General features: G+C 36.4%; 3 protein-coding genes across 7 annotated transcripts; all 3 read left to right on the forward strand.

The window, feature by feature from the left end:
* Positions 1-33337: 33337 nt before the first annotated feature.
* LOC121321421 (ATP synthase F(0) complex subunit C3, mitochondrial-like) lies at positions 33338-35834 on the forward strand. 2 transcript variants are annotated; one of them, XM_041260362.1, is made up of 5 exons: positions 33338-33412; positions 33593-33688; positions 34600-34677; positions 34979-35175; positions 35574-35834. In XM_041260362.1, the coding sequence occupies exons 2-5, from the start codon at positions 33650-33652 to the stop codon at positions 35686-35688; spliced, it is 429 nt and encodes a 142-aa protein (XP_041116296.1). In that variant the 5' UTR covers positions 33338-33412; positions 33593-33649; the 3' UTR covers positions 35689-35834. The 2 variants fall into 2 exon arrangements, with proteins under 2 accessions (XP_041116296.1, XP_041116297.1); XM_041260363.1 differs by having other exon boundaries at positions 33403-33475.
* Positions 35835-37131: 1297 nt separating this feature from the next.
* LOC121322207 (cyclic AMP-dependent transcription factor ATF-2-like) lies at positions 37132-58729 on the forward strand. Of its 2 annotated transcripts, none has more exons than XM_041261815.1 (12): positions 37132-37195; positions 38270-38339; positions 38755-38851; positions 39223-39341; positions 39448-39576; positions 39887-40065; positions 40516-40630; positions 41362-41439; positions 46407-46562; positions 46839-47045; positions 53808-53913; positions 58101-58729. In XM_041261815.1, the coding sequence occupies exons 2-12, from the start codon at positions 38292-38294 to the stop codon at positions 58313-58315; spliced, it is 1449 nt and encodes a 482-aa protein (XP_041117749.1). In that variant the 5' UTR covers positions 37132-37195; positions 38270-38291; the 3' UTR covers positions 58316-58729. The 2 variants fall into 2 exon arrangements, with proteins under 2 accessions (XP_041117749.1, XP_041117750.1); XM_041261816.1 differs by lacking the exon at positions 37132-37195 and adding an exon at positions 37885-37965.
* Positions 58730-70341: 11612 nt separating this feature from the next.
* On the forward strand, positions 70342-117048 carry chn1 (chimerin 1). 3 transcript variants are annotated; one of them, XM_041261817.1, is made up of 14 exons: positions 72332-72924; positions 73178-73330; positions 80453-80491; positions 80724-80779; positions 90754-90785; positions 90903-91016; positions 96803-97091; positions 108262-108339; positions 109654-109738; positions 113475-113648; positions 114557-114634; positions 115655-115792; positions 116208-116313; positions 116819-117048. In XM_041261817.1, the coding sequence occupies exons 2-14, from the start codon at positions 73312-73314 to the stop codon at positions 116988-116990; spliced, it is 1380 nt and encodes a 459-aa protein (XP_041117751.1). In that variant the 5' UTR covers positions 72332-72924; positions 73178-73311; the 3' UTR covers positions 116991-117048. The 3 variants fall into 3 exon arrangements, with proteins under 3 accessions (XP_041117753.1, XP_041117751.1, XP_041117752.1); XM_041261819.1 differs by lacking the exons at positions 72332-72924; positions 73178-73330 and adding an exon at positions 70342-70436; XM_041261818.1 differs by lacking the exons at positions 72332-72924; positions 73178-73330; positions 80453-80491; ... (1 more) ...; positions 90754-90785; positions 90903-91016 and adding an exon at positions 95207-95553.
* Positions 117049-122581: the final 5533 nt, after the last annotated feature.

Here is a 122581-nt window from a genome sequence, read left to right on the forward strand (position 1 = left end):
ACACATGTGGATCTATAAAACTGGGATTACAAGAAGAAAATGTTTTAGCAAAATGTGCATCCTCTTTGTTGATTTTACAGAAGACATTTGAAATTGCCTATATAATAAAATATACAATTTATTTTTTACAGATTGTAACTTGTGTGATATGAAAGAATGCCGAGCAGTGTTTATTGTAACTGATTTTTTATTTATTTATTTATTTATTTATTTCTAGAAAAGAGCGCTGTAGTTACTCCTTGATGTCATGAGATTTTATAAAATAATACATCTTCAGTTCTCACAACAGCAGTATTTGGAGGTGACACACAAATATGAAGATCTGTCATAAAACTCACAGTATTTGTGGGGTGACAGAACCTATCTTGGAAAGAAAAATGATCCTATCCACTATATATATATATATATATATATATATATATATATATATATATATATATATATATATATATATATATATATATGTAAGGTTTTACCCTAATTAGCCAAACCAGAGCTTGTCTGCTTTCACATCTTTTATATTCTTATTCATTACTGTATCTGAATAGTCCTTATACTATCATGTCTAGTGTTACATAAGTGGCTATAGCAGTGGCTTTAAAATTAAGTTCAATTACATCTTTGCCAGGATTTTCAAACAATATGCATATGCCTGATTTAGTTTGAATACATAGACCTGCCTTTTACAACATTTACATGCTATACATCATGTACATTGTGTTATTATGACTACATAATAATGTTAATGCTGAGGTAACTTAGATGTCTGCTATTTGCCCTTTACAACAGTTTTATGGGTTGTCCTCCATCACTAAAATGTATGCCATCTAATCTTAGGTTTCTTAATTAGCTTTAAAAAGAGGCTGTTAATATATACAGGAGTTCAGTATTAAAATAGAGAGGTGTAGCATTCATTACACAGATATGTTTAACAGGGCAGATACTGGGTGCAAACCGATGACCTCGCACATCATGTCTTAACCACAATGCAAAAGAGCCGAGCTCGTTGGCATTCATGGTTTATAGCTTTTAATCTTGTCTCGCATCCAACCGATGGGACAGAATCTGTAATGGCAGTGCATCACACAACACTGCCCTTTACATATGCAAGGATCCAAAGTAAATAGTCATGTGTTTAGGCCAAATGTAACCTGTAGATTGAGACAGGTAAGACTCTTCAGTCAAAGGCAAGGTGAAGTTGTTATACAAATTAAATTAATATAGAATTGCACAGGCCTAAAAAAAGAATTGCTTGTATGAAGTTGCAGGGCTCATAATTATTGTATTTATTAGCCCTTGATAGTGTCTGGATAACAATTGTGATTGTTGTAACTTGCTCATTTAAAATTGTACTGTTATACCCAGATTGCAGTAATGTAGTACATAAGTCACAAATATAAGTGCTTCATTATGTATGGTCACTTATCTGTAAACACTGTCTGCTGCTGCCGCCCTTAATTAAAGATACAAAGGGCTCTTTCATCTTTGCATATTCCAGTGCTAGGACATTGATACTCATTATTTCTTAAGCCCAAACCCAGAGACTGTGTCAAGAATGCATCCATCACAGGAAGGCTACTTATAGTCAGCAGAAATATTTTCACTGCGTCAGCAAATTCAGCAATTTGCAGTTTCTGTAGGTCTGACGTGTTTTTATTGGTGAAGATCACTTTCAAATACCAGGATCATGATGATGATGCCTTGTTAGTCCTCTCAGAAGCCCGCTGTAATGACAGTAATTAACAGCCTGTGATTAGCAGCCACTTCAGAAACCATAAGAATGCTCATTTGCATTCGCTAATGGAGAGTGCTGCTGTGTAAAGTCTGATCGTACAGCTTGGCAAGTGCACCCTCTTTTAACTGTTTCAAGGTTTATGTTTTCCTTCCTATTCATTATTTGCCTAAAGCTCACTTTATGCTCTCCTTGGCATTCCATAAAATGTTATTAGAGACGCCATGCCTGAGCGAACTCTAATGAAAAACAAGAAGCTGCTGAAGGCTGTGTTGCCACACAAACGCCAGATTTTCTTCTTCCAAAATCCCTCTGTAATTAACTATCATAAATGAACCTTGATTTCGAGTTGTGACCCAGATAATGGTGTTTATATTAATACATACACAGCAATAAAGCAAAAACAGAAAGTAGCGTCTGTTTTGTTTTTTTTTAATTTTTTTTTACTGATAACAAGATACATGTATTTGTATATTTTCTGATGTGATATAATATATATATATATATATATATATATATATATATATATATATATATTATATATATATATATTTTCTCTGTGTATGAATGTAGTATGTAACCCGCTGTTAAGTTATATTCAAAAGTTCTATTCTTTTTATGTGATAATTTTTTCATAAAAGGTACTATTCTGATTTAGTATAATGTATGAAAAATGTTTTTTTCTGTGCGCTTGTTTTGATAGCAAACCCTAATTCAGCATATTGACTTCCTGCAATAGTACTAAATTGTTAAAGTAATTGAAAGGGTTTTAGAATATCAGAAATAGTAAGTGGTACAATAACCATGCAGGGGTTACAAATGAAACCATAGGCAGTAAAATCAATGGAGGAGGGAACTAAAAACAAAGATTTGCTTAGACACTTTTGAAACTAAAGATAAAAGGTTTTGCACTACCAGGAGTCATTTTAGCCTGTTGCTAAAATATGTTATGTAACTCTGTCAAATCATTTTTATGTAGATTATTATCCACATGATTTTTCAGGGCAAATTAAAAAAGTAAACCGTACATGATGTTTTTGCAGGAAGTATCTAAAGCGTGGCCTCTCATGATCTGCAGCCTTGCGTGCGAGTGTTTGCAACTGCAGATCTCAGCATGCTGATCATATTACGGCCTCATTTAACTACCATAGTGTACTGACAGGTTGGCCTTAGGGCTGCCCCACACAGAGAACCTTTCCTTTGTGCAAGCTGATTTAGAAAGCACAGCATATAAAATCACTGGATTCTGTTTAAATATTGGTTCCTTTGCTGAAAGGTTAACTACAAAACGGACGACGATATATATATATATATATATATATATATATATATATATATATATATATATATATATATATATATACACACACACACACACACACACACACACACACACACACGCACACAATTTAAGGTTATTCCAATAGAAAACGTATGAGATGCATACTCTACCTTCATGTTTTTTCCTATATGCAAATGAAATAATTAAAATAAAAAAATAAAAAATAAATGACACAGCCTTAAAATGAAGTGTGAGTGGCAACGAGCTTTGAAGCACAGGCAACCGACCAGCCCTGAGCACAGAAACAAAAAGTCAATTAAAGTAATAGTTAACCAGGGCTCTAATGATACATTCTGGGGGTTCTTCTAATGGGCCAAGGCTTTAATTACAAATCCAGCACATTTAGCAGATATCAGCAATTAAATATGTCAGTCTCTGGATAAGACCTAGACCCTGGATATAGAAATTTAAGGTTAGTATTAAATATTAATTATATTATTGCTATCCTTATTGCTGTTTAATACAATTACCTTATATTAAAACTGGAAAGAAACACAAAATTATCTTCCTTACTGTTTTTGTTTGATAGTTGGTACATGTCTTTTTAGTAGTAAGGTTTACTGAAAGGACAGTTAAGGCAATTGGAACTGCCTACAACAATGCAATACTTTGCTTTAAAAGCACTATCAGGCACATACAAAAGTCATTCTCTTTAGTTCAAATTTTATCATCCTACAATATTTGTACTCAAATCTTGGATTTTTTTTTAAAGTATGACTAAACCAATAATGATGTATGGAATAAAGCAGGTTAAAAAAAAATGTTTCTGTGTGAATTGTGTTCTAATTCAGTACAAAAAAAGAGTTATTCTTTTCTCTTCTCTTCAATCTTGATTTACATCTTTCTCTCTCTGCCAATAAAGTTTTTAACTGTACATGAAAGTATCTGTCGAGGTACAAAGACATCATCCAGGTATAACTAGTCATTAACTCTGAGCCTGACAGAGCAAGTTAAATAATAACTAAAAGGCTAAGGGCGTGTTTCAAAGTGATACACATAGTTTGTCTTTTCTGTACAGGTTTGACCCTTCTTTTTCACTTGAGTCCTTTTTGTGTAATGTACTTTGCTTTATTATTTCTTTTTATCTCTCTTATTATTCCACAAGTCTACCATTCTCCTGTGTTTCTGTTTTGTCTGTGTGGAAACAGTAACATTTTTCCTCCTTCCCTAAGCTGCGTTAGTCTAGCTGTATAACTGGAAGACTGACGTTCAATAAATGACTCTTCGACATACCCATGTTTGCATCTTCTAATTCTTTCTAATAGGACCAGGATTCAAAGCTGCGATTCTCTGGACAAATGTTGTGGTTTTTTTTAACCTGTTGGGGCACCAGAAACTGCAGCAACATAAATCACTCCTGACAAAAGGTAGAAAATATACCAGCCAGTGGAGGGTCTCCAGTAATAACACAAGAGTATGTATATCTGTCTTACCACCCAAGTAGAGCCATATACTTTAGTTCAGCAGGGCCTGGTTCTTTTTGTTGTGTGTTTGAAAAGATGATAAAATGTAATAGAAGTGAAGAGATGTATTGAAATGTGTTTGCAATGTGTAGCTGTGCCACCTTTACTACATAAAAGCATGTTATCGCTTGCTTGGTTTCTTAGTTATTTTCAAATTGATCTCCCAATGGTCAGAATATAGTTCAATTTGACTTTCATAAGCTACCAACAAATATTCCCTAGTGCAAAGACTAGATTATATAAAATTGTGTTTGTTGCCGTAAAACAGAAATACACAGCTAAACCTAAATCTGCCACTACAGGTGCTTGTTTATGGTTATTTTGCGCAAACAACCAGAGAAAGGCAATGCTGATTACGTTAATACTTACAAACTGCATGACCAGAATAACACTGGGCATTGTTCAAATATTTAACTTGGAACTTGTTTTAAATAAAGTAACCATGCGTTAATAACATTATTAATCTGATAAAGAGCCATACTAAATTTAATGAAATCCAATCTGGTTTACAAAACAGAGTAGTAGTAGTAGTGGTAGTAGTGTTAGTTTGTCTTTACAGTTTAAATTTCATTAGGATTTAAAATTTTACTTCATACCCCTCGTTCTATAATACTCCTAAATATTATTCTTTGTGTTTATTTACACGTGACAGGGTATTATAGAGTTATACCCATTAAATCAAAGGGAACTCTTTGTGTCAGCCTTCATAATGCATTTAATCTAAACAATATTGTTAATGTTGGGTCTTGTATTCGACAGGCTTTATTCTACTGGGACCATCACATCTCAAGGCACGATGAAACAAACGCATGTTAAAAACCCCTTCACGAGCAGCGTTCAAAGGCACAGACGAGTTCTTACTGGATTAAAATTTATTGACTCTTAAGCCTGTTTTTTTGCTTCAGGACTAAGATTCATAGTTAATTGCAGTGGTTGTTCCACCAACTGGTGACCAAAAGCCCTGCTAATAGGTGCTTCATTAAGGATTAAAAAGTCTATTACAAAACAAATTAAGCATGCTCTGATCTTAACCTGTAGGTCGAATGGTATTGCAGCAAAGTTTAAGCTGTTAGAGTGATGAAAAACTTATTAAGGGTTAGCGCTGAGGTGGCATTTTGGTATTGATTTTACAATACCTAGGTATTATGATTTATGGAGTGCTTGTGTCAGTATAACAAGCTGAAGGACACACAATATCATCTCCAACATCATTAAAATTCAGAAGCCCCTAGAGCTAACTCATCAGCTACTGTACACTGTCATGGAGTATATACAGTATTTTCCAATAGGCTTTTAGGACTTGAAATTTAAGCATTTCAATTTTAAAATAAATCTTGCACAGCAATGCTTTTAAATATCTACATTGCAGGTTATTTTTCGTATATTTCATATTTACAAATGTATGTATTAATGTTTTACTGAACATGGCTGAATTTCCAGGCCTAACCACAATAATCATTAAAGTAGTTTTGGAGCTCTAACCCCAGCATGAACTGCAAAAGGCAGAATCTGTGGTACACTGGAGACACCTATAGGTGAGTAAAAGTAAGTGCATCCAAACAAGCATCTGTTGAAAGGCATTGTTGTATGCTTCAAGTATTAAGAGCATGTCTTTTTCTATCTGCGTCTTATCTCGCTGAAATTGCTGCTTGAAAAATGCTTCCAAAAAAGAAGCACTGGTTTATAAACAGCTATGGACACAAATTTTGCATGTAAGATGATATTACAAAAGTCTACAGGAAGCCATAATAGTAGTACAGTATTTCATGTTGGATTTCAAAATGTCACATTTTTTAATTTTTCTCAATTTTATGGAAAACTACAAAGCCGTATGTAATTCAATATTTAACACAATGTTATTCAGCAGATTTCGTTTGACTTTATGAAGCTAAATGAATCAATTGTATAGTATGATGCAAAATGTTTGGCCTTCGCTGTAGTTGCATTGTGTGTTAAAAAAAAGAGCACACTACAGTGAGTCTTACACTGAATCAGGCATATCTTTATATCCACATTCTCTTATTAAGCCATAGCAATTACATTAGAATACATAAAATTATTTTTGCACTTGTCATCTAGGTTGATAAATTTGCAATATTAAAAAAATAAATAAAATAAAAAAATAAAAATAAAAACATCTACTTTATTATATAATGTTTTTATAATATGAATAAAAAATGTTTGGTAAACTTAATTTGATTAAAAATTACCAGCAGTTTGAAATACTGTTTTGTATTTGATTTGTTTGATTTATTTCAATAGTTTTTTAAAGAATGAAAGCCCACTACAGTGGTGCTTACAGATAAAATATTTTTTGCGAGGAAGCAGATTAAAACAACTCTAATGTGTTCTTAAACTGTGCAAGAATTTAATAAAATACATTTAAACATGCTGATTTACTCTCATTTCTTTTTGATCTAAATATAATTTGCACCAATATGTTATACATGACCAACACTTGCACAGGTAGAACAAGTTAATGTATTATATGAAACTTTATTTAATTCTTCTAGAGTTTTAAAATTGAGAACTATTTAATGTTTCCACATGCCAAAATAAGTTAATCAGGTATTACTGAATGTACTGTCCATTCAAAGAAAATAAAGATTCGGTACAGTGTAACTGGAGTTATTATGACTGTTTTCCAAAAATACTTTCATTTTCCTATTTATTTCCTTTCAAAAACTTTAATCAATTCTTCAGACTTTCATTAAAATTTAATGAAGTAAAATATATATGTGTGTGTGTGTGTGTGTGTGTGTGTGTGTGTGTGTGTGTGTGTGTGTGTGTGTATATAATTACACACACACACACAAACACATGCATGCATGCGCTAAAAACTATAACCACAAAGCAGAAAGTACATTTGAACAGAGTGAGACCCAAAAGCTTCTGTACCGGAAATAAACTGTGTGGCCAGGTTCCTGGATTCCTTAGGATCTCCCCTCTCCAGTCTCATATCCTCTAAATGATTTCCAAAAGCCAATAGGTCTGGCCACTGGAACACAGATGCCAGGGTGTGCCTGCTGAGTCTTGGCAAGCTAGGCTGTCTGTAAATGAGTAATGCTAAAAAGAAAAAAATACATAAATCTCGGTGCCATAGATGAATGCAAACACTCCTGCTGTGACTTGGCGCACCCCACTGACCAGCTGAAGACTAAGGGAAAAGGTTTGTTGCCAAGCATGCCTTAAAGTGGAGTTTAATGCAGAGGATTTGGAACAGACAGCAATGAGCCTGTCTTATATACATGGAAAATATTACTAATTTGCTCTGCTGTATGAATAAAAAAATAATCTTTATATTATCTTGTCTTGTGCCTCTGTGACCAAGGGAAACATTAAACTATTAGGCTCCACATCGACACAAGAAGTGACAGCCCTGCAGTTTGTGGGCTGGTTTCCATATTTAGGAATGATTTTAAAATTGAGACCAGAAGGTTTTGTAGACTGTTTATGGTCTGTTTAGGCTTTAATTAAAAAAAAATACATTTATGTTAACAGTTATAGGACACAAAATAATAAAAGTATATAATAAAAAAATTAATGACAGGTTACAGATATAACCCCGGTTCCCTGAAAGAGAAGACCAGCAACAACAATACTTTTGGGATATGCCTGCCACAGGTAAGGTATTTACTGACACTATGTCAGAGCTGCCGATAGGCCCCTCCGGGGAGTGATGTCCTTGGTCCCGCCTACCGTGGGAATAAGTAGTCACTCTGCAGAGATCATGTTCTCTTTTACATCAAGCCCGCGAATGCAAGTGGTGTGACCTCGCAAGGTTTGTTGGTCATCTTCTTTTTCAGGGAACCTGGTTTACAACCGTAACCTATTGTTCCCTTTCAATTAAAAGATGACCAACAACAATACTTTTGGGAAAGTATATCAAAGTCATCGCGAGGGAGTGTGAGCGGACAGCAGATGAGGGACGTCTCGTTACCACCAAACTAATCTCTGTGGTATGAGCGTGCAACTTCAAGGACTCTTGTGCCTAATGAAGGCATAGAAGAATCTACCACATTGAATTGGTAGAACCTGGTGAATGTATGCTGAGTAGTCCAGTTAGCCACAGTACAAACATCAGTCAGTGAGGCACCTCTAAAAAGGGCCCAAGACATAGCCACTCCTCTGGTAGAATGTGTGGCCACCCTACCAGGTGGGGGTAGGCCAGCATTAGTATATTCAGTTGAAACTGGGTCCACAATTCAGTGGGACAGTTGCTGCTTCGAGTGGGCTTGACCCAGGGTCCTTTCACCATGACAGACGAAGAGCTGGTCAGACTAACACAGTGCTCTCGTCCTATCCACATAACCTCTAAATGCCCGAACCGGGCAGAGGGAATTTAATCTCCGATCCTCCTCCGAAGAAAAAAGAGGGGAATGGTAAGCCTCTAGTTCCACTGATTTGATTCAAGTGGAAAGCTGTGACCAGCTTAGGTAGGAAAGCGGGTTTTGTTCTTAACGCATACAGGAGCTGTGCAGGAGCTGTGCAGGAGCTGTGTAGGAGCTGTGCAGGAGCTGTGCAGGAGCTGTGTAGGAGCTGTACAGGAGCTGTGCAGGAGCTCTGTAGGAGCTGTGCAGGAGCTGTGCACTGACAGAGACTGTAGCTCACTAACCCGCTTAGCGGAAGTGATGGCTAACAAAAAAGCTGTCTTCATAGAGAGACATTTCAACACTATGGAATGCACAGGCTCAAATGTGGCCTTAGTGAGAGCCTCCAATACAACTTCTAGACTCCATTCGGCCTATCGTCAGCTCTGACAAAAAATGCTCAATGAATACCTGACATGTGGCAGGCATATCCCAAAAGAATTGTTGTTGGTCATCTTCGAATTGAAAGGGAACTTTAATAGGTCTTGGTAGGTGAATTCATATCAAACCTTACTAAAGGTTACCTATGAATAAATTACAGGTACACATTAGAAATGGGGTGGATTGCAGGGTTTTTTTTGTAGCAGGGGTATCAATAAATGTTCACGTAAATGTCACAATGTAATGTATTCATTGTCAGGAAATGGTTGACTAAATGAATAAACTATTCTGGTATTACAAGTAGCTTTTGATTCTTATTCTTAGAGTAGTTCCTTCTTAAACAGGTTAATCAACTACCTCAATTTTACCTCCATTTTCTTTTTCAAAATCAGTAAAACAAAGAAAGAAAAACACTTTAATTCACTTTTACCACTAACCATAAAAAACATGTTTATTGCTCTCTTGCACACTTGAAGACCCTTTTATTTTTGTAACAAATTTCTATTATAAAATATCCTCCTGAATTTGCATATGGGCCAGTAATGTAATCAGCAGGCAAGCAATTAATTTAACCCCACTGAGGCAGTCAGCCAAGATTAGAATGGAGGATTTGCACATACACTACTGCATCAAAACGAGGTATCAAGCCTGATTTCTGGTAAATTTGGAATAATGTTTAAAAGGAAAGTGAATTTTATTAACAGGTTATTTTTTAATTATCTTAAATATGAAGCACGATGATTTTAGTTATAGTTGTTGACTAAATAGAAAGGTTAGTTTTATAGTTTAATTGATAAAAGAACCACGAGTAATAATAACATCTATCATTGCAGTTTAAGTCCACAAATTACTTAAGTCTTTTTTGACAGTAGTTGATGTTAACAGAACATCAATATTGATTTCTGAAATACTTGTGTAAGACTTGAATATTGGTGTTGATATACACACAATGTTATTGCAATAGCCACATGCAGTCCTAACATAAAATCAATTACTACATATTTTCGGAACACTCGATAGGAAATATTTGAAGAACAAATTTGTTCTCCAGTGCATTGTTTGTTGTTAATTTCTAGTTTTTCATCATTATCAGATATTTATTTAATGTATCAAAAAGCAGAGCAAACTTTCCCACAGACATAAAACTGAATCTGCCCCTTATTCATTGGATACAATCTAAACACTTGCCGGTATTCAGAATTATGTTGCTCTTGAATTTTATCATATTTGTTATATTTTTTCTGTGTGTTTAATATGTACCTTTATTTTAAAGCTCTGATAGTTATACTTTGCATTGCATACCATTTGAGCACCAAAACATGTTTTTAATTAATGAGGGGGGAAATTAAGTTGAATGTTAAAATACAATCACTGTAACACACTGTGACAGAGATCGAATGATTCTTGGTATTAGATCTCCCCCCTGACCTGTGAGGACGATGTGTAAAGGGAACAGAGTACCCTGGACTGGTTGGTCCGACAATTCATTCCCAGGGTTTGATGGAAGTCAGACATCTAGAAAGGGGGCGGGGTTACAGTAGAGTAAACTATTGACCCGGAAGGTTAACGGTGTGGCATCTGCGGATTGAAGGAGCTGATGTGCTTGTTAACCAAGGGGTCATGGTTGACGGTATAAAAAGGGGATGTAGTGATGTGATCTTTTCCTTGTAATGGTTTTGCTATGACCGAAAGGACCCGAGTTGTGAAACTAAACAGGAAATGTTTTTGTTTGTTTTGTCTGTTTGTATAAAGTCTACTGTTTGTCTTGTTTCTTAGACTAGACGGCTAACACAATCCAGAATTGACGCCCAAGGCCAGCAGAAAACCTTACTTTAACCACCCGCACTGTAGCACTCACTTGGAGAGGTGACCGTGTTTGTGTTTGGTGTTTGGACTTTGTTATTGTTTATGGGACTGCAGTTCCCTGTGCAATACACATCGCTGTGTATTGCCAGTCCTCCTATCTGTTTGTAATAAAATTAAAATAATAAAATAAACAGAACTAATTTTCACCTGTATTTTCATTGTTGGATTACTACACTGCACCTGTACATACCACTTACCACTTTGCCACACACGTGCAGCATCTGTAGCAAACATTCTGTAATTGTGCCTTTCTTTCTCATTCAACATAAACTAGCTCTATATTGTTATTCTGTTGCTCTATACCACTTGGGAACAAAATCCATTTACCAAAATAATGTCGAATTAGTACTGTAAATATTGAAATCAGCCTTTTCAGTGTAAGCCGTGGCCCAATTTTTTTCTTTTCTCATCAATTACAGTCCCTTATTATAGAACACTGACAGCAAGCTAGGGCTTTTGATAAATGATACAGCTCAAGCCAGATTTGAAATTCGAAGCTCAAGTGCTAATTATCTGTACAGACCTAGTTAATAACGAGATTTCTTGTTAAATATCTGATCACAGCATGGGTGTCATTTGTCAAGAACGCTCAGGTTTGCCTGGGAGACCAGTTTCTCTAATTCTCCCATGCCTAACATATGTAAAATCAGGATCTTTGTTTCTATAATAACCTTTTATTAGGGAGCTGACATAATGATTAAGTTTGCCATGGATTGGTACAATTACCCTTGCTGCTTTAAACTGCTCAGAATCCTAGCAAGAGAAAATAATTAATATTGAATTTTAATTTGATATGTTCCACATTTAAACCCCAGTTGGCAAAGTACACCTGGAAGGCTGCCACTCCTGGAGTCTGAGTGCAAGAACACAGGCTGCTAGATGCACCACTATTATCTCTCAGCGGAGTCAAGTTTTTTTTTCCTTCTTTAATGGGGAAGGTAATTGCCTGGGTTTAAGTTTATAGCCTTGTCTCTAATTAAACTATTATTTTACAGATTTGAATGGCATGATTTCATTCTAGTAGTCCCACAGTTGGCTTTTAACAATTTATTTTTATTGTTTTTTAATTTATTTTTTATATATATACTGCTTTATATATTTTTTATATATGATTGCTTTGCCCTGACTGTACCCTCCTACAGCCTCAAAGTCTCCAAACAATAAACACTTCTCCAGTCCACAGTGCTGCTCTGTGTCAAGCTGTAAGCTTCCCTGTGACCTAGACATTCATTCAGGCCAGCAATACTGCACAGTGTTTAGATCTTGTGTTAATCTGTGTTTTCATATTTGCATATAGTTGGTGCCATTAAGATGTACAGGTCGCAAATCTAGAAACTACCATAATCCTAAATACATCACTCAAGAACAGACCAATATTTGTTTTTATTAAAGTACAGTGTATGTTTTGTATTCTGTTGTATTTGATTTCGAACAGCTATGCTACATGATTTCAACAGGATACCACGTCGTACGTTAAATGTTTTGCATCAGCCATACACTTCAGTGCTAAACTGTTTTTATAATGACTTCATGTTTTACAATGAGTTATTGAACTCATTTTTCGCCTCTGGAGGCCTGGTTGACACATTGCAGTAAACAAAAACAGGGCATTAGTTAGCACAACTGGCACTGGGCACTTTTGCATGTATGGATATGGTGACTAAACTGTTCTATTACCCTGTGTGCATATAAGGAAGTGATGCCAACATAAAACATTTAAAATTTAATGAATAAATAAAGTCCATATGCTATTGGCTAAAGCCATAAATCAATTTGTGGCCTGTGTTCAATGTAATAATTGACTCTGAAGTGGATAACTCTGAAGTGGATGTGAATGAAACCAAATAATATGCATCTATTGAACATATTGTAATTTCTTAACTAAATATCAAATGACTGCATGCTACAGTTCCACCGGCCTAAACCCTCTGTATAAAAGCATCAGTATTCTGGATCTCAAGTGTACACGGCAGAGGGGGGTCTCTTTCCTCAGCGATGAGGTTAGTGGTCATCCTCAAGGAAAGGTGGAAACTACAATAATCAGCTGGCCACTGATCAGGAGACAGGCTCTGGTAGCTGCAGGGACCTAGAAACCTACAGTTAGAAGCTATTCCTGAATATCAAGCATTTCTCACATGGGGTGGTCCTTATAGAAATCTACTCAGGTATACCATTGCACAAGTAAAGGAAAGTGTTGCGCAATCACATTAAAGCATAGCAAAAGCATGGCTAACTACTGCAGGATGTACCTGTGGTCAAGGTTCTTGCATCCTAGTGGACTGATCCTGTAACATAGCACAACATGGTATAAGTTTGGCGTTGACTGCAAAGTTGGTGTATCACAGCAGTTTAGAAAAATATATTTTCATATCACAGTGCAGAATGTATAATGAACTCATGATGCTTTGTTGCAGAATTGGTCCTCTTATTATTGATCAGAGTCCAATAATCTATATCTTCACCATTCTAACCAAATGGAAAGAAAATGAAATCCCAATAGAGCTCTGAGCTCTGTCCTTAAAGTGTACTGCAGTACACTTTCAGGACATCTATCCCTTACTATACTAGATACTCAATGCACTTAATGGCTTTTCTACAGCTCATGCACAGAAGCTGATAGAAACCTATTGTCTCTTGAAAAGACATATACAGTACTCAGCCCCTGGTGGAAGAGAGTGTGTTGGGAAAAGGGGGAGAGGACATTTTGTTAAATGAAAATGGTTAAATATGATGTTTTCTAGTTTTCCTACTGTGGATTTATTGTAATTTACCCGACTCATTGGGAATTCACCATGCTTTACCATGCCAACCTGTGGTTTACCACGCTAGACTGTGCTTTACCATGCCAACATGTGGTTTACCACACTGGACTGTGCTTTACCATGCCAACCTGTGGTTTACCACGCTGGACTGTGCTTTGCCATGCCAACCTGTGGTTTACCACGCTGGACTGTGTTTTGCCATGCCAACCTGTGGTTTACCACGCTAAACTGTGCTTTACCATGCCAACCTGTGGTTTACCATGCTAGACTGTGCTTTACCATGCCAACTTGTGGTTTACCATGCTAGACTGTGCTTTACCATGCTCTCTCTATTAGTTTTTACTGTGTTTTACTGCAGTATATTAGGCTTTCACCATGGAATAGTGTGGTTAACTTTTATAAGGACAGTCACCCCAGCAATCAACTTGAACTTGAACTTGAATCAACCCTTTACATTATCATAATATTGAATTTCTTACCTGTTTAATATCCTATTATTGTTTGTGTGGTTGCTTTTATTCTCTTTTGTTGTAATCGAATAATCTAGAAATGACATATAATGATGTAGAGCACAAATTTCATAATCAGGTACGAAATGAAACGCTCTGAAAATGTAGGAGGTGTGAAGCATCCCTATTACAAACAGCATACTGCATGATCCAGTCAGACAAAGTACTCAATTGTTTTCCAGGGAATTTCTAGCTATTTAAATGTAATGAATATTATTAAATACAAAAGGAGAAATATACGCATTTAAAAAAATAGCTGTCATAATAAGCCCAGCAATTTGCCAGACAAGCTTAGCTCAGGCTGTACTTTGTGTATAGCTCTTTAAGTTGTTTTTTTTTTTTTTTTTTTTTAGGTTATATATTCAAAGCCTGCTATAAAATATGTCATACACCAGCACTATATCTTTTTAAAGCACAAGCTTAAGCGTTCCCAGTTTAATTTGGTAAGTTACCACTGAACATGTCATGTTAGGAGACTGTTTTATATTAATATATATACTTTTTTTTTTGTCACGTGAAGGAACGTATTGGATAATTCAAAACAGACTGCATTTCTCAGTGATTTGGAAGTACCATGGGAGTCACAACTCAGGACTGCTTGAAACATCTTTCTCCCATTTCTTTAGAAACGATTCCACAGATGTGCCACTGCAATCCCTATGTTCTGTCTTTCAGATGAGATGTTGAACAAAGGCCCTATCCACTCAGTTGGCATAAATATCCCTTTTTGAAGAGGAACAGGTTTTTTTTTAATTTATTTATTTATTTTTATGGCACCTTGCAAATACAGATACTGCATCCAGCATTAACAGTATGCATCTGTATATCTGGTAGAATATTTTTTATTTGAGAAGATTTTTGTTGATGGAAATGTATTTGTTTTTAGTTGTGAAACTACTTTTAGAATGCTCCTTAATTTCAAATGAAATGTGGTCACTTTTTTCCTGCAGTAAAATGAGGAAAAGCAGTTAAGTGCTAGATTTTTAAGGTGCTCTTTTGTAATTCTGAATCCGAAGTGAGCTGTGCTCTTGTCTGTGGCTTTCTCGTAATCCTAGTTTGATCTTTTTGTTTGATCCGCCGTGTATTACTGAGATGGTTTGATCAGCTGCTGTTGCTGTAATTTATAGTCGATATTGTTGTCATGATCCCTTTTCCCAGGCTAACTTAATAGACTGTTCTCAAGCTTCTTTGAATGAACCCACTGCTTGAACATTAAATGTTGTCTTGCCAAATATCTGAAAGACAGTTGTTATTCTGAACCTTTTTCTTCTTTTTAGCTTCGGTATATATTTCATTGCGACAGTAGAGTTTATTTTTTATAGGAGATCAAAGTACATAGCTCTACAGTAGCTTCTTATATGTTTTAAGTCTAAAGCCATAAACCGGATTGCATTACCTGTTTAGAAGGTATCATATAAACTGTTTTATTTTGTAACAGATATATATATTTTTTTGCCAAAAGAAACTTCAATGATCCCTTGCTGTGGCATGATAAACTAGAAGTTACTTTATGCATAGCGTGACTCATACACCGTGACTTCACATGTACAGAATGACACAGTCCTTAATTCACATGAAAAGATGTACTGTACAATGTAAATGAATGAGTTCTTTCCATAGTTTTTCAAGTGATACCAGTACACTTTCATTGTTTCACGCAATATAGTATAAATATGGGGTTCTTTATATTACTTATGGGTAGTACTATTATAAATAAATGTTGAAAGCAGTTAAAATAAATGAGGACCACCTGACCTGAGACTAGTATTCATTTCACTTTGGGTTGATTACAGTACAGATAACGAATGGTTCTTGTGGCAGCCTTGCTTATCTCTCATTACATAATATTTCTGTTCCATATTAAAATAAGCAGCAAATCTCTAAGAATGGAATTGTGGTGGGTTATAAGCATGATAGAGGAACGGAATTATACATCACTGGGCCTTATCTTAAAATCTGTTTTGATGGATTAAATAAAATCATACTATTTATTTATCCATCAAAACAGTTTCTTTGTTGTTGTTGTTAATCTTATAGGCAGACTTTGTAATTCGCTTGATTGATGTGTTCCTGCATTCAAGTGCAGTTCAGTAGGAACTTGCATAGTTTACAAAAGGCCTGGTTAATGTAAATGATTCAAAGCTGATTCAAGCAAACATTGAAAATGGTTCTGGACACTGATACTTTTATTAAACAAAGGTTAAAAGCAGTGACTATTAAAACAGGCTATTATGATATTAACTTGTTTTCCTCCATAATATCTACACTAATATAAATGTCAGAGAGTGAAGTAAATCAGGTACAGATACACATCTACACTTCCTTCATGTGAATAATATATAATCTCTGTGAGGCATTAAAGATTAGCCCAAGCCTTGATAACAAAGTCAGTTTCTTTTTGCCCTAATGCCGTAACTAAGCCTTAAAAAGGAAGCTATTTTAACAGTCATAATACTAAGGCCTGGCAATGAAAGTGATTACTTGTGTCCAGATGCCAGCTGCGTCTTTGAAGAGAGTAGCAAGCAAAGCTTCACAAGAAATACGGCTGTGCACAAAAGACCTTGCATTATCCAGAATGTATCAGCCAGTAAGTAAAGGCATTAAAGGTTTTTCGCAGACAGTGAAAAAAAAAAAAAAAACTCACAGGAGGAATTATCAAAGAATATAATATCAAATTGTTATCTGATAGCTTAACTTAACAAGCAAGCAGTCTTGTTATACAAAAGGGGTAACAAAGGGAATATATATATATATACACACACACACACACACACACACACACACACACACACACATCCCTTCAACAAGTATTGAGACAGAGAATTACAGAATGATTGGGATGGGACATTTGCAGCCCGTTTTATGCCACCCAAACCCATAAGTACAATTATCTAGGAATGTGGAACGACTAGGGAGGTGTAGTATTTATAGCTCGATTGACACACTCAGGTTTGCACGTGCACATGTATTTAAAAAATTCATTGCTAAATATCCTGGTAGCTCTGCATATCAGTACATGTGCCACCCCAATAGATCTGAGTTAACTCTCGGTGCCAGTACTTGCTTTAGTGTACTGCATACCCTTGAGCTCCTAGTGAAAATAATATTCATATATAACACACACTCTGTGCATAGTATACACTGCGTACATAGCATAACTGGGCAAGCTTGAGTTTGACTATGAAGAGTATACACTGCTTGCATTGTATTTTAAATTACAATCTGTGAATATGCAGACAATCTCCCAATATATTGCTGTATGGTTATATATATTATATATATATTATATATATATATATATATATATATATATATATAATATATATATATATATATATATATATATATATATATATATATATTATTATATCCATGCCAAAACTGTAACGTTTTCACTGTAAACCAAATCACTGAATACTTTTTCTCCCAACATTAAGTGATAATTCTAGGGCCTGTTATTCCATGTACCAGTAACTGTAATGGTCTAGATAGTGGAACTGTGGATTCTGAATTAACATATGGCAGTATTCTGTTTAAGCATTTTATTTTTACTACAGGCCAAGCTGTTTTATTGTTGATCCTATAGTATTCCTTTCCGAGATCCTAAAGTTTAACTCCATTCTCTGTGCTCACTAAATGCTCACTAAAACCTTTCTTCAAAGTATTTCACTATTTTTGCTTCATATATACAGTTTTACACCAGGAATCAGTATGTTTTCTGATAAGATCCTGTGTTTTGTTTGTTTTTTCTACTTAATTGTCAAAACAAGTGTTAAGTCATAAGGAGACTTTGCTTTTGATAACCAACAGAAAGTATATGCTATTTCCAGCAAGCCAGCTGCCCACTTATAATTTAAATTACTAGTTTAGTTAACCTTCTGTTCAAATGTAACACATCGTTATGAGCACAACAGCCAACTGCATAATTTTACAGCATTAGCATCAGTCATGGTCTTCCTCCTTTCTATAAATCTAGCTGACAAGTAAAACTCTTTAGAAAAGAAGTTCTATAATCATGCATACTGGGTTTGCAGGTGAGGCTCTTTGATATTCCTCCTCATGAAATATTTGCTCACTTCAATCACCTAAGGGACTTCTGTTCGGATGAAGACACTGATATGTGCCCTATTAGTCTCCAAGGATTTTCCCTAGCCCACTTTTCACCCGGTTCTTGCCAATTAAGCTGAAGAATTATGTATAATAGTGGGAGTCACTTATATTTCTTTGTCTGAGTATGCATTGGGAAATATGACAGAATGATACTGGTGAATAATTAGAGTAGCTCCATCTTATTCTGCCATGTGCTAACTATTTTTAACCTAATCTTCATTGCTTAGTCCTCATACATTGTATTCTTTCAATGGAATTATTGCACCATGCTCTGTGTTATCCTCAATAATGGCACACCAAATAAAATAAATACAATTGCAATGTTAGTAAAGAAGAACTATTTTAAGGTAAAGACTAGACATTTTGGGGCTTGTCTTAGAAGAAAGGTTATTGTTCTTTGTGAATGCAAAAAAATATTTTCTTCAAAAAGTTCTCCTCAAGTTATACAGCATTAATAAAGCCATTGCCAATGTGTTTCAGTGTTTTAGGTCAACCTTTTCAAAACTGTATACCACACAAATGAAACAATATTTGAATACTGTCATCTCCTATCTGATAAACAAGATCAGTAAAGGGGTTACATATCTTGTAGTAAAGTATATGAAAGATGATTGCATTGTGTTTAATATGACATAAATACACTGACAATAAAATATTAATTAAAGGCTGGAATGCATTTATATTTGTATAGCCTCAATTAGTAAGAATGGAACAGAAAGCACAACATGTTTTATAGCTCTGATCTGTTACTTAATCTAGGTCAATTATTCACATCATTTTTAAGAGGCACACCAAATTTATCAGTGACTAGATTAGGGAACAAAATTAACTGACAGCAAAATAATCCCTTAATGTCACATCTGTTTCAAACTGAAAAAGGTTATAAAAGCTCAATCAAACGCTAGCATGGTGTCTCACTGTGATCCACCAGACACATGGGATCCCATTGTTCATGATGGACTTTAGTACTCGATAATAAATAGGTCCATTGAGTATTTGATTGGAGTTACGTTTTAACTGCCCATATTTATAAAATATTAATTGTGCTACATTATTTTAATGCAACACAACATATTTGGGTAAATGAGAGGCATGACGAGTTGTGAGTTGCTCATATGCTTTACAATCTCAAATTTATAACACAATTAAGTGCAGATTTACAAATGAATACCAAGCACTATATCAACATCATCTGCTGGTAATGGTTCTCCTGTTTTAGTTTTAGTTTGTTTTGTTTGCTTGTACAGCATTGTGTTGTTCTGCTTTAGTTACACATGGGCTGGTTTTGTTTTCAGTTACGTGATTGGGTGAGTACTAGATTTCTATATATGACGGTTGCGTTTGTTCGGTACCTATAGAGAACATCTTCTTTTGGTTTGGATGGGTGCCCAACAATGCCTTGGCCTCTCAGACTGACTACAAAGGTGCTGATTAGTGTTACTTGCACTGGGTCAGACCATCACAGCGTAGTCTGCAGAGATCACCAACCTCATCTGCATTACTTTTAATTGTAATCATCACTAGCTAGATTTGAACCACTGACCAATAAGACAAAGGCTTTATATACCACAAACTGATATAAAGAACGCCAACTTAAATTTAACATGGATTGACACAAAGCATACCCAACGTACCATACAGTAGGACATGTACGAGTAGTATAAAAACGTTTATATGCTGTGTTAAATTAATCATGGAAGTTTACTTTCTGCTAAGTTCTATTTCTTTGATAGGGATGCTCTGCTCTCCAGAATTTTAGGCCCCTTTCTGCAAAATATCACTGTTTTTGGCAAAGGAATTGGAGCTAATCTACATTGTTAACAACTACTTTATTAATTACTGCATTGGGTTTTTGTCTTGAGTAATATGATTTTTGTTGATGATGTTTTTGTTTTATTTTTTTTACTATAAATAAATTATTTAAATAGTTGTTTTTTTTAGGTCTGACTACCTTTAAAAGGTCTCTTCTCACAATGCAACATCCTAAAGGTTAATAATCATTTTAATTAAAGGATAAGCCTATTGAACACACACAAAAAAAAAATAATCACAGAAGTATTACAAGGAAATTAATATAGTCGGAGCAATTAGGCTAATAATTAAGGTTTAAGTGCTGGACAGCGATCAAAGCACTTATAATGTGCCATCAAATTCCTAGAGTTGTTAGGATTCAGAAAATGTTAGCCCACACTTTATTGCACCTCCTGTTTATTTATTTATTTATTTATTTTTTTATGTGTGTACCCAGGATAGTAGCAAACATGGAGTCCCTACGGCTGTCAGCATGTAAAACAGCAACAGCTGTTCCTACCTAAGCCTGGTGTTTCACACAATATGATTGCTCCATCAACAGCTCCTGTAAACAGCTGCATCTGTATTCATCAAACAGAGTTATCAATAAATGTAAAACCTTACTACAATTAACAATCTCCAAGGAAGAACAAAGCTGCCGCAAAAAAAAACAAAAAAACAAAGTCAGACACACAGTTTAATTACTGCGATTGTTAATCAATAAAATGCCTTCATATCTTTTGATTAAATTGTTATTTGTGCTAGATGTTTTTGAGAATCTGTTTGAATCTGTTTTCATTAATGGTAACAGTTGTGGTTAGAAAATAGTTGTGGCAGCTGTTAATAGTCATCCTCTGTGGGGCACTTCATGTTTGTAATTGCATTTTGTCACCTACAGAGGGTGTTAAGAATCCTTGTTAAAAGCAGTGGAAATAGTTAGGAGACATCTCACAGTAACCATTATTGTAGAGCAAATTACCAGGTAGGCAATATAGAATCTGTCAGGAAAGGTTAGTAAGAAAGAGTGTTGGGAAATGGACCGTTCAGCAATTCATCATGGCCTAAGTCTCTTGCTCCAAATTGAAAACTGTAAAAAAAAAAAATGCCATTCATTTTCAAAGAATTAGAAGATTTTAGTTGTGCTTACCACATAGGCTAAACGGAAAGAAAACACAGAATCATTTTTTGAGGAATAAAGGTGGCAAACAAGACATAACCTCAAGATAGTCTATTTTAATAGTAGCATTAAAACGAGAGATCCAAAACATTTCCACTTTCACCGTATCAGTGGGTTCCAAAGTACTTTTTGTAAATGAGATTAATACAGTAGCTTTTCTACCATATTGGTTCAGAAGCCTTGGTATACAACCACATAAGACTTTTGTGAAAACACTGCAGCTGCTTTTATCCACAATGTCTGAAAAGCAAAGGATATTTTAATTACACAAATATGGATACTTTATTTTACACAGCAGTATCTTCTGTTTTGGTATAAAACATGTCATTTGTTTAACAACAGCTGTGCTGTGTTTTGAATTCAATTTATATCACATAGCAAATGAAATTATTGGAAATCCATTTTTTGTTGCTTGGGCTCAGTGGACCAGTAAAGGGGTTAAAGTTGTTACTGTCATGGGACAATAAAAAAAAAAAAAAAAATATTACAAATTGGTATGAAAATAAACTGGTACACCTTTCACATTACACTCCCTAATAAGGTACAGTTCATGTGTGTTTTATAAAAGTAAAATATGTATCATTATATATATATATATATATATATATATATTATAGATATATATATATATAATATATATATATATATATATATGAAAAGCAAGGTATTCCATAACCGCTTGTACATGAGTAGTGTATTCTTACGAATACACTGTTTTGACAAAGGGGTAAAGTTTACATCTCTGCTAATTATATATTTCTAAACATTAATAAACAGTAGACCAACTACTGCACAAAGGGGTTTTTACCTTCCATCCCAACAGGAGAGGGCCCTAGCACAGCGTTAGTGAAATATAGAAACAATCCTAAAGAACAGCAGTATACAATACTGAGCAGTATACCCAGGTGAATTTGTTGTTTTATCATGCTTTACCATACACCTCCATGAGTGCTTACTGTATGCTCCACGATTTCACCTTGCTTTACTGCATTTTGCTGTGCTGCTACCCTGGTAAAATACCAACAGAAACCAAATTCCAAATCCACATAAGATACAGTTACACACATTTATATAGCAGCTGCTTAAAACAGTCAAGATATCATATTAATACTGCTGACAGAAATGCCACAAACACTGCGTTATGACCTTTGAAACTGAACACATACTCCCTTGAATCACATAATGATTTGACTGCTCTCTTATTATACTGTACCTTCACAAAACATCCATGCCTAAACAAAAATGCAGAACTCATATTTTAAATTTACTTGTATGTATTTAAGTTGTAGTTACATTTTACACAGACAATGGGTGCATATTTAAGGCCAAATTAATTGAATGTTTACATGAGATGTTCTTTTTCTAAAGTAATATACTGAGCAAATGTGGATCATTTATTTTATTTTATTTTTTTTATTTTGATTCATCAGGTCACATTGGATCCTAATCACACAACCTACTCTATTTGTTTCAGCAATGTGTATTCTACTAAACGTTTTTTTTTGTTTTTTTTTTTTTCGTCCCCCCCCCCCCCCCCCCCCCCCAAGCTGAAGTAAATTGAAAAGGGCCTTTAGAACCTTGCGACAAGGCTTTAAAAGACAAAACGTGACAGAATTAGTCTGGGAGCAGTGAAAAGGTGTCTCTAATTTCCCCATTTCAACAATTTGTATTAGAAACTGTCAGTTTCCAGACATAGTCTTTTACATGAAATACTTTTTAAGAATTCCTTACGAGGAAATCAATTTTTTTTTAAATCCAATTAACTTACAGAATACCAATTTTCTGGAATGTTTATAAATTGAACACTAAATTGAACACAATCATGCCCTGCTGCTATGAGATAAACGCAATGTAGATGAAGCTGCTCCATTATTTAATATTTAAGGAGATACTGTGTGCCATGCAAGCATGCCAGATTTTTAAAACAGCATCTGTTTTAAAGCAAATGACACTAAATATTACTATTAGCAGTCTTCCTATCATCATAAGAATAGTCTTGGGAATTATAAACTTCATAATTGTGTTTTTCTCTGGTAATATATAAGTCAAACCCTGCACCCTAACATTCTTAAAAACGCATCTGTTAAATGAGTCTATAATGGCTTATCATGCCAAAAGTATGTTCAGCTTATGAGTCCTCCTGAGATGACTATTTTAGAGGAAATTTAGAGGTCAGTATTGGAAGATAAAGCAATATCTGACTTCTACAGCTGTACCTTCAACAGACACCTCGATCTCATACTGCTGTCAATGCTGTTACATTTGCTTTCTGAAATGAGTGTTATAATATTTCTGTGTAATCAAAGAGTGGTGCATGTAAATCATGGGTTTCCCTCAAGAGAGGTCTAAGCAAGACATGATATTGTGATCTGTAAACTGGAAATGCAATAGAAGCCATATACAAACCAGTACTTTATCAAACTTTCCAGTATTTCTCACCCTGTTGCAGAAGGGAAATGCAGATTTACCCTGGCATTGTTATTATGGCACTGCTATCCTTATAGTGTTCTTACAGTAGTTGTGTGTAAGGTTGTTGTGCTTAAAATGGCGATGATGGTGTTTTTCCTAAGGCGTGATTTGTAGACCACTCTATTAGCATCTGCAAATATTATAAATACAATGGAGATCAGACATGTCATGCCACTGCTTAGATCATTAGAACATACCCCATTGTCTTTGTGCTTAGGGAACATATTGTATTTTTGCTCTGGGTTACCATTTTAAGGTGTCTCTTACCTGTTATGCAAGTTAGTAAAGGGTAAGTGTGGCAGTGCAGCAGCCCTGCCCTTGTAAATAATGTGTGTGTGGGGAATATTGGGTTGGCAAGGAGGGGGTTAAATTCCTGCCAAAATGCATGTGAGAATGTGGCTGGAGCCTGAAGTAGGTCATTGATTAACTGATGATTAGGCTCCGGCCACATGGCATATAAGGAAGGAGAAATCTTTTCTCTGCTGAAGGGTTTTTGGGTGAATTTGCACTGGAATGCAGGTGATTTGTATGTGTAGAGATAGCAGTGCAGTGAATGCTCTGCCGTTTTCTTTAACCTTTTATTTTGGCCCTTTTGATTTCTGTTCTTGATTATTGTTTTGTTAATTAAAAATGTGCATTAGCACTTAAACCAAGTTTTCCTTGAGTCTGAGGCTCCTTTCCTGCCGATAACACCTGAGTCCACAGTGCTATGCTGTCACAGGAAGCCTTTAAGGTTAAACCTGGAAAAAAGGGGTTAGTGTAAGTCCTGCGAACAGCAAACTAATGTCAGCAGGTGCGACTTTATGAGACTATGATCTATTTGTTGTTTAACCATTTTACATTTTGTATTATTTAATTGAAAATCACAGGTTAGTTGTTAAATTTTACACAAGGGACTAAAACATTTGAATTTGAATGACCATTAAAAGGACCTCACTCAATTAGAATGCATGTGATCCTGACATTTTATAACTTATGAGCCTCTGGACAAATGTAAAGCGTGTATGTAAAACAACTGCCATGTATTTGTAACATACATCTGACATGCTGAACACTATGCTAATATTTTTTTTTTATTAAATATAATTACAGTAAATGAAAAATAAGAAGGGGAATATTTAGTGGTCTTCTTTCATACCAGGAAGTCTCATCTTGGTACTATTAAATGTTACAGAAGGAAATCTGTCTTTCTGCAATGTCTGTGATTCTCTAGCTATCAATTAAATTCAGTTTTAGGGTGCTGGTCTCGTATTTCCATGTCTAATAAATTATGTTACATGTCAAAGATTGTACGGGCACCTATTTAAAAAAAACTGGATTGTGTCTGAATGCATCATAAATATAAAATATGAACGGTAACAAAATGAGACAGTCAATAAAATGCAAGATTTGTTACAGCGCTAAAATGCTATGTGGGAAAAGGTAATACTGACAATCAGAAATTATGATGAAAGGAATCTACTTTGATTGGTGTTTTTTCTTTTTTTTTTTTCTCGAGCAATATGCAGAGATTTTAAATTCAGGGAAATAGCAGCTTGTTCTTTGTTTAAGCCAGGTTTAGAACATTTAACTGTGTCATCCAGTTCTTTCTTTTTTATATAATTGATTTGTAGGGATATCACAGAATGGTTTGACCTTGCATTTTATGACTAAATAGGACTCTGCTGTTTTAATATTCTTATATCCAGAAATGCACTGTTATATGTTTCATTTTTAATGATCTCAGCGGCAGTATTTAAATCCGGTTTAGATCAGCTGAATAGACCCCATGATGTGAGTAAATGATTGTGCTCACTAAAGCACTGCAAGCTTAGACAACCCCACCACTACCAATATCACCAACTAAAAAAAGAAAACAATATGCCCAACAACAAATATACCGTGGGTACCATCTAAGTAAAACGGACTAAATAGAGAGCTGGTAGCATCCTCCAAGTAAGGGGGCTGTGAGTAACAGTGAGTGACCTTTATGGTGAGCTGGACTGTATTATGGATAAACAAATTGCTCACAACCGTTTTTGAATAGGGTACATTCTCAAAACATGGCAGGGTGGGATTGGACCGACCACACCAGCATTCTTTGAACCTTCCCATGGTGGTCAGTCACTAATCCTATTGCAGGTGATGCCCCATGCTGTGAACGACTGAGACTCATAAGCTTAAAATTAAGCATATCATAGCCTTGGGTGAGAATGTTTGCAAAGCCTGGTGATACGACAGATTAATGTTGATATATTGAGTAGTCCGGGCCCCCCACTTGCAGTTAATATGGTCGTCCTAATGTACAAGGAACTTAATTGGTGGGGAGAGAATGTAGAGAGCAAATACATTTACAGGAAGTGGACTACTGACAAGGCAATAAAGTGACAATGATTGATTTTGGGGAACTGCTCCTGGTTTATTGTGTGAGTGAAGTGATACCAGATTTTGTAGATTTCTGAATAATTGGTCTTTGGTAATATTGGTTGAGAGAAACAATGTACGCTGGGTGGGATTTCTGGTATTTAGAAAAACTAATGGGGCAAAAAAAAAATTACAATTTACTTTTCATTGGCCCTATATCTCAAAACTATGATTTTCTCTGCAAAATTATTTCACCACAATGTCGTATGATTATCTCGACTTGTCAAATGCTGGATAGGAGACAGCTACCAAATGTGGTTTCCAAAAATGTCCCTCTAGCTTGTTTTTTAAAGAAACCAAGTTTATGTGTCCTATAGTTATTAAAACTAGCAGAAATTAAGTATGTCATTATGTTGGACAACGGAAGATTGTGCAACAGCGCAAAAGAAGACCATTCTGTGCTTCCTGTTGCCCGGTTTATAAAACTTATACAAAATCTCTTGCTGAATATCTGACTGTCAATAATAACACCCCACCTTCTCCTCCTCTTCTTCCAGCCAAGGAGAGGATCTCTGAATTTGTGTGGCAATCATGTCTCTCTTTCTAGGGGGAAAAACAGTTTTGTATATGTAGTGGTCATAAATATAACATTATTCAAAAAACATAACATACTTCAATAAAAGCACGCTGAAAGAGTAATTTATTTGCCTCTCTGGAACTATGTCTCTGTCTATAACTGTAATGTCTTATTGTACAAAATTTTAAGTCATTTCCGCCGGAGGATAAGGCTGTCAGCTTTATATCAGCAATTTCCTTTTTTTTTTTTTTTTATTTAATACTTTACACAAAATAAATCACAGTTAATAAAAAATTGAGAAATAACATCACTTGGAACGCCTCCACACAGACTCTGGTACCTCTTTTATATTTTATCGAGCTTTTGAAATAATGCAAATTTATACTTAAATTAAAGTATATCTTAAATGAATGCCTAGTGCTTGTTCAGCATCTATGGAACATCTATAGTTGAAAAAGAAACGAATACATACTAATGGCAGCTATAAAAACAGCTAATTGAACATTCTGGAACTTGCCTAGAATGAAATTTGCTAATGACATACTGCAGTGACAGGATCTACAACAGAGAAACTTTATTAGCTCACTGAACTAAGATGTAGGTCAAGCAATTAAAGGCAGGAAAGGCTGTTTTTCTCAATCGACTCTGAAACAACTTCAATTATGGTGCATGATCCCTTGTCTGGAGTGAGATCTACTGTAACAATACTGGATAGAGAATAAGGCTCACACATGGCAATCGAAAGACTACAAAAATACCCATTCCCTAGAAAGAAGCCAGTACAGCACCATTATTGTATTTGAGAAAAAAAGAATATGTATTTATTGTTAACATCAATATGTTCTGGTGTATTATTTTGCAGCTTTCCTATAACTCCTCAGTAAGAGGTCAAACACATTCCATTAACAAATGCAGACTCCCTACTTTTTTAATAAGCTTCAAACCCAGCCTATTAAAGAGCCATAAGCGTTTTGATTGTAAATCTGCATGACCTTGAAGGCGATGAAGGAAGCACATATCTATAAAGCAATCAACGCACTGCCGTTTCTGTCATCCGCACATTTTTACACATGCAGCTTTCAATTACATTCCCTAATACACAGTATTAGACAAAAAGGGTTGGGGGGGAGGGGCTGTCTTTAATCTTTTCCAGATGAAAACTGGTGTTCTTTTATCATATAACCCATTTAATACAAATCATATTGGATTTAGCACTATTAAAGACACGGGAGAAAACGCAACATGGGAGAAAATCGGTGCTATTTAACACGTTAGTCTGATGACCAAGGCCAATTGTGTCATTTCCATTTTTTATGATAACCTAACCTAATGAATGGACCTTTATTGATTACCTTTGCAGTTTAAATGGCATTACAGTCATTATTATCAGTAACAGCTAGTGGGTTTCAATAAGGACACCAAAATGAATGAGTTTGCCATGACACGCTTAAAAAGATGACGAGCTATGAATACAAAATTGCATGTTGAATAATGGCTCAAGGGTACGGTGCTACCCTGTTTACACTTGCTCTTCACAGCTGAAACCTTTTAGCTATATTATAAAACTGTTGACAATCAACATGCCCTGACTATATGTCAATACTGAGAGAAGACAACTGAAATTGAACAGTTACTGCCCTAACAATACATGCTACATTAGTTTGTTTAAAGAAATATTCCTTGTGGATTAAACTATGCATAACTTAAAACTGTAATATATTTAAGTTGTGATGTTTCACTGCCTGTTCTATAAAGTTGTTCAGTCTCATTTGCTTTAAAAAAATGTAATGTGTGTTGCTGTTTTGAGTATTACATATTGCATATAGAAATCTTAAATAACCTAGATATTTGTATTTCATTAAAAACAAGAGCTTTGGCATCTAACAAATGCTTATTTTCTGTGATCCCTTTTCCTGTGTAAATAAAAATTGGTCACTATCGCATGCATCTTTGTTAAATTCCACTCAAAAAGACATTCAGTCTGTACAGTAGCCTATAAATCAGGATTGACTGAGTTTATGATTCATGGTTTTTTTTTTTTTGGTTTTTGTTTTTGTTTTTTTCCCCCTGAACGCAGCAGAGATCAAATAGCAACTGCAAATGGTCTAAATGCAAAATACGACCTACTGTAGCCCTGTGGTGGTGTGGGTAAGTGCCATCCAAATTGAAATATTAAACAATAATATAAAATGGCAGTTAAATATTGTCTTGGTTTTAAATCAAAGACTAGGCAGCCACAGTTTTTCTTTCAGTCTTACCTGCAATCCCATTTTAGATGGCTTTTTTTTTTCCATCTTCGAAATGGATGCCTCCTACTGTATAACCCATGTAAAGCACACATAATAATAATGCCCTGTTGTAAACTTATACTATATATATGTATAAAAAAAAATCATAAAACAAAACACAAAAAAAAAGTTTGTCAACATGGTCACATGACCTAACATGGTGATCACTTTATATATTTTTTTTACAGTAAGATTGACAATGATGTGTAATTAATATCCATTGATGCAATACATCAAACTTTTTTGTAGGATTTGCATAGGTCAGCTGCTCCTTTCAGTATTATCATGGATTAATTCAGAAAATCTGTTTCCCGCAAGTTAATCTACTCCAGTGCCTAATGACATCATATTGTAACACAATGCAGAAATATTACAGGGTTCATTTCCAGCTGTTTACATGTATACTTATGAATTAAAATTCTGAAGACAATAGGACTTTATGTTTATTTAGTTCTTTTTGAGGGAATTGAAAACAATAAAAAAAAAAAACTGTTAATAATGATATTATGATGTAATAGTTATATTGTTTATCACAGATCATATTATATTTTCACGGGAAAAGGCTTGCAATTGTAATAAAAGTATTTATTTTAATTCAGTTTTAAATATGATTATGTTGTTGTCAATCTCGTGTGTTTGTGTTGCTATGTGGGGTTTTTTTGCCTTGTTTTATGTGGTACAGGCAGAGGCAATGCAGATTTTCCCTTCTGTCAGCTAGGCTTCTACAGCCTTGTCAAGAGTTCCACTGAAGAACAGAACAAGATTTCCCTTTTCCTTAAGATCTACAATAACAGCAGAATAGATCGGGGCCAAGATTTCTGAAGCATTTGACAGGATGTGTTACATCCACTAATTGTAATTCATAAAGGTTAAAGAGGCCAGCACTGCTTTATGTGGCAGAATACAACCACCTGAAAATTCATGTTGTAGGTTTGGCATATAAATGACAAGTATATGACAACAACATACAACCTGAGGGTAGAGTTATAGCGTGGTAACCCTTAAATGTCTACTGTTCACAAATGTAGACTGTATTATTGTTTCCATGAATTGCTATAGCTCTACCATGTAACAAAGGCAATACCTGCTCCACACAAAGCTAATAATGATATCTTCATATAATATTAATTATAATAATTATACCCATATTCAGGTATAAAATGTACTTCCCTCAGCTCTCAATAGATAACAGCACTGTGATAGGTCGAGATTTCTAGAGGACCGTTTTTACCTGTCCAATAAACTGTGTTATTATTATCACAACTAGTAAGAATAAGAGACTGTGTTCAAACATGTTATATTACTTGTATTATCTCTAAAAGGTCAAACCAGATCATATTTTATATGTATAACTGGACAAGACTTTAGATCAAATACTCACAAGTTATAGGAGCTCCCTCTGCTGGTAAATCATCATATTTCTTTTTAAAGGCGATTTTAATATTTCAAACAAAAGAATGACTATCTTTTATGTTTTCAAATAGAAAAGAAATGATAGAGATGACATCTTTTATATGATAGAGATATATATATATATATATATATATATATATATATATATATATATATATATATATATATATATATATGTGTGTGTGTGTGTGTGTGTGTGTGTGTGTGTGTGTGTGTGTGTATATATATATATATATATATATATATATATATATATATATATATATATAATAAAGTTCAGTGTCATATAACTAATTTTGACTCATTAGAAACCAACAAGAGATCTTGTTTTTTCTGGGGTTTTGTTTGTTTGTTTTTGCGCTTGCTTCAAAACCCAGGGGTAAATAAACTAAAATTGTGCTTTACTCTGACTCTTTAATATCACTTACTCAGGTGAAGCCTACAGTATCATTCCACAACACTACAGGCTACCTCTTCAGTGTCTGTAAAATAAGAAGAAACATTTTCCAAAAGAGCAATATGCTATCCTTAAAGATCACATGCATGCAGAAATCAATAATAAAAAAATATACTGAAGAGAAAAAATTATAAATAAGGCTCATCTGACTGACTGAACTTTACAGTTAATGGAATATCTTACGCCTCATATGAATTTAGTACAAATTCCTATTATTAACGCAGCTGTGTTATTGTTCTCCCTATTCCTTTCTCTTCACATATGCACCATCTAAACTGTAAATTCTGATTGTACGGTAAGCTCTTGTTGATCCAGACCAGCTGAGATGGACCTACGCCATTCACAACCTTTCTAACCAATCAGATCTCTCTGTTGCAGTAGATTAATCACAATGCACTATTAATACTGATGGGCCTCATCAATTAATTAAAAAACAATTATTGCTTAAGCATACATACAACAGAGCTGCATGATAACATGATGACACCTCTTCTTGAATACACTTCATTTGTTCGTTTTTGTTAAATAAACGGTTAGCATTGAAAAAAATTAGGCTTTTCCAGTCTTCCAACACATCACACTGAGTGTCAAATTGACATAACTGTTTTTATTGTGAAAACCAAACTCATGCTAAGAGAATGCACTGGTGATTATTTCTATTGCTTGACACATGTATACAACATTACAATCCCACACTCTATTTGTATCCTTGATTCAGCTGTTTCAGTTGAGCCTGCAGGACTATGACTCAAAGCCTACACAAAATGTACAACTAGCACCTGAAGAATCAGTGGGGATACTTCAATTATAGGACCCGGCACAAAGAGACACATTTCTCACTGTGCTCATTACCTTTGGCTTCCTGACCCAGCAGCAGGCATGCAATACATCAAGAGTATACATTATCTGTATCAATTGTTACACCTCCGGATGTAGGTGCCCATAAGTAGGTTCTTGGAGTATTTCCTGTGGGATATAAATGCTAAAGGCACTCATGGGCAGGCACAGTGTAGATACGGTATGTACCGCACTGTACATCTTATATGAACACTGATAATGAGTAAAGGCTTTTGTAGTTTTGATATTACAATAAATCAATCTGCAAATACTTTAATACATGAATTTACTATATTGCAGTCACCTCCTATGTATGCAGTTGCCAAAAACCATTTTAAAATTGCATGTACCCTAGGTTGTAAAGTGGAATTATTTGTCAATTCTTCTAACAAATGGATGAGACCAAAGGTTCAGGTTATGGGAAAACATTAAAAGCCTTCCTAACATTGATGGAAGGATAAGACTGAAGTACAAGGGAGCAAATATTGAGCCGAAGAGCAGTCTGCCTCTGTGACAACCCCTGTAGTGTCGCTGATCAAAAGAGGAGTGGTGATAGGTTCATTCCAGGTTCTTTCAGGTTTGTTATCTTGATGATGGCATACACAGTATCTTCAAGTCTTGTTTTCTTTGAACTACAGTGCATTCACAGCTTTGCTGCAGAAACAGCAATCGTCTCGAAAAAAACATCTGAACATCATACATCTGTTAAATGCAATAGACTTGGAGTAGATGTGAATGGTAAATTAAAGGAAAAAAAAGTAAATAAATAAATCTAAATGAAAGTTTGCCTCAGGGTCTTCAGAAAACTTCTGTCAAAAGGTTTGTTATTTTTAAATTGTATTTTTTAAAATATTTTATTTTTGCTATTCTTACATACTCTACCATTGACAGTTTTTCAGTTATGGATTTATATATCTATAGTGTAAATTGTGGGGGGTGAATTCAAAGGACTGTGATTATGGAGTTTTGGGGCTCTGCTCTGACTGTACCTGTGTGGTCTGATGACACTCCGTGTGCGCAGCTGTTTTGGTGTATTACTTTACATATGTTCCTGATGTACACCGTGGTGACTTTAGTTTTTCCTGAAACTAATCAGCCGGAATGTGTACTCTTCTGTAAATGAATGTAAAGTGTGTCGTCGACGTCAAAGTGTGTCGTCGATATATATATATATATATATATTATATATATATATATATATATATTATATATATATATATATTATATATTATAATATATATATATATTTATTTTTTGCACATGTTAGTCAGTCAATTATAAAAATAAAATAAATATTTTGCCTTCAGTATTTGCCTGTTTTACATAACGCTCTATATAAATGTTATATCAATTACAGTTTTCAAATCAGGACCTTGTTCATCGTGTACCAACAACTCTTCTAACATTTTGCTAATAAAGTTATTGCAAAGTGACCTTGAGTGTCACCCTCTGGCCATCCGGGCTTCTGTATAAATAGGGGTATACGCATGCGCAATATTATCCAATTGGTTAGACTTTGTTGCCGGTGAGTGAAGGGGAACTATACAGAATATGTAAAGCGTTTACTTTTGCAATCCAATTTCATCCTGTGTGTAAATTCATCTGATTTAATAAACATTTAATAGAGCAGATTGTTTTAGTGTCGCTACAATTCATTTTGTGCAAAGAATCTCCATTGACCTTAAATCTTGCTTGTTCTTTACAGACAGACACGGGTTTATGATCTAAACCGAAAGTAGGAGCAAATAAATCCAGTCAAAAAATGTACGCCTGCGCTAAATTCGTCTCCACACCTGCCCTGGTGAGTTTTTTGAAGAAATGGTTTTTAAAAGGCTTGATTTCGCCCTGTTAAATGTCAAATCTAGTCTGGGCCTAGTGCTGAACTTGAGATTTTTTGTGCTGTACTGGCATTTTTGTTTTTCTGGTGTTGGACAGCTAGGTCACAAGAAGCATTCGGGTCTTGAAACGCTTCATAACTCCCAAGCTGAGTTATTGTAATGGAAATAACGTCAAACTTGCGTGTAATTGTGTGTTTCACTTCTAGAAATGGAGTGCAACATTGTAACGTTTCCAGTATTATGCATTCAAGGTCATGCAGATATTTTTCCTTGGCTTTAATGTGCCATTTGTACACGCAGTGTACATTAAATATCAAGAGTCCAAATGTCAGAAACATTCAGTTTGCTTGAAAAATGTTTTAGTACTGTGTTATAATATTTTAATGTAGCGTTGTGACTTTGGGAAGGCCTTGCCTTTTAAAAGACGTGGAAAGATATAGTTCCTAAATAACAGCAAGATGGGCAATACTTTAACGTTTAGGAACAGTGGGAAGGCATTGAACTTGATGAATGCAATTTGAGATCTTGGGAGTTCCAGGTTATGCCATTGCCATTCACACAATTACTGGTTTACTTATGAAGCCATTGTAGGCTACATTATGCAAAGCCAGTAATTTTCTGGGCAACTTTTGTCAATTGTTTGGATTAAATGTAACATTGGACACGAAAAGGTTTCAACTGTGCAAGTTTGCGCTATGTTGCATTTAGAGTTAGAGGGTTGATAAAATGGTGCTGCATTTGTCTAAAGGGATCAATTGTTAAGCTATTGTCGTTTTAGTTTTATTCCAAAAAACTTTTGACATGCCTTTTGTTGTCATTAAATTGATTGACGTGCCTGAACTGTTTCTCATGTCATATGTTTAATTGGATGCAGGTCCGTGCTGGATCCCGTGCTCTGTACAGGCCCCTTTCGGCATCAGTGCTGTCCCGGCCAGAGGTCAGAACTAGAGAGGTACGTTACAGGTGGTTCTGCTCCACTCCTGTGCTGGTTGAGAACTGAAGAGCTCCAGTTATTTATTCTCAGCATAATTTGCTCTTATTGGCATTGATGCCTCCCAGGACAATAGCCTGTCTTTCCCTGTAAATAATTTGCAAGTTTACCTGTTAAAATATGAATACTTCTCAGTCATATGCAAATTGTTTTATGCAGATGGCCTTCTTTGAGGGTGGGGAAGCAAAACAACTTCATAGATGAAAGCAATCTAAGCTAAACCGATATGCTAGCTTTGTATTTCATTATGTTGTCTTTTCAGGGAAATGCAGCACTTGTGAGTGGTTCACAGAACACTTTCTCTCAAGTAGCACTGAGGGGATTTCAGACCAGTGCTGTCAGCAGGGACATTGACACTGCTGCGAAGTTCATTGGTGCTGGTGCTGCCACAGTAGGAGTGGCTGGTTCCGGGGCTGGAATTGGAACAGTCTTTGGCAGCCTTATTATTGGTTATGCCAGGTAAGAGCACGTTTAGAATGGGGATACTTGCTACTGTGTTGTGCAGAATACAGCTACAATCAACGTTCCTGAACATTGCATTAATGGTAGGCTATGTGACTGAAATATACACATGCAAAAAAAAGTTCTAAAACCGTAATGAAAAACAAAAGTATTGTATAAACATTTTCTTTTCTCCAATGGCAGTCTGCTGTAGGCAAGTTTATTTTGGCCAATGATACATTAAGCATTATTTCTTAACATTTCTGTGGCTGTGAGCAAGGGCACTAAATTATTGTAGGTTCCAGATATGAGCATCAAAGTTAACATATTGGACATAAATTAGCCAAAAGTGTTTGTTCCTTTTTCATCAATGTAATTAAGCGAATGTAAATGTGTTCCTTTTTTTTTCTCTACAGAAACCCATCCCTAAAGCAGCAGCTGTTTTCCTATGCTATTCTAGGATTTGCCCTTTCTGAAGCTATGGGTCTGTTTTGTTTGATGGTTGCTTTCTTAATCTTGTTTGCCATGTAAAGGTTCTGCTTCAAATATTTGCAGTTATAATATCCAGATGTAACGACATTTACAGTGGCTATCAGAATTGTTCAGTGTTTGTGTCATGAAAGTGTACATTTTCCAAGTGTGTTGCACACTGTCAAAATAAAACCGTAAAAACCGTGTGGAATGTGTCCCTGACTTTTGTTAAAATACATGGATCTGACAACGTGTTACAAATGCAGTACTAAAAATGAATTTCTGGAAATCAAGTGTGTTTTTTTGAGAGACCAATTATGGTAATACTTGCTGCCACCGGTATGTAAATGAGACCAGTATTCTTTATCATTGACATGAATTTATATAGTTATTTCAATTTCTTAACACAATTTGGTTAATCTTCCTTGGATCCGATTTAAAGTTTAAACTCTGTTAAACAAGAATTATTTTTTATTCCTACTAATGCCTTTGTGGTAATCTGTGCAGCATTTTTATTTTGAAACTGAAATCAACTGTATAATTAACTCCCACAAAGACATGTATAACATGTCCTCTAGATTACTGACCATACACTTTGGTTACACATTTTAAATAATTTTATTCAACAGTCAATTTGTGTATTTTGCTTTTTGTTCATTTTTGTATTTTTAGTATAGAACAGTCTGTAGTCCTATTTGACTTACATATCTTCTGTTTCCTATAGGAAAGCATAGGAAGCTGTTTCAGAATTCATAATTACTTATCTTTGCTTTTTTTATTATTTCTGTGCCCTCTATCCTCCTGCAAAATGAATGAGGGCGCTGCAATCCCTGTTGGTAATGTGACTTTGAACCAAATGTACATAAATGAGACTCCTAGTGTAGTGCCAGGCTTCTGTTTGTGGACACAACAGGGGGAGAAAAATAACAATTGACTGACATACAAAAAAAGAAAAATCTTGCAATCTGTTTGCATAGCTCAACATGTCACTTGTGCTGTTGGTGGAAACATTGTAGGGCTATGGCCACAGATCAAAGTTAAAATTGTTCAACAGGATGCCTGTGCATAAATGGGTATACTAAAGCAAAAAATACATATCTAGCACTTTTTTGTTTGTTTTTTTAGTCTATCTGTTTCATTAGTCAACTTTGCTACTCAATTTTTAGTGTTTGAGTTCAAAGCACTGACCACGTGAATGATTTTGAGACTAAATGATGGGGAGTATTTAATAATGCCACAATTGTGGGAGACCATGGCTCCTGCATGCCTAATGCTGGATTCTCTTCATATTACCTCACATTTCAATGAATTCACAAGCACCAATTCTGTTAAAAAAAATAATGTGCACGTGGTCTTGCTGGTAGTCGATTCTAGAAAAAGCTGAATTCCTTTTATTGCGAATAAAGGATCTTTCCGCTGTTATCTTAGACCATCTCCTTAAATCAGTGTTTCGTATTTCATCACGTGCTATAGTGACGTTTGTCATTAACAGACAGTCTCGGGGTTGTAATCGCGAGATCTAGTAGGAGGCTGTGGGATTTGGCCCTCAGAAAGGTTCAGCCCGTGGGTAAGTTTGTAAACATAGACCGTATAAACTATGAGACAGCTGAGGTAAACGACGGCTGTCACAAGTTTGACTGTTGCCAGCTTTTATAGAGAAATGGAGAATAAGCATTTCGTTTTTTTTGTTTTTTTTTGTTTGTTTTTTTAATAGGCGATGTGTGTATTTAGACAGTGCAGTAATATGGCGACACCATATGATATACCCAGCCCAAGAAAGTCTGTGATGTTATGATGGACTTTGTGAACAAAAAGTACCTTTGTCTGCCGTTAATCTTGAATGGCACGCATTTTTTTCTTTTTTTTTTTTTTGATAATTATTGCCCATGCTGAAATGTAATCCGTTACGAGCATGGCATGTTTAAGTTTGATACAGCCTACGCAATATCTGTTTTGTGAAGTTAAGCTTTTCCCTGGGTTTCCTAGTGCTCTGGTAGCGCAACGCAGGATTGTATTTCCTTCCATTTGCGCTGATTGTATTAGAAGTCATGCGCTATGTAATACCATTATATATATATATATATATATATATATATATATATATATATATATATATATATATACACAGCTTTATTGTGTAGCAAGAGGGGGTAACTGTACAGTCAGTAGTAATGTAATAACGGAGTTATATTAATAATAACATTTGTAAGTATAGCAACTACATCAACACATTAGTATTCACACACCCACTAGAAAGCCATTTAACCTTGGATTTTAATGGTAACACGGTGTCATTCAAAATTAAGATGTGTAACACTGGAAGTTAACAGGCTAAAGGTAATAAGCAGAATGTGCTTTCCTTGTTCATCTATTGATTTTGTTTACATAGAAATGTGCAATTTAACCTATAAGTTAACCTATAAATGTGCAATTTAACCTTTAAGTTAACCTATAAAGACTGATTTTTTTAAAATAAATAAATAAATAAATTTACAGACCTGTGTTGCATAAGAATTATCTACACTCCCTTATTTATGTTTTGCCACCATAGAAACCCTTCATGGTCTACATGTATGTGAAAGCTTATTTTTTTATTAACTGTAAAGATTTGCACATTTTAAATGTCCTTATTTAAATGTAGGTAATAAACGCATCTGCTGAATATGAGTGATGACAAACCCTTTCTATGCACTGCTCCAGGATGTGGACAGGTATTTATTTATTTTTAAGAACTGTTTAAATATGAAAGACCACTCTTTTGATTTAAACACAGACAAATTACAACCTAAAAAGTGTTTTCATTTTTCATATTATACTATATTTTAAACTGTAAGGATGATTGGCAAATATTTTGTGGTATAGGGTTTTTCTTTTATTATACAGTATATCAAACATTGTAATTTAATTGCATTCTTTAAATAACAGTTTGCTTTTTGTAACTATGTCCCTTGGTATATTACAATTACAGTATATTTTATTATAATTAACTTTGTTAAACCATTAAAAAAAAAAAAAAAAAAAAACTTATTTTAAAATATTTTTGGGTCCACTGATTTGATATAGTTCCTATACCAATTTATTTTTGTAATTTCTAATTTCTGTCTTCTCTTTTTATTTATTTTAAAGCGTTTTACTAATGAAGACCATTTGGCTGTCCACAAGCACAAACATGAGATGACACTAAAGTTTGGTCCAGCACGTAATGACGGTGTCATTGTAGCTGGTTGGTATTGAATTTGTATACATTCAGTCCTAATGAAAGAGTATACAGTATATAAACTGTGATTCCATTAAAATTGTATATTTGTTACATTGACAAGTCAATATCAGACTAGTGGCAAGCCCAATATGTTTACGGTGATGGGTATTTACTAATACATAGAAGTCTGATCATAAAAATTCTTAGGCTTTTCGTTAGTCTTATATCATAAAATAGCCCACTTTCTAAATTATGTTGCGGTTCATTCAAACATAAGGCACATGGCTTTACTTTGATTTTGGTTGTGTTAAATGTGTAGTTGGTAAAACTTGATAAATAGCGCCCACTTAATTCTAGAGGTAAAAAAAAAAATATTGTTTTGTCTGTCATTTCAGACCAAACGCCAACACCAACCCGCTTCTTGAAGAACTGTGAAGAAGTGGGGTTGTTTAATGAACTGGCAAGCCCTTTCGAACATGATTTCAAAAAGATTGCAGAAGAGGACATTAAAAAGGTAAAATACATTTAAAAAATGGAAAAGATTGCAGACTTGAAGCATAGGCCTATGTTTTATATCAAAACAGAATGAATTCAAAATAATGGTGCTTCATGTTTATTAGATGCCCTTAGATTTATCTCCGCTCGCAACACCAATTGTACGAAATAAAACCGGAGAGCCTTCAGCAGTGGAGAAAACACACCAGGACAGCCCACTGCCTCATCCAGAATCCACTACAAGTGATGACAAGGTATTACAGTTAAAGAAGCCTATATTAAAAAAAACAACAATACATGATATGCTTTTCAAACTGTACTGTACATAATACTAACACTGTAGACAAGAAGACAAAAGAATTAGATAGTATTTTAATTAAAAATATATTTTGTTTATGAAGTTAAATTTAAACTTCATACTGTACAGTACATCAAAAGAATCCTCTTATTGGGAACAATTTAAATGGTTTAAAGAAAAAGATTGAGGAATTATTTTAAGATTATGACTACTGACTTATTCTATTACACATTTAATACAGCAGCAATTTTATATGGTATTTTCAGGAAGTTTCATTGCAGCAGATTGCACATCCTACATCTACTATAGTTCGTCCAGCATCACTCCAAGTTCCCAGTGTACTCCTTTCAAGCTCAGATGCTAATGTTGTAATACAGCAAGCACTACCATCTCCAACATCTAGCACTGTCATTACACAAGTTCCATCCACAAATAGACCAATAGTGTAAGTAGCTTGAAAGCATTACTTATTTATTCAGTATGTTGTGTACGTTCTTTCTTTATGCCATGTGATTTCATTTTTATGTGATTGTGAGTTTTTTTATTTCTTTTAGTTGGTTGGAATTTCTTGAGTATTAATTATTTGATATTCAGCATGTAGTTTTAAGAATGTGTTGTTGAATGTGATAAAATAGAGTTTTGGTGCTGGACTTAATTTAGCCTTTTGGTATAGAATTTGACGAATGCATACAACTTGGTATAAAACATATTTTTCATTACTTTAAACAAACTGACAATGTGTAATTTGTTAATATCCTTTTATTTTTTTTTAGAATGATGTTTGCTTTTGCAAGTTAGAATAAAAAAAGTGTACATTGCATATGTTTAAGGCATTTGTAACTTGCACTGTATTTAAGTATTTCTTCCTTTTTTTTTTTTTTGCTTTTTCCTGCAGCCCAATTTCTGGCTCTTTCCCTGTCCTTTTACAACTCCCTAATGGCCAGACAATGCCAGTTGCTATTCCTGCCACAATAGCAAACACCAGTGTGCATATGCCTACTACAATCCCAGTAAGTTTAAAATTTTAAATAATTATTATTATTATTATTTAATTATTTTACAACTGCTGTGATTATATTTGAAGAGCAATTTTAGAATCAGTTTACTGTATTTGACAAAGATTAATTCACAGTTATATTTATGTCACAGTTGTAGCTGTTAATTGTAGCTTTTATTAGACGGTGCAACCAAACACAGCTATTTCAGGTACAGGACAAAGTCAAATTGTAGTTTTATCAACATACTTGGTATTTAGTAAGTGGAACATTTAGGGTTTCCAGTGTTTTATTTCAGAAACCTTTTTGTCTGCTGTCAGAATAACTAGAGTTTTTAGCTAGCGGTAGTGATCCTGTGTTGGCTGATCTGACTGCTGGATTGGAACACTGAACAGAAGATAATTAGCTGCTGATAGTGTCACTATGGGGAAGTCTTCTTCACTCTGTCTTTTTGTCTGTAGGGATTTCACTTCCACTGCAGGTAAAAAAGATGTTTCACATCAGCTTGTATGAGAATGCTATTTATAGGTTGTGTTTTGTCTTTTTTTTTTTTTTTTTTTTTTTTTAAAACTTTTTGCGATTGTGAAGTGATTGCACTCACAAGAATATAGAGATTTGAGTGAAACATCCCATCAGAAGATTAGCATGCAATTTTAAATTATATTCAGTATATCAGGAAATACTTTCACTGTGTGTCACCTGTTTTGGGTTTTAGAAATCTAAATAATATTTTGTATTTTTATCAGCTTGTCACCGTTGTGCCTAATGTTCCTGGAATTCCAGGACCCTCCTCCCCACAACCTGTGCAGTCAGAGGCTAAAATGGTAAAACATTGTTCTATATAAATCTGCAAAACATTGGATACGTTCTTAAATTCATTGCTGGATGTCAACAAATCAACATACTGTTCCTGTTCTTCTGCAATACTAACACATTCAGTGTGTCCTCTGTCTTGTCACTTAGCATGGCAGAAACACACTTTTGAGGTAAAATCAAGAACAAATTTCCCACCCTATCATTCTGCTTTGGTATAAAAGAGTAATTAACAAGGTTCTTTTTACACTCTTTACAGACTTTTAAAGTTTGTTTCAAAGCTCTTTTCAAAATGGCTGCTCTGGCGAACTGGGTTTTACGATCTGTCCTCAATCACTGCAGGAAGAGCGAATTAAAAATATATATATATATATATATATATATATATATATATATATATATATATATATATATATATATATATATATATATATATATTACACACACACACACACACACTGTTACCTGTTTTGACAATGTGGGCAAAAATATATACACTATCAGTGAACTAGAGGGGCTATTTTGAAAAGAGGTTTGAAACATACTTTAAAGCTATGAGTGTAAAAAGTTGTCAGGATGTTAACAATGAAAAGAAAAATTTGAGGTATGTTAATTAAACAGTCGTAGCAGCACATGGGGATGACTAACGCTGTTTTTAAACAGTTGTAGCAGCACGTGGGGATGTGTAACGCTGTATTTAAACAGTTGTAGCAGCACGTGGGGATGTGTAACGCTGTATTTAAACAGTTGTAGCAGCACGTAGGGATGTCTAACGCTGTTTTTAAACAGTTGTAGCAGCACGTAGGGATGTCTAACGCTGTATTTAAACAGTTGTAGCAGCACGTGGGGATGTCTAACGCTGTATTTAAACAGTTGTAGCAGCACGTGGGGATGTGTAACGCTGTATTTAAACAGTTGTAGCAGCACGTGGGGATGTGTAACGCTGTATTTAAACAGTTGTAGCAGCATGTAGGGATGTCTAACGCTGTATTTAAACAGTTGTAGCAGCACGTGGGGATGTGTAACGCTGTATTTAAACAGTTGTAGCAGCACGTGGGGATGTGTAACGCTGTATTTAAACAGTTGTAGCAGCACGTGGGGATGTGTAACACTGTATTTAAACAGTTGTAGCAGCACGTGGGGATGTGTAACGCTATATTTAAACAGTTGTAGCAGCACGTGGGGATGTCTAACGCTGTATTTAAACAGTTGTAGCAGCACGTGGGGATGTGTAACGCTGTATTTAAACAGTTGTAGCAGCACGTGGGGATGTCTAACGCTGTATTTAAACAGTTGTAGCAGCACGTGGGGATGTGTAACGCTGTATTTAAACAGTTGTAGCAGCATGTAGGGATGTCTAACGCTGTATTTAAACAGTTGTAGCAGCATGTGGGGATGTCTAACGCTGTATTTAAACAGTTGTAGCAGCATGTAGGGATGTCTAACGCTGTATTTAAACAGTTGTAGCAGCATGTGGGGATGTCTAACGCTGTATTTAAACAGTTGTAGCAGCACGTGGGGATGACTAATGCTGTATTTTTCGGAACTCCGCTACTTACACTTTAATGCGTACTATTGAGGCACCACTACATTTGTGGTACGTCTTGTTTATTAAAATCTTTGTCTATTTTTGAATAGGTGTGGATAACCTATTCTGGGTGGGGTAAAATGGCCTAGAAATGTCCCTCCCCAATGCACCACAGACCGGCAGGGGTGGTCCAGTACTTTTCAGGACGCTTTGTGTGTGTGTGTGTGTGTGTGTGTGTGTGTGTGTGTGTGTGTGTGTGATACTCACATAAACCAGCAGAGGGACATGCTTAATATCAACCTGTTTATCTAAAGGCTATTTTTGTGTTCCAGTGGTATTTTAGATGTCACTAACAGGCCATATTCCGGAATATCTCTTTGAATTTTGTTATTAAACATGGTAATGTTTAAAACATAATAAATTGCAGTTAAGAATGGAATACCAATCTCGCTCATAACTTGTTGGTGTTTCAAAGTCATAACGTTTCTGCAACAGTGGGGATTAATATGTGACTCATTAGGCCCCATTAAGTTCTTCAAATATGTGCTATAAATGGTTATTATTCTGTTAAAAATAATTAGTCATCACTGGTGGAAAAAGTGAATGATGAACCGTTGCTTTGTGAATAATAATATCCTTTGTGGCTTCTTTATTTCTGGGCTCCAAGCAAATGTAAATTTTTGGCAATTTTTGGCAGTTTTTTTCTGGATATAGGTGCCTGTAACTCCAAAAATGCTGACTCTCCCATTAAAAACATTTGTCAGTAATTGTGAGTACGCTATGACGCCAGTATAAAAAAAGCAACAAAAACCCCCCCCCCCAGCATTTCACATGTTTCAAACTGAAGTGTGAGACGGATGGTAGTAATCTGATCAAATACAAATGCCTGGGAGCCCAGAGGTGTTTTAAATACAGTAACGTCAGTTTCATACAACAGGAGTGATGGTGACCAAACGTGTGTGAGCACTGCTGTATAAAAGTGTACCATAAAATGAACAGTTGCTTGCAAGAAATGTAGAATAAGAACAAAAAAAAAAAAAAAAAAAAATGCAGTGAGGGTTTTGCCATTGACTCCTAAGGTCAGCCGTGTCTGGCACCCTGTTATTTGTATATTCAGGGTTATTGTTTCAGATTAGTTTTGGAATTAACAATTTTTTTTTTTTTTTTTTTCACAACTGTGGGCTATATAACATTTGCTATGTAAACAATAAGCAATCACCCATGACAGAATGCACAGTAAGATGGGTCTTAATTTCTGTTAGTGTTTAACTATAAAAAAAAATGTAAATAAATACTTAATATCCAAGTGGCCTGGAGTCCTTAACTGCCAGTAGGTGGCAAGTATATTCATTAAAACATAAAGTAGCCCCTGCTCTCGAAGTGCTCTGTCCCTTCATTGTAATGCTCCTGCTGTTACATTTTTCAGTTTGTGAAACTAAGATAGAAACAAGTTATCAGAATGACGCTCAAAAGAAATGTGTGAAAGAATAACCACACAAAAAGTATGTTATTATTTATTTATTTATTAATTAATTACTGGATTGCCTTGATTTTTACATTTTAAATAATACTGGATAACAGAGAATGGAGTATATATTACAGATCTTTAATCACAGTGAGACATATTAGAGATGTAAAATTAACAGCTAAACTACCAGAGGAGGGGGTGTGGTTGTGATTAACTTGGGGTACCCAGAAGCATAAAACTGGAGACTTGGTATGACAAACTGAGAAATGGCATTGCACACAGTGGGCAGTCAACAGAGTTTGCTGTAGGGGATTTCAACAGAGAGCTGACAGAGAGCAGCTTGGCAAATGTTCAGAAATGTACATTAAGTGAGCTTAGCCTGGCATGGAACCTTGTGTTCAGCAGAATTCTTCTGACCTACCTTTCTTGCATACTGAGCTCATCAGCAAACACCTAATGAGCCCGCTCCAAGGAAACAGGCCCTTTCCCAACCTACATCATTTACACACATTCTCTGGGGGTGGAGAAAAGCTGCTTTACAAGGACTGATGATGCTGCAAAGAGCACAATAATGATAATTAACTTTCTGAATTTAGACGATTATACTGTTAATTAGTTGTAAAATAAAGATAAGTAATATAGCAGCAGATGGTGGGATAACACCCATGAGAAGGAGGGTTATTACACTGATGAGTTTTGTGTGGCAGGTATGAAATATGGATCTGACTTTTTTTCATGGACTGTTCCAAGAGAATAATATCTTGTTTCAAAGCACGGAGTATCTAGAAGTGTTACACGGCAAGCAAATTTGGTTGACAGATTGGTCTGCAGCAGATTTGGGTAGCGCTTGAAATATGCTCTATTCATATGCAAAATGCTGCTCTTTTTTAAACAGACATTTAAGCATAGCATTCCAAATGTAACAACAGACAACTTTAACAACAGATCTTATTCTAACAACCCTATTTATTAACATTAATATTGTTTGATTACATGTGCAGCAAGCAGTTCACTGTGTATTTCTTAAAATGTCTACAAAAAAGGAATACACACATTAGGGAAAGTCTGCAGTTAATTTGTATCTCACTGTATTAATAATATCACCAATATTAACAGAATTTTGTATTATTTATTCAATATGGGATTCATAGATTTATTAGTTTTACCTTTTTTTTGTAACTGCTTGAAAAACTGTTAACCTTACCCTAATTATACTATGTAGAAGAACATAAAAGCAAAAACACACCCATGAATATTTACGTGTTCTTAGTCTTAAAAATCTTATTTATACACACTCATTTCTCATTATATTGTCTGAGAGCCAAGTATTTGGGGTTTAACAAGTTATGGTCTTAAAGGTGGATGAAAGTAGAACTCAATAATTGTGAGCCAAGGTATGGTATAGTATAGTATAGTAGCAGTTGTAGCCTTCTTTGAGGATTGGAGTACATTGCCGATACAATTTTCAGAGATTTATATGATATTTACTTAATACTTTAATGCATTTGTTCTTCACATAATGCAGTATTTACTTTTATATTCAACAGAAATCAGTGAGAGAAAAAAAAAACTTCGTTTTTTCATGTACAAACCACTAGTAAGATACTATTCTGCAATTTTAAATTCAATGTATATTAAAAAAATAAAATAAAATAAAAAAAAACTACCAACTTGGATGCATGAAGCAATACATTTACACTGTGTGGGATTTTAAACAGCATCGACCATCTAAGAGTAAAACATTTTTTTGTTTTTGTTTTTTTTTTCGTTTGGAAGTCTATTTGTTTTTTGTTGCACTAAAATGGAAAGCATTACAAAATGCAGAAGATGGACAAAGGTCTTTGAAAATACAATATTGTATGATATTTGATGATAAATCTGTTTTTTAAGAAGTGTTTGCCAAGTTCAAATAAATACACAGCAGGAGAATGGAATCATTTGGCTATTTTATTATTGTTTCTTAATTTTATTTAACTTTACAGAGATTAAAGGCTGCTTTAACCCAGCAGCAGCAGCATCTTCAGGTAACTAATGGAGAGACTGCCACTGGGCAGAGCTGCAGCACAGTGAGGACCCAACCGAAGGAAGCATGTCTGCAATCATTACAGCAGCCAGCAACATCAACTACTGAGACACCAGTAAGTTCAGAAAAAATTAAAAGTAAATCTTACGGTATCTCTTTATACTAGGCAGCATATTTCTAATATGAAATTGGTCTCTATTAAATGTACAGTGTGGTAAAAATGTATTTCTCTTTCTGTACATTATATATTTTATGAGGGATATTTTAATAGCACTTTTCATAATGGAAAATGTAAGAAATGTCATGACTTTGACCTTTTACTATGTCTTAATAATTGTTTGCCTCAAAACCTTTTTTTATTTTATTTTTGTATCTTTTTCTCTCTCTTAAGACCTCTCCAGCACAGCCTCCGCAGCACACCCAGAGCACTGGTGGAAGGCGCAGGAGAGGGATGAGCGATGACCCTGATGAGAAAAGGCGAAGGTTTTTGGAGCGGAACCGAGCTGCTGCAACAAGATGCAGACAGAAAAGAAAAGTTTGGGTTCAGTCTCTAGAAAAGAAGGCTGAAGATATGAGTTCAGTAAATGGGCAGCTACAGGTGAGGCTGAACATCTTCTTTGGGAGGGAAAACAATAGCAAAAAATGTATTGTGATTAAGCAGTGTTACAGCTTGACAGCGATTACTAGCAGATTGATACCTCATTGCTAATAAATGCCTGTCTCCATATGTCGCCAGCTGATGAGCATGTCCTTTCTACTGCCTGAGCAATTTAAAGCATGCCCTTAAAAATATCTAAGGAAAAGGTCTTTTTGAACCTTCATTTTGTAGAAAGCAATTAGGATATCATGCTGACAAGTTCGAAACAGTTCACATACCTGTTTTCTGTCTTGATGCGGCAGAAACAAAGAAAGTAAAATGTGTGTTCCAGGTAGACAATTTAATTAGATGATTGTTTATTTTGTGTGTAGCGTCCAGTAATACTAAATTAGACAGAAAAAAAGCAAATAAATATTTTTAGAACTTGAAGTTCACTGCCTTCAGTTCGATCTCCATGAAGTCACTTTTTACTTGTGTATATTAAGAATTAAACTAATGAAAGTGGATGCAGAAAGGGAAATCATCTGTCTCAGGTTGCCAGAAGCAGAGTTGTTAAGTGTGAAGAGCAGAGTGCCTTGCACAGAAAGCTGAATGTCAGAGAATTAAACTGTGCTTGATTTAAAACCATTAATCAGACCTGAAATTCTGCAATAACTCCTTTGCTGACATGCCAGCATAGCTGATCAGCATAGTGGGCAGTAGTGATCCGTTATTACTTCAACATTATTCTTAACTATATTTCTAATGATGTGTCCGGCCTACATCAGGACAGAAGCATAAGGCCCTAAGGCTAAAAATACAAAAAAAGAAAATAAACTTGTTTTGGCTTATTTAGGCTTGCTACTATTCAATATTTTTATTTATTTTTTATTTTTTTTGCCAACTCGACCATTAATATAAATGTTTATTTTAGAAAGAATTTACCGGTTTCTTTTAAATCTTTATTTTTCAATTCAAACAGAATGGGTGAAATTGACTTCATATGCCATTGAGAAAAGTCTCATTTAGCGAAACCCCTTTATCATTCAACATGCAACAAAACCATGGTTACCAAAATTCTAATTGAAGTAACGTTTGGTCACAACAAAGCTATACTTTGTAAAGAAAGATCCTACACAAATTTAAAAATGTTCTCAAATAAACTGTAGAAAACTAGAAATTTATAGCATAAATTTACAAGTAAAAATATGCACAGAACAAAACATTAGATAGTTGAACAGAACTAACGCACTTATATAACAGCTGGACTGAGAGTCAATGCAGGGCAGACGAGCCCGCTTCGTCCTGTTGCGGAGACTTCAGCTGTCATTCAGGGTATTGTGCACAATATTCATTAAGTGTTTTCCTCTTGTGCACCATTTTCAAATAAAACTAGTAACTGTTACCGTATATCTATAGCAAAACCTTACCTGCACCTTAACCCACTAATTTCAAAGTAGGTCGCTTTGCATGGCAGGCGCTGTAGCTGGCAAATGAAAGTGTACAGTAAGTGCAGGTCTTGATGATTGACAGCCATTTAAACGAATGAATGCATTCTAGCGCTGCTTCTGTCAACGATGTCAGAACAGGATGAAAGTGACAGTGAAACTACAGTACTAACAGCCCACTGAGATGACTGACAGCGACCCCCAGCCATTTAGAGAAGATCTGTGACGTGACAGACAATAAGTATAAAAACTACACAAACTAGAGATGATTTCTAAATCATTATTTTTAGAAAGTAAATTGAAAAATGAGAGGTTTTACCGACGTTTATTCTATATAAATTTATTTTAGTCAAACTCGTTTTTGGGGAATTCGACACTTGACAAGCTTTTCATATTTTAATATCAAAGTAGCAAGCCTACTTATTTAAAGTTTTAAGCCTCGTCTATTGTAGAACATTTAAATACAGACTTCACATAATGTATAGCTCTAATACAGTACAGCTGCAGTTATTTCATTTTAAAGTAAAGATGTGGGTGGAAGTTGTTGCATGTACATGTACACAAATTGATACTCTGTTCCTGTATTACATTGACTTGTTTGTTGACTGCTAAAATAAATACAGTAGTGTATCAATGTATTTATGTATGTTTAGTTTCTGTGTGTAAAGGATTGTATTTCTCTCCCTCACCTCAGTAATTTTTTTATGTTTGTATTCATAAAGTTTTATACCATTCAGTATTGGTTAAGCGTAAATAAAAATTGTTTACATTTTTAATCTCCTTGCCAGTCTAATCCATTACTCTTGAGAGAGAGATAAAGAACTTGTATTTTAATTATATACATTTTCTGAGCCCATAAAAAAAGCAGCTGTGGAATGTAAGCATAGTCGGCACTGTATTGAGACATGTTAGACTTCAAACAGCCGTGTTCAGAATATGAAATAATTTTAAACTGCACTGATTTGGCAGGAGGAGCAAGAGTAAAAAATAGATGTATTAATACAGGTTGGCAGCATTTACACTAACAGATTAAGTTGGTGTAGACTTTAAAATGGAGCACGTCTTTTATGGGCCAGGGTTGGCTCTCAGCTGCTTTCAACCCTGTTAAAGTCACCTTCACAATAATATACACCTCTTTATGCAAAATGCTTGACTCCCAAGGGGGTTCTAATGACAGTGGAGTGTAAATCAGCTTCATCTTATCTACAGCTTGAGAAATCTTCTTCTTACATTGTGTCTTTAACCTGTTTCAGGTGCATTAAAGAACCATAATTAAATTGTGTGAACAATATAATTTAAGACTGTACTTCAGATTGCTTAGTTGTTTTAAAGAAACAAAGCAAAGCATAGTTCTTCGAATCAAGTTCTTCAATATTCTGAAAAAATGCCATGGACTCTCTTGACTTTATTTATTTTTTATCTTTTAAATACATATTAACTTTATTTTTATTCAATACTGGGACAAATATCTGAATATTTAAACAAATTATTTTTTGACATGTATTCGGATACAAAAATCAGATGTTCATATTCTTTAGAAATGACAAAAATGCCTTGCATTTATTTACCGCCTTACCAGAAGTTGCGCCACAGTTTAAAAAATGGCAAATGAAATAGAGCTCTGTGTGATATGGGAGAATTAAATATATAAAATATATTACAAAAAATTAAAAAAACAGGATCAACACAGCAGCTCTCACCTCCTAATTATTTAATGGTTTTAGACAGCAAAAAGTAAACAAACCAGATTATGCACGCTCACGCATAGTAATCTCCATGGAAAGCCGTCTGCATCAAAAAAGCGTTGTGCTGCTTTAGAATCTCATGGGACAGAAAAAAGGCAAGAATGTCATTCTGAAATGTCTTGCTTAAAAAGTGCCTAACTTGCTGGAAATGTTGTGTAGTGATTTTTTTATATAGATTGCGTATATTTAATATTTTTGGGTTGTGACTGTGTTATGTGGTGTGTAATCAACAAGAATCAAAACAGTGAGTTTTTTTTTCTCCCCTTTGTTTTACAACACCATTTCTACGTTTGTTTTATTTGAAGTGTTTAAAGCTAAATTTCAGTTTTCATCTGCTTGTTCATCTATAAAAAGGCAGAAGTAAACCTCATGTTATTACTTTATGAAAAAGAGTCTGTGGCCACTGGTTACTGTGAAGAAAAGGCAATGGCAAGGAATAAAAGTAAAAAGCAAATAAAAAATTATGTAATAAATATTTCGGAATAAACATAACAACGTTTAACTGCTATTTGTAGTTAATTCACGGTGGTAAAGTAAGGCCGACACAGCATATTCTTTACTCCTGTGATATATACAGTGCCTTGCAAAAGTATTCAGACCCCTGACCAATTCTCTGATTTTACCGAATTACAAATGGTACATTGAAATTTCGTTCTGTTTGATATTTTATTTTTAAACACTGAAACTCAGAATCAATTATTGTAAGGTGACATTGGTTTTATGTTGGGAAATATTTTTAAGAAAAATAAAAAACTGAAATATCTTGCTTGCATATGTATTCAACCCGTGTCCCAGTTTGCACCGATGAAAGAAATTGCCCTAACGAGGACACAATTACCTTACCGTTGGCCTCCAACTGTGAACCATTAAAGTTGCTGTCACATTTTCTGGATAAAAACCCCACTGTTGAAGGATCATTGGTAAGGCTGTGAATCTGAAGGAAAATGAAGACCAAAGAGCATTCTACAGAAGTTAGAGATAAAGCAATACAAATGCTAGATTAGGGAAAGGGTACAAAATAATATCCAAGTATTTGGATATCCCAGTGAGCACAGTTGGATCAATAATCAGGAAGTGGAAGCTACATCACACCACCCAAGCACTGCCAAGAAACGGCTGTCCCTCAAAACTCAGCGCTCAAACGAGACTTGTGAGAGAAGCCACTGAGAGGCCAACAATCACTTTGAAGGAGCTACAGAGTTCAGTGGCTGGGAGTGGAGTAATGGTGCACCAGTCAACCATATCAACAGCTGTGCGTAACGCTGGCCTGTATGGGAGGGTGGCAAGAAAGAAACCGTTACTCAAAAAGTGCCATCTGAAAGCACGTCTGGGGTTTGCAGGAAAGCACGACAGTGACCCAGCTGCGATGTGGAAAAAGGTTTTGTGGTCAGATGAGACCAAGATAGAGCTTTTTGGCCAAAACTCAAAGAGCTATGTGTGGTGCAAACCTAACACTGCCCATGCCTCAAGACACACCATCCCTACAGTGAAGTATGGTGGTGGCAGCATCATGCTGTGGGGATGTTTCTCATCAGCAGGGACTGGGCATCTTGTTACAATTGAAGGAAGAATGGATGGAGCAAAATACAGGAAAATACTGCAAGAGAATCTGCTTCAGTCCACTAAAAAACTGAAGCTTGGGAGGAAATTCACCTTTCAGCAGGACAATGATCCCAAGCACAAGGCCAAAGCAACATTGGGGTGGCTCAAGAACAAAAAGGTGAATGTCCTACAGTGGCCCAGTCAATGTCCTGATCTCAATCCCATTGAGAATCAGTGGCACTATTTGAAAATTGCGGTCCGCAAGTGTCGTCCAACCAACCTGAACAACCTGGAGCAAATCTGCCAAGAAGAATGGGCCAAAATCACTCCGACACTGTGTGCAAAGCTGGTACATTACTTACCCCAAAAGACTTAAAGCTGTTATTGCTGGTACATACTTACCCCAAAAGACTTAAAGCTGTTATTGCATCGAAAGGTGGCTGTACCAAATATAAATGTGTGGGGGTTGAATAATTATGCAAGCAAGATATTTCAGTTTTTTACTTTTCTTAAAAATATTTCCCAACATAAAACCAAAGTCACCTTACAATTATTGATTTTGAGTTTTAAGTGTTTTAAAAAAAAAAAATAAATAAATAAATAACGAACAGTACGAAATTTCAATGTACCATTTGTAATTCAGTAATATGAGAGAATTGGTCAGGGGTCTGAATACTTTTGCAAGGCACTGTGTGTGTGTGTGTGTGTATATATATATATAAATATATATATATATATATATATATATATTTTTTTTTTTACTTTAACGTGTTACGTAGTGTAACGTCTTGTTGTAAAATAAACGGACACACACAGGCCACGCCCCCCACCCCCTGCTGCTATGCTGTCTCTGCCTGCGTTCAGAGCAATGTAGTGGCTTTTATTACTTTTTGACAACATGAATATCCAAACAAATATTTAAATTACGAGCGAATATCCGAACATGAAAATCCTGTGTTCGTCCCAGCACTATTTTTATTATATACACGTTTACGAAAATGTATTTTATCTGGACTACTAAGGAACACGTAATATAATTGCATGGCTTATGATGCATTGCAAGGCAGTATTAAGAGGTAACTGATACCAAAATAATGTTTAAATGTGTATAGTAGATATCTTTTGCTTGCCGTAAAAACACAACAAAATTATTTGACTATCCCACCAAACCATACATCTAAGACTTATTCCAGTGGGGCGTGTACTGCTAAGGGGTTCATTTTAATAAAGTACAGCACATGCATTCATTCCGTGTTCTATGGACAGTTTGGGGCATGTTTTTCCATGTCTGACCTTATAGTTCAATAGTGCCATAGAAAAGGAAATTATATAGAAAAAGCAGTGTTGTAGAATCCAGCGTTGACAGTGTTTTGATTTGTTTCTTGTTATTCAGTTCAATAAAACTTGGTTGCAAGCTGATAATGAAACATTTTAATTTGTTGCTGAAAGAGTAATGCCTGCATTCCCTGTGAGGTCTCTAAAAACAAACAAACAACAAAAAAAAGGGTGCATACTTGAACTTTTCAGCGCAGTTTCACATACTGGATGTGCGAAGTAAGCCGATCTTTGCTGGGGACTCCAAAAGGAGCATCACATTAGCTCTCGCACTGCTCTGGGTCATAAAAATCAGCAGGGACTTTCTCCTCATCGCTGTACAGCAAACCCTGCTTGCCAGGCACCCAATGAGCTTAAGGGCAGACATCTGCAGTGCTGGCCTTTGTTTCCCAGAGGTCGGTAGCTCGCTGACACCCACCTTCGAGTTCCTGGGTGAAAAAGGAAGCTGGCTTGCTCGTGGGATATGAGGACGCCCACTGAACCTTCGGTTCTCCTGAGCCATGTGGGGAATTTCTGTGGTGAGGGAGAAAACCGATTGGGCATTCCACATTGGGAGAAAATCAGGGAAAAAATGATAATTGTACACCCCATTGATTTATTTTTTAACTTGAACTTATGAGGAAGTAAAGAAAATACAAGTTCAACACTGCATTTTTCTTGAAAATGGTGTAATACTGCTGGTAACACCTTTTTTTTCCTTCTTTCTCTTGCAGAATGAAGTCACCCAGCTGAGAAATGAAGTGGCTCAGCTTAAACAGCTTCTTCTGGCTCATAAAGATTGCCCCATAACCGCCATGCAGAAGAAATCTGGCTATCACAGTGAGTAATGTTCCATTACCTATAGCCTTAGGCAGTGTAAATGAAATACTGCCAAAATGATCGGAGTTAACTGTGAGAAGAACATCTTTGCTGTGAAATTTGAGTAATTCGCAATGTTTATACGTAACCCAAAGGCTGTATTTTAAAATGCATAAAATAATGATATTGTATTGAAAATACAGTATATATTACAATTATCATTGTAGTAGCCCATGCTGTCAAATCACAGGTAAACAAAAAAGTGGAAGTGGTTGCCTTTGAACTTTTATTACATTTATTACTTGAATTGAGTTTTACTTGTGAAGTATATATTGCTGCATTTGTGGTTTGATATATCAACCATTCTAATCCAGAAACCATTGGAAAAAGTATTATAGGGTTTAGCATGTTTCTTTTTTATATATGTATATATGTCCAAAATGGAAAAATAATAAACATATTATATATATATATATATATATATATATATATATATATATATATACTGTACAAAAACAAAAAAAACCTACCGATGGCTAAAATCCTCGAGAAATTTTTTAAAAAAATAAACAATAAAAAATACATACATATATTGTCCATATATCTGCATTTTTTTTTTTTTTTTTTTTTTTTTACTGTATTCAAAGTAATTGTATATTAGACCCGGGGGTACTTCTAAGTGTCATGGAGGTATGCAGGACAACTCAGTAATGCACAAATAAAAATAATAATTATTAATTTATTAAAAGATAATAATGATTTAACAGTATTATATATTCTCTAAACCACTGTGTATAATTATTTAATCTTGCTGATTTACAACTTTCTGGAATATGCTGGTGACAATGACTGCATCCAAAGTTAGTCAATTATAGGTACTAGCTTGACCAAGTTTTTTATTATTATTTTGAAAGTCAGCTGTGCACTACTGTGCCTTTAATGCATGCCTGTTGTTAACCATAGAACTGAAATGACTTAAAAATAATGGGATTCACAGCGTTTGAGTTACAATAGACTGTCTGATACAGACCTCATTTTCTGCGCTGTCAATTGTTTCGTTTTGTTTTGATGTGTTTAAAGCAACTATCCATGATAGTAGTGGGGAAGGGATGGGGTTGGAGTTTTCTTTGAGAGGACCACCAAAAATCGACTATGTAACTTGCAAACTTTTTATCAGTAAAACCTAAATTACAAATGATATTGTCCTAGAATTTGGTTATCCAATGCACTGTTATATTGGTATTGTGTGTGTGTGTGTATTGTCATATATATATATATATATATATATATATATATATATATATATATATATATATATATATATATATATATATATATATATATATATATATATAAATTACACACACACACACACACACATACTTTCGGTTGTTAACAACATTTTCATAGGAACCAATCATGTCTTGTAGACTTTAATGTTAATGGAATTGTTATATTAGCTGGAGGACTGAGGCAGAATTGTGGCTTTGAAACTGGCTACGAAGCTGCACGCAAAATTGAGATGGATTTACAGCAGGAGGTGGTAAATTGTAAAAAGCAGACAACGTTGGACAATTTCTTATTTTAAAATTGTGTTCTTTAGAATTTATTGGAAGTACAACACATATTTTTTGATGTTTGCTTTATCGTTGTGTAGTACTATTTAAGCCTACTCCCTTTTTTTGTTTTACACACAAGTGAAGTAAACAGTTCTATGTTTGGGTATTTCATTTTTTAACACTGACATTTAAAACGCATGTATTTCAGTGCCATATATGTGTTACTACAGTATATGTCATTGTTCCATATAAATACACTTGAAAACGGGGGCTTTTCGCTTATTGGCAACTTTCGGTTAATTTCACAAGGAAGGTAATACTGTTAGCATATTAAAGAAATAATATTCAACAAGATTACTTTTTCAAGCAATTTTTTTTTAATCTTAGCTTTTAATGATATTTGCAACTGGCTACATCTTTGCTTGCAGGCCTGTGGGTTTTTTTTTTCACATTTTTGTTGTCTTCAGCAATAATTTACAGTGCTCCCTCGCTGTAACACGGGTCTCGGGACACAATATGAGCATTATAACCGAAGAGCGTTATAAAGGGTGGGGGGGGGCGCCGCGGGACACAACGCATATCTGACTAAAATATAAATAAAATAACTCACGCTATATAATGCACATATAGTGAAGCAAAAATTGAACTTTCCGTGAATTAACCATGCATAAAGCATTATATAATCTACGCTATATTTTTTTACAAAAAGAAGGTAACATTCTCACTCGTGGATCATTTTAATTAGCAGTTTTTAAACTATAAACAGCCTGGCTAAATGGCAGTCGGGAGTTCCGTTCAAAGGAACTGACAAGCAAACCAAGTGCGAGAAGGAGAGCGGGTCGGGCAAGGGGAAGAGGGAGTGGGCTCGCCCCAGGTTTGGCTCCTAGAGAAAGCTGCATCTCCTTTCCCAGCAAAAAAAAGTAAATTACATTAGGAAAGATAACCACGTAGTAAGCCTAAAATTTATTTACTTATGAAATGAATAAGATGTCTGTGTTATAAAATGCCAGCGCAGCTTTTCTTCAGTTCAGATACAGTATCAAAAGGAAGAGACAGAAACAGAAGTTAGACTGAGAAGTTGTTTACAGTTTGAACAACACCGGTACTGTATTTACTGTAGAAATAATGCATGAATTACTAGTATAGGGAATTGGGGGACTTGCTGTAGGAGCTTATGTCCGAGGTGCTTTATACTCAAGAGCCTTTATAGCGAGGGAGCACTGTACCAATGTTACTGTTCAAGTTCAACTCCTCTAACAAAACTGTATTCACATTTATAAAAAAAAAAAATTAAATACCTTTGCTGTTGCATTTAGTTTTGTAATTCCTTTGAATGCTGCAGTAGTAGTGCAACCTAGCATATCTTTCAGAGAGATAGTCCGTCCGTTCATCCCTCCCTTTCTTCCTCCCTCCCTCCCTCTGTCTCTCTGGCTTTCTCTAGCCTTGCCTGTTAACATACTTAATTGTCTAGCTAAGACATAGCCATGGCAGGTGGAATGAAATTATCCAGCATACCCATAAAGCTAAGCAGAACAATAGTTATCTCCATTGGCAGACTCTGCTCCAATCTGCTGGTACAAATGAAAAAGGTGGAATACTGCCCTGGGTCCGCCAGCACACATACTGTAGGACACAGTGTAATGTAGCACATCTCCCATAACTTCCCACTGGTAACAGATGTAATTGTAATAATTATATAAAGAAAAAAAAAATGCCCTTAACATGACTTGGATATAAATAAGCTCTAGACGATTTATTGTGCAAAGAAAGAATATCAATTTTGGCATATTTAAGCATATTTGTGCTTAAATCATTGAATTCATGATTTGGGAATGTTCCCAATGGTATGCATTTAATGTAATTGGATTATTCCCTACATAAAACATATACACATTACACACTTTCAAAGATCAAATGAAACCATTAATTACCAAGTGTCATTTAAATTGACTTTTTTGTCATAAGCGGTATTAATTATCTTACTGGGTCTGCATTCCTTTACGAGTCAGTACATGTACCAGTTTTTTACTTTTATTTGGATCCAATTAATTCACTGCAACTGCCGAACAGCTGGTGGCATTTAGACTCCAAGTATTGCTTATTCTCCTGTGTGAGCATCATTAGAATCAGGTGCTGTTATCATCTGTCGCTGCAGTCACTGGCAAGATAGCTGAAAACAAATTAAAACAATTTTTGATTGTTTCCAGCCCATTACATGGAAAAATCAGTAATGTAGTTTAATGAAGTGGTTTTAAATTCCATGATATTCAATGTTTGTATATGAGTTCAGTTCAATATCCCTAATGGCTAGTTTTGGAGACACTGATTGACAACAATCAAAAGGCTTCTAATTTAGTATGGTTTATGAAAATTTATAGATATCTTGAGTGCCTATAGCTGTTAATGTCTAGATAAATGTTTTTAAGACTTAAAGTTTTGTTTTGTCTAATTTAGCACTTTATCAATGATCTCTTAATACCTTGCAGATTTAACTTGTCAAATCAGTCAACATTATAAAGTCCATTCTACTTTTTTTTTTAACGTATCGTTTTACAAAGGTATGACTTGTCTCTATTGTAGTTTTCCAAGTTGTGTTCTTATATATATATATAAAATATTGCATACATTTTTTTTTTTTTTTAATTCTAGATGCTGATAAAGATGATAGTTCAGAAGACATCTCTGTGCCAAGCAGCCCTCAAAAAGAGGCAATTCAACACAGTTCTGTCAGTACTTCCAACGGAGTCAGTTCAGCTTCATTGGCCGCCACGGTCCTCACTCAAATGGCAGACCAGAGTACAGAGCCAATGAAAACACTAATAGTTGCAGCTCCACCCTCCCAGTCTCAGCCCTCAGGAAGTTGATTGGATGGAACATGAAGTCATGTTTTCACTTCTAACTATAAAAAGGGAAACGGGAACTTAGGAGAAAGCTTTTTTTCTTTGTTTCCTGAATTCAAAGCATCAAACATAACCTTAATTAGAGCAAGTGGAGATGCTTGAAAGCAAATGCCAGTTTCTTTGCAAAATTCAACTGAATGTCTCTTTCTTTTATCACTTTTTATGTTTACCACATATTTGTAAAGAAAAAAATAAATCTCTGAAAAGGTCTAGAAATATAAATTTAGGATTAACAGAACTGTGTAATTGTGACATTCCTACCAAACTGTTCCAGGGCTTATGTTTGCTTTATGTAATTGCACATCCCACCTCAGCCACTGACTCACTGTGTGACCCTGAGCAAGTCGCTTTACTTCCTTGTGCTCTGTCTTTCGGGTGAGACATTGTTGTAAGTGACTCTGCATTTGATGCATAGTTCACACATCCTAGTCTTGTATCTTGTAAAGTTTTTTTTATGGTGGTCCACTATGAAAGGCGCTTTATAAAAATAAGGACGATGATAATTATTATTATTATTATTATTATTATTATTATTATTATTATTATTACAGTATGAAAAATAACTCCACTCAGTACTTAGACCACTGTTTCAGTTAAGAAATGTGAACACCATGCCAAACAGAAGATCAACAAACTAATTTTGTGTTACTATACATATAAATTCATATGTATGCCCGTTTTTATTTATTGGAATGACACTAAAATTATCAGTGTATTTTCTATTTGTAAAGTTTCTTTGTAGATGTATGATTTGTAAAGCTTATCTGAGAGAAAAAGACATGAGATTTAGTAGTAACTTTGTTTAATTCCTTTGCCTTTTCTAATTTTGCACATGAGGATGAAGAGTTTTCATATTTTTTAATTTGTTTGCTTCTCACTTGTAAATATGGTCAGCTTTTAGTACTGCATTTTAATACCTGTCTTGTTACATTATATAAGCAGCTGAACTGAAAAACAACTCATGTTTTGTAAGTGTGAATGGTTTGGTTGCTTGTAGCAGCAGCTCTGTTTTGTTTGAATGTTGGAAGTTGTCTCAATCTGTAATACAGTCTTATAGAGGAACTCTGATTTTTAAATAATATATGTTTAAGAATTAGTTTTGACTAACATTCCGTGTGTAGTTTGACGGATACAGATTAGTTGATTTGTAGGTACGTTTTTTCTCTCAATATCCAAACATCTGTAGATGTTGAGTTTACTAAATGTGCCATGAATGTTTCTTATTAAATTGATATTCACAGACTTTTCTTTGTAATAGAAGAATTAGAAAAGTATGTGCCCCAGACTTGCGCTTTTACCTTATATAAAATTACTGAAGTTATGATTTGTAATGTTTTTTTTTTGTTGTTGTTGTTTTTTTTTTTTTTTTTTCATGCGTAGACATTGCTTCAGCTGGTATTAAAGTAACTATCTGGGTTAGAAGTGTTGACAGATTGCACTGCTTAAGCAAGTTATCAAGATGTTGCTTCGTTTGAACTCATTCAAAGCGGTGTAAACATGTTTTAATGATATAACTAAGGATAAACTGTATGTAAAAGTATTCGTTTAGATGCAGTGGTAGAGGCCAATTATTGTAGATATGTCCTAACTAAAATCCTTAGTGAGTTTTGGTACCAGAAGATTGAATGATATTAAAAGTCCAGATCATTAACATTTTTATGTTAGTTAATATAAAATGTAAAGAAAACACATTAAAAGGACAGGGTTTAATAAATATATGCTTAGAAAAACTGCATAATCAATTTAGTTTAATTTGCCTTTTAACTTTTACAATCAATTATAATTTCACTACTGTGTAGTTTTATAAGCTATGCTGCATTTCTTCTAAGTTCTATTGAATATATTGAAAAGTACATGTATTACAGGTCATTTGTACTATTACTATTGTGTGCTATTTGCATGAGTAAATTCTCTAAGAGAATTAAACCTATTATTAAACCGAAGTCTCAGTTAGGTCGGTATCATTTATCATGTTGTACCACCTTGAGTAATAACCAGGTTCATCATTGGTCTTATAAATGCTTAAATTTGGTATTTGTTAAAGAGGGTTTGGTGTTAATGGTAAAGTGTAGTGAAAATTCTGTATTAAATATCATTAATTTACTTAAAAAAAAATGTTGTAATTAAAAAAAAAAAAAAAATCTTTTCACATCTGTTCAAAATATTATGACAATTTATTATTATTGTTAGTAGTAGTAGTAGTAGTATTGTTTTGTATTTTCGTAGTATATTTTGTTTGTTTGTTAAACATTTGTCAGCCTCATTAACGCCAGTGTTTAAAGTATAACTATACATTCTTTTCCAGTGTTCCATTCCTATTGTAGGACACTGCCATCTTGTGGATTTATAGAGAAATGCAGTGCCTGCTCACTGTTGATCTGTATGGATTTGCACTCAGAACTGCTATTCTCACACATTCTAAACGCGTTGGTGCTGTAAAGAGACAGCGCTTTTTGAGTTTGTAGATCCTCCCACTTTAGACTGCCTTTACAGGTACACTGCTGTGTTCTAGATGAGCGAGGTCCATAACGAGCGGTGTCCAGTAGAATATTAATTTGTTTACAGCCAAGCCATCTGATATGACATTCTCCTAGATTATGCCTGTTTATGGTGGGTGTCGTCGCCCCCCCCCCCCCCCCCCCCCCCCCCCCCCCCCCCCCCAGTACCACCCCAGCAGCCCCCCCCCCCCCCCCCCCCCCCCCCCCCCCCCCCCCCCCCCCCCCCCCCCCCCCCCCCCCCCCCCCCCCCCCCCCCCCCCCCCCCCCCCCCCCCCCCCCCCCCCCCCCCCAAAGAGCAGCCCCCCCCAACAGTATCTCGTGTATAATTAGACTTCTGTTATAAATGTGTAAAGTAGGTGTAAAGCATAGTTTATCAACATTAAAGAATAACCTGTTCGAATTAGTGAATATCGAAATTACAAATAAATAAATACATAATAATACAGCTTGTATAAGTAGCTAGGTAGTTTTTGCATAAGCATGAACAGTTTCTCACATATATGTACATTGCTACATAATTTTATATAATAAAAACAAATAACAGAATAATAGCATGCATCCAGATAAGCTTTGTTTGTTTGCATGAGAAGTTTTGTTTAATCTTGATATATTTTACTCCTCGTTTGGATTTTTTTTCCCCCACTGGGTTGTCTTAATGTTGTTTTTTATGTTTTTTTTTTTTTTTTTTTTTTTTTTTTCCCCTATACCATGGATTTTGATAAATGTACATCTGTCTGCTACTGTTGCCACAGAACGAATATACATTAATTACCAGGTCTGGTTCTGAGGAAGAATATTGGTCAACCCTACAAGATGTTTACCAGCCATGAAAGACCAGTGAATACGAAACCCAATTTCTTTCCAAAATAACAATTTTAACAGTGTTGTTTAAATCAGGATTAAGGTGTCAATAAAGTGCATGTTCATCACAAACTGGTGGAAAATCATAAAGTTTGTGTCAGGTCGATAGCATCTGTTTCGTTTGCTTGGTAAGTCCCCGTTCTGGAGCTGTTCGAGTGATGCCCACAGTTATAATCTGATGGGAAACCAGCACAAACTGTACAAGTGTCATTCGTGTTCTGGCAGTACATCACACTTTCAGTAGATCTTTTTTTGTTATTTTTATAAATGATTACAGAAACAACAACTACCAATATACCTATTAATGCCTCAGTATTCCTCACGCTGAAGTACAGTATCATAGCCTGGGGGTCTGGAGGAAAACTTGTTTCATCTTTTGTGACAATTCCATCGCAGAGATCTCTTGAGGCAACATGACATACTCTCGTTGACAACGCTTTCCACACAAATAAAATATCTAAGATCACTCAAACCACAAACATGGCCTTGTTTGATGTTTATGAATCGACCGAATCAATTCTCCCGGTCAAACTGATCATACATGATTCTAAAATAGACCAATTTATTGTAATTTTTCTGCATATCACATTTTATTTTAGCTGAACTGGAGGTGATTTCATCCGCAGAAATATCAATAATAGCAAACTGGTTATACCAACATGCATCTTGAATCTCAGAGCCTTTTGTCTGCGGTTCTTTGTTCGAAGTTCTGATGCTGTCCAGCGAATCCGCAGTGGTTAGGATATGTGGTGTCGTTGATTCATTTGCTGGATCTTGTAATGTTGGAGTGACAATGTGCCGCTTGGATTCATTTTTAATGATAGTACTGAAAGTGCTTGCATCCGATGTCGAACGAGATGGTGTTGACATGGTCTGATTTTCTTTCAGCTCTTCGGCTTTGGAATGTGTTGTTCTCAGGTTTTCTGCATTTATGGTTGTAACGTACCCAGGATCATCTGCTGACATTAAATCTGCACACTCACTGTCTGTATTTTGAATTTCTGCATTGATTACAAAATCAAGATACTTCCCCATTAGGCTTTTTGGTTCCGCACCCTTAATAAACACTGTCATGACTCGAAGTCTGTCCGAAGATGATTTCAGATGAATCAATTCGCAGTTCGTTGCCATGGGTTGTCGTTCAGTTTTAAACTGGATAGTTGAGCAGCGGTGCTGAACACATCGGGACTTAAATAGGTAAGTTTGTTGTCATTTAGTTTTAAAATGTTAAGGGCCGGTACATTTTCGAATGCATATTCATTCACGGTGCTGATTTGGTTGTGGCTTAAGTCAATCTCTACCACGTGTAGAGAGTTACTTAAAAAATGCGCCCCGATTGCAGAAATGAAGTTTCCATTCAGCTTCAGTGATGTTAATCTGGATAGTCCCGCAAAGACGCCTGAATCGATCTCAGAAATGCTATTGTGACTTAAAGATAGTGTTTGTAGGGTTGTCAGGGTTTTACAAACTCCCCTTCTTAAACAGTGACGCTGTTCTTGTCGAGCTGTGAATTTGAAAGCGCAGGTAAATGCCGAAACACACCCTCGATGGTTAAATTGTTTCCAGTAAAATGTACCTCTATAAGATTGTCCAGTCCTTTAAACGCGTTTCTGGTTATCGTGGATATCCTGTTGTTTTCAAAATATAAGAACTCTAGTTTTTGAAGATGAACAAAGAAGCCATTTGTTATTGCAGATAAAGCATTCCCACTCAATCTCAGTTTGGTGCGATTTTCCAAATTATAAAACGCTCCTGCCAAAACATGCGATTGTTGCTTAAGACCAAATAATGGAGGCTTGTGAGTCCAGTAAAAGTCTGGTTTTTAAGTCGAGAAATACGGTTATTCACCAAATAAAGTTCGTTTACCTTTCCAAGGGACTCAAATGTGCCATATGGAATAGTAGCGATTGAATTATATTGTAAATCCAACCTTTTCAAGCTTGTATACACTGTAAAATCCTCAGCAGCAATGGAATTAATGAAGTTGCCTCTTAAACCAAGGTACTTCACAGGTGCGTTCTCTGTGCTTTCAGGTACAGTCTGCAATCCACCGTTGGCACAAAACATGTTCAGATCTTGACATTTACAGCGACCAGGACAGGTTGTCAGGACATGGCTCACCGAAATGTAAAAACAAAGAAAGTCACTAGTGTCGTTGTCATTTTCTTGAGGCTTCTTGGAGATCTGCTATGCCCCAGGCGATTATAGTTATTAAGGTTTTCGTATAGTTGAGCCCTATGTATAGGATTGAGGATGGGGGAAAGTCATAATTTTCAATTAGTATATACCCAGAATGTTTCAGCCTGGAATAGTTGTTCTAAAGTTTAATTTGCCCACATATACTTTGTAAGGGTCAGCTGACGTGGCACATGCAGGAAACCACCAGGCTGATCTTTCTCTGGTATTTCCCGTAACGTTTAAGATTTTCTGTTTCTATCTCTTCAATATTTGTACTATGCAATATTTACACTATTTCTCAAGTGACTATGAAATGTATAGTCTCCATTTGTGTATACAGATATAGTATGTTTAAATAAATATATTAATGGATCTGTCTTGAACATCATTGTGGCAGAGCAAAGCTCTGCCCTTTTAAATTGGCAGGGATGGGGTTAACTTCCCCTGCCTGCCTGGGTTTATTATGTTCAGGTGGCTGGGGTTGATTAGTTGATTAGGTTGATTAACGATCAATCAGCGCCCAGCCACCTGATATAAAAGGAGGCCTCAGCTTCTCATTTGGGAGGAGGGAGCTGAGGAAGCAGGTTGGTGTTTGTTTTGTGGTTTTTGAATTTTCTAAATCCAGTGAAGGCATTGCCCAGCCTGGAAACTTTATTTTTGTGAGTTTTATTTTTGCTTTATTTGTGTTTGAGTATCTGTTATTTTGCCCTTGTGCACTTTATTTTTGTTTATTTATAATAAAACAGTTATTTTTTTGAACTGCAGTCTGTCTCTGGGCCTCTATCCACTCGCCAGCCTGCCACATTTGGTGTCAGAGGTGGGATAGCGCCACCTAGAGGCTCAGAGCAGTATTTATTTATTTATTTATTTTTTTTTTTTGGAAAAAAAAAAAAATGGGAAAGAAGAGCAGACAGCGGCAAAGGCAGGAAAAGCAGCAGCTGAAGAAATGTAAGCTGCTGCAGCCACCGCTGGAGGACCCGGCCAGCCTCTTCCCCTGGTGTTCCTGGTGCGGGAAGGAGGACCATCGTTGGCGGTCCTGCCCAGACGTGCCACCGGCAAACTGGTGTGGCCGGTGTGAGGAGGACGGCCACAACTGGGCAGGATGCCCCTACAACCAGGCCCAGGAAGAGGTGCCGTGTTCACCCCGGGCATCAGGGGCCACCCCACTACCTCCAGCACCACCACCTTCACCACCGTCCCAGGAGATCTGGGACTGGTTGATGCACCCTGAGGCAGACCTCGTCCACGATCTCCCCATAGTTATCAACACGCTGTGGCGTCGAGATGGGGAGAGGTGGGAACAGTGGGAGGAACAGCACCACCCGGCCTCCTTCCCAGAGGTTGCCCTCATGGTGGTTAATTACCTGGCGGTAGACATGGGAGATCCACCGGTCACTCCAATAAAGAGAGGTGAGCCGCCTTCCCGAGAGCCAGAGAGGGGTGAGCCGCCTTCCCGGGAGCCAGAGAGGGGTGAGGAGCTGCCGTCGTCCCCAGAGCCAGAGAGGGGTGAGGAGCTGCCGTCGCTCCCAGAGCCAGAGAGGGGTGAGGAGCTGCCGTCGTCCCCCAGAGCCAGAGAGGGGTGAGGAGCTGCCGTCGTCCCAGAGCCAGAGAGGGGTGAGGAGCTGCCGTCGTCCCCAGAGCCAGAGAGGGGTGAGGAGCCTCCGTCGTCCCCAGAGCCAGAGAGGGGTGAGGAGCTGCCGTCGCTCCCAGAGCCAGAGAGGGGTGAGGAGCTGCCGTCGCTCCCAGAGCCAGAGAGGGGTGAGGAGCTGCCGTCGTCCCCAGAGCCAGAGAGGGGTGAGGAGCCTCCGTCGCTCCCAGAGCCAGAGAGGGGTGAGGAGCTGCCGTCGCTCCCAGAGCCAGAGAGGGGTGAGGAGCTGCCGTCGCTCCCAGAGCCAGAGAGGGGTGAGGAGCTGCCGTCGTCCCCAGAGCCAGAGAGGGGTGAGGAGCTGCCGTCGCTCCCAGAGCCAGAGAGGGAGGAGGATCTGCCGTCGCTCCCAGAGCCAGAGAGGGAGGAGGATCTGCCGTCGCTCCCAGAGCCAGAGAGGGAGGAGGATCTGCCGTCGCTCCCAGAGCCAGAGAGGGAGGAGGATCTGCCGTCGCTCCCAGAGCCAGAGAGGGAGGAGGATCTGCTGTCGCTCCCAGAGCCAGAGAGGGAGGAGGAGCCTCCGTCGCTCCCAGAGCCAGAGAGGGAGGAGGATCTGCCGTCGCTCCCAGAGCCAGAGAGGGAGGAGGATCTGCTGTCGCTCCCAGAGCCAGAGAGGGAGGAGGATCTGCTGTCGCTCCCAGAGCCAGAGAGGGAGGAGGATCTGCTGTCGCTCCCAGAGCCAGAGAGGGAGGAGGATCTGCTGTCGCTCCCAGAGCCAGAGAGGGAGGAGGATCTGCTGTCGCTCCCAGAGCCAGAGAGGGAGGAGGATCTGCTGTCGCTCCCAGAGAGAGAGAGGGAGGAGGATCTGCTGTCGCTCCCAGAGCCAGAGAGGGAGGAGGAGCTGCCGTCGCTCCCAGAGCCAGAGAGGGAGGAGGATCTGCCGTCGCTCCCAGAGCCAGAGAGGGAGGAGGAGCCGCCGCCGCTCTCAGAGCCAGAGGGAGCCGGGCCGCCGCCCGCCCGCCCCGCCTCCGCCACCAGAGGGAGCCGGGCCGCCGCCGTCGCCGCCTCCGCCACCAGAGGGAGCCGGGCCGCCGCCTCCGCCTCCGCCACCAGAGGGAGCCGGGCCGCCGCCTCCGCCTCCGCCACCAGAGGGAGCCGGGCCGCCGCCGCCGCCGCCTCCGCCACCAGAGGGAGCCGGGCCGCCGCCGCCACCTCCGCCACCAGAGGGAGCCCGCCGCCGCTCCCCACCAGAGGGAGCCGGGCCGCCGCCTCCGCCACCAGAGGGAGCCGGGCCGCCGTCGCCGCCTCCGCCACCAGAGGGAGCCGGGCCGCCGTCGCCGCCTCCGCCACCAGAGGGAGCCGGGCCGCCGTCGCCGCCTCCGCCACCAGAGGGAGCCGGGCCGCCGTCGCCGCCTCCGCCACCAGAGGGAGCCGGGCCGCCGTCGCCGCCTCCGCCACCAGAGGGAGCCGGGCCGCCGTCGCCGCCTCCGCCACCAGAGGGAGCCGGGCCGCCGTCGCCATGCTACCTTGGACATTCGGGGCCCCCTCAACCAAAGAAGGCTTGGGGGCTCCGACATCAACCCCGCCCACCACCACCCACCATAACAGCCCACCCAAGGGACATAATTGGACTCTTGGGGGGAGGAGGGGGGGGGGGGGGGGGAAGGGGGGAGTTGGCCGATTGCGGCCGGTGTACGTTGTACATGGGGGGAGGTGTGTGGCAGAGCAAAGCTCTGCCCTTTTAAAATTGGCAGGGATGGGGTTAACTTCCCCTGCCTGCCTGGGTTTATTATGTTCAGGTGGCTGGGGTTGATTAGTTGATTAGGTTGATTAACGATCAATCAGCGCCCAGCCACCTGATATAAAAGGAGGCCTCAGCTTCTCATTTGGGAGGAGGGAGCTGAGGAAGCAGGTTGGTGTTTGTTTTGTGGTTTTTGAATTTTCTAAATCCAGTGAAGGCATTGCCCAGCCTGGAAACTTTATTTTTGTGAGTTTTATTTTTGCTTTATTTGTGTTTGAGTATCTGTTATTTTGCCCTTGTGCACTTTATTTTTGTTTATTTATAATAAAACAGTTATTTTTTTGAACTGCAGTCTGTCTCTGGGCCTCTATCCACTCGCCAGCCTGCCACAATCATTTATGGAGGTTAATAATAATAAACGACTACTGTTCATATGTGATACAGCCTATACACCCCTCCTAGTAAACTGATGATTGGGAATTGGAATAAATATGTATTGACCTCTTACTGGGCTGTCAGCGCTAGTCATTTGCATATAATGGGTTCATAATATTCCATGTAAAACCAGCACAACAGCTTAAAGCTCCCTACAGCATTATAGAACTTTATATCCATCATTTTCTAAAGTATAACGATACCCATAAAAATCTTATTCTGCATATTCAGCACAATATTAGGTGCTATATTATTATTATTATTATTATTTGATCTTCGTTTCTTCTTCTTCTTCTTCTTCTTCTTTCTTCTTGTATGTGACACTTGTGAACCCTTATCAGAGCGTACACAAGTGACAGATTTGACTTAGCTGTCAAAAATTTGACTTTCAACTCAAATACCGCACTCACCGCATCCTTACAATATTCATTTATTTGTAAAAACTAAAAAAAAGGAATGTTACAAAACTATCAAGGAAAGAACGAGGATACATGTAAGCTTAAATTATATTTATTTTTATTAAGCTTTGTAACATGGTGGTAAATGTTTTGTGAAGCTGGCCCATACAATTGTCTTAGACATTATTATTATTATTATTATTATTATTATTATTATTATTATTCAGTATATTATAAAATTAAGTACAAATAAAATAAACATTAAGGGAAAATAGCTGTTGCTTACCCAAAATAGGAACCAAACCCAGGTTGTCAAAATTAACCCCGAAATGGGATTTAAAAAAAAAAAAGTTTAGACTTTGGAAACCAATATTTATTTGTTATTTTTTATCTAGTGTAAAATCTAGATGTCAAAACACAGGCTTGTAATAGAGTACCCTTCTCTTTGGTTGAAGGTATATTTATTTTCTGCTTACATTTTCAAGCTGAAATGGTTTACTTTCAGGCTGACTCAGCTTTCTACATGCCCATATGGAACAAAAATATATTTTTAATATATAATAAGAAAATGGTACTTAGATTTTCCCAACATCATTCTTGAATTACATAGAATATAATAAAAATGTATTGTCAAGATATTTTATACATTTTTAATATACCTAAATTGGCTCCTTTTCTAGATATGAAAAATATGAGATATATGGTAAATATATGTTTTATGTATTTAAATATAGATAGATAGATAGATAGATAGATAGATAGATAGATAGATAGATAGATATAACTATGTATCTATGTTAAATATATCGTTAATGCTTTTAAAATATAAAGTAAATATATTGAGAAATATAAAATTTATATGAAAAATGCTTTTTGTAGATGTTTGAAATATGACATTTAATATACAATATGTTCTTGTGTATGACACATAATGCAAAACAAACAGAATTGTAGACAAGCAGACCACTTAAAAACATCTCTGTGAATTAATAAAGGAAGCGACTCATCGCTTTATAATTTGGCAGAGATTGATAGATTGCTAACAGCAGTGACTCACCGCTCACCATGACAAACACACGCAAACAGGCACCTCCCCACTCTTGGGGACGCCTCCCCACTCCCGAATGAACCATAAACATGTAAAACAATAACCTGTACAATTATCACAAAACAGTAATCAAATATTCACAATAATCAATAAATAATCACAGTTGTCACACAAGAATCCCGACCCCCAGCATCCTTTGCAAGCAACTAATTTACACGAATCTGCTCCGGCAATATCCGTGTATGACAAATACATACATAAAACGAGCAAGATGGGCTGAATGACCTCTCATTTGTAGCCTTTCTTATGTTCTTATGTTTTGTATAATAAATATATTGATTAATATTAAATTTAAAAAAAAAGGTAAATACATGTTTCAATACAATTAAATATATCATTTATATTAATTGATGTCTAAGCTCAACATCATTACAAAAACATACTATATTTTAAAAGTATGGAAAGTTTGTTGAAAATATATATTGTAAAATATGTTTTTAGTCAGTCAGTTAAGTAAAATGAATTAGTAATGTATAAAAATAAAAAAAATAATTTTATATGTTGAAAATATATGGTAAGGTTATAAATATATTATTCATATATTGTCCTCTCTCTACATGTCATTATATATATATATATATATATATATATATATATATATATATATATATATATATGGATTTGTTTTCCATATGGACCAGTAGTTGCACACTATCACAGTATGCTGAACATCAAATTTACTGACAGTTTACAGAAACAGGGACCTATTTTAAAGGCGAATACCAATTTTAGACATGAATAAAATTATGTTAACATTACACAATTAAAATAAACTACCCAGAACAATCATTAAGTCTTCTTGCTTCATCTATATTGTTTCTGATTGTTTTCAACATTTTAACTGTTGTTTTCATCACTGCAAATTTGCCATGGCCTTTCCACTTACTTCAAAGTAGGACTTGTAAGAAATCAAGGTTAGGTTATTTCTCAAAAATAATAATTCCAGTTCTCTTGACTTTCAGTAAAAACAGTTTAATTCCGGAACGGAGGAAAAACCAATGCTACACAATACAGAACTTAACCACATATGAACTGCATGGACAAATCTTCCAACAAAACAATAGTGTAGGTTTGACCCTACAGGACCCTTCAGCGTTGTCAGGTGAGTTTGATGAAGAGGGTCCAGAGTACAGAAATACATGGTTTAAATAGAAGGCAAAACCAATCCCCCTTCTTCCCCCAGCCGAAGACCGACACCTTGTCTGTGGGAACCTGTCTCTGTCGGGTGTGATCGTGAAAATAGTGTCTTGAAAACCAGGATCTTCCACACAAGTTCAAAGGGTAGGTAATTTTAAAGTAACCAGATCTTATTCTGTTTTTCACGGACAGACAGGGCCTTTGGCAGTGTGTGAGATTACCGGTGGAGAGATAATTAAGGATTTATTCCTTCTTACTATAACAAGATAATTGTAAAATGGTGACAATTAGTACAATATTTAAAATCTTACAGACCCGTGGTGTAGCAATCGTTTCAGACTATTTAGCTGTCTATAGTTACATTGCAAAACCCATTGTTACCATTTCCTGTTTACTTTACATTCAGGAGACAGAGGTCTGTAACCTTTGGAAAGCTGTTATCGACATAGATACAAATGGTCTTACAGTTACTAGAACTGTATCAAAGTGTAATCCCAAGACATGGTTTGATTTCAATATATATATATATATATATATATATATATATATATATATATATATATATATATATATATATACACTCTCCTCTCTGCCTTCAAACAAGCCTCTATCACCCACCTCCTCAAAAAACCTACCCTCAGCACCACCTCCCTCATGAACTACCATCCTGTCTCCCTCTTACCCTGCCTCTCTAAAACCCTTTCGAGGGCAGTACACCGCCAGCCCTCTTCTTTCCTGTCAAATCACTCTCTGCTCGACATCCTCTCCAATCTTGTTTCCGGTCTACTTACTCCACTGAAACTGTTCTGTCATTAACTCACTAAACGCTGCCCATGCTGCCTCTCTCTCCTGTGTCCTAATTCTCCTCGATCTCTCTGCTGCTTTTGACACTGTTGATCACTCTATTCTCCTATCCTCTCTCGCTGACCTGGGAATCTCTGACACTGCTCTGGCCTGGTTCTCCTCCTACCTCTCTGACCGCTCCTACCATGTAACCTGGTGCGGCTCAACCTCCACACCTCACCCTCTCTCAACAGGAGTCCCCCAAGGATCAGTCTTGGGTCCTCTCCTGTTCTCTCTCCACACCCGCTCCCTGGGCCCTCTCACCATATTCTATAGTCTCTCATACATTTCTATGCTGATGATGCTCAGATCTTCCTCTCCTTCCCCCATCTGACCCCACCATCTCCTTCTGTATCTCTACCTGTCTGTATGCTATCTCCTCCTGGATGCACTCGCATCACCTCAAACTCAACCACTCTAAATCTAACCTCCTTTTCTTCCCCTCCTCATCTTCCCCCTCCTCTGATCTCCCTATCTCCATTCCTCTGGAATCTACCACACTCTTTCCCTCCTCAGCCAAGAACCTCAGAGTAACCCTGGACCCCTCTGCCTCTCCTACTCGCAACACATCTCCACTTTCGCATGCACCTGCCAATTCTTCCTGAGCAACATATGAAGAATCTGACCCTTTCCCACCAACTGCTCCACGCAACACCTCATCCAGGCCCTGGTACTCTCCTGCCTAGACAACTGCAACTCCCTCCTGACCTCTACTGGTCGACTCCAGCTCATTCAGAACTCTGCTGCTCGCCTCCTCAAGACACACCTCTTCAGACAACACCTGTAAAACCAACTCTTCCCTTCTGGACAATATAGCCTTTAATGCACTTCAACTTGCACTTATCTGCTCCCTATTTTACTGTATTTAATCCCTCACTTAACCCAATCTGTAGTATTTTGTATCTTGCTCTTAATTGTACTGCAATTCTTGATATGTATTTTTTGTATACAACTGTAAGTCACCCTGGGTAAGGGCGTCTGCTAAGAAATAAATAATATATATATATATATATATATATATATATATATATATATATATATATATATATATATATATATAATATATATATATATATATATATGCAAAGATAAAAAAGAGCGGGGATGGGGTGGGGGGCGGTGCCATATATACCGAGTATTCTGCTCCTTCGTCACAAAAAAAGGGAAACAGTAAATCAGGATTCCCTTGCATTGTAGACTGAATGCCACCTCAAGAATTATTTGATTTTTATTATGTATTTATTTATTTTAATAACATACTTGGGCAGCCATGTAATAACCGGTAATTTGGTGATAATGTGTGCGTAAGCAGAGCCAGTGAAAGAACCCATGCTCAGCTCCTCCATCAACAGCGTTTGTGTTGTGTCTGTATTCGAAGCCTCTGACATACAATGTGCTCAAGCTTGAAGAACTACATGCTTTTCTGTCCCTTCAAATGGCACCCTTTTGGAACCCCTAGCACCTCTGTAGTGCATTTCCTGTAATCTAAACTATTTATGTTAATATTTTAGTATCTGACCCTATTGAACTAAAAAAAATCTGTATACAAATGTTTTGGTAAAAAAAAAAAAAAAACATACAAAAACACAACACTGTGCATGGTCTGTTTGCACACACACGGGTGGGCTCGCTGTTGCTTCTAAAGCCATGCGTTTTCGTGGAATATCACTGTTTCCATGGGAACTCAACCGGGAATTTCTGTGCAGTTGCACAGGAGGTTAAACTGGTCATGTGGTAAAACAAGATGGCGTCTCTAATCCTGATCTTGGGTCAAGCATTGTGATCGAGAGTAAGTACTGCGTTTAGTGCATACGGGTGGTATTGGGCTTAAGGGTGCACATTTTATTACCTCTGGTGTATTTTTTTTAAATTTTTTTACGTAAATTGTTTAGTATTAATTATGCACTAAATTAATTATTAGCGTATTGTTTTGATTTAGCCCTTAGATATTTTAAAAAAACAATAAACGATTACGATCTAACAGTTCTGCTCATTTGTGTATTGCAATTTTCTTTTTTTTCTTTTTTTTTTCTTTTTTTTAGAATATCTGTTTGCTTTAACAAGGTTTGGTGAATGACGTGAGACTGGAAGTCAGCATCAATGCCGTTGCAGTGAGAGGCTTTGTCCACACACACACAAACATACACACACACCCCATAGGAATTGCAGCAATAAAATGGCTCTAACTGTTTTTGGTAAGTTGAAAGCTATGTTTTTAGCCTAAACTTTCATTTCCCCCACATGCTATTGGGATACGATGCAGTTTTGTGTAGAATTGAAAGGATTTATACAGATTGTTAGCCAATTAGTAATCCTAATGTTTTGCATTAATAAGCCTTCTGGGCGTATGCTCCCGAAGGGAGATTTTGGAACGGGTGGGCGCAAACATGTTCATTGACAATGCAATTGATTGGTAGTTAACGTGTCTTCTAATAACATCATGTGTCGTGTTTACTGTATAAGCTCCTAGTATTTTGATATGGGTAACATTTTTAATAATGTACAGATTATGTTTTGCAGAATACTTGTTGATGATTTAAATTCATGCAATAACAGAAAAATCGCACAAGCATTGTATATTTCAGTAAGTTTGTACAGTTGCAGGCCTTTTTGCGGAACCCAGCGCATCGCTATTGCTGGTGGGACAGTTGCATTAATTGCGTTCTAAAGCTACAGTACACAACGTATAGAAAGCTAAGATGTTACAGCAATTAACTGTTTCATTAAACTACTTAAATGTCTGTATGATTATGCATCAAACATACTGATATTTAAAAGATGGTTCCTAAGAGAAATTGTTTATTGTAGATTTTTAACTAATTAAATCAAATATGATTTAAAGAAGTGATACTGCCTTAACTAATATTAAGTAAAGAATTATATTATTTAGTCAGTGTTGTATAAAAGAGAATATGATAAAACAATAGGTTTGTCTTCCGTTTTGTTATCAATATGGAACCAGGATTTTAGACTCCCTTACAGTAAAGTGAATTATTTCCTGGAAGTCATGAAGGCCTGTAGGGACAAGAATGTTTTTATCTCTGTTGTAACCACCTAAAACTGACAAAACGCTGTCTGCTGCTACACGTATTATGGACTTTACAACGTTCTACTTAATGTGTGTTTGAGGCATACATTAATATATCAACAACAACATATACCTATATTTCAACATAATTTATTATGCCATTTAAAAACATATATACCTGCATTTCAACATCATTTATTATACAATTTAAAAAGAAAAACAATGATGTTATGTAATGCAGTCAACTATCACGTTTTTGTCCTGCATTAAAACCAGTCAGTGTGTATGTTAACTATTAATGTATATTACATTTCTATGGATGTTTTGTCAATTGTTTTTAATACAGTTACCAACTACCAAAAACACTTGAAAAAGAATAACTATATTCTGAGTACAGTAATACACAACCTGATGGCAGGATTGGCTAATCAAAGTTTCAGGTCTAATTTTATCTTGCTGATATCATTTGACAATTTGTTTTGTAACGAATGATCTAATCAAGCGCATAATGAGATCAGAGATGTAATTGGATCACTTGACACGTGGTAAAACAACAAATTCCCTTTTATTTATTTTTTGTCTTTTAAAAGTAAAATTTGTGTACTACTTCTATGCGTGGAGATACCTGTCATATTACATGACACCAGCCATTACAGGTAGACGCTTTGCCCTTTGTAGATATTCCAGATATTGACCTATGCAAAATGTATTATTATTGATATTATATATGCTACTCAATGTTAATCTGTTTAGATGAACAACATTTTTAACAACGGGAGTATTTTTTTCATAAATTTACAGTACAGTAATAGACTACCATTAACAATCTCCATATACTAGTAAAATGTACTAGTATATGCAGAAATCTGTAAAGAACGTACAGTAGTGAAACCGTTCATACAGAAGATGAAAACTTTGCAACAAACAATGGGCTTCAAGATTCATGGGCTACCAGGGGGTCACAAGGGGCTCTTTAGCTCAGTCTTACTGTATTACATGCAAACCTACAGCACTATTGTGGATACTTTTAAAAATAGCAACAGTACAAGTTGGCTTAGAGACGTGGTTGGTGAACACTGTTCCTAATTATAAGTTGTGCTGATAGGAACACTCTTTTTGAAGGTGTCAGCAAAGATCTAGATTTCTAAAAAAAAAAAAAAAAAAAAAAGCATCAGAATTTTTTAAACTGTACAGAGTGACTCATTGATATGTTTTTAAATATACTTTTTTGTGAGGTGGATTTTTTTGTGTGTTTTGTTATGGGCAAATTTGCTGGTAGTCATAAATATAAACATACATGCATTAGGTCACCTAGTATCTTCTATCAGCAAAGGCAGTAGCAATAAAACCCTGTGCTACCTGTGCATGTCATACCTGCAATTTTTCTTTTCATTGTTAACATCCTGACATCTTTTTACAGTTGTAACTTTAAAGTCTGTTTCAAAGCTCTTTTGTCCACTCTAGTGCACTGTGGTTTGGGATCTGTCCTCTACAGGACCGCAGGAAGAGCGATTTAAAAAAAAAACAAACAAAAAAACAAACCTAATAAGTGCTCAGGCTTTTCTGTTCCGTACCACATCATGGATCATTATTGCTGTGTTACCTGTTTGACAATGTGGGAAATAATCCTGACACTCTGGGCACTACAGCAGACATTTTGAAAAGAGCTTTGAAACAGTCTTTAAAGTTATATGTGTAAAACTTTGTCAAGATGTTAACGCTGAAAAGAAAAATGACAGGTAAGTTATTTAAGCAGCTGTAGCAACACGTGTGGATGTGTAATGCCATATGTTTTCTGAACCGCGCTACTTTTTAAGATGATGTATTGTAAATATGTGAAGAGGAACAATGCAAGAAACATTTACTAAACACAGCATATCTTATGTCATTAACCACACTTCCTTCTGCTTCTTTCTGTTTTTATTTATTGTGATGTGTAACTAAACAACCACGAATTCCTGGAAAATAAGAGAGATTTAGATCCTGGGGAAACAAAGTTTTAATACAGATATAACAGATAAATATAAAAATGATGAGCTGCTGAAAGACAATGATAAAATCAGTGCTTGGTTAATATTTTGAATAGAATTGTGTTGAACGGGTTGGAACCGCTGCATTGTTGTAGTACACCTGGAATCTTTGTCTCTGTTTTAAATACATCTTTCATTTAGCAGCATTATAGGCTGCATTGCAAACATGCAAGTGAACATGCCAGTAATCTGGATAAATTGATTCTGCGTATTGGATTAGTCGCTGCTTGCATGAACCCGACTGTCCCTTCGTCTCTTGTGTTCACTGGCAGTCTCTAACTAATTGTTTTAAACCTCAAATGGTCTTTTGAAGGAAGAAATGTTGCTGCAGAAAGTGTGCTGCTGCCTCACATAAGCACAGTGCTCTGTTTCTGGTAATGAAACCACACAGATACAGAGTAGTGGTTACAGGGGTTCAGATGTAAAGATCAGCTGAGACCAAGTTAAGAGTATAGAACTGCAGTGATTCAGGTCATAAGAGTTAAAAAAACATTCGTAATTCGTACACATGTATTGTATAATTTGTAAAACGCATTGGGGTTAGATAATCCTTCCAGTAAAGCTGTTTGTTTGCAATTATGATAATGAGCTGGTTTGTGTTTTTCTCACCAAAAAACATCCAGCAGAGCTTTCATTGGGTTAAGTTGGCGTGACTGGTTTCTTCTTATCAGAAGGTGGGTTTCCTGTCATCTCTGGGTAAAGGGATGTGCCTGGAGATGGATTATGATGATAGTTCTCAGAAGTCCATTGACTTTTGATCTGAAGCCCACTTCTCGTATAAAATTGTGATGGAAGTAGACTTACTGTGTTGGACCACCCTCACCCCACCTGATCTAGTTTCTAGGAGCGAAAATGGGGTGTGATTGACTACCTGTAACACATGAAGCGAACTTAGTGTTGTGCCAGGTAAAAGGTATTCATCTTAGTCTGAACAAAAAAAATATCAACAACAAACCAGTAAGGTGTGAGTTAAAGAAAGAATCAGTGGACCACATCAGTTCACCTAGCACGCAGACCTACTGCAGTGAATGAGAGCCTGCTCTCTAAAGCCCTGATTGACATGTTTCAATTGGAGACCAGAGGAACTCTCAACTATCTGATAACATGATCTAGCAAGGCATGTCTATCGCATTGCAATGCAGTTGCCATCCATCTAGACTGCCAGCTTTGTTATAAGATACAATTTCTTCACATGTGTCAAGGCTTGGGTCGTTTACCAATTTTAAACATCAGTCACAAAATGTTTAGTTTTTTTCAGGGTTTGTTATGTACCAGCAACACTGAAAGGTCAAGATGCCTGTTTTTCTTTCTTTTTCTTGTGACAGGCCAAATCAATTTCTGCATGTGGTATTTAGAGATGTATTGCAGGCGTGTGCTGAAAATTCACGAAAAGCTGTCAAGCAGTTCCCACCTGGTGGCACTGTGTGTCTTTTAAGAAAAAAAAAAAATCTCTTTAGAATTATAGTAAAATTAAAACATGGGAAATGATTTGTTTGTGCTTATTTGTTATACCAACTCACTCACTACTCTCATAAATGTGTTTAAATATTTGTTTTAAATTCCTTGTTTAATTAAATCTGCTTGTTACTGTTCATTAAAATGCAGAGGAGTGTAATTTGCCATAACTCCACAAGGTGTCGCTTTTATTTAAAAAATGTAGAGCATTCAGTATATATTGAGAAGCTTTGTTCAGATAAAAGTAACTGAAAGGATATTGAATAGGATATTTAAAAAACTATAAATATTTAACTGTGTACAACATTTGCAGCTCTTTGATGTGTTTCTTTTTGCATATGACCAAACCTGTGTATTACTACAGAAATCTTACCAATCTTGCCAAAAAAAATACCATTTCAATGTAACGGCCTGTCTGATATTTAATCCTTTGTACTACAATGATTAAAATAAGTGGTTTGCTTGTGAATTTACAGCAGCACCTCTCAGCAAAGCTGTCATTATCTATTGCAAACAGACTATATATACATTTAAAAACAACACAAAAACATACTGTCTGTATAGTACTGCTCTTACTCAAATTAAATTGTCAATATAGATGTGCATCTTATAAATACCTCCCGAGAGATCTAGAATTACTGGCTGTTGAAAGGGGGGGCACAAAATAATTAGTTTGAAATTCGTGTAAGACATTTATTTGATGTGATTAGATTAGTAGATTGTTTTTTGATGTGGAAGAGGATGTATCTTGCTAACATATTAAACTGTCATTTACTGCTCATTTAAAGACTGTGTAGTCAGATTGTGTCTGCCTGAAGATGGCCAGTAGCTACTCATTCTGTTCTTTATGTCATCAACAGCATTATTGTGAAACCCCTTTTCTTGAGTTGAAGCAATATTGATGACAGTGTGGCAGGTCACGTGACCTGATTGCATCGTGACCATGGACGTAATACCAAACTACAGTACCAGGAAGCAGCAGACACTTTGAAGTATCTTCATATTCCAAATTGAAGTATAAAATACAGGGCCCCTGAAAGATCTTACTGAGAGTTAAGATTGGATCAATTTAAATACATCTTTCATTTAGAAGCATTATAGGCTGCATTGCAAACATGCAAGTGAACATGCCAGTAATCTGGATAAATTGATTCTGCGTATTGGATTAGTCGCTGCTTGCATGAACCCGGCTGTCCCTTTGTCTCTTGTGTTTACTGGCAGTCTCAATATCTACAATATTCTTACCAATTAAAACCCATGTAGTCTGCAGCAACTGTGTCTGCATCCCTCAAACTAGTCGAAATGCATTTTGTTGCATTTGTGCATGAAATTGAAGATTCTTCTTTGTCAGGAGACACTGATGCTGTTGCTAAGGAAACTGTCTCTTCATAAGTGGCTCAGGCAAGCTACAGATAACAGTAGCCAACACAACACTAATGTTTACACAGCGTTATCAGTTAATCTACTGTCCTCTGCCCTACACAACAATTTTAAAGCATTTGGGTTTAGCAGCTATATACCATGCTGTTTCTGACAGTTTTTCTAATGATGCTGTAAACTATCTGTATTATTTACTATGTAAAACATAGAAACATATCAATAAAGGGATCTTCTTTATAAAAGATGGTAACATTTTAGGGACATTGATAAGTGAAGGGTATGGCCTGACTGAATGAACCAAATTAGAGGGTAAACAGAGCACAGTATCTCCAAAATTGGTTTGGTTACATAAAAAAAGTCAACACTTATCCTGTAATGATGCAATCCTAACAATTACCAATTAGGCAAGATTTATTTGTGGCTAACTTGACCACCCCCACCCAACCTTTATTCATAAACCTGAAGCTGGCAGCTTGGGACATGGAAACTTGTTTGTGAGCACTGTTTCTTTCACGTTGAGTGTGGTTACTAGTCAGCTTTTCATTTTGCAAAGCAGTACATATAAAATTGTTTGCAGTTGTATCCACATTGTATCCACCCCTCCTTTGTTTTAATGACAGCTCCTGCAAAATGCAATACCATAGGCAGGTCCATTGTTCTCTGACCCATCTGTCTGAATTAAGAAATGTCATTCTTGAAGACAAGAGTATCAAAATGTATTTGTATGTGTCTACTCTATTTTTGTATTTACATGTCATGGAAGATGAATGTCACAGACATGTTTGTTTAAATAATATTTGGATATAACTAATGGCAAGGCTTCATTATGCCTTACTTAAGCTGCTCCCATGTGTTGTATGTTTTGAGGTACCCATGATGAAGGAAGAGACCTTTTACCCACCCCCTTTCTAATATATATTTTTTGCATTTGTATTTGTTTATTGTATTTATTTGCTTTGCTCTTGCATTGTTTAAGTAATTTAGTAATTTTAACACGTACTGTATGGCTGCATTTCCGTACTTCATATTTAATTGCTCCTTGTCCCTTAGGGATCCCCTTGTGCACAAGGCAAACTAATCTCTTGGGGCACATGTCATTTTAACTAATGATGGTGTACTAAGCTACTTAATAGCGTCTTCTGCATATATTCAAGTGCTTAAGCCTTACCACTGTAGTTTTTGTTCTGAAAAAATGTCATGTTTTCATATTTAAAAACACCCAAAATGTACTTTGTTGATTGTAGTACCATTTACCGTACCTCTCTCCCCATATTTGTTTCTTATTGAAAGTCACTGTTTTCTATGTTAATTTGTTTTTCAGGATTCGTATTTTATTACATCAACCTAATTGACTCGCCACTTTGTCAAGTAGCCATTCAATCCAATTCTTGTGAGGTATTCTAATCTTTCTCTTTCCTGCTTAGATAATGACGAATACAGGCCTCCTGTGTGGAAATCATACTGTAAGTAAACACTGGTTTCTTTGCTTAATGTTTGTTTACTCATTTTGTTTTTAAGAAATAATATTGTTTCTCAGTAAAATGTTAACCATATTTCCTGCTAGAAAGTTTGATCATAAAACATTATGTAACAGGGAAGCTTTGATGTAGATCAGAAGGGATTTGGGGAATACAGATGACTGCAAAAGATAAGTTATTCATAGAATTGCAATCATTTCAACATTGAATCTTGCAGTGTACCAGTTACAGCAGGAAGCACCCCATCCTAGACGGATCACATGCACCTGTGAGGTTAGTATCTCATACAAACTGTGTTTACATGGCACTCGTAACATCTGCTCACAACTCAACTTGAAATACACGTGCGCAATACCTTTTCCATTGCCAGTCTTGCCCTGATAACCTAGTGGAGTAAGGGGTAATGTACCTCAGATGCTCTTAATCTTATTACCAATTACCATCCCTCTCCCCCTCCAGTGCTGTCTGTCTAAATGGTCCATTCAAAAGTACTATCGTTCTAATTTTTGTATTAAGTGGAACTTAGCATTTGTGCTTGCTTAAAGCCAGCAGGTTATAGAAATGCATTGAAATTCCCCAGATCTAGGGTTCATATAGTAAAACAGTGGTATAGTGTATCCTAGTGAAGAATATATAGAACTGTATGTTAGTGTACGTGCTTTAGCCTTTATTTACAGAGCTATTAGGAAATCACCATGCTATGTCTTCACTTGGATTTACTACTACAGGATTTTGTCATTGTTATGGTAAGACAACAAATCAAACTGTCATGAGACTGGAGAACATTTTGTTCCATTCACAAAATCTAATAGGAATAGTAAACACTGTTTTACTCAAGTGCATATGTGCTGGCTGTTGACATTTGCGCTTACTGTATGTGTGAAGAATAGGTGTAACCTCTCAATACCAACTTTTATGCTCAGGCTGAGTGAGAACAGGATTTCATTTCAGCAGGCATTTCAGCACAGTATACAGAGGATGTCTATCTGTATGTCATATTTTTTATATTCATCTAGAGAACTGCTTATCCAGTTATGAGACTCAGAATGGACATACTTTAGCACAAGCTGTTGGAAGTGGTTGTACAGCAGATGATGGTGATCGACTGTGTTAGTGTTACTGACAGCTCAAATTTTGAATTTAGAGCTGTGGCGGCGTGTGAATGCCACTAACATGCTTGATTAACACGTTTGGGTAAAAAGTATTTTTTACATTTTTTGATTATATTTAAGATGTGATTGTTAAGTAAATGCATTCAGTGCATCCAACTTCAATAAATGTACAAGGGCATATCCGCTTTAATGACTTTCAGAATAGATTGTAGACCAGACCTTAATAAAAAAGAATGTTCTAGTATATTTAGTGTGGTAAAGGGAGAAAACAAATCTGGTTTATCATTCTGATATAGATTCAGACCCCAGAGCTTGTTCCTTGTCAATATATTTGATGGCTAAGAATCTGCAGCGCTGACTGGATTGATTTTCTGAGATTAATATGGATTTAACTCACTGAAAGAAATAATTAATACAGCTCAGTTGCATTGCCACTGGATACTATATTGCATTCAAGACCCCAATGTTGGAATTTGAATAGCAATATCAGGTTTGCGTGTGAGATTGAGACTGCAGTGCAGATTGCTGCTGATAATTTGACGGGTATTCTGTTTATTGCCTTCAGCAAATTGACTTTTCACTTAATTAGGGTAGGATTACCTGAGATGCAGGCTAATTTACGAGAGTTGTGTCTCAAAAACAAGTGTCGATCATTCAGAGTTCAGTTTGAGCAGTTGCTTAAGAATTTGTAGCTGGAGGCCTATTCTTTCAAGTGTAGTAGAAATCTGTATTCACCGGGGATAGGGCTTAGCTATCAAGGGGAGTAATTTGCTGTAACTTTTTTTTTTTATCCCTGTAAGCTAAAACATTAAGTATTGAAACCACCTCTTTGCTCATTTACCTGTGCTTTGGTATGTTTTTATGAACGTTTAAATGCTAAGCAGGTGTCAGCGTTTAACCACTTAAATCATATCTACATACACACACACACTCTCTTTATGTTACATACTGACAGCCCTGGCTAGTATTTCCCAAGCAAAGAACCCATAAATAAGCAGATAACATTTTAACATTGCAGAGACTTAACTACAAAGTAAAAAAAAAAAAAACATTAAAAAATGTGTTTCTTGAAATTTGTCACGTGACCCATTATACGTCTATCATATTATTCGTTGTTTACCACTTTTTTAGTGTTTACACGTTTAAGATTCTCATCCCTAGTACCTGTAGGGAATATTCTGTAAAGTAGAGATGTAGAAATCTTTTGAATGAAAGTTGCTGTTCATGTGGTTTGTCTTTAAAATGACAAGTTGCTTGTTTTCCATACTTATGGGATAAGCTGGAGAGTTAAAATTGCTGTGTTGGTTTTCATTTGTCTCCAGTTCAACTTCTTAGCATTTAAATATGGCCTATATTAAGGCCTTATGCAACCTGTAATGTAGTCCTGATAACATTTATGTGAAACGAATAACAAAATACTGCACCTCAAAAGACATTATACGTTGCAATGCTTGTTGGCATTGTAGTGCTGCATGCATTAAAACATGTAACACAATAGCAAATGTCAGGGGGCCTTTTCACATTAGTGTGTTCATTAACCTTAGCATCACAGGGCTACATGTGCAAACATGTTGTAGGAGATCAAAGAAACCCTGAATGAATTAAAACACAGGTCATGAATTTGTAAAATATAATTCCCATTAACAGGATTTTTCCTGCACAGATTGAGATGGAAGTAAATTAATGATTAGGGTGAATCATTTATTTTTCCAATTAACTAGTCAGTGGTTTAATAAAACTGGATAATCGATTCAATAATTACATTTTTGCAACTCTCTTATTTAATAACATTATTTAAGTTTACCAACGAAACTGCGCTGAACGCCCTGCCTTGCTATTTACAGTATTTCTGCCAGACAAGCAGTGGGCGTGCTCTTCTTTTCCTGCTTGTGTTAACCAGCATCTGATTTGCTTGTCGCATCCTACCAGTTTTGAAAATGCTTTCTAACTACGCCCCTCTGTGTATTCCATTTAAACAAACAAAAAAGTGTGGTGTCTTGAATCCAGAGCAGGACGACAGGCTTGTATTTCTGACAAACAGCCTGTATATAAATTGTGCACATTGAGTAAAACTGGCTGTATATAAATTGTGCACATTGAATAAAACTGACTGTATATAGTTTGCGCTTCTTTGGAGTTTCAACATGAACTGTTACATAATGAATATTTAACAATATTCAATAACATAAAAAAAACAAAAAAACAATCAGTTATGTTAAGTACAGTTTTGGAGTAACTATCAGCTTGACCTATAGCGGGTATGCAAGTTGTGTTAAGTAAATCAATTTTTTATTATTATTATTATTATTATTATTATTATTATTATTATTATTATTATTATTATTATTATTATTATGTTTTAGGCAGGGATTTCTGCATTGTGTGTTTCACAGATAGTGAAGTTTAGGTAATACAGTATTAACAAGATGCAATGTGTGATGCTGTAGCTAAATGATAATAATAAAAAAAAGATGTTTTTCATAAACTCTGGTTTTATATAGATTGCATTCCAAAGTACTGTAATTTGTTTGGAATAAATATTTTAGTAACACCCCTGTAGTGTGTTAAACTTGCTTTAGGCTTGTTTAGCTCTTTGAGATATCAATTTATATTTACCATTGTACCTTAGTTTAAATGAACCTGATTACTTAATTGTGTATAGCTGCATGGACCTTGAGACCCAGCGCTTCTCAAAGGCACTGTTAACATTTTGTTCCTGGTAAATCTAATACGTTCATCCACTTAAAGCCAAAGCTGTAATCACTTCATTCAAAGTTTAGCTCAAGAGGCTAATGTCTAATGCTTGCTTGGTTAGTGATTTATTTTAGAGGATTGCTATTCAGATTAACTGGCGAGGCAGATCTGTTGGTTGCTCTTTATCCCAGCAGCATCTTCTTCTCTCCTGCTGATCTGGCAGATGAATCAAGGAATCTTCACTCGTACATTCTTCCCTTAGGGAAGTCACGGCAGAAGTGCCTTCCATTATGCTGCTGAAACACATGTCGTTTTTATGGTGTTCTGAGTTTGCTGTTTCTGCCCTGTTGTAAGAATGAATTTTTATTATTGACCACCTATTCAGGCTATTTTATTAAAACATTATTCTGATTTGGCTTTGCAAACAGGTTTTTCTTTCGCTATGCATTTTATTGGATATTGTAGCAGGGCAGGAGCCCTGCACATGAAGAGTGGGTTTTGTGTGTATATAATTGTAAATAATTGTGTACATTGTTGTAATTAATTTAATGAAGTACCTGACGCTCCTGGGATGGCCTGCCTGATGTGTGTGATTGCCAGCTGTGGATAATCAGCAGGTAGGTGTGTTCCAGCACAGCGTCAGGTATAAAAGAGGTCCTGTTTGTTCACCTCGGGGCTGCTGCAAAGCCACGGACAACGGGCTAAAGATCGTCCACCCTACCCGGACATGGAGACCTGGCTGCGTGATCCTGATCGCCATGAGAGTGACCCGGGATCAGAAGCGAAACCGCCGACGGCCCTGCTAGTAATCAGAGTCGGGGTTTGGTTGTGATTGAACAGAGAAGATTACTTCAGGGCTTGTAAATCCCACTAATGTACAGTGAGCGAGGTGTATAGAGCGGGGCCTCCACGTCTTGGCGAGTAGCGCATGCCATTGTTACAGCACCTTTTATTTTGATAATTTTGTGTGCTGTGTTTTATTTTGCACTTTTTGTACAGCTTGCTGTAGCAGTCCTCTGTGCGTTACCATTGTTGGTAACGTCACATGACCATTTTTATTTACTTTCGCTTTCTGTTTGTTAATAAATCCTGCGCGCCTGTGCCGTTTTTCAACTTCATACATCATACATACAGCGCTTTAAGCCAATGTCTGTTTACAGCAGATGCAGATGCTCCGAAATCATTAATGAAACAGGTATACCTTTTCCAGTGTTGAAGGTGTCTGGTTTGGTCCACTGTAGCGTGTCTGTTTCTCTTCACAGTACATTTCGCATGTTTGTGGGATCTATGTGTCATGACCTGCTAGTGACTAGTTGTGCTTTGCGTTGGTGGTTTCTGTAATGACTGCCATCCCATTAACATCTGGGAGCCTTAACGAACACTTTGGTCAATGCACCCACCATACAGAGTGACAAGCCAGCTGACCACATACACCTGCCTTCATTACAGAGAAGATGATTTTCTTATTGAACTTACATTCTCTCATTTGTTTGGTCAGACAGCAAACATACAACCCTTATGAGAATTAAAACAGGCAATGATTGTATTGAAAAATAACAAGCACCGTATGTTACAGTAGGATAAAAAACAAATGCCCAAAGGAACGCAGGGTCTGACTGAAATAAATTGCATCCAATGCAAGTTTGCATTTCTTCTATTATAATTGGGGGCTTAGGTGGTCTTGAAACCTCGCTTGGGATGCATTCTCATTCTGCTGAAATTCTAAAAGCTCTGCAAAATGAGTGAATCAATCAGATTTATTATTGTTAGATACTAGTTGAATAAAAGACATTTTGTATTGAACCGTTCTTTATAGGCAATATAATGGCATTGTGCTTCTAATTATGTTTAGTAGTAGCCTCCAATATGAATCCCAGAAATCCATGGCAGGTGGGGCTAGATTTAATTGACAAGGGGGAGGAGGTCTGGACACCTTTGGGGAAAGCATGTGTTTGAAAATCCAACCTCTCCTGTGTTACACATTTTCCATCAGTAAGTAGAATCCCATCTGTGTGAAGGCAGTACAGCCAGGTGCTCCCCTAGGGGGCCGGTAACAAGGCATCACATCTTAAATACATATGAAAACTGAAGTCAGGAAGGTTATGGGTTTGACCTAATTATAAAAAAAGGAATTTTACAGGACGCTCGCCCCTGGATCTAGCCTTGGTATATGTGCTTTAACCCTTTGCAGTCCATTCAGCGCTTGTCAGACGTGTCAGGTCCAATTTATTTTCCCACGTGCTGTTTATTTTACAAGCACTGTTTTAATATTTTTTTTTCAAAGTAAAACAGGTTCAAAGGGCATTTTATTGCAAAAAAAACCACTTGATACTGTATATACAGCCAAGCCCCTCCCCTTGTTCGCTGTATTTTTCACATACCTCTTTATAGATGTGCATACTGATAAATCCTCTCCTGATTTTTTCCGGAGAAAAAATGACTAGAAACCTGTGCTTGAAGTCTTTTTGATGATGTTGGACAGGGTCCGACATTGGACTGGAAAGGGAAAATCGTAATGTCGGACCTGGTCCGACATAGGACCCTCAAAGGGTTAATAAGGCTGCCCATGGATCCGTGCTTTGTTGAAGTCATCATCATCCTGATTCATTAACAGTCCTGGGAGCCCTCTCTATCACTTTGCCTGGTACGACTCATTACTTTTCACTCTAGTTCTTATTTAAAATGCAGCATCTTTTTAAGCATTGTGGCAAAGTGACCCGCCCCTAGGCTGTTTATTTCTGTTGTATGTTACGTGTAGTGTGTTTAATGTTGGTGTATAGTCATTGGTACACAGGATATAAATGGGTCAGTGTAACACGAGTGGTTTAAAGTGTATATTTGTATTTAGGCACGAGGATTGCACAGCACTTCATGTGCAGGTAAAATGTAATAATATGTGAGCACGGGGAATTGCTCTTTATTAATTGCTCTTTATTAATTCCAATGATTGATTAGCAATAGAGTCTTGGTACAGCTGCATAAAAGCAGCATGTTTTCACTCACTCGGAGTTGTGTGTTCCATGAGTGGAGAACGGGTGTGTGGAGGAGAAAGTAAAAAAGTCACTTAAATAATTAATATCAGCTCACCGTGTTTGTCTGTGTTGTCCATTTTGTTTGTCTCTTTATTTTGGCTAAAGTGCAGTGTCCTGTGTTTTGTTTGTCTTGCAACCTTTCATTTTCTGTCTGTCCATTTATTAAATGCTGAGCACAAGCAAGCATTCAGCTTCACCAAAACTCCACCTCTCTGTTTATTTTGTGTTGGTTCCTGGTTCTAGTCTGACGTCACCCACTGCAGCCGTCTTCGTGACAGCATTCAAGTCAATAAACAGCAAACTTCAAGTTCATGGAATCTATTTGTTGCCAGTAGAAGGCCGAGGAAATGATTTTGTTCACACTCATTTATGGATTTGTTATAAAGGTGCTGTGTCCCATGTGGCACTAACAATCGCTTTTACATACAGTGCCAAGAAAGTTTGTGAACCCCTTAGGATTTTCACATATTTTAAACCTAAAATGTTATTAGATCTTAATCTTAAGTCCTAATAGATAGATAACCTGATTAAACAAGTGACATAAAAACATGATACTTTTTCAACATTTATTTATCCACAAATGATTCAACATTCAATGTCCATGTGTGAAAAAGTATTTGAAACTTTAGATTCAGTAACTGGTGGCACCTCCTTGAGCAGCAATGACTTCAACTAAGCGTTTCCTATAACTGTTGGTCAGTCTCTCACATCGGTTTTGAGGAATTTTGGCCCATTCCTCCTTGCAGAACTGCTTCAGCTCGGTGACCTTTGAGGGCTTCCTTGCATGGACAGCTTGCTTCAGGTCCTGCTACAACATTTCGATGGGGTTTAGGTCCGGACTTTGACTAGGCCATTCTAAAACATGAAATTTCTGCAGTCATTCTTTTGTAGATTTGATTGTATGTTTAGGATCATTATCTTGCTCCATGACCCACTTTCGGTTCAGCTTCAGCTCATGGACGGATGGCCTGACATTCTTCGCTAGATTCTTCTGATTCAATGCAGAATTCATGGTTGTGTCAATGATGGCAAGCCGTCCAGGTCCTGAGGCAGCAAAGCTACCCCAAACCATCACACTCCCACCACCATGTTTGTCAGTCGGGATGAGGATCTTCTGTTCGAATGCATTGTTTGGTTTTCGCCAAACATAACGTTTCCGATTGAGGCCAGAAAGTTCTACCTTTGACTTGTCTGTCCAGAGAACATTGTTCCAGAAGTCTTGTGGATCATCTATGTGCTCTTCAGCAAACTTCAGACGGGCAGCAATGTTCTTTTTAGAGAGCAGTGGTTTCCTTCTGGCTATCCTTCCATGAACACCGTTCTTGTTCGGTCTTTTTCTGATAGTTGAGTCAGGAACGCTCACATTAGCCAAGGCGAAAGTGGCCTGCAGATCCTTGGATGTTACTCTGGGGTTCTTTGTGACTTCCTTGATGATTTTCTGGTTTGTTCTTGGAGAGATTATGCTCCTGGGTAGAGTGACTGTGGTCTTGAACTATTCTCCATCTGTGACAGTGGATTGGTGGAGCCCCAAATCCTTAGAAATGGTTTTGTAACCCTTTCTAGACTGATGAGCATCAGTAACTGTTTTTCTGAGATCCTCAAATTTATTTTGATCATGGCATGATGTGTTTCCACACACCTGTATGGTGAAGACCAAACTTACAAAGTTTCTGATCTTTATATAAGGTGGAGCCTCCCAAACTCACCCCAGAAGATCTACCTAATTATTTAATCACCTGATTCTAATTATCCCCTTAATTGAGCTGATTAAACCAGGGGTTCACTTACTTTTTCACAAACCCTGAATCTTAATTACTCGTTGTTTGTCTAATTCATACATCATTTTGTTTCAAGAGACATGGAATTGATTAATATAAACCCTATTGGATATTTAAGAAAGGACTGGTTTTGATTCAAGAAGGCTATCCTGGTAAAACTATGGAATTTCCATAATTATCTTTGGGGTTCACAAACTTTTTCTCGGCGCTGTATTTGGGAAGGTTGTTACCGCACAAGCTCATTTTAAAAAGAAACAAAAAATGGCTCACTTAAGAATGGTATAATAGGTACGGCACAGTGCAGTACAAAGAAAGATTCATTTTAAATATGGAAAAGCAAAGAAAAGCTGTTGACGCCAGACGATTCTTGAGCCAAGCCTTGATTATGTACATTAGTAATGACTTGGTAATGACTTGAATGTACATAAGCAAATGACTGTTAAAGGCTGAGAAGTTTTAATCTGTAAAAGTCAAGGTTTACAATAACTTAATCTGAATTCACCCCACAGATTGATGTCATGACTAATATAATGTATTTCTGCCCAGCACCTAGGTTCTGGGTCAGTGGTTTAATAGATGTTTGTTTGTTTATTTATTTATTTATTTATTTATTATCATTTGTTTAATAGGGGCCCTGTTTGTGTTACGATTTAGGACTAGTAGTAAGAGTAACACATTTGTAGCAAAAACATTTGAGTCACTAAAATGAAGTGCTTTGCTAGCCATCTGTTCCTTCAAAATAAATCTTCTGTTATAATTTCTGGCCTGTCATCCCCATTGCATCTTCCACAGCTGCACTGCGAACATATGGGTATTGGTCTTAATGTAGCATGGATACGTGGTTGAGTTTTGTCAATAAGAAAGTCGTTTAATGTGCTGTTACAGGATAGTAGTGTTGCTGTTGATGTTATGCACATGAACCAAAACAAAAAAGGGATCATGAACACAAATAAAACTTAAATTTGTAGTAAAAACGAACTTGCATACTTTTTTTTTGTTTGTTTTTAAATGACTGAGAATTTGTCCATTTCTGTAACTTGGCTTGTTCTTTGAATGTATATTCTGAATATTCCCAACATGATTCTACCCTTGAGTGTCTTCCTTTTAGCAGCACGGTTCGATCTCAGTGGTTTGTGTTAAATTTAATTGCCCTTGTATAGTACATATTTTGAAGGGTCTTCGTCCCAACAGTCCCTTTTTTTAGTTCTAATCCCCAGTATTAATAAGCTTTCTTCCGCCTTGATCCACATCAAATGGATTTTACATTAGCACCAGCTGATGCCTGTGATCTGTAGCACTGCCTGTGCTTTCATAGTAATTTGATCTCTCAGCTGTATCAAGGTCTTTTGAGATGGAGGAATCAGACTCCTGGAAAAGAGGGAAAAATAAATGATATTAATGGCATGACTTTATCACCAGTACTGCAAAGGTAGGATTCCCCAAAGACCTAGCAAGACGGAGGCAAAAATATAGCAACTGATTTCATGTCATCATATAGTCAGTTATTTAGTAAAATATCAAATTAGAGTGTTTACATCCATAACATATTCATCAGAACCAATGCAGAACTTGCATGTGGTATTCAAATGCATTCAAGATTTTAAAATTATTTATTTGTAAAACTTCTGCAGGTAGAAAACCGCCCCAAATACTATGGAAGAGAGTAAGTAAAACGTTTCTAATACTCTTATGTAGTTTTCTTATTGTTTTTTTTATTACATTGCTATCAGAAAAGATATACCATTCTTTTCTTCTTTTTTTTATTATTTCTCTCTGAAAGGTACCATGGCATGATTTCAAGAGAAGAAGCTGATCAGTTGCTTAGTATTGCAGAAGGCGGTTACCTCATTCGGGAAAGCCAGCGACAGCCTGGAACCTACACGTTAGCCTTACGGTTAGTATTGCAGTCAGCTAGTCTTAGGGGGTCTGCCTTTTTATTTGATCCTGCTCCATCTTATAATAACAGTCACCTGTGACAAGTGCTGTTTTCTGTGCTGCCGTTAGGGTAGAGGAGGTTTCTGAAGCATGGCTACATTTCTCAGAAAGTGATCTTGCTCATGCTATGAAACACATGGATACATTGGTTTAGGTTTTAATTAAACTTTCTAAATGAATTATAAATAACAGTGATTTAGCAGCTAGTTTACATATTTATATAATTGTCATTCTTTGGATTAACTCTAATCAGTTATACATTAATTACATGTGCATAGGAACAAAAAAAGTCAACTTTTAATTCCTTTAATATAGGTGTTGATATGCCATGGAAATCTAAGTTGTGATTTTTAAAGAAGATATTGTCACTGAAAAACAGTCAGTATCTAATATGTTTTGTACAGAAATATTTTCTCTTGGCTGTATAAAATGAGCCATTGTCAGTTAGGTACAATGATTCATGTGGCAGTTCGACAAAAATAAAGGATAGCAGGTTGTTGTCATTCCCTCCAAATTAAAAAGGTACATTGCTGTTCTCAATTTTCAAAAGCTGGTGTGCTTCTAATTGTGGAAGATAAACAAGACTGGTTTTCTTTACATTTTAACTATTAGAAAACTGAGCAAAAATACAACAAATATACATTTAGATTGGCTCTATATGTTTAGATGTTGTCATTTGCCTTTTAACTTATGGAATGGTTCTTTTGTATCCTAAGGATTCACACAAAATAATGTTCAATGATCTGGCTGAGTCAATAGCAATATTGTTTTATTAAATTGTATTTGGTGAAACAGCACCTTTCTAAAGCTAGTTCACCTAGAGTTAAGCTTAAGTTGCTTCTTGGAGTGTAAAATTGGATAATTGGAAAGCCTGCTTACCTGTTATTTAATTATCAAATGTAATAGTGTAAGTTTATTAAAGAACCTCCTGTGTGCTTGTTTCAACTATACTGGTAGAAGTAAATGCCCCTTTGTCTTCTGCAAATTTAGGTGATTTCTGTGGTATATTTCGTTGGCATTTAAAAAGCAAAAGAATAATAAACTGCAACATTACCGGTACAAGCTATTCAAGAAGACCGTATGCATATGTTTTAGAAATAGAAGTGTTTCTAGAGTGGACGGAAAAATAAGACTAAATTATATCAATGTTGTTATTTCATTTAAAGATTAAAAACTGGTCTAATTTAAAGGCAGCATGTATGCTTCAAATGTACCCCCTCCCCCAACTCCATGTAGTCGCTCAGTATGGTAATGTAACCTTTAAGTCAGTGATGCATTTGTAATATCAAATATTAATTAGTGTTAATAGCACATAACCATTAGAACTACAGTCTTTGTGTAACTCTCATTAGATTATAAATGGTATATGGGTACAGAAAAGATACCGAGTGAATTTCCCTTTGAAGTGATTAACCAGCCCCGTCCGGGGTGATGTTGTACCTACATCTGCTAATTCCTTGCAGGTTTATATTTTATATCAGGGACCCTTCACTTTGAACAAAAACACTAGCATTTACAAATATTTCCAGTTCACTAGTTTGATTTCCCTCAGGTATTTCTTTATTTTGATCTCCAAGTGATCTGCACTTGAATGGCTTTGATGTCGAAGCACTTTCTTCCCTTATTCTGCTCAGCTCTATTGCTCACATTCGCTTTCCAGCTGATTACTCAAAGGCACCAGGCTTGACGCAAGTGCACTTTTGTTGGAGGATGCTTCTGACTGATAAACAGTTTGAGAGCTTGCCTTGTGGGTTCGAGGGGCCTGCATGTACAATTACAAGCAGCTTTTTATTGCAGTGGTTGTTTTAAACAAGATGTGCGTATTATCTAGGGATGCAGTGGTTATGACTTTCCCATACTGAAACCTAAAACAAAATCTCACAATTGCCCCAGTTCTGTGCATGTCTTGGTTCAAGTTATGTTTAACAAGTTAAACCTTGGTCTTTACTCGATTAGGATCTCGCTGGCACCGAGATGACAATGAAACGACCAGTTCTGTCAAACAACCTGAAGCTCGTGCTTGTATGACAAAGCAGCCCAAGCCCGACACTACAAAGTCTTAATATATTTATATGATTTAAAAATCTGCTTGCCACATGTTCGTCAGAAGTAAATCAAGATGAATATATTATGAATATATATATTATAATTAGGGCTTCTGTTTTTTGGGTTTTATTAATTATATTTTTCGTTGCTTTTTAATTTTTTTTTTGCTATTTTCAAGTTTTATTTAAATTAGATTTTTTCACGGCTTTCATTTTTTTATATACTGTATGAAATTATTGTTATGGGTTACTTTCCACAATGAAATCCCTTTGGCCACAGGCATGTTCTTCTGGGTTTTTTGTGTATAGGCATTTTTGTACATTTCGCCACAATTCTGTTTTAAATCCTCTGTATCTTAACTGTAATACAGCTTTAAATCCCGCTAACGAGCCTCCATCCTGATTGTAATCTCTTTTTTAAATCTTGCATGCGGAATATCCAGTAGAAATGTTGGAATGTACTGTCACTCAGTAATGGGGCGGGTTTAAAGTATTCAGAACGAATCAATGATAGATGCAAGTCAGGAAGGTGGGATGTTGCCCAGCAGTACTGGGAAATGTATTTATTATTGTTTTGTAGTACATTTTATTTTTGAATGGGAAAGGGGTAAAGTCAATGTGAATTGATTAACCATTTCCACAGTTTTTCCGGTGTTTTCTGGTGTTTATTGGCTATCCACCGATTTCATTTTTTTTGTATCGGGGGTGTTTTATCAGTTAAAAACGGAAATCAGAAGCCCTAATTGTATTGCCTCGGTAGCACCATTATCGTTCGGGTTGAGTTGGGTGCTCATTGTTAAACCTCTAACTGCGCCTCAGTAACTTTGGCTGTGTTTGTCAGAATTTCAATGTTTAGGTCCACTTGTAAAGTCATGTAAACATGGAGGGGGGGGGGGGGGGGGGGGTTTATGAAGCTACCTTATATGGTGTCCGAGATCTGGATACCCTTTTCCCTCTACCCTTTTCCCTTTTCACCCTATTCTTAACATTTCTTTTGCGTTTTTTGTGCTCGTATACAGGCTACTTGGAACTGAATTTCCGGACCAAACATGGTAAGGTATACGTGGTCTGTTCTAAGGTAGGGCCTTTTGAAGGTCCGATTAAACAATATTAACCGATTTTATTTCATTATAATGAAAAATAAGATAGCTGTATATATATGTGTGTGTGTGTATGTTTATGTATATATATCTGAGAATACTGGCACACTTTTGACTCTTGATGTGCAGGAGCTGTAAATAAACAAACAATAAACTGGAATTCTCAAATAATCGAAACATTTCTTTTTCTTAGTTCTGAAATGTTAAAGATACATAAATCAGTAGATTTTTTTTTTTTTTGTCGACAGAGAGACAGACAAGTATATCAGCCTCTCAAATTCAAGTTAATTAAGTGTAATTAAGAGTCTTCAGTACATTAGGCTAGTTCATTCATCAGTGTAACAGGGTGACGTTTCTCAGTTTTATGTTATTTTCTTTGATTATAATGTCTTTGAAATGATGCATGAGTACATTAGGAAGTAAAGAATAACTCCTGGAATTGCTTCTCTGTTAGATTTTGTCCCAAAGAAACTACAGTAAGACAGCAAGGCTCTTCAGATATACTATGAGAATAATATATATTAGAGCCTCCCTTCGAATAAAAAAGCAGCATTCCTTGTCTAGGTCTTATTAACAAAGCTCTACCACAGGAGTCATTTAAAGTCAGTTTTAATGACTGAAATATAACTTGATATCCATAAAGCCTCCCAAGACTACTGTACAGCAGTCAGATGGTTTCTTGAATATCAAACTATATTGTATTAATAAAAACAGGCTTTGCATTAAAAGCTTGAGTTTAAGCTTTAAAGATGGAGCTTTTAGAGCTACTTTGCCTCCAGACATGTTTGTAAGTGGTTTTATGGTAGGCATTAAAGTGTACCATATTAGTTGTGCAGAATACAGCTTTGTTAATGAGAGTCATTTGATGATAATCATAAAATATTGTTGGAACTACAATTGAATGTGTCCAGCTGTTTCTGTGTAATAAACAGGAAACAAAGGGCACACAAAGCATCTACTGTTGGCTATAGAGAGAGGTAGAATGCCACGAGTAACTTTTCAACACATGTTTTGATTTTCTTTCCATTTGTGGCTGGAAAATTGCTAACACAGGAAATTGAATGCAAAGTAGGACATGTAAAGCTACAGGCTGAAAATGGAAAAGACAGGAGCATTTTTGGAATATATTCTGCTGCAACTAGATAGCAATATGATTACAACATAAATATCGCACTACAAGTTATAACTTTCAAATGGACTTCAAGCAGGGATCAAAACCGTACTTTAAAAATGTTTTCCGGTTATCTAGAAAAGGGCTAATCTGTAAAGATCAAATGGAACTCCACAAAGGACGTGTAAACTGTGTGTTGATCTTGTGTGTTAATATACTCATGGTTATGAGTGTTTGTTGGTAAGTTAAGTTATTCTTATTTCAGGGTAAATGCACATCTGCTGGCTTTGGGGTCTGCAAAGAAATGCTGTATTGCAAAATGTATTTGTTTAAAATGTGTTACGTAAATGATCCATTTGTTAATATTCTACTTTTTGCTTATGTTGACTATTATAAGTACAAAAGTAGTGATTTAGTAGGACAGTGTTTTTATCTGTAAACTAGGGCAGCATTTGAATTTTACTTCGTGAAAATGCATGGCCTTCCAAACAGATTTTCAAATGGGTTTTGAAATGCAAATTGTTTTCATTCTAAATATTCCACAAGAGAAAATGTCGTCCATGCTTCACTTTATGCAGAAATGTCTTCCCTTGCAAATACTATCCCCAATTACTTTCTATAAATAAAAATGTTTTTGTTTTAAAGAAGAAAGAACATGAAAAAAATCCTGTGTTTTGTGTTTGCTGCGTACAAGTTTTATATATATATCAAAAATATATATCTAGAATATATATATATAGTCTATATTATATATATATATATATTAGTATGTGTACATAAATATGTTTGCTAAACTAATGTCTTTAATAAGATGTTTTTTAGATTGAGGGCTATACATTTTGATTACTAGTGCAGATAATAAAGTTGTGCTTGTATCACAGGCTTAACAAGTGTAACACACAGGCACTTTGTATATTGAGTTGAAGAATTGGCCCCTGGCGTTAACCCAGAAACAAAGAATGTTTCCTCTTGTGTCGCTGAGGTTGTGCACTGCTCTGGTTTTGGCAGCATTGCTGATTTAGTGTATTTGTCTGTATTAAATTCAGAATGGCCTCTTCCTTCTGAAATGGCTCGGGGAATAAAAGTCTAACAGTCGTGTCAAACCTCTGTATTGATCGCTGCAGATAGAGGGCTCCATTATTATAACTATTGAGCCCTTTGCAATGTGATACAGAGATACTGCATTCAAACCAAACCTTGAGCAGAGTACGAAGTCTTTTTCTTGCCCCACAGCTGTAGTATAAAAGCTGAAATAAACTGGAAGAGAACAACTTGCTTCTTTTACAGACTGTTTTTTGGCAATCTGTCTTTATTTGTCAGTGGTTTGCCCTTCCCTTCTCTGCTGGGTTTTTTTTTTTTTTAGTTTTATTAAACCGTTCTGATGCAAAGTACCTAGGATGGTGAAATCGTGTTGTAGTTAATGTTTTACAGAACAGTACTGCACCAGCCTTCCTCACTGTATCTCTTCTTTCTCTGTATTTTGAGACAGATTTGGAAACCAAACGAGAAATTTCCGCCTCTACTACGATGGCAAACATTTTGTTGGCGAAAAGCGATTCGAGTCCATCAACGACCTGGTGACTGATGGGCTGATCACTCTCTACATAGAAACCAAGGCAGCGGAGTACATTGCAAAGATGACAATCAATCCGATTTATGAGCAAATCGGATACACCACGTTAAACCGAGAGCCAGCGCTCAAGAAGCACGTGCCAGTCCTTAAAGAAGCACCAGACGGGAAAGAAGCGCTGGCAGAAGATGCAAACCTGGAAGAGAGGGTAAGCAGTAGCATAGATTTGACTTTCACTTTGAGTTTTGGGAACCATTTAGAAAAATCAGCTCTGTCTTAATTTTCAATGTAGAAACTATAAATAATTTAACACCGGTGTGGTATACGCAAGATAAAACAATATCTGTATCCAGAATATAGCAGAAGCATTTTGCAGGAATATAGCAAAATCTGGCATGCATCTGAATGCATAGGTAACACATGTATGCATAGGTAGCACATGTAAATGTGTGAAGTGTCTGGGCTGTATGTTCAATAAGTTATTTTCTATCAGATCAAGTTTTTGACCTTGTAGCTGGGAAAAAAGAAACCTGCTTCAACATGGTGAGGTATTCAAAACAACATTGTCTTCTAATCCATATTGTGTTAAATGTCCATGTTTGTAGTATTGAATAGACATAAGGCATACAAGCTTATCTTATGATATACTGTGAAGTCACATAATAACAGCATTATTTATTTATTTGTTTTGCATCGATCCACTTGGCCTTTATTCTATATTTGGTATGTTTTATAACCGGAGCACTCAAAGGTTTCTTTTCATAAAAAAAAAAAAAAATCTGAAGATCTGATTTGAAAGCGTTTTAAAATAGCTGTATTAGTTTCCTTGTCCTGGTTTATGTCCGGAAGATTGTTGTGTGTGTGTGTGTGTGTGTGTCAGGAGACTGCAAGATCAAAACAAACCTTGGGGGATCTATTCAGAAGTATTTCACATGTGGTTCTTGTTACTCAGCTCTGTTAATGTGACTGGAATGAAAAAAGCAATCCTCGTGTTACTACAGTACTAAGTAATGTTTGCACAGAATCATTAAATACTGTGCTGCAAATTATTCTGCCCTTTCTTAAGGTTTACTACCAAAAGCTAAAGTAAGCAAGGTTTAGTTTATTAGTCTCTGGACTGCAGTATATCGAAAAGGATGATATGTTTTTTTTTTTTTTTTTTTTTTTGTTTTTTTTTAAAAGAGAGAAAGGGGGGTACCTCTCGCGTTAAGATAAAAAGTCTGATATAACAAACGTCTCACAGTATTCCAATAAGGTAAGTACAATAGATACTTTTTTTTTTTTCTCAGAACACATACAACGCTCTAGGTACAACAGCTGCATGAATTAATGACTTTGAATTGACTTTGAAATACTGTAGCAGGTGGATTGCAGAATCCAGACAAGCCCTCAACTTTATTATAATCCACTGTTTAGCTTTATTAGCATTGTTGCAGGTTCTTCTTTTTATTGTACTGAGCATGTTTTGGTTCTTCATTTGTTTTGTATTAGCGTTAATAAGGATATGCAGATATTTCAAACACTTTAGATACTGTACACTACTGCACCCTGGTGCCTTTGATTGCAGGTAGACCATTAGAGCGTGTTTTCAATACAACACATGAAGTGATTTAGTACCAGCAAGTGGCAGTGAGTTGTGTAATCTGCATATCCCAATTAAAATATACATAACAAGCAAAGACCCAAAAGATCAGCACAAGAAATAGGGGACAGCGATAATGTTGCCAGTGCTATTTAGAGGTAAGAAAATCAGTGTTAAAACTAATTGCCACTCCTTTTAATAGGGAATGAAAAATATAATGTAAGAGGTGGTGTAATGCAATAGCTAACCTTTGTCAAGTACAATGTATTTGTTCGTTTTCCCTCAATAAAACAAAAAAAAAACTAAAAACCTACAAACGTTCAGGCATGTTAAGGGAGAAAAATGACGCGGAGGAAAAAAGGTTCCTGTATTATGTCCCATCTGGATGAATATGTAAGGAGCCAGACAGCCCCTGTGATGCTCATTAATATTCCCCACTTATCTCAAACACACAGTACCAGAGTAAATATTCCTGTCATATAGGCTCAGTGTGTGCCACATGAAGAGCAATATCTTCAATGTGAGTTTTCAAAACAAGACCCCTGGAATATTATACCATTATCCTAAATATACTCCCACGCTCTCCCCCTTACAAGCTTATTTATTACATTATTATTATTTACTAGGTATGTGAGACAAAGCAAAATAAGTACAGTACATTTTAAAAAAGGTATTGAAATCAAAATTATTATTATTGTTTTACTAAATCTTAACAGAACTTAGCACTACAGTGGTTTGTCTGGCAAAATCTGTCACAAGACACTGGTATTTTGAGTTTGATTGAAAAAAAGCCATTTCTCGGGGAAAAAAAAATGGTCATTCACTGAAAGCGTCTTTTATATTTTATAGACATCCCACACACACACTGCTCTTCCTGAACAAAATGGGTTAATTGCAGTTTGCATCCACTTTTGAGTCACCACTCTGGTGAGCTCCAGACTAAAGTTGAAGCTGGTGTCGTTTACAAACTTTGTGTCACTTAGTGAACTCAGTGATGCACACAAATTAATTGCCAGCTGTGCACTGTAGCTGGACATAAGCTGCAACTTAATAGCTGTACGTCCCACCAATGTCTTCTAACTTTTGGGGAAAAAAGAAATCTATATGTTACTCTTAATACAAAAAAGCATTTCGAATATCAGAATCCTGACACACCACACGTCTTCTACTAGTACTGTTTTTTGAAATCTGGCAAAGCAGAGTATATTGAGGTTATGGTTGATCTCTGTTAGTTAGCACTAAAGCAGCTGAAACATCTGGCTTCTTAGACCCTGATTAGCACTTATCCAATGTTACTTTAGGTAAGGAAGGCTAGTGCTAATCAGGCTTTGTGAAACCGGCCATAAGAATCCTAGCCCTCTTTGAACTTGGTCAAGAAATAGAACAGGCAACCAGGAAATCACGAAAGCATGATAGGTGAATTTGATTTCATGACAGTAATGAATGCGTTTCCATTTAAATCCCTACGCAGTATTAGGTCAGAGAAAGTTGCAGTTGATGTCAGCAGCTTAGAAGTTACAAAAATAGAGAATGTTTCCACACACTTGGTTAAGTCTGTTGACATATTCAGTCCTTGCAATATAAATATTTATGTGCGATTACATGAAAGAATTACACTCTCAGGAGTTCTAGAATCCTGCCTGGGCCTCTGTTTATGGGGACATCCCTTCTGAATATGTGTCATTCATTTTCTCATTCCTTACAGTAGTGCAATTTTTGTGCAGCTTTCCATAAACATGTTCTTAAGAGTTGGTGTAAACAGGAAGTAAGCAGCCAGTCTGTCTGTTTAATTGGTGACTATTTCAGGGAAAAAGGTAGTTGAGAAAAGTGTTGAACTCGAAAAATTAGAACCAAACTGATTTAAAGTAAAAATAATTGTTTCACTGAGGCGAGCAGCTATTTAATTAATTTGCTTTCAGTACCGGACAAAGATATATAAATAAACAATGGGTGCTTTGTAATTGAAATGTGGAAACAGCCTACGATATACAAAATAAAAGTTAAGCCTGCTTATTCAAAATTGCCAATTTTCAGGTTTTTGATCAGGGGGTCTGGAGATGACTTTCCCAGCTCTTAACGCTATTCTAGTGTATATTATTTCTGTTGTAGACCATTGCAGTATCTCAAATTGTGTTGCTTTATGCTTGGTTTGGCCCAGCTTGTATAGTATAGTGCCTGAGGTTTGATTTGTTTTAACATTAATAAATAGAAATAAGGAACAGCTGTTATCTTTTTGAGACTACATACATGTGACATGTTTATGGACCTCGTATATCAAAAGATGTGGTCCGTAACCTTTATTTACCAAATAGTTTTGTTGATAAGATTCAATTATTCCATGATGCTCATCATAAAACCATCCAGAAGCAATGTTATCTGAATATGGACAAGATAGCAAGCTGTGCATGTTTTTTGAAGGTATGGCGGATATTGCAAGTACTCAAGCAGATTCACAAACAGTGTGTGTTTCACTTAGTATTCCCTTGGGATCAAAAAGTGCAACAATACTAAACCCTTTGAAGAAGTACTCCTAAATCTGGTTCTGATTGCAAGAGATGTTGCTGTGATAGCATGGAAGTAGATGGACAAATGCAATTGCAAGCATGTTAGATTTGTGGTTGTGATAACATTAATGTATGCATAAACTACACACACACACACACACACACACACATATATATAAAATAAATAAAAAAGACTTTTGAATGTATTGTTTTATTTCTTCTGGGTTGTGCTTATTGTAGCAAGAGTAATAATGGCAGTGGTTTATTTTTAAATGTTACATAATTTTGTGTTCTTTAAGAAACTTAGAATATCCTGTATAAAATAGCATATGAGTCTGAAAATATTATCAAACAATAATGCATTGTTGCGCCCCTCAAGCATTACTGCCCAAAACCGCAGCTCGAGACATCATATTAAAAAGTAAGTATCTTCTTTAGACCAGAATATTCATTATCGCTTTAGATTTTAACACCTTATCTGTGTGCTGGCAATGCATCTGTGAAAAGTGCAGATCATGATGAATTTGACTCCTATACAAATTGTATTAGCCAAACTCTCTTAGGATCCCAATATAGACAGAAACCTCTGGTGTTCTCTAAAGATAGCTTTCCTCATTTCAGCAAACAAGATAAGTATTGGCGTAGACAGGAAAGTGTGGTTCCTCTGGGAAACAGTGTCCACCACTGCAGATGTAATCAGACTAATCCAGGATAGATAAACACAGAACCCTGGCCAATGTTTTTGTGCATTTGCTTACAGTATAAACAGACTCAATAAAAAATCAAGTGAAGTCAAGAAAAGCTGTGCCCATTTTTATTTTAATTTCCAAAATGCTCCTATAATCTTACCAGCTTTTGTTTTGTTAAAACTTGTTAGGTTAAAGGACTTTTAATTAAGCCTAGTGCTTATACAGGTGCATTTTTAGGTCCCTCTAGATAACCGCTTATAGACTTGTAATGAAAGTACGTTTTTGAGGGTATCAGATGCCGGGGGCATTTTGAGTGATACCAATAGCGCAATTTATTTTTTATTTATTTCTGCAGAGATTTAGTATTTCTTTGTACGTGTGACAGGGCAAACGTTCTATTTTGCAAGTGAGGCTTGCAACGTGTGATAACAATACATGCATTGTGAATTAATAGGCACCAAGTCCTCTGATCATTTGATGCAAAAGCTGTCAGGTTGGGCATAATGACATATGCCTAGAATGCTTGTGCATGATGCCTTCAGCAAGGTGGCATTTTCCCCAGTAATTATTGAAGGTAGTAAAAGCTTTTACATATTTTATGTGCAAATTTTTGATTTTATGCATACTGTGAACTTCCCAGGGAAATTTTCATTAATATATTACGACTACAGCTGAGAAAGCTGAACATTAAAATGACTGCTGAAATGCTATCAGGCTTTATCATAATGTGCAGTTATAGCAACATTGTGCTGTGGAGAGAGGAAGCCCTTCTAGAACAAGTCTTTATTTATAACCAAGTTTATTAATTTACCGTTCCCTACAAAGCATTCAGCAGCTGTAGTTGACACAGGTTTTATTGCATTCTGGGGAAGTTCCTTTTGTAGAAAGGCAAGGATTAACTTTTTCAGAGCCTATTCTGTACAAGAAAAGCAGTACATGGTTGATATGCAGTAAATTATGCAAAGTCAAGGTCACAAAACATTGCATTTTGTGTTGAGATGGGGTGAAATATAACTTAAATCGTTAAAAAAAATAGTAATATTGTAAACTAAACTAGGTTTCCTTTAGTGTTCATCAAAATTAATCTAAATTAGTGGAACTTGTTTGTGACCAAGACTAGTACTTGACTGTCACAATTGCAGAAATGTATTCATTTGGCAAAATGGAGAACATATGCATCACCCTAGTTGTTCTGGCACATGGTTTTAAAATTATTTTTCTTAACTCCTTTTAGCGTTGATCATCATTCATCATTGATCATCATTGATCCCCACACACAAAGAACCAAAAGATCTTCAAGATTATGTGGCTACCACAAATTGAAATAAAAAAAAAAGATAGATAGATAGTTAAAAGCTCTGTGCTGTAAGCTTTAGAGATGAATGCTGTGTAAATAACACAAATAAGGAATGAGCATTTCTTTTTACCTTTTGTTTGCAAATATTACACCTTAGCAACCTGGCGGGCTTCATGTCCTCCCGTGTGACCTTCATTTGTGTATCTGGGTGTGTTTATGATGGGGCCCATAAATCACTGTCCAGACCAGCCTGAGAGAGCTCAATTATTTATCTTGAATTATTGCACAATTCTTTTCTCACATTTGTGCAACATAAACAAAAAAAAAACCTGACTTTCAGGTACTTAACCACTGGTGTGCAGGAGGCAGCCAGTGTTGAGATTAATGAGAAAGTCCACCTCAAGGTCAGAGTGAAAAGGTAATGAAGTTATTTCCAACAGATGCCTTTTCAGCAGCTCTTTTTAAAGTAAAAGGTTAGACATATTTTGCTGAAGGGAGTGTAGGCGGCTTGGAGTACATCGATTTAGCAAGATGTTTTCACTGAAATTCAGGTTATATCATTTATGCTGTGCTTGTGTTTTCGGCCTTTTGACTTCATCTGGGAATTATTCATTTTAGTTCTGTAGAGTTCTGTTTTAAGCATGCTTTATAACAACCTTTTTGCGCATCTAATCAATTATGTAACTCCATGGTGCTTAAGTTGGTCTCATATTTAAAAAAAAAAAAAAAAAAAAAAACAGATTTTAATACGGATGATTTGTTTTCTACACCGTTTGTAAAGTTAGTTCACACAGTGGAGCACATCTGGTTCTTTATTCCCCCACGTGTTTGCTGAAGAGCTGCTTTGTGAATAATGTTAATCATTAGAGTAAAGAAGCCTAGTCAGGGGGGGAAAAAAACTACCTAATGAGCTGTTTGTGTAGCTTCTATAATCCCTTATAAAGGTTTACCACAGTCAATGTGCACAGTGTTTTTCACGGTTATACAACAGTATGCATTTACCATGGTTTGCTATGTTTATTAATATGCTTTACCATACTCTCTGAGCGTTACAATATTTACCAATGCTTTACCATGCTTTCCTATGCTTTAATACACTTTGCTTCTGCTATTATTATTATTTCTTTCTTTCTTAGCCAACGCTTTTATCCAGGGCGATTTACAGTTGTTACAAAATATCACAATACAAAGGATCGCATTGCAAAATGTCACATTAGACTATTGCATTACATAGTAAACTTTTTAAACAGTATAATACAGTTTTCATACTAAAGTGATAGTTATGTTACCTTTTCATACTCTGTAGTTTATATAATGTTTTTACGGCTTTGCAGTCTGTTGAGCTACTGATAATAAAGGGAAGGCATACAGAGTAATTTGACTTATTGCAGTTTTGGACCTCATGACAGCATTGCATAAGGCATGACCTCAAGTGATATTGTATTATTTCTGAAGAGCTTGCTGGGGTATTCCAGTTGGCTGCATTTCAGTGTAGACTTGTAAAGGTTGAGCAGGTGGTCTTACAGTCATCCCCTATCCCTGAGGTGTTGTAGAACCTGGAGCTGTATGCCTGCAGTGTAATCTTTGCAGTGTTCTTCAGTTGAGCAGGTGATAATGATGTGTTTGGGGGGTCCCAGTGGCTGTATCCTGCAATAATGCACTGAGGCACTGCAGAGCTTTCGAGTACAATCATCAGTGTTATAAAGGTTATTGTGAGTGGGTGTTTTTTTGGGGGGGGTGGGGGTGGGTTTGGTAAAAAACTAAACAGAAGTTCCGGGTGCTGTTGAGTGTTTTAAATATTTTAGATATTCCTCTCCTTGTCATCTTGTATAACATGACCTTACATAAGCTCCACTGCCTACGTTGCTTAGGATACATTTTTTTATTAATTAATCAAAACCTTGCAGTAGAGCTAATCGCTGCATTTAATACCCCCTCATCTATCCCCTGTTAAGGAATAGCTATCTAGTTAGTAATTTGTTCCATTTATTCCATTAATAATACTGTGTACTCATTCTATTAAAGAAGCATAGTCAGGAAAGTGCGTGTGTGTGTATATATGTGCATGTATATGTGTGTGTGTGTGTGTGTGATAATATTATTCTCATTACACAATGGGAAGCAGTTCTAATGTATTATTAGATGAGCATTATTCAAAATGAAACTTAATGCTGCTTAACCTAGTCAGAGTTCACTTACAGAGAGCGAGCTCACTGAGAAAGAAAGAACCGCCCCGTTGAACAACCCTATTGTGATGATTGGAATGAAAGCATTAAAAAAAGAACATGAGCTTACATAACCCATCCGTCCCTACCTCCGCCTGCCTTTCTGAAAACAGCTTCCAATACTTAACTTCTATGTGGCGCATGAACAGTTAAACCTGTTTTGCTGAGATTGAGATAGAAGGTCACTGTGGATTTCACCAGGCTGTAGTGCCCATTTGTCATTTCCATAGGAGCAGACTTGATGAATGGCTAAATGGCAAACCTGTGACAAATCACGTTTGTGGTCGTAATAACAAGCAAGGCCCTGGAAAGGGCGGAACCCATTATATTCACTATCGTTCTGTAATAACATGTGGAACATGGAACAGCTTCTCAAGATACTCTGAAATTAGATTTTCTGTCTAAAAAAAAAAAAAAAAAAAAAAAAAAAAAAATGTGTATTTTAAGAAGCATTGACAGAGTGTACAAGAGTGTGCTCGTTTATTAGAACACTCCATTGCTTCTGTTTTGATTTGTTGTGCATATGAAATCAAACCACCATAACTGAAAATCTTGGGAAATTGTCAGAGTAAGCAAATTAGTGCTTGTCATTTTAATTGACAACAGGTGCAATTCTTTTAGAATAGTAAGTGAAAAGGAACACATAGCCACACATGATAAAATGCATGAGACTTTTTAGAAGTTCTTTAAGATGCTCAATAAAAGCACAAAGTGGTCTAACATTTTTACATATGTGTTTATTGTTTCTATATCACAGATTACTGTCCAAAAATTGAAATTATCACACCAAGGTTTTCATGGAGGTAGGTGTAATAAAGGATGTAAATGGCAAATATTGGTGTTATAATACATTTACACACCACTGTGTTGGTCACTTTGAATAATGTCATGAAAGATGGTACCAAGTAATGGATATTTTTCAAAGTCAACATAGTCTAGACAGCTTCTTTAATCATGCTACTATTGATATGTTAAACCATGCTAGTAAAAACAGGTTAGCAATATAATGTGTTCTGCACCTGTGATACTATTAAAAAAAAAGTCTGGGAATGTAATTCCACAAACATCCCTAAAGCATTTCTTTTGCTCAAGTGTTGCGGGTCTATAGTTTTGTTATGCAATGTCAGTTTTCACAGCTTGCTTGCTTTTTTCTGGGTTCCTCAACATTTTGTCTTTCATGTTTAATTAAAACCAAGTCCAGGATGTACAGGAAACACGCGGAGGGTGGTGTTTCCACAGCAACAGACATCATCATGACTGCTTTTTATGACAGGAGCTAAAGGCTTTCACCTGCTACCCTTTGCATCAAAGTATGTCTGCAGCATTAATCAGATAAACTTTAAAGGTCAAGTCTTCACAAAAAATATAACTGTAACTGAATTGTTTTTGGTGTGAATTTAATCTCTGTTCACAAAACATTAAGCACCAAAAAATGAAGATTGATGATCATGTATACACATTCTGTATACAGTATGAATACAAACATACACCCCTCATTGTGTCCCTTTTATTATTAAGTGGTCTATTAAACTGCAGAACCAGTTATAAGGTGGTGTGACTCCTATTTCTCGTTATGAGATGGAATAGGCTTAACTGACTCCCAGCAACAGCATTAAAAGGACACTGTTAAATGTCATCTCGCTTTTCTGTGGAGTGGCTGTGAAGCAGTCTTGTTTATTTTTCTTATTGAAGCAGTTATCAGATAGATGTTGATTTCAATGCCAGCACTACCAGCAGGTATCATCGCTTCAAAGCACAGTACTCTGTAAGTGCACTGCCTTGCTCTGTGTTCTCCAATATGGGAATTGGCAAACGGCTTTGCAACTCAATAGGGAGCCAATAAATTATCCAGTACGCAGCTTTCAAAATGTTGCTGACATTGCGGGCGGTGCCAGCTTGCACCCCGACAGTGATTTCTTTGCTTCCCCAAAAAATTAGCTGTATTTGAGAGCTGGGGATTTCAAAAAACTAGGAGAGCTCTCAAAATGAATGCAAGTTCTCTGCGGGAGAGTCAAATAAAAAAATAATGCTATTCATTGTGTGTAGTTTGTACTTTTACAGTAATGTCATTGTACTTTTAGGAAATCTAAAAATCCAAACGCCCTTCACACAGGCTTATACAGTACAGATCCTGAGCAATACCCCCTCCCCCCCATTGATGCACTTACAATATTCAGTGATGATGCATGACTCATTCATCCCTTATTATCATCCCACTGAAGTGTGTTCTACGTGTTTTGTCAGTTTTTTTTTTTTCTTGAGCCTTTATGAAAGCGGTGAGGGGGTTCTAAAAGCGATAAAGCAGGGCCAGTCTTTAGTTTATTGGTTAGCTGCTTCCTTAATGACCTGACTCCTCCAGCGTGACTGCTGTAGCCCAGCCCCCTCTGCACTACACTTGGCCTGGCAGCAGCTCTGTGGCTGGAGACTGATTGCAGGCAGTACATGCAGGAGCTATGATTTCCAGTGTGAATAGCAGTTCAGAGAAGAGGAAAGGAGCTTAGAGCCCTGATATATATATATTTTTTTAAATATTCATCTTTTTTGCCTGTAGATGTAACATGGAAGAATACAGAGGATGAGGGTTTATTATTACTGAGGATTGGTAAAAGGTTCGGGTTACTGTGTAGAATAAGCTGCTAATTCCTCATCTCTCACTGTTAAGGGAGAGGGAGTGTGTAACAGTGTCTCTTGAAATTGAAGTAAGAAGCTTTCTCTTCTTTATGAAACAATGCGACAAACAGTGTCCATTTGCCAACGTGTGGGCTAGGTTAATGTACAGCGAATTTAGTATCCAGCAAACCAGTACAAACCAGTGATACTGTACATTCATCTTGCATGTTTTCTGACTAGTTTTAGCTACAGCCATGTCAGTTCTTTAATTGGGGAAATTTGTTCTCGGATATCAAAATGCCATCCAAGGAGTCACGTTCACGCAGGAAAGGGAACAAGTCTCTGGTTCCAAAGCCAAAGCCAGAGGCTCCGCAGCAGGATATACTGGCAGCTGCTCTGGGAATAAAGATGGGACCTCAGAAACCATCTGCAACTCTGTGGCAGCCTCTGAAACTGTTTGCTTATTCACAGCTGACTTCGCTGGTTAGGAGAGCCACGCTGAAAGAGAACGAGCGAACTCCCAAATATGAAAAAGTCCACAATTTCAAGGTAAGCAATGAAAAAAATGAAGCATTATTACTTTGTGATATTAGAGGAATGCTGGAGGTGTCGTTAAAAGGCTTTTATTTATTAATTTTTTTAAATCATTTTAATTCGTTATTAATTTTGTCAAAAGGCACATTGGCATGTATTCATATAGTAAATATAGCTGTGATGGTAGAGCCTGGTTAATTTGAGAATATTGATGGAGAAGCTGGCCATTTGCAGTTAAAGAGCATGTCCTGGTTTGGCTTCTGTCAGCAGTTGTTTGTCATCCTCCCCTATCTTGTAAATGAAGTGATTAGTGGAGGGAACAGTGTTAGTGGGAGATGGGGAAACTGCTGACATTGGCAAAACCACTACATTTATTTATTCATTTCTCTGTGTTACTGTACACTCCAGTTTGTAATATTTTAAGGGCCTTGCTGATAGTCAGTACTGAGTTAACTGCAGTACATTGCTCTTCCAGAAAAGCATAAATAGTTCAAATAATTACTATGATTTCCCAACTACAAATAAAGCTCAGCAAAGATCTGAAGTGCAAGGGGATATATTTTCCATGCTAATTTACTGCATTACTTCGTGCTATGGTGCAGTATGATGCTAAATTGTACATTATTAGTGCCGCTTGTGTCCCATCAAAATAAATCTTATACCTAACCCTAAATGTAACCCTCCATATTTACTATTTATATATTCACTATGTTGTGAGAATACTAAACAGGGTCAATTCATTTGGAGGTGATTTTGCATGTTTTAAATGTCGTTTTGCATAGTATTGTAAATATGTCATGGCACAGCATTATCCACAGCACCAGATATGTATTCATTTCTATGCAAAGAAAAGGAATTAAATACCATTGCCAGAAATTTTCATTCAAACACATTTAATGTATTTGACAAGGTTAGTCGCAACAATAGTGTTTTTAAATTGGGATCTGCTAAGTTTCAAGCCATTCGAAGCCTAAACATTGGTCTGTTTTTCTCTCTCTTTGGACGGCTGTTTTTGATGTTGCTGCGGTTGCAACATTATTGCTTATTTCCATGACAACCCACCCCCACTTGCACGTCACTAAGGACATATTGCCTGCCCCTGCTTGGGTGCCACATTTTTTTTTATTATTTAATAAACACTGCCTACATATTTATTTTCATCTTTTTTAAAATAGAATGATTTTTTGTCAATTCCATATACTTTTCTATGTATGTATGTGCATGCCGTAAAAACAAAGGAGCTCTTTGCCACACAAGGCCTTCCTCCAATGTTATTCTAATAAATGAGTGTTTGCCAATCCTGTTTTGTTGCTTTCCATTTTTTCGTAGGTTCACACGTTTAGGGGGCCTCACTGGTGTGAATACTGTGCCAACTTCATGTGGGGTCTCATTGCTCAGGGAGTGAAATGTGCAGGTACTTGAACTTGCATTTCTTTTATCCTGTGACATTGCTTTGACTTGCTGCTTAGGTCCTTTTAATCCTTTTTGACAGTGGAACATAATACTCCGGAAAGTCTAAGAATTCACTGCAGCTGTTTTTTATTATGATTTTTTTTTTTTTTAGGTTCTTCTAGAAAAAAGCAGCAAAGCTCAAGCGAATCCATGTGAATGGTGAATGTGTTGAGTGTCACTGAGTGCTTTACATCCCCTTTTGATGATTAGAACGAACATTTCAAATAATTGTGTTTTATCTAGTTTATTGAATTTCCCATTGGAAGGAGACCAATAATACCCGTGGCATCCACTGTTATTTTCTGCTAGATGTATAACGCAGATTAAAGGTTAAAGTAAGACACAGTTCTGTAGGTCACATATTTCTACTGTATTTAGACAGTGGGATGAAAAATTAAATTAATTCTAAGCCCCAGAGCCCTAGGACAGTATGGTTATAATCCTGTACAGTATGAACATTTTAAATAATCCTAAATCTCTAGACTACCAGCTGTGCATTTGTATAGGAAGATATATTACTTTTTTTTTTTTAATAACACAACTTTGATTAATAAACTGCTATTTACTGAACATTACATTTTGTTTAGAACTTCTGAATTTAAATCAAAGGTTGCTTCATGTATTTTAATGTGTTAAGGGTTTGTTAAAGAGTCTTGTCATCTACTGTGCTATAATGTCTGCATCCTGCGCCTCTGTACGTTCATCAAGGTCTTGGTGTGAGGATAATTGTGACATGTACCAGCAGTAGTGTTTGCAAGTTATCTCTCATTTCAGTAGGCAGTCATCTTTCCTACTTAACTATTCAAAGCAAACAGAAAATACAGAGAAGGTTATGACTGCAAAGATACCAGTTGGCAAAAACAACAAGCAAGAGGTAGTTAGACAGACTCTAAAAAGGAGAAGAAAGTTCTTAAATAGCACTGTTCCTCTGGAGAGAGCTCATAGTGAGCTGTATTGTGTTGTTCAGCCAACTAAATCTCAGTTTGCCAAATGCGTCTGGCTCGCTACAGGAGCTCACAAAAACTCAAGACCAGCCATGCTGGATGTTTGTGAGCTGCTTGGGAAGTAGAGCCCAAGTCTGATCTATTGATCTGATGAGGCTATTATTATTATTATCATTATTATTATTATTATTATTATTATTATTGATCTGCATCTTCCATTGATGGTGTTGTAGAAATTCTGCTGCTCGAGCCAATACAATATAAAGTTCACCTTGTGTGATACGTGAGTGGTATGTAAACAGGATTTTGATTGTGAAAGAAAATACTAGGTCATATTTTGTTTTGAAAAATGTCTGCCCTAATTAAAATAATAATGAAGTAAAGACTAATTCATTTGCAACCAACCCCTAAAATGCATACTTCAAAATACATCGCTATTAATGAAACCCGACACTCCTTTAAATGACTGGATTTGTGTTTTATCAAATGAGGGTTTATGACTTTCACCTTAATAAATAATACAATAGATCGAAACAGGCAGTGTGTAACTTACCACGAATATTGAGAATGTAGAAAAACCAGTAAGAGTAAAGTTTTACACTAAGTTATTTCTGTTCAATGTTCTTTACATATTAAGAGTGCATTAAAGGAAATGCTCTGTTTTATTTCATCTGCCATGGGGCATACATGTCCTGTAATTAGACCAGCTCATCATCTTGAGAGAAAATAGATTGATGCATGTATTCATAAGTTATTAATGTGACAAACTGTACTATACATATGTTCATTGGCGCTGATAGTGGTAAATCATTCACACATGTATACTGTGTAAGTGTTTTAGAAACCAGTATAAGTAGGGCAATAATTGTACAGTTTCTTTTGATACCTTTTAATTTAAAATATCAATGTTTTATAAATAGATTAGTTGATTATTTTCCAAGCCTAATAACAAAATTATGATAATTGCAATTAATAGCAGAAGTGATCTTTTAGATATTACAGCATGTCTCTGCTTTGTCCATGTAATGCCATATTTTCTCCTCGAAGTCTGCCTGCAGCCTAATTCCATCATACCTATGCAGGAAAACAAGGCTGGCAGACCTGGTTAATGAAGAGAAGGGCTCCAAGCAGTTTGAAAGATTTGCATAAGTGTATGCAAATTCAAAAGCTGAAGCTGCTAAAGCAGCTAGTGCACTCACATGGGTTAATGTGCCTTTTTAATGAAGATTCAGAAATCTTGGAGATCAAGACAAGAAAGTACATTTAAAATAACTGTTGTGTATCTGTTTCTTTTTTATGGTAAATACTAATTGGGTACTAACAGTGTTTGTGGGGGTACAGGTTCTGTTGGTAAATGTCTTAATCTAGTACAGGCACTTACAACTACGGTATTGAGAGCAATTCCACGACACTTTTTATGGAAATGAACCGCTGAAGACCTGGATTAAGGTGCAGTTGCTTTGATTTAAGTATTTTAGGGTTGGGTTGAAAACAATTACTGGATTGGAATGGCCATTGCTTTGCACCTCTCATCCACCACGAAGTTAAGAGCATTTTTGGAAGCAATACAACACACCATAGTGATTCTGACCGGAACATAAAGACTGGTTTTAAGTAAGAGAGTCAATACAATTATTTCATCAAGTACTAGAATGATTGTCATCTCCCAAAGTAATTGCATTTCTGCATCAGTGAAAATAAGTAACGCATTTCAAACCCCTTCAGGGAATGGGGAAAAAAATGTTAATCAAGCTTGAAGATTCACGTTTCAGTAATGTGAAAACAACATAGCATAATATAACAAAGAAACGAGTTCTCTGTTGTACTGGATACATGATTTACACCACAGTTAAACTGTTTTTATGCTTGTTCTAATGATTTTTCATCAACAACTTTGAGCAGCTGCTTAGCACAACTATTTGTATTCAAGAGATGTATTTTGACATGACATTCTTCAATATCCTAGCCTAGTATGCATTAATTTGAGGAAGCACAAGTTTTTACACTGATTTATAATTTCAGAAAATTGCTTCGTACGGGGATTTCTCTCAGTGCAGTATCCATTTTTAAAAGCCTAAACTGGTTTCAACCTAATTTCTTTTATATCATAAATAATTCAGCGATTCTGAGTAGAGCTCATAAAAAGTCAAATACAGCTCTTCAGTATTATATATATATATATTTATATACTGTATTCACTGCTAGAATGTGCCTTCATAGGTACATAAGGACCTTTTTATTTTATTGTGTTACATGCGCTCATGTTTTGCTACTTTTTACGTAAGCTCTGTATTTTAATTTTTTTTTTTTTTTTACATTTTTGACCACTTTTTTTAAACTTTTAAATTGCATTGCCTGCTCAAGATGGCTTCCCATGTACCCCCATGGATCTCTCAACTACGTTTCCCATCATCCTCCTGCTCACTGGTAAATCCCTCATTACATATGTAAACAGTTGTAGCAACACATGGGAACATGCAACACAATAAAATAAAAAGGTCCTTATGTACCCTTTTAGCCATTGTTACTAACAGGTTAAACTAAATTAATAGATTAGCTCATCTTTCTTAGTTGACGAACCAATAGGGATGCACCAGATGTTTTTGCCAAGGAGAATAGGCATATGCCGGTTATTTTAACCCTTTTTTAGCTGTGTGTGGACATTTATTTTAAAAGGTTGGTCCTCACTTTGAACTGTATTTGGTTCTGTATGATACAGGAATACCTAATTTCCCCTAATCTTTTTTTCTTCAGACTGTGGTTTAAATGTTCACAAACAATGTTCCAAGGTGGTTCCAAATGACTGCAAGCCAGACCTGAAGCATGTTAAAAAGGTCTACAGCTGTGACCTTACCACACTGGTAAAAGCCCACAACACAAAGCGGCCAATGGTGGTAGACATGTGCATACGAGAAATCGAGTCTAGAGGTAAGAACCATCGGGAATTCCAGATCCTCATCCATGGAGCTTACTGTATCTATATCCATGAGACAAGGGGGCCAGAGGACTAAGATGTTCAATTGATTTGCATAAGATTGTTATTTAGCTGTATTCTGTAATTTAGTATTTTTTCTCCCTTTTAAAATGTTTGCTTAGTTTTTATATGTGTTATCATTTAGTAATTTATTTTTCTTTTTAAAATGGCTATACATTCGAAATATTGGAACGTTCAGCTTTAACCCTAAACAAGCATTTCTGCCTTTTTACAGCAGTCCCAGTGAGATTGGTTTGAGAAAGCGTGTCTCAGTGCGGTTAATTATCCTGACACGATAGGGAATAAGTCATTATGCTCAGAGCCATTTCTGTTCACTGTACTAATCCTTGAAGATGAGGTCACCTGTACTGTAATTAATGCAAATGTATTTGTCTTAACAAGGGCAATGATAGCAAGTCTCTCAACACTGTGGCTGCATTCACCAGCTGGCCCATTTAGATATTTACAGACAACCACCACCAGAAAGCACAACTCTAGCACAACTTCTATAACAGGTCACCGTTTTTATGTGTATAATAAAATCTCTTTCCCCACTAACAGAAGTATACGTTTTTATTATTTTTTGAAGAGGCTTTTTAAGGTTTGCACTCATTTTATTTTAATTAGTAGTTTTCCATTTAAAACCCACGTTAAAGAGTTGAGATTAACCTTTAATATCCTGCGTTCTTTGTCGCACAACACTTCAACCAGTTTTAGACAGTGTGAAACAAAACAGGACATTTCCAGACGAGTTCTATAAGAACACACAGTAGTAAGCTCTCATCCTTAGCTGGTTTGTAGATCTGGTCCCCTTTTTAGGGTTATTATTGGTATATTTCTTCACCTTTTTCATCTTTTATAGGTCTGAAGTCAGAAGGGCTGTATAGAGTATCAGGGTTCAGTGACTTAATAGAAGACGTCAAGTTGGCATTTGACAGAGGTATGTTTTCATTGAACCTTTCAGCCCAATAATAAACCAACTTAACCATAGCCATGTGTGCTGCTTTACATTACAGTGCAGAAGTAGAATGTAACTTAATAGGGTAATTGAATTACAACACATTGGCATTTTAATAGTTTTATATTCAACTGCATACCAAGCTGTGAAACATTATAGTGCAAGCACCCATAAGTAAACTGACTTCAAAGGGGAATGCAGGCATGCCTTTGCAGACATTAAAACATTATTTTCAAATACACAAACTTAAATAAAGGGTAATAGTTTTATAAATGTCCATCGGAAATGTAGGGAAATAGGCTGCATTATATATGCTTGACAGTAATTACATTTGTACAAGTGAAGATTTATAGAAAAGCAAGACCTGATATATCTAGATTTATAGTTTATTGGTGATAACTCCAGTCCTATCCCTAATGCACACAAGCAGTCTGCATAAACATGATTTAAACTGGGGTAAATGAAGCAGTCTTTGCTTTTTGATATTACTGGAAAAGTGGGTACATGATGTAGAAACTAGTGATTACTACCCTCCAGAAAGGGAAGATTAAGAAGCAGATAGGAATCTGGAGTTAATGACATATTAAGACCAAGTACTGTGTCAGCTGTGCACTCAGCATGATATTTGAGTAGATACAGACTCCTCTAAACCAAAATATGTTTATTATTATATTGACTGTCTGCCTGTGATGCTTGCTGAGAGAATAGCCATTCGTTGACCTGCAGCAGAACTAGGCCAGACATTCTGTCTTATAAAGCTCTTCATTACTTAGACTGGACAGAATAACTGACAGCTTCCAGCATTCAGAGGCAGGCATGACTGGGCGCTGAAGATGCTTGTGCAATGGGATTTATCTTGCCTCTTACAGCTGCCTGGTATTGGTTTGCCCTCTGAAACCATGTTTAAATAGAAATGCCACTGTGCTGTGTGTGTGCAGTGAATTTAATCAAGGGGCCTCTTTCTGTGTGCTATATATTTTAAATGGAACTCCTTCCCTACAGATGGCGAAAAGGCAGATATTTCTGTGAATGTTTATGAAGATATCAATATTATCACTGGTGCACTTAAACTGTACTTCAGGGATTTGCCCATTCCCGTGATCACATATGATGCCTATCCGAGATTTATTGAAGCTGCAAGTGAGTAAATAATGAAATAAAGATGTCTTTTTATAGTTAGGCGTAAATCAAATGCAGGTAAAAAATTAATAACACATTGTTGTGTTTATGTGAAATTGGCAGTTTTTTAAACTGAAAAAATACTGTATGTATACAGATGCAAAAATATTTGTATCTGTAAAAATTAACCAGGGACATTTTAAACTGCAGCTTTGAGTGCCTCTATGAAAAAAAAAAAATCATAATTTTTCAAGGGTGACTTTAAATGCTTTCTTTCTTTACGTTTTATGTAATTATATATTTTAATATTTATGAAGTAAGGGACCCCAGTGCTCCACACTGTATTTACTGTGCTGTGTATTTTACATTGCCATAGGGACCATGGCACACTTACCACTCATGCATGACTGCTTAACTGATCAGATTATTATTGCAGAGCTCACAGACCCCGACGAGCAGCTCGAGGCCCTTCACGAAGCACTGAAGCTTTTGCCACCTGCACACTGTGAAACACTGAGGTATCTCATGGGGCACTTGAAGAGGTAAATGCCATGAACTGGAGATACATACGTGTTGCCTCCAATTAATAGTTCAAATTACTTACATTTCAAGGGCTTGTAAATGAAAATACTTTGGAAATTAGATGAGCATCTCCACTAGTGTTAGCAAGCAAGCTTGAATTGGATTGGGAATCTCTTTCCAGCGAAGCTAGAATAGGGGTGTCAAAGGCAGCTCTGCAGTAGTGGACCTTTAGACTTTTCAAATGGAAGGGAATATATTAGAAATTAAAAGTTTGACTGCAATCCAACGGGAGCAGTGCAGATATAGTACTGAAGCTAGTAGAAAGAAAAGTTACACAGTCATTTATTTGTAGCAACCACTTAATACATACTGTAGGACAGATTAATAGTTACAGTACTACCATATAAAGGCATTGTGTCCTAAATTATACTATTTTATATCTAGTGTGGATGGTTTCCATATTAGCCCATATCCGATGACTGTGCATTAGTTCCGCTTGCTAACCATCCTGTGCTCCTGTTCCAGGGTGACTCTCAACGAGAAGGACAGTCTCATGAACGCTGAGAACCTGGGGATTGTGTTTGGTCCCACCCTGATGCGAGCACCGGACCTGGATGCAATGGCGTCTCTCAATGACATTCGCTATCAGAGACAGGTGGTAGAGTCCCTGATAAACCATGAGGACATTTTGTTTTAAAAAAAAAAGTGTATTGAACTCGGTGGATGAAGGAAATAGTTTTTTGTTTTTTTTTGTTAAATTCAGCTTTGATGCTGAATTGTTACAATTTTGTTTTTGTTTTTTTTTGTACAGAGACTTGAAAGGGAAGGACAGTTTTTATTATTGTAATTTCACACTCCAATCAACATGTATAAAAGAGTCCTTTTTCCTCTGCCCTATTACTGGGTGTGGGTTATGTATTTAAAGCTACCCTGTTGCATGACTGACTCCCCATTTTTGTCGGGGGTTGTTTTACAGAAATGGACCAAACTTGGCGTAGTTTCTTTATTTTGTATAGGTGTAATTCAGCTTGTGTTTAGGTATGTGAAATTGTAAAGGTTGTGACTTTGCTTTTCTATTGTCCTGTGAATGTAATTCATATTGCAATATGGGCAGATTTTGTGAAACACCATATCTGGATGTTACATAGATACTGTATGAAGTTCTTTTACCCTGTGTTGGATTTGTTTTTCATATTTTCTTTTGGGTCAAAGCCTCTTTCTAACAGAAGCAAAGTAATCTGTGTACTCTCAATGTTAACTGAAGTAACCCTGCCTCCAACAGCTGTTGCACTGCATGTGCAAAATTTTATTTTTGTTTAGTTGTAAGATTTTTGTATTTGGTTTGCGCATGGACACACACACACACATATATATAATTTATTAATTGTTTGCTTTCAAGAATCATGTGTTGTGTGGAACTTTAGGATGTACGTCATATACAAGCTTCCAAGTATGTTAATTAACCAGGCTGTTAAATGCATAATTTAACAGAGGCAATATAAATAGCTTGAATTACTGTACATGTCATCATGTGCCAGACATCACCCACAGCGCAGAACACATGGCAAAATTCTAAAGCTAAAAACAACTATTTATGTTTGATAAGTTTCAGTACAATTTAGTTTATATAGTGTATAATTAAAACGTTGTGTGCATCTCTTATCACAAGACATTTTTTTCCACCGCATGAGCAGCTAGGACCTTAACTGCAAGATATTACATCTCCTCTACAATAAGAGACAACGCACAGACAACATATTAGCTTATACAATACAATCCCATATATTGACATCGTAACACATGCACTGTATTTATGTATTAAACCACACATAAGCCTACATCCTTTTACCAGCCTTGTCATTGTATTCAGAGAGTACTTCTTTATAAATTACTTATTTTTAAATAACAATACTCACATGTATATGCTTTCTAACATTGCTGTTAATTAAGATTGTTTTGAGGGGAAATAAACCTGTTCCACAGACTCTTTGCAGCATGTAATTCTTATTAGATATTTGTCCAACACATTGATTCCTATTGTAGGAATTATTAAAGAGGAGTTTTAAAAAAATGAAAACAAATAGAGTAGTGGTCCACCACCATACACAAATAGCTCTTTATTTGCATAAAAATGAAAGTGCTTTCTAATGTATTTGGTAAGCACTGTGTTTGCTTGTCCTGGAGGTAATCTGGAGTCTTGAAATGAGTCCTATTCCCTTCGATGCAGAGGGGATGAGGTTTTTTGACAGCGCACCAAACAGAACTACATGCAATCAGATCAAGCTGAGCCAGTCAAGAACCATGTACACACTGAAGTCTCCCAGAGACAGGCTGCCAGTATTTTTTAAGCTGTTGTAAATCCTATTAGCATATTAAAATTGTTTTTATTTACCGTTGACGATTTTGGAAACGCCAGCTTTTAGGTCGATTTAATGAAAGCAATCAGCACAGCAGGAGATGACCTTTTCATTTCTGGCAGCTTGTGTTTAATTTCACACTGCTGCTCTGCAAATAGTTTAGCTCTTTTGATGTGTCTGTTAACAGTAATGAAATATGACATTGTTTTGTATATGTTTTATTTAAATACTGAACCTTGACTGACTGACTTTCATATAATTAATATGGTGTAATATTTTACTGGTACCATTGGTTATTTCCACTGTATGTCACTTGTGGTAATAAACACTGTGTTCTACAAACCCTTATTTCTTTATGAAATTAGCCTAAATGAGTTCCTCTAAGCACAGTCGAATACACTTTCAGGATACACAGCGGTGTTTCTGTTTTACACTGCAAGGTGTTCTTCGGTGTTCTAGGCAATCCTCCCTGTGCTTGTGATAGTTTCAAACCTGACAGCAAGAGAAATTTAGACCATTTTTGTTTAGATAATGCGGGATAATAAAATTTCTTTAAACACAAGGATGATTGAAATTGCCCCCCCCCCCCCGAAATAGAATTCCTTGGACCCTTCTGATATGCATCTGTAACATGATTAATTCATTCCTCCTATCAGTCATTTAATCTAGAAGCACCACGACGGTCATTTTAGCGGTTTTTGTTTTTAAAATGTAATTTTCTCTAGTCGTGTAACACAAATCGGGCTGCGTGTTCATGTACCTTTCTGTCCATATGTATTCAATATTATCACAAAGCATTAAACGTGGGAGTGCAGAAATAAAGGAGATATAATGCATTATACCTAAAAGCCCCGGGAGCAGTCACATTGACGGCCACACAGAAAACAATTGTACTGTGATTATATAGAACCGTATTCTACTTTATTATTTTTATTTACCAGTCTGCATCGTGTTTAGCTATAATTAGATTATTCTCTACTCTCTGCCTGAGTGAATGACTGACAGTATATTGTTTTTCAATCAGTCTTTTGAAAGGCTGGTGCCAGCTACGCTGCTTTGGTCCGTCAATTAGCATCGGGACTAGTGAAAATAAATACCAGAGACCGTGAAGTTTTGCTACGCAACAAAATATGGTGTTAATATTTTGGATCAGATGGCACGGAAGTATTCCGTGAAAGCTGGTTCCCAACCTGTTTAAGTGTTTTACAATGTATTTGACCTAGCAGCCATCAACTCTTGGGTACTTTTCAAAGAATGCATGGAGAAGAATGTACCAAGGAGAGAATATATTTTACAGTTATCACAGGAACTTCACAAGAAGCATTTGGAACAGAGGGAGACTGCCAGCATGTACCCACAGCTGAAGCTGGCGACCCCGCTGAGAGCCGCAAGAGAAGCCAATGCCAGATTGGCAAGAGCAATAAATGTAAAACTTCGGACAGCTGTGCCCTGTGCAGAAAGCAGCATGGAGAAGTGCATTAGACTCAAGGTAAAGGAATACCTTTTTGTCAAAAAAAATAAAGAAATTAGACTTTTTTTTCTAACTTCATGTGCTGGGTGCTCCTTCAAAATGTTTTTTTTTTTCTAAGTTTATTTATCTGCGTTGTTCAGTTGCTTTTGCTCATCTGATAAACCGATTGCTGTTGAAAAGTAAAAAATGTATTGCTATTGTGTCAGTTTTAAAAATATGTATGTTGTAAACCGATTTCTGTTCAGGTGTTTATATGTATATATTCGACTGTTTCTTCTTTCGTTCTACAATTTACAGTGTTTTGAATACAGCCGTCAAAGACTGCTGCAGGACTTCTAGGTATGAGTGTGTCTCACACCACTTTTATAATATTAACCAGATCCACAAAGCAAGAGCTCCAGGTGGTAAATCTCTGCTCTTGTATTAAGCACCTTACGTCATGCAGAAAAAGTGCTTTCTTCATTTTTCCATTTTTTATTTATTTATTTATTTTTTGCCAATGAGAACCCATTCATAATATTGTAATCAAAAAGTGAGTTATTTTATATATTGTATATTTTATATAATCATTTTGACCTGTGTGACATATCCCACATCACAGAAATGATTAGCTATTTTTTGCATCCTTTCAAATGTATATTGTAAATCTACTCAACTCATTAAAGCATCTTGCATAACAATGCAGTAGCATTTCCCTTCAAGTAGATTTCATTGCACATGTTAAACATGAATGTAACAAATGCAATTATTTCAAAGTAGAACCTGGAAACCTTTGTTATAGACTTTCCATGTGTGCTGCCAAACACTAATCAAAGCTGACAGACTAGGAGTAGTACATTGCTGTAGAAATACATATGCTCTGTCTTACTATCCCATCCCAATCAAAGCAACTCAGAACAGGTGGCTAAAGATTCAAGTCATTGTCACTTCAAAGGCTCCTTTGATATTGACCGGGCTATACATTTATTTTGTTATCTAAATTGAAACATTACCTTAATATTCTCTGGAGATAATAGTTGCTAAGAAAATGCAATTCCACCATTAGCCTTTTGGCATATTTGGGCGGGGAATGAATTAAATTGCATTATACGTCCAACAAGCTGACCTACATATTTTTAAAGGTGTAGTGTGTAGGGTGACCACCCGTCCCTAATTGGGCGGGACAGTCCGAAATGTAAAGATCAAGTCCCGGTCCGGATTTCATGCCTCCGGGACGGCATTTGTCCCGAATTCGTACACACCGTGCAGTCTTACAGTTTAGCGCCACAGTCAAACCATAGCATATCTTTGTATTGCACATCATAGCACCGCCCCTGCCGCATTAGTTTGCAGTGCCTTAAACTTACTCTCTCACCAGCTTAAACAATAAAAACATTTTTACGTCTGGGGTTTGCCAGAAAGCATGAGAGTGACCCAGCTGCAATGTGGGAAAAGGTTTTGTGATCAGATGAGACCAAGATAGAGCTTTTTGGCCAAAACTCAAAGAGCTATGTGTGGCGCAAACCTAACACTGCCCATGCCTCAAGACACACCATCCCTACAGTGAAGTATGGTGGTGGCAGCATCATACTGTGGGGATGCTTCTCATCAGCAGGGACTGGGCATCTTTTTACAATTGAAGGAAGAATGGATGGAGCAAAATACAAGAAAATAATGCAAGAGAATCTGCTTCAGTCCGCTAAAAAACTGAAACTTGGGAGGAAATTCACCTTTCAGCAGGACAATGATTCCAAGCACAAGGCCAAAGCAACACTGGAGTGGCTCAAGAACAAAAAGGTGAATGTCCTACAGTGGCCCAGTCAAAGTCCTGATCTCAATCCCATTGAGAATCAATGGCACTAAGTGAAAATTGCGGTCCACAAGCGTAGTCCAGCCCCAACCTGAACAACCTGGAGCAAATCTGCCAAGAAGAATGGGCCAAAATCACTCCGACACTGTGGGCAAACCTGGTACATACTTACCCCAAAAGACTTAAAGCTGTTATTGCAGCGAAAGGTGGCTCTACCAAATATTAATGTGTGGGGGTTGAATACTTTTTTTCTTAAACATATTTCCCAACATAAAACCAATGTCACCTTGCAATAATTGATTTTGAGTTTAAGTGTTTTAAAATAAAATATTGAACAGAATGAAATTTCAGTGTACCATTTGTAATTCAGTAATATGAGAGAATTGGTCGGGGGTCTGAATACTTTTGCAAGGCACTAATATATATATATATATATATATATATATATATATATATATATATATATATATATATATATATATATATATATATATATATATATTACCAGACACAGTGTATCATAGCATTCATATAGAAATATACTTTTTTATTCTTAACACTTGTTTACATGCTGGCTTTCCACAAGCATCCCTTGCTAGACTGACACGTGTTTATAATGCAGCTACTAGACTCCCTTCCCTAAATTCTGTGATCATATCACGTCCATTTTG

Source organism: Polyodon spathula, chromosome 10 (genome assembly GCF_017654505.1).
Source record: "Polyodon spathula isolate WHYD16114869_AA chromosome 10, ASM1765450v1, whole genome shotgun sequence".
Classification (NCBI taxonomy): Eukaryota; Metazoa; Chordata; class Actinopteri; order Acipenseriformes; family Polyodontidae; genus Polyodon; species Polyodon spathula.

Bases quoted from the DNA above. Each gene is read 5' to 3' on its own strand.
- LOC121321421 (XM_041260362.1), top strand. From the start codon at position 33,650: ATGTACGCCTGCGCTAAATTCGTCTCCACACCTGCCCTG. The intron at 34,678-34,978 runs GTACGTTACAGG...TTGTCTTTTCAG, and splicing joins CAGAGGTCAGAACTAGAGAG to GGAAATGCAGCACTTGTGAG. The intron at 35,176-35,573 runs GTAAGAGCACGT...TTTTCTCTACAG, and splicing joins CTTATTATTGGTTATGCCAG to AAACCCATCCCTAAAGCAGC.
- LOC121322207 (XM_041261815.1), top strand. From the start codon at position 38,292: ATGAGTGATGACAAACCCTTTCTATGCACTGCTCCAGGATGTGGACAG. The intron at 40,066-40,515 runs GTAAGTAGCTTG...TTTTTCCTGCAG, and splicing joins TCCACAAATAGACCAATAGT to CCCAATTTCTGGCTCTTTCC. The intron at 41,440-46,406 runs GTAAAACATTGT...TTAACTTTACAG, and splicing joins TGCAGTCAGAGGCTAAAATG to AGATTAAAGGCTGCTTTAAC.
- chn1 (XM_041261817.1), top strand. The intron at 90,786-90,902 runs GTAAGTAAAACG...TCTCTCTGAAAG, and splicing joins CCCAAATACTATGGAAGAGA to GTACCATGGCATGATTTCAA. The intron at 109,739-113,474 runs GTACTTGAACTT...TTTTTTCTTCAG, and splicing joins TCAGGGAGTGAAATGTGCAG to ACTGTGGTTTAAATGTTCAC.